The sequence below is a fragment of the Corvus moneduloides genome, chromosome 13 (assembly GCF_009650955.1).
Source record: "Corvus moneduloides isolate bCorMon1 chromosome 13, bCorMon1.pri, whole genome shotgun sequence".
Lineage (NCBI taxonomy): Eukaryota > Metazoa > Chordata > Aves > Passeriformes > Corvidae > Corvus > Corvus moneduloides.
The window spans coordinates 2,706,420-2,832,983 of record NC_045488.1 but is presented as its reverse complement, the minus strand read 5'-3'; the positions used below and the strand labels follow the sequence as shown (position 1 = coordinate 2,832,983).

The 126,564-nt window shown below is 36.6% G+C and overlaps 2 protein-coding genes and 1 long non-coding RNA gene across 10 annotated transcripts; 1 reads left to right on the top strand and 2 right to left on the bottom strand.

Moving 5' to 3' along the window:
* The first annotated feature begins 18,043 nt into the window (after positions 1–18,043).
* LOC116450527 lies at positions 18,044–68,614 on the top strand. Of its 3 annotated transcripts, none has more exons than XR_004242819.1 (7): positions 18,044–18,122; positions 29,698–29,819; positions 30,306–30,397; positions 55,156–55,306; positions 57,335–57,588; positions 61,224–61,294; positions 67,946–68,614. It is a non-coding gene; the product is annotated as an uncharacterized LOC116450527 (long non-coding RNA). The 3 variants fall into 3 exon arrangements; XR_004242818.1 differs by lacking the exon at positions 18,044–18,122 and adding an exon at positions 18,508–18,683; XR_004242820.1 differs by lacking the exons at positions 18,044–18,122; positions 57,335–57,588 and adding an exon at positions 18,508–18,683.
* Positions 63,973–73,856, bottom strand: DTWD1 (DTW domain containing 1). 4 transcript variants are annotated; one of them, XM_032123112.1, is made up of 5 exons: positions 73,485–73,856; positions 70,811–71,092; positions 69,672–69,815; positions 68,543–68,816; positions 63,973–64,797 (listed from the first exon to the last, which is right to left on the bottom strand). In XM_032123112.1, exons 1-5 carry the CDS (start codon positions 73,839–73,841, stop codon positions 64,568–64,570), a joined length of 1,287 nt encoding a protein of 428 aa, XP_031979003.1. In that variant the 5' UTR covers positions 73,842–73,856; the 3' UTR covers positions 63,973–64,567. The 4 variants fall into 4 exon arrangements, with proteins under 4 accessions (XP_031979003.1, XP_031979002.1, XP_031979000.1 ...); XM_032123111.1 differs by lacking the exon at positions 73,485–73,856 and adding an exon at positions 73,267–73,379; XM_032123109.1 differs by lacking the exon at positions 70,811–71,092.
* A 9,589-nt stretch (positions 73,857–83,445) lies between these two features.
* On the bottom strand, positions 83,446–112,567 carry FGF7 (fibroblast growth factor 7). 3 transcript variants are annotated; one of them, XM_032123191.1, is made up of 4 exons: positions 112,340–112,567; positions 111,240–111,434; positions 87,649–87,752; positions 83,446–87,254 (listed from the first exon to the last, which is right to left on the bottom strand). In XM_032123191.1, the coding sequence occupies exons 1-4, from the start codon at positions 112,377–112,379 to the stop codon at positions 87,060–87,062; spliced, it is 534 nt and encodes a 177-aa protein (XP_031979082.1). In that variant the 5' UTR covers positions 112,380–112,567; the 3' UTR covers positions 83,446–87,059. The 3 variants fall into 3 exon arrangements, with proteins under 3 accessions (XP_031979082.1, XP_031979080.1, XP_031979081.1); XM_032123189.1 differs by having other exon boundaries at positions 111,240–111,824; positions 112,340–112,566; XM_032123190.1 differs by having other exon boundaries at positions 111,240–111,809; positions 112,340–112,566.
* Positions 112,568–126,564: the final 13,997 nt, after the last annotated feature.

Below are 126,564 nucleotides of genomic sequence, written 5' to 3'. Positions count from 1 at the left end.
TAGAGCCCAGGGGAGTGCATGCAATGAAAGCCAGAAACAGTTAGTTCTCTGGGCTGCTGCACACCGGCAGTGTAAATGCACATGAATTTCATGAGAAGCCACCTAGCCTCCAAAGCCACAACTTCTTTTCAAAAGCTTCTTGTTTGCTTTAGGAATTCGGCTCCCATGGCTACATGAACAGAGCTTTACACTACCAGTGCCTACTAAATAACATTATGTTGGCTTAGAACACATAAATGGACAGGAAACTCAAACAAGCTCCCTTTGTTACAGCTGCAGTGGGATCAGTTCTTAGTGTCTTTATCTTGCATTATGTAGCTCAGTGTCATAGAGTTTAATAGATCGAGCATGATTCTTTCAGTGCAAAACACAAATATTGAATTTACAGTAGAGACTTCTCTTAGGAACTTTCCAGGTACATGATGGGGTGCCCTGGATAGGTGGAAAGAGCAGTACTGTTTCTTGTGCAGGAGGAGGAAAAACACATGCATTGAAATACTGGAGTTGGTTCTGTCCCTGCCTATCTATGGAGATGCTGTGGAAGTGCTGCAAAGCACCACACAAATGACAGTCACAGCACAGAGCATTCTTGTGAATGCTGTGTTCTGAAACAAATGCTGCAGCTGGCAAGCTTCCAGCTTGAGGCTTTGCTTGAAGTCACCAGTAAAATGTTATCACCTGAGAACGGTGAACAAATGCCATGGTACAAATGATGTCCAAACCAAGTTTTCTGACACATCATATTTGAAATATTTGTGGGGAATTTGAGCCATTGGTTTTGAGAGAGATGTTTAATTGGAAGAAACTCAGTAAATTAGAGAAGGACATTTTCTTTGATTTTTTTTTTTTAAAGGAAGGCAACTGATTTGAAAAGCTGGGTTGCTTTCCATTTTGTTAATGTATAATGAAAATGTAGAGAGATTGACAGCAATTACTTTGGGAGCACAAACTTGTTTTAGCAAGTTTTTTTTTCTGAAAAAAAGTTATTTTGTATGTGCCAGCTTCAAAGAAAGTAATACAAATGTAATGGTTATTGGATGTTGGGCTGAGAATTCTTATTTTGAAATAAAAAAAGTATTGACAATATGCATGTTAGAAATGGAAAAAGCTTTCTGTAGCCAAAGAGTTCAAAGAATGCTGGACAAGGTTCTGCAAACTTTGAAGGAGCAGTAGATTTATTCAGAAAATAGGCTTATAGCCTGAATAATGACAGGGTTTAGCCCTTTAACCTGTAACTGTGCTGCATGATGAGTGGAAACTTGCTTCTGAGAAATGGCAAGGGTTTTTAAAAATAATAGTGGTAAACTAGTTTGGAAAATATGTGATTGATGTTTGGTATGTTTCTCGTGGCAAACTTAAGTTGTGTTCCAAAGGCTTGGTTGTAGGTTAATTAAATGAGAGATGCTTTTTGATGATCTGGAAAATACTAAGTAATTTTCTAGAATAGTTAATGTCCTCAGGTTTATGCTCAGAATGAACCCTTTTCATCTCATAGAATGGGATTTTGTGGAAAGACAGAGTCTTTAATGAAAGTGCTACATATTCCTGAAATATTTTCTTATGCTAGTGCTCACTTACCTTCATGTTTAGTGTTGCAATTTTGCCATAAATTGATAACAGGTGAACAGCTAAAATTCTGAAGTGTTCATTGGTGACAATATTGCAGCTAATGACTTAATTTTTAACTACAAGTTTATTTTACCAAGTCTAATAACTGTTCATTTGCATTTTATGCTGTTGAGTTAAACATTTGAAATTTCAAGTGGTGTTTTCTCAGTTTTAATTTTGAACAAGTTTAGAAAATAATTGTGCTGAGAACTAGCTTTAGGTGATTAAAAGCCAAGATCTTTTAGTTTATTCAGCTGTCTCTGTGACAGTACCACTCTTGAACAGAGTTCTTAAGGCAACTCTCATTGCGTACTGATTTGGTCCTGTGGAGCTACAGTGTTTTTCTACCTTACTCTCTTTCAAAAGATAAAACCATCCACATTTTTTTTAATATACACAGCAATGTAGCTGTTAGTGCTTGGCTTTACATTAATTCTCCTTTAATATAAATTTATAAGGCAGGTAACGAATTCCTACAAGAATGAGTCACAAACATAGATGTGTGTGCTACAATGCCCACCTTAGCAAGTGCCATGTAATGGTAAAATAGAAATGAGATAATTCACATCTTGCTGCTCTTGTGAGGGTCCTCATCTAACCAAACATTTTATATGTGCATCTGCAAATTTATTTTTAGCTAAACCTGGGTGTTTCAGTGTGCTTTAAACAGGGGGAACTTCTAAAAGCTGCACAGCAAACTTCTTGAGAGAGAAGTCCTTTTTCAGCTGTTCTTGATTTTTAGTGGCTTACATGTGTTTTAGCCAATCATATTTTTGTGGGTTTTATATATTAACTTTTTTTAAATAGAGGAGGTTACCACTCACAGCATTACAGTCCACAGTAATAAATTTGTAGTCATTGAAGTCTTTATTCCTTAAGTCAGATATAAAAATAAAACAACACACCCCATCTTAAATGATATTTAAGAAGCCTGAGTTTAAACATAAGCCAAATTCCAGTTTTTGTCTTGCAGTGCTTGATGTGAAGCACTGTATCCACAGAGAATTCACCAAAGTCTTCAATGTGTATTAATGAGTAGAATTTGAAACTGTTTTTTAGATGGCCCAGTTTCAGAAGCAGGCTAAAATTTGGCCTCTTAGTCACTTGATAGTAAGTGTTGTATGGCCAAAGCAGATGGACTGCTCGATGTGCAGCAATTGTTCTTGTCTCTCTGATGTCTTGCCCTTAATCTTTCACCACTTGTACATCACATGCACTGAAGCATCCATCAATGCAGTTAGTCATAACCAGATAAGTGAGATGAAAATTCCTGACTTCAACTCTACTTTATTTGCTAAATTTTTGCTTATAAACAGATGCTGGTGGTTCTTGTTCAAATCTTCTCTTCAAGCCTTTTGCCCAGCATACCATATTAAAATTATGGTGCTGGTATTATTGACACATGCATGTCACACACTGAGCAGTAATAAAGAGCAGTCCAATCACTTTTGAATTTTGCATGCTGTCATAATTGCAGTTCTATTTTTTGCATCATGCAAATGAAATGGGAAGAAATAGGATCCTTACTGGGATGAATATTACAGACAGTTTCTGTTCCTGTACTTTTCGTTCTTTGTGAGTGTTCCTCAAACATCTTGTCTAACGGATTTGACAGGAAGCAGCCCATTCATTTTTTCATTAGCAACAGATTCTCTTATTAAACAGTTTGAAAATGGAATAATACAGAGCTGAGATCCACTGTCCTTATAGAGTAAATGATGTGGGTAGTTCTCAATCTTCAAAAGCAATTTTATGTATGAATGTATTTGAACATCTGTCCACATGCATTTGTGGTGTAAGTGCATCCACCCAGTCAAGACAGAATTTTTTCTTTATAACTCTCCTCTTACTCAGTGCACAAAGATAATGATGGTTTCTCATTTTATTAATTTTAAGTCTTCCCATCACTTTGGTATCTGTCTCAGGATTATGACAGATGCGCGATAATCTGAGACTGGCTCCCTTTCTGGTGAATCTTTCTCCTCTAGTGAGGAGATCTGTGTGTTTGAAAGCTGATGTTTTAGCTGTTACAATGCCTAGACATTTTTCTTTCTGTGTCATCCTGGTCCTCTGTGTGCTTCCATGGCGTTTGAACTAGTTTATACATGGCAATGTGTTTTTAGTGCCTTACTGGTGAAGGAGTCTCTGGGGTTCCGAAAGGTAGAACCAAAGCAGAATTGCTGATGTCTTACAGGGTTTTATGGAATGCCAAGAAGGTGACTGATCATGGACTTATAGAAGTGGCACTTCAATCTGCACAATTAAAGTCCAAAATTACGATTTTTTTTTTCTTTCTAGAATGGGAATGTATTTAAGATTAAGATTTCTGATTTTCAATATTACTGGTTTTAGGTCATCTTTAGTTTTTATCAAGTATCTTAGAAATTTTAATTTTACAATGACTCAAAAACAGTGTCAGAACTAAATACTTTTTTTTGGAGGACCAAGAAGATCCTTTGTTCAGTTCACTTGGACATATTTCACATGGAACAGTCCTGCTGCAGTATTGTATGTACCATACTGTTTCATTCAATGATTGCATCAAAATCTGTCCTAAGACTCTGAGCTCCTCTGAAATCAGAAAGCAATCAAGTAAATCTGCATCACTAGCAATACCAAATACTATGCATTCTTTGCATGTGAAGAAGAGCCTGCTGGAGGTCATGCACATTTTTATAAGGCATCAGAATGTAAGAGATGCACAGAAACAGTTTTGTATTTGGAAAAGTGGTTCAGCAGTTTCTACTGACATGGAGGACTCGATACCACCTAAAATCATTTTGGCTACATGGGATTTATTTCTTGGCTATCTGTCACAGTCCACGTGTACAACCACTTAAAAGACAAAAATTAAACTTGCTAGTTACAGGAATCCTAAAAAATCTTGTACTATGTGTGCTCCACTTGAGAGTCTTTCAGAATCTTCCTCAGATTTTTTGTTTGCAAAATTTTCTTTGGAGAGTGACCTGAGATGATGCCTGGTTCGCTTCACCCTAATATGCTCAACATGGGGAAAGGATTCACTCAAGTAACTGGGCAAAGCTTCCTTTGGATTTGCCTAAGAGTCCTCATGCTGAGGGCATATGTTGAATGAAGGGCTCTTCATATTGGCTTCTTCAAATGTTTGGTTTTATATAAAAAAAAAGGAATTAAAATACCAAAAAGAATTTAAATACCTTTAAGACTTTTTTGTCATGGCTTTCTCTCAATTGTTTAAGAACCGTAATATTGAAAAGAGTTTGAATATGTTGCAATTTGTGAATACATTTTCTAGCATTAAATTTACTTCTTGTTCTTGAATAGATAGGTTTTTTTTACAAGCACAGCATAACTGAAAATTGCCACCCTTGATCACTTTGTATGTGGGTTAAAAGCTTTTCTCCAGAAGGTAATATTGACAGCTTTGAGTACATTCCTGTAAGCATCTCCCATAGCTCTTCTGATAGGCTATTCATAATTTTATTTTAGAGTTTTGTCTTAAAACACAAATGTTCAAAATCTATAGCTCACTCTTCTGACTCCTAAAGTATGCTCAAAAAGGGAAAGCTGAAGTACTGTCCTCTTGACGCCTCAAAGACGGAAACTTTGTACCATGCCTGTTAGAGGGCATCTGGCATCAAAGGGAAATGAGGAAAGGTGAGAGGATTCAGTCTGTAATTGGATACCAAACTGGCAAAACTTTGTGTTTAAAATGGAATTATTTTCTATCCCTGCTGTTTTGTAATTGCTGTAGATTTTTTCATGTCTCAAACATGACTGGTTGCAGACCTCTAGGGTGCTGGACTCTTTGGGAATCAGTGTGCCCAGAATAGATTTTCTTGTACTAATACCAGATGCCAATGCCTTTCTGACTTGTCCTATTTCATACTAAAAGGTCCAAGTTGTTCAGCTGCCTTTAAGCATTCCCATGCTGCAAAACCATTGCATTCCTTGCTCTTGTATTAGTAGGACTGGGATGCCTGACAGCACCAGTGCTGTTTTCTTTCTATAGTGAGGCATTGAACTTGGCCTAAGTTTGGTTGGGTTTGCATGGGTTAGTTCATTGCCTTTTTTCTCATCTGTGACTGTAGGGAAGACAGCAATTTGGGGAGAGACAGAATCCTTGTCCAAATGTGCTTGGTACACAGGATAAAGTGTAGGGGGCAGATCTCCAGCTGAGGATTTGCTCATTGGAATCTTGATGAGATACAGACAACTTTGCTGATGCTTTTGGGTGAGCTTTGATCCAAATTCTTAGCTCACGCGACATCAACACTTATTTTTCATTTTCACATCAACTGTTATGTTTTCACTCCAGCTCCCTGACAGCTTTAGACTGTCTGGTTGTGCTCTAGGAGGAATGAAAATAGCAGCTTTATCATGGGCAGAATATCACTGGTACTGTCTCCTACTGCTTTTCCTGTTTCTTTTGGAATGGAGGACCTATTTCAATGGTTTGTAGGAGCTTGATGAGCCCCAGATATCTTTGGGGAATTAATAATAAACCACAGAAAATATAGCCTGTCTTGGAAACGTAGGAGAAAGCTGTTTTATTATATGAAAGGGATGCTTTGTCTTGTAAATTTGAATCCTTCTCTCTTGCTGTACCAAAGTAGGTTTCCTCCGAGCAATAGGAGGAATTGTATTTGTAACATAAATTAAAATAGACTGATTTAAAGTGCATGAAGCCTTTTTATAATTTTTACCAGAAAAGGAATGAAAGACATTTCTGCATACTTTTAATTTTCTTTTACATGCTGGAACATTATAATTTTATGAGCGTTCATGAAGCTGTGTTTTGCTTATTGTTACTTTTGAGTAGAAGTTTGGCTGGAATAAACAGTAGTGTCATTTGGGCTATAAACAGATCAAAGATTTAAGAACTGGTCTGCTGCATATATTTAACAGGTATACAGCTAGTTAAAAAGCTATAAAACTATTGGAATGCATCAGGTTTTATAGAACTTTAACTTATTTGAATATATTCTGTAAGTCCTGTGGATGAGATGGTGCTTTAGTCAGTTGAGTCCATTTCCATTTAGGAGTGGAGCAGAATGACAAAAAGTCTTTTGGATATAGTTAGAGCCCCAGGATCCAAAGTACAAAGCAGTCAAAATATTGTGTTGCAAAAGGTTGTCAATAAGTTTGCCAAACTAACCAATGGATAACTGGTAGTTTTACTATGAATAAAAGGCTTTAATAATCAGAGGTCTCAGTGTTTAGGTAAATTTCTAAAGGCTTGTTTATGTTTTCTCTATCTGTAGATGTTCAGAATATATAAAATATTTCTTAATGATTTAAAGGAACATGGCCTAAAAAAATGCTTACTGAAAACCAACTTGCTTAGAAAGAGTTTCTGGGGGTAGGAGGTGTAAAGAAGCTTTTGAAGCTTTGAAAATCATACCAGATAAGGAAAGTGAAACTTCAGCTGCTGGGATGAGGTGTGCAGCACTGTGGGTAGGCCAAGCAGCCTGTGCAGGCCATTCCAGTAATTAAACTTTACTGCTTCTAAATGTGGATCAGTACAGAAGGAGTTAATTAGGATCTCTGCTTGGCGCTGTGTTGTTCTGCCTCTCATGAAAAGGAATGGATGGCTTGTGTTGAGCTATGAATGTCTTATTTGGGAGCATATTAATTTCCTGTGCGAAAAACCTCAAAATAGTTGATATTTCACATGTAGGAATACTGATTTTCTGCTTAATTAAGCTGCTGTGTCTAACTCTGTTCTCAGTCAATGTAGATGTTTCAGTGATGCAGTGCTTTCCAGCCAGACTCTCCTGTGGAAATTTATTTTAAAAAGGGCAAATAAGATGTAATGAAATGTTTTTCATAGTAAACTTCAGACATGGACTCTTTTGTGTTGGAGCCACACAAAACAATTCTCAGATAAAGATGTTTGTTTTATGGAAGTGAGTTTTACATTTTGAAACTTGTGGGCTCAAAGGGCATAATTTCCACGCCATGAGAGGAGTTTTCTTGCTTTTTGAGTGAGCATGAACATTTGCCTCTTACAGCTGTTAAACTGAACCTGTGCATGTAAAGGCTTTGTATTGATTCCTTCCACTGTTGTTAGTTTAAAAGGCCCTGATGGAGAAAGCTCTTTCTCAGGTAGCAAGTCCCAGTAAAAAGGTTTAGCATTGTGTTTATTTGAAGAAGAGTCAGACTGGTTTGCTAGTACATTAATTTTTTTTTAATCTTCATCAAGCTAGATTCTTTAGAAACTTAAGTGCAAGGCTTTCTAAATCACAGTGATGTGTTCCTGTTTACAAATCAGATTCTTGTGAAACCAGGCACTGTTGCACTTCTTAAGAGCTCTCTCCTTTTCCATCTGTAAGAAAATAATTTCAGTACCAAATAGGGAAGCATGATTGAGTTACCTGGCTCTGTTTTACAGCATCTCATAGATACCTGTTGCTAGCAATAAGCTGGGGGTTTTAATTGTGCTTATTGGTTCTTTTTGAATGCTGTGTGTCAGGTTTCATGGTGACTTATTTCTTCCAAGGAAGGCGGTCTGCAATTCAGTATTTCCATACAGGACTGCAATGGGATTGTGCTTAATTTTGGTATTGAGCACAATTTGGTAGCCAAGGACTTGCTGGGATTAGTACTCTTTAATTGTTGATTTCATACTTAATAGATGAACAGTAGATTGTCTAGGCAGTGTCATTTAGATCAGAGTGAGCTATGATAGATAGCATTTGTTTGGGATATAAAACTAAAGACTGTGGATCTGAGATCCCATTTAGATTGCTAGTAAAGATTAAAACTTCCATCTTGAAACTTCTGTCTTGACTGGGCTTTGTTCTAGAAATTAGCAGGAGAAATAATACTGAAGATAATTACATTTCCTACAGCTGTTTCTTTAAAGAGTATCCAAATGCATTAGCACACCTGTAAAACTAAATAAAATTAAGTTAAATATGCTGCAACTAATATACATTTCCCCACTTAAGATAAAGTGCAGAAGACAATGGAAATGGAAAATGAATGCATTCTGGCTCTAGATGAAAATGCTGCTATTGAACTGTTTCCAGAACAACATGTACTTGGATCAGTATTAAAGGGAACTATTGTGCATGTCTAAGCCAAATGACCTAGTGCATTGATAGTGCACAGTGTATTTCACAGTTACATAAATACCTAAACTGTGGGGTTTTTTCAAGTCTATAAAACAAGTAAATTAGAATTTAAGCTAAAAGTAAAGGGAAAACTGTCTGCCTTAAGTATTTTTGTTCTGAAATTGACTCCAGTAGCTGCTCTATTATTGTTAGAGGGAAGCATGCTACTAACTTAATGATTCCAGGAAACAAGATACGTGACATGCTCCTCTATTTGACATTAAAGAGCCCCTCAAAGCTGCATTGTTATACTCACTGTGCCTTTAGGTAAAAATGTCAATAGGCTCCCACTTTATTTCAGTTCTTAAAGTATTATTTAGCAATGAACAGATCTTTCCTCCATTAGAGTGAATACCAATAAGAAGATCATTGCAAATGCTGGCAACAGGAAATATTTTTGAAGGAAGTGAAAAAGACTGTTGTCTCATTTCTGCTTTCATTTCATTTATCTACATCTTTCACATTGCTTTGCTTGTTTTAATTTCCTTTCTCTGTCAACCACTATTTTTGCTCTGTACTCATGCAGGCAGTGGTTTGTCAAAGACTGTTTTAGTCTGTATGAATCACTGAAGAATCTTGTGGAAGAAGTTAAACACTTATGTCACCAATAAAAGAACATGAAATTTCATACCTTCTTTTAAAGAAGGCTTGTTAATAAATGAGCACAGTGTTGATGTCAGTAGAAGATTTTAAGCACCCATTTTGTAGTTTAGCACTAGATTTTTGTATAACTGTAAGTTTATATAATTATCTGTAACTTAAAACGTTAGTAATTGAGAATATTTTCTTTTATATAGATTACACAAAGAAAAAGGAGGAAAGTGTGGCATCACTAAATATCAATATATATACTGTAGTGCTTGTTGCAAAAAAAAAAAATGGATCCAACACCAATATGATCTAGATCAAATATAAAGTCTTTAAAGTGTTACTTGGATGTATAGAGAACTTGCTGTTTTCTGCAGATCTACAATAAACAGGTTAGAGAGACTGCAGGTCTGCTCACAAACAGCAGTCATATTTGTCACAACATCAGGGTGTCTTGGTAAATTGGTATCAATGATGCCAGTTTTTGACCTCATCTTTACTCTAGGCAAGTATTTGTTTACTGTCAAAAACTTCACCTTATTTTTCTTTGCTTTCCTTTTGGTTTTCCTTCTGTGTTGTTTTCATTTTATAACTCTGAGTGAAGGGATAAATGATTCAAAATATTAAAAGCCCCTTTTATTTTTTCTTATTGTGAAGCTTAGCCAGTCTTCTCAAGCAATAATTCTTAGGAACTTAGATCCTAGGGTATTGTATGTTTTTGGTAGTTTGACACAAAATTTTTACAAAATAATGTTTTAAAAACATAATAAGCTTTTGAGCAATACTCTCAACTAGGTTCACCTGAAGAAGGTATGTTTTTCAACATCAACACTGGAGGATAATAAAAATGAGGAGTTTTTACACATTTTATTACTTTCCATTGTTTTCTCCCTTAATCTCCCCATTTGTTTACATTAATGATCTGAAGCAACATTTCCCTGACTCAAAACAATCTTGAGCTTTAACTGTCTGGCTCTGACAAGAAATAGGAAACAAACTGTTCAGCTTTCACCATTCTGAAGAGTCCCCCAAAAGCAGTACAAGTGCATTTTGGAATATGACTTACTGCTCTGTCAACACATAGGATTTTGTTATTATAATTTCAAATGTTAAAGCAGTATTTTCGTTAATCCTTTGTCTTCTTTTCTCACTCATATTATCTCCTAATATTTTGTAGAGAAACAACACAAACAAGAAGTATTTAATTTGTAGTGGAGTTTAAACTTTTGGTATGTATCAAAAATCTAAGTGATAGTCTCATATTTATTATGTCTTCTTGAAACTTTCTGGAATGCTTGGTGACCTTTTACTATAACAATATTTAATACAAGTAGCATTTATTACTCAGATTTGGAATGTTTTTGACTTTAAAGAGAACCAGTTGCTTAGGTCAGAGTAGTAGTCATCCCTTTTGTCACTGGGCAAACTTACATATTGTGACTTTTTTCCACAAAAGTGGCATAGTGTTTTCCAGGCTATACAGTACTAATTTAAAGTTATCACTGTATACATTAGACTGGAATACAGTTATACCACACCCTTCAATAGTATAAAGGCAAATATTGCTTGTTTTCCGCAATAAATATTTTATATATCTTCAAAAAATGGTTTTTCTTTCATGTAGGGTCAAAACTCTTGGTCAGAAGATTATATTTTGTTTGAAAGAATTGTGTTCTCATGCTGGTTTGTTACACAAACTCATGCTGATATGAATTTATACATTATATGTACAAATATGCCATGAACATATATCCTCAGTTAACCCACAGCATATTAAACCCCACCTAGCCATGCTGGTACAGTGTTTTACCTCCTGTACTTAGTTGTAATGAAAAACAAGGTTGAAATACTTGAGTAGAGAATGGTTGTTTTAATATTCAGACTCACTTACAATGTTCTGTAATGCACTGCTTTGTGGGATATTGATGTCTTCTAAACTTTTAATAGCTTAATAAACTTGAAATTTCATTATCTTTGGCCAGAATAGGGTATAATACAACTCCTATTGTTCAATTTTACCTGTAATATGTTCCTAGTTCTGTTTATAGCCTTTGTACCACTACTCTGACCATGGAAGTTATTTGCTAGGCCCTCCTGCAATCATTCTCAAGAACATGTCTGCTTATAACTGGGAAATGCAAAAGGTAGACTTTAGTGATAGTTTTTGTTGGCTGGTAATTTCCTTTGAGTCCCTTTCTAGTATTCCTGTTAAATTTCCTGTTCATTTGCACTTTGGCTACACTGAAATTTCTTTAAATTGTGAAATACATTTTAAAGAGACAAAGATTGGGATCCTAGTACAACAGTTCATTATAAGATTCACTCAGAAGTGTCATTTTTCTAAGGTCTGTCACTCTCTTAAAATACTGCTTCTTATTAGTTGCTGGCAAATGAGAAATTATCCTGGAAATTCCTAAGGAAAGGAGCGGGAAGTGGCAAGTGTGTTTTTTGGCTAGGTAGAGGAGGATGCCAGTAGAGTAAGCTCTTGACTTTAGGATTGACTCTCTTGTGGTCCCTCTTGTGGTAGAAAGACCATTGTGAACATGGATGGAAAGATTGAGGTAGTTGATGTGTAGGGGTCTGAAAGTATCAGAAAGTTCCTGATGTGGAGTTCCTGGCTAGAAAACCAAATTTCTTGCTCTGAAGAGTGAGGAAAGTCAAGGTACCCATTAGGGAATATGATAGAGGGTTGATTTTCTTGCAGACAATTTCTACAGAGCTTGGAAGTAGGAACTTATTTGCATCTTGTATTTACATATTGTAAAGTTCTGCCCAGCTCTCTTTAGAAGTTTTACTCATTTTAATCAGGAGTTCACTCCTCCTTTTTGCTTGTAGAATATAGATTTTCCTCTTTTAAGATACTAAGTTGTGTAGGGGAGGGTCTGGAGATCCTCTTCCACAGACTAAACTGGGACTTCCCAGTTTAGTTCCCCCCCCAGCTCTGCCCCCATTTAATGTGGGCAGAAGGGTTGTGCTGTTGGTGTAAGCAACTTAATGCCTGATGCAGGTGAAAAAGGTGTGTGATCTATCTAAAACAGAAGTTAAGTCTTTCTTTCTCTGATAGAAGTTGTACCAAGGGGAGAAGATACTGTAAGTCTTCAGAAATGTGTTTGGTACCCTTCTTCCTTTAGGAGAGGAGGAATAAATGGAATCTGTTTAGGCTTAAAATAGTCTGTTTGGAGTTAGGTAACATGTCTGAGCAGCTAGATACCTTTAAATGTTATAAAATTGTGGCATGCTGCTTAATCTGTTTATTTCCATTCACTTGTGTATTTTGATAAAGGATTGGTACAGTTTTCAATAAGCAGCCAAGGAGGATGTAGTGACAAAACAGTGTGGCATAAGTGAGTTATAAATTTCATTTGAAGGATTACAGTAATCTATTACATGCTTATTATAAATACAAGGACTTAATTTGATTAATCTAGATGAGTTAAAGTTTTTACATTATTATGAATATATGGTAGCAAATATGGACTTTCTAGCTGCATTTGTTGTTTTGGGGATGCTTGTAGCTTGAATGAAAAGTTTCTTCCTGGTGTTTTAGTCAAAGCTGTTTGATACTAAGTAGGATGGATTTTAGGGAATATTACATCCTTTCTTGGAATATAGGAAAGGGTTCCTTAAGGTTCTGTTTCTACATTTCATGACACTTACTTATAAACTCATGAATGGCTTCACAAACAAGTTTTGTGGGAAGAATATTAAATTATTAGTCCCCAAACCTGTAAGCTTTATTTTTAGGATTTACTCATCTAAACTAATAATAAACTCTGTATTATTCGCTTGTAAAATTGTTTTGCTGATTTATAGCCCAAAAGACATTGCACATAAGCGAAGCCTTTCACCATAGGAAAGCAAAGAATTAACTATGAACTTTTGTGGGTTAGGGAACATGACATGAACACAAAGATCTAAGAGACTGTGCTGGCCAGTACAAAGGGGTTTTTGTAATGGTATGTTTGCAACCTTTTAATAACAATGAAAATATGAGATTGCTATCTTGAATAAGTCTCACTTGTTGATCTAGAAAACAAAAAAGTGTTGTTTTTCTGAAATAACTTTTAAGTTATAACTTACTTAAACTTATAATTGTTAAACTTGTGCAGATACTTTTAACACTGGAACAAATATTTATACTGAACTGGAGTTAATTTCTTTAGTCCCTTATTAAAGTTTTATAGGCATTAAAATTTACCATGTAAAGGAAATCTAAAAATATCAGAAGCTGCACATACTTGGGTATTATTTCTGTATGAAAGTACAATATATGCCATTTTGCATTTAATACAGTCTTGCCTAGAAGTCTGATTTTTGACTGTTGTTGTGGTCTGTTTTATGTAACTTAGGGCAAGTTTACATATTTTCATGACTGTTAATACTAAATTCTATACTAGCAAAAGGTTTAGGAGTCCTTTACAAGGAAACATCCAATACCATGTGGTCATTTTGACAATTTATGAAATGGAAAAGGAGAAAAATAAACAGTACCAAGCCTGACAGAGTTCAACAAGTGTTTGGACAATACTCTTGGGTACGTGGTGTGACTCTTGGGGATGGTGCTGTGCAGGGCCAGGAGTTGGACTTGGTGATCCTTGTGGGGCCCTTCCAACTGAGCACTTTCTGTGATTCTGTGATCTATTTAGTGAAATATCCATGTTTTAGTACTTAATTCTCCTGATACCGTACGTGGCTGGAAGTGTATTTATGTTTTCCTTCATTTAAAACAGTTCACAAAATGAAGAACTGACATACAAAACTTCAGGCTCAAATCCTTATTTTTAAAAAGGAAACCATTGTGGAAACAAACTCAAGTGGGAATTTAGCAAGATATTACTTGTAAATCCCACTATTGTGTCATCATCCCTGCCTGTTATCACCAGTCACTGGGGGTGTTTTGTGCTCTTTTAAGTGACATGGATGAGATTGGATGAGTTATACTTTGTGTTCATGTCATGTTCCCTAACCTGCAAAAGTTCATGGTTAGTTCTTTGCTTTCCTATGGTGAAAGACTTTGCTTATGTGCAATATCTTTTGAACTATAAATCAGCAAAAGAATTTTACAAGTGAATAATACAGAGTGAAAAAAGGTAAGTTAGTTGTGTAACACTTCAGAGGAACAGGGATGAAATCCATGAGTTCTAGCTTGCAGACAGCCCAGTATAGCTGTGAACAGACCCCATTGCATTTATTCCACAGTACTGTACAGTCTTTCAGAGTTGAGAGCTTCAATTACTTGTTTTCACGTAATGCTGGTGTAATCTGTATATTAAATAGCATTTACCTAGGGTTCTAGGGTTTTTTTGTTTTTTGTTTTTTTTTTTAGTGTGACTACTGAAATTAGCCTTACTGAGGAGTCAGCTGCTCCGTCTTGTCCAGCCATTGCTCAGTGAAACCTTTACAGGCTTTGGGCTTTGTCTTTACAGTAATTAGCCAGTGTAAATGTAAATATGTGAGAGAACTAGTCATATATAAACAGGTTTACTTAGCACAGGCAAATAGGGGAATGATAGTCAAAGTAGTATGTTCATGTTTTTCAGACTTCACTTTGTCTCCATAGATTATTTTTCTGGTTAAAATATCAAGACTCTTCCAAAAAGCTGTTCAGTGTATACAGATTAAACACCATCTCTGAATGTAATTATCCAAAGGAATTTCATTGGTTGTGAAGAGAGAGCCTGTAACTCCCCTATCTTTAAAATGTGATTTAGCCAGACAATGCAGATGTCTAAAACTGAATGGTGTTGCATAGAGCCTGAAACTAAAACTCTAAAGCTTATATTCAGATTTGAGTGTGATAAGTGTGGTATACACAGACTGCATCAATCAAATGGACTATATAGACTTAAACTTAAAAATATCAATCCATCCTGCTAAAAGTTCTTACTCGTATTTATTAAACAGTTATGTGAATTGTGTATTTAATAATTTAAGTATCAGCTTTAAAACATGGACAGTAGTAATGAGGAAAATAAGTAAGCAGTGGTGTACCTATAACACAAAATGCGTAGTTCATGATAGAGGATTTTTGACTGTGGAAAATGTGAAAAGTGAAAACAAAATCTGCCAGTGATTTTTAACATGAAAGAATTTATATCTATCAAAAGGAAACACATACATTGAGGGGTATGGGAAACCAAATGGGCTTCAGATTGTGTAACAGGCAATTCTTGCACACAGAATTGAGCTACAAACTTTAGCAACCAGTTAAGTGGTGTTAGCCAGTACAGTTGACTTTTGACATCTTATATTGCCTTACATTCCTAAAATTTAGGTTATGTGAATTAAGGACAAATGTTTTGGTAATTTGGAACCAGTGACCAAGCTTGAGATACTTAATTTATATCACCTCTATATATGTGGGTGGCCAGTGATTTCACACTCAGTTTTCTGTTCCTGCAAGCTGTAGGAAGCCATCTCTGTCACTGTAAAGAATTGATTCCAGTTGGCTGCTACAAGTGTTTGCTTTTGTCTTGCATCAGAAGATGTCCAAGTTACTGTTAGTGGCATGTCTTTAGAATATCTTGCCATCTGCTGCACAGGACTATACGTTTGCTGGTTTTTCCAAATTTGAGCGTTGACTAATTAGGACCATGGAAAAAATTAAACAAAAGTTGAGAAGGGAAAAAGTAATGGGACAGCTGAAAAGAATCACTGGCATTCCGATACGCTCTTTAAATAAACACAAGCTGTTTCATGCACTGTACTTGTTTTGAGCCTTACTTTTGTGTCTGCAGTACACAGCATTTATCTAGGGGATCATATCTATTTTTGCCAAAACATTTAGAGAAATAAGTTTTCTACTATAAAGGCTCTGAAAATCCAGCCTGACTTTATAACACAGCAGAATTAGGAGCTCAATCACAAGCAAAACACTAGAAATGGGAAATTAAAAAAAAAATTTTCTTCTAATTTCTTGAAAATGAGATTTTTTCACTCTGAAAAGGTTTTAGGGAAATGCTTGATAGAGAGATGTCTCAAAGGACTGGTAGCATCATTTCACTCATCGCTGTCCATTTGATCTCAAGAGTAGGTTTAGTTATTGTGAAAGGTGAACTGTGATGTTTCTCTAGGGGATAAATCATCATCAGGTCAATCTGGAACCTGAGTTCTTAAGAATGAGAGTTGTTCTTTGCTATTTGTAATCTTCATTAAAATTTTCTGTTTATTAGTCTTTGTCTGTGCATTTGAGTTCTTTTTGTGGTGCGTAGGGCTGTCTTCTCTGAGCCAACCAATGCAAGGAGCCTAGGAGGTACTCCCAAGAGTCAAATTTGGCACCTGATGTAATCAGTTAAAACTGGGCTAGGAAGTCTTGTCAGTTTGCCCCAAAGTCAGTGGAGTTAAAAAATACACGTGGCCTATTTCTGTGTAATAGCTGTTATTAAATTGGTATGTACAATAAAAATGCAATTAGACCTGGGAGATCAAACAACCTTTAAAAACCCCCAACGCAACCTCCCCAACAACAATGGCTAAAAACCAGGGGGGTTTTGTTTTAAATTCTTGTTGTCTTTTTCATTTAGAAACCCTGATGATCAAATAAAGCTTTGTTGTAAAGGGACAGATTGCAGTGTATTTGAACAGCTTCATCCAGCAAGGTTCATTCATACCAACCTCTTTGGCATCCAAATATTTTGGTGTAAATGCTTCTATTGGGGATACTGATTCAAAGCCTCATTACCCAGTCAACATATTCAACTTAAAATAGAGGTTTAAAAAAATTACATGGTTTGAATATTCTTCTGAATGTAAAGATATACATAAATGCAGGAGGACTTCTTGATTCAGAACGAGAATGTTTTGTGGTGAAGTTAGACAAATCCAAATTCTGATTAGAGAGTTAAATTTACTGAAATAATATGGGTTCTGAGGTTTTATGCTAATATTTAAAACACATAGAATATTTACATCATACAGGTAATCCATATCTCAGAATTCCTAGCTTGAAATCTGTGAAAATCTATGAATGTGAGTACAAATAATCCAGTTTCATGTTATTTTAAAAAATATGCTCTCTGCTTGTTTTAGGGGTCTACCCTAATGTGAAGTCAAATAAGAATTTTACCTAGTTTTCCTTTCTTGCTTTAAGAATTCATGTTCTCTGTAAATGTCCATGCCTAATACAAACCATTCCATGATTTTTAAAATATGTCTGACATAACAAAACCATCATAACATATATTTAATATGGGTTACAAACATAACTATTGTTTTCTTCTCTGTAGTAGAGCTTTCTTGGCCTTCTTTTAATCTTTTCCAGAAGGCCAACATGTTTTATATGAAAACAAAGTTGGAATCATAAGCATCTGATATATTTTTTTTTTTTTAACATCTCCTTAGATGATAAAACCTTGGTTTTTTCATTCTTACTCTGCAAGGTTACGTTTGTGTGTGTGGCCAGGGTGCAGCTGCTGTGTGGGGTAAGGGAACAAGCCATTGGTATGGCTGAAACCCCAGTGTGCTGTGCAGCACACACACGCTGAATTAGATGGTGATGGCTGGCAAGTTGTGTTCCTTTAACCTCTTTCTGTCAGGTTGCACCTGTGACTTCAGTCAGTGTCTCTCCTTTTTCTCCCTTTCCTTCTCCCTTCCTTCTGCTTTTCTCCCTCACACTTCTTCAAATCTTTTTCCCAAACAGAGTTTTTCCTTAATGCTTCATTCTTACAGTTACAGAACTTTCTTTGTAGTCCATTAATTTTTGATATTTAATTACTATTTGATATTTCATGTTCTTCTTTTCATTGTAATATCTTACTTATACCAGAATTTATGGAATAATCAAGATACATTGGAGGATTAGGACCTGAGAGAACATACATCCAGAATTAGGTAAGACCAATATAAAATTATTCTTTTTCTCTTGAAAATACATTCCACTGTTAGAGTTACCATAAAGATTGGTTCTACATGCTGAAAGATCCACCTCAAACTTGTTATTAGTGAATGCACATCTTCCTAGGGTGTGAGATTACTTAACCGGTACCACGGTGTTGTCAACTCTTATTCAAGAGAGGAAATACGTGACCATTTTTAAATGTGATTTCCTCCTGTGGTGCCCGCTGTGTCTGGAGGCGCGTCCGCCTCGTCCCTGCGCCGCCGGGCTGGCCCCGTCCCCGCCGCCGTGCGCGGTGAGCGGAGCGCGCTCTGCAGTGCCCGGCTCGGCCCGCAGGGGGCCCGCGGGAGCGGCGGCGCCGGGCCTGGGCCGCGCCCGCGCTGCGCTGCGGGAGCCCGAGCGCTGCGGGAGCCCGAGCGCTGCGGGAGCCCGAGCAGAGGGAGCGCTCAGCCTGCTCCTCGTGCTGCCGCTACCGCAGCCTTGCTGCTGCTGCCTGCTTCTGCCTGCTTTTGTGCAAGCATATTCTTTGAATTGTTGCCTGAACAACCGTTTGAAACGTAATTTTTGGAACAAAGCATCGAGAAATCATCTGTAAAGATAGCATCAGCCTTGTGTTGTGGCCGTTTTAGAAGTTGGATATGCTGAGACTAGTTTCCTTTAAATCTATATTAAGATTTAAGGAAGTAAGCTGAGTAATTTCTAGAATTAAAAAATAGTGAAAAAAATATAATAGGTATTGGTAACACCTGTTAATTACTTCAGTATTACAGTTACTGAAAGTGCAAAAAATGGGGAAAAAGGATACCAGTTTAATTTGATGATCTCCCTTGTTGAGGTATATGAGTGCACTCAGGTGTGCCCCACAGCCATAATCTACCTTATTGCCTACGGAGTAGGTCAGCTAAGGTGTTGTGCCACAACACTTGCAAACTACTGTTATGCCATAGGAATAAGACATTTACAAAATACTTATTAAAGTCTCTCCCTGTGCATGTCCCGTCTGTAGTAGGGTTCCATCCAAGAAGAGCTTCTAAATAACCCTTCAATTTCCAGTGGTGTCAGTATGGTTATTTTCATTTTCCTAGAACAACCTAGCAGTGTTTCCTTGGTGTTGAGAGAGAAAAATGAGTCCAGTAGACGCAAAAGGTTATCAAATAAGCTCATGTGACAGTGCTTGTTTTACTGTCCTTATTTCAACTTCTAATTTTCTGTATTCCTTTTCTACTTAGAGAGCATTACAGGATATTCATACAATAAACACCCTGACCATGAGGTTAACAGTCAATGGTGTTATCTCAGACACAAATTTAAGCTTGTATAAAACATTTAGGAAGCAAAACCAGACATTCCAGGTAAAAAAATTCTAATACTAAAATTGTAAAAAAAAAAAAAGAAAAGTCAAAAGCAAGAGTAATCTGCTGACAGACTTTCTGGTGACACCTCGTAGTTATTGTCAAGTGGCCATGTTCCATCCTTACCTTCTTTTGCTTCCTTTCAAGAAGAGAAGAAATACCCATTTGGACAAAATTAAGAATTTTGATTCTCAGCCACTCTGTGGAAAAAGTGCAAAAGTCAAACCAGGGCACATTTTGTGACAAGTCTGTCATTGGTATTTAATTAATCCCTTATTAGTTAATGGTCTGGTAAGTAGGTTTATCCTATCTTTTACTTCCATTCCCGCTGCAATTCTATGTGTTCTGTTTCAGGAAAGATGTTTGGGGGTTTTTCCCCCAAAACTGCTTCAATCTTAAAAATTGTGATTTTAAAATTTTTTGGAAAAGAAATAAAAATAGTATTCTGTACAGATTTTTAAAATAAATTTTACTAAAGTGGATCTTGTAGTCAAAAGTGTTTCACATAATTCTCTCCATTCCTTATTAAAATATGCCATTGCTGCTATTCAGTGCTTGTGTGGGAGTAGCCACACAGGACCAATGCCAATTAACTGGAGTTTTAGACAGATGCAGTACAACCTTTTTCCTCCTTTTTCTTAAGAACAGGTCTTGAGCTTAAAATCATTATGTCAAATTAATGTCAGTGTTACGTCCAGTGGGTTTTCTAAACACCAGCATTTTATGAGAATGCCAAAGCAATTTGGTTTGATTAGAAAATCTGATTCCTCTCATAAGTTTGTGTTCCTTTTATGTACCTGGGGTTTGAACTCTTTAACAAAAAATCAAGTTGTTGGTTTTTTTTTTTTTAATAATTTGATAGGGCTTCAGGCTTCATTCATGAGGATGCAGCTGCATTTGAAGGTACAAGATAACAGTTCTACTCTTGGCCTGTTCTGACTCTTGACTGCAATGTGTGCTTTCTTCCTTTCTGAGCATTTTTCTTCATGTTTCACTGCCATATCCTGGGATTTACAGCATTCCAAAATTTCCAGTCTTCCTAATTTTTGCTTTTAGAAAATTTGCTTTTTACATTTTAATGTAATCATTTTTATGATAAATTAAATCATGTGATCTATATGCAGGGGCTACAGAATTTGTGTTCCTGGCCACATTCTCTGTGTTTAGCTGTAGCATTAGATACTAATCCTGAAGAGGATTGCTGGAGGTTATGTAATGATAACTTCAAAAGTTACAATGGGACATTCTTCCAAGTACTGAGTCAGAGAAACACATTCCTCTACTAAATGCCTATTGAGTTGATAGTTCAATTTAGTAAGTCTTTGTTTACTCTTTAATCCTCACAGTCAGCTGGAAAACTGAATGTTTTTCTCTAGTAGCCAAGCTAAGGGAGTTGTTTTCTTTTTAGCATTTAGTAGGTAAAAGTGAAATCTGTTTTGCAAGAAAATGTGGTTTATAATCTTGTTTGTTTTGAAGTTATATATGCTATATATGTGTCTGTACACAAAAGAGGACAATGTATAATGCTGAATAGGATTCTGTTGCTTAAAATTTGAGTTTTTTACAAAAAAAGATACCCTACTGATCAAATTCCAGGAGTGATCAACATCATGTTGTTTTATAATAGTTATAAAACCAACTGACCTACCAAAAGTTTTCATGCTCTTGCTATTGAGACTGATCTGGAGAAAATTCTTTGAACTTGACTGTGTAAAAGTGCGCCTGGCTGTTGAGTCAGTCCTTTAAAAAATGCATGAGTCTCACAGCTGATTAGGAAACAGGAAGGCAGTTGCTTTGGCAATAGGAGATAGAGCTAATGCCATCAGCATGATCAAAAGTAAGGGCAAATTTAGAATTTAAAACGTCAATACAAATTATGGTTTATTAATGAATTTGTATTTATAGCAGGCCTATTACTTTTTGAAGAATTACTTTTCCTTTTATGGAAAAAATTAGACCTACTCAGATCAACCTTTGTATTTGGCACTTGAAAGGAGCTATGACAAAGAAATAAATTAGTTTGTGTGGGGTGAACTTAAACTGAGTCAAACCAATGTCTAGTCCAAGGTCCTATCTTTAGCAATGACCAAGAGCAGATGCTTAGGAAAGAACAAGGGAAGAGGACAGACAGCCATTCCAAGTTCCTTGTGCATCTTACTCCAGTCTCTGCATCTCAGAAAGATGTGTGGATTTTTTGTTTACTTGCTTTTGAGGTTTTTTTTTATTCTATAATTTTGGTCACATTTTAAAAACATGGTCAATTATAGCTCCCACAAAATCCTCCAAATGGTTATTATTTTCCTAAAATGTAAAGTTACTGTTCCAAATGTTTGCATTAAACATAAATAATGGACTATGACTGAAGGACTTGAACATTTTGCTGTGTTTCTCAAATGGGGGGCTGACAGCTGTTACTATTGTCTATTTTATTCACCACCCATTGTTTCAGTGTAGGATACAGCCCATATAGTAACAGAGTATGAGCAGAGTTCTTATTCTCTGCCTGCTATCCTAGACATCCTTTTCTTTCAAGGCATTTACTGCATACTGCATTGAGTCCTTTCAACTGTGATCCTAAAAGCTTAATTTTCTCTAAGAAGATTTTTTTGGTCAAAAATGGTGGATCTTTTGCTATTAGCTGAAATTTCTTTCATGGCTTTATTTCACTCATGTCTGTTTCTTAGGAATAGAAAAATAATCCAATCTTGTTGCACAAAGATATAGTTATTTTACCCACTGTGAGCTGAGCTGTCAAATGCTGGACCTGATGGAACTTCTACTATTAAGGGGCAACATGAGCCTCAGAATGCAGTACAAGATATCTGTATTGGGGCTCACTTAGTTGCATGCAAGCAGCTCAGAATTAATGCTTCAAGAAAGCAGAGGACTATTGTATTAGTCACTATGTTTTATAGCCTGTAAAATTTCCCAGCTGACTGATGTTAGTATTACAAACACAGTATGGTGGGATTACAATATCAGACACTATTAAGCATAGAAATGATTTACACTTAGTTAATATTTATAACTGCTCTGTTTATTTTACTGTCAGGTATAGAAAATCCTTTTTATAGAACAATAGCTACATGAGACTATACAGTAAAATGTAACTTTCTAATTAACTGATGGGTATTCTTAAAATTATATAAGATGACTTCATGATGAAAAATGGCCTGAGTTGTTTGCTTATATTATTTGTCTTGCTCCTACTAGCTTTGACCTATAAATTCTTCAGAACCTCGAATTCCAGCAGCATATTGTTGAAGCAAGAGAAATAGCAAAACAGGCCTCCACAAAATATTCGAGAAAGTGATTGTTCTGTAACAGTTTTATTTTATGTTTTGCTATGGCCATCTAGGTCTGGAAAGGGTTAGAATTGTTAGTAAAAGTTAGGTTGTATTTTCTTATCTATTTTGGTGGGATGAAGAAACAATGCAAGGAGATTTAAACAGGATGTGTAAGGAAAAGAAGAGAAACTGGCTTAGATAAAAAATAATCATAGAAATAAATTATTTTGCATAGGTTACTTCTTAACCATCCCTCGTGGGATGAGAGGAACTATACAAACTGAGTCATGAAGGCAAGCATTGATGTGAACTTCAGTGAACACTTCTGGTGCTACTTTCAAATTTCCTGTCCTCTAAGATAATGTTTTCCATTGACAGTAATTATATCTGTCTGAAACTGTCTGTGCAGTAGCTTAATACCCTGATATCTGGTTTTCAGCTGTTCAGTAGAAGTAAGTTCCTCTCTTGGCCTGCAGGTGCACTAATAGAAGTTGGCATCGGTGGCTAGGAAGGACTTGGAAGCAGCCTTGGCCAGTGACTGACAGCCCAGTTCAGATACCTCCAGAGGCTCTTGCAGGTTCCTGGCAGGCATTCCTCTTTGAAAACTTGCAAGTTCTTATGTTTTCTTCCACAAAAATTTTGCTTTCACACTGCTGTGTTTCTGCTTTGTCGTCTGTGTACTCAGGTTTGTTTCTGGTTTTTAAGTTTATAAATGAGCAAAACAGTTACTTGTACTCTTTAGATACCCAGAAGTTACTGGAAGTCAGAAGAATGAGGTAGGCAATCTAAGTATTTGAGTACAAATGTTTTGGAAGTTAAATAAAATAATGATTGTTTCTTTCTCTTTTGAAAACATAAATGTATCTGACTGCAGTTACTACGCTTAATGATCTCCTTCATTTGCTCAGGTTGTTGAGACATACTGTTTTCATGTGTTATACACTTCTGCCTTGTACTTAGAAGGAAAAGAGAACCATATGTTGTGCTTTAATGCTAAATCCCAGGGATTGTCTGTGTGGTTGTAAGGGGTGTGTAGATAAGCCATGACAAAATGACTGCCCCTATCTAAACTACATCTACTATAGAAGACATCCAGTAAGTAATTCTGTAATTCTACTAAAGAGCTGTCTTGATATCTCATGCTTTTTTTTAGAGACAGCCTAGATTTCTTACTTTCACATCACATAGCTAGCTTGGGCTAGGGCTCATTTTGGAGACTTCGAGATAATTGCTGTAGACAAGACTCTGCAATATGAAATGCAGTGAGGGAGAGTCCCCATGCATGACTGCTTAAATGGGGTCACTGAATACACTGAGCATTTGTAACTTGTATTGCTAGGTGGTGATTGTAGCTTCACATTGTTCTGAAGGTCTGTGCAGGAGAAGAAACTGCTGCTTGTGTTAGGATCTTCTTCCTTTGACACTTAATTCAGTTATGAACAATTTTTCTCAAAGGTTTTTGATGACGATATAGCTTTATTGCCCCAATTTCTCCTGTTCTGTGATGAGTGGATACAATACAGACATTACTGGAAACATTTTTGGCATGTATAAGATGTAGAGGGTGAAAACCATCTTATCTGCTAATGTTAAACATAGTTGACTGTAAAGAAGACATAATTAAGGAGTTTTTTCTCTTTGCTCATATTTAAAGACATAGACTGGTAATATCCAGCTGAGTAAGATCTGCTTATGCTTTTTCTTATCAAGAGTGCTATGGGAAACCTAACATCTGGAAGGAATATGTATGTCAGTAAGTCACATTTGTCCTCAGGGCTATTGAGGACCATGCAGAACACCACTAGTGTATTGATAGTTTACTTAAGGGAACAGTAGAGATAGTGAGTTGTTCTAGTAGTGACAGAAATCTGAAATGTTGAGTCTGATGGGAAAAAACCAATTTTTTTCTATGTTTCAGCTGTTTATTTCATAAAGTATCTTCACACGTAAGAAATGAAGTCAGATAGATCATTTGGCCCTTTCTGCAGATTAAAATTTCCATCAAAATTAATGTGACTATATAAGGAAAGAATTCAAGCATTTGGTAAAGTTTTTCTGAAATTATACATTTGGTTATTAATTGGCTACTTGCACTTCTGAAATAACTCTCCATAACAAATTCCTTTTGTTGTATAAAGCAGCTGCTCAGGATTAATGTCACGTCAATGTCTCGGGCTGCAGGAAGAAAATGTATGAGTAAAGCTAAACCTCAAATGTCAGTGAGCTCTTTATTTTTACAACAGAAAAGTTTTGAAAGTGATCAAAACAGCTGTCAGATTAGGTGAAGAAGAAAACCAATGACTTGAACACTCTATTGCTTTACCAGTGGCTTCTTCTTTTTTTTCTTTTTTTTAGTAGAACTATCTTATCTTAATGGCACATTAACATGAACTGATTAAGAACTATTTGCAATAGATTGCAGTAGCAAGGATTGATCATTATCTGCTTTATATGCTGAGTACTTTTTCTGACATCTAATCTGGCTCATTGAGACTGTTTTCTTATTCTATGTTGCCATATACAAGAGACATGCAAGCAATCCATTTGTCAGCAAAGTAACACACCTAAAGTATCTGTAGTGAGGTTTTATTACTGCCAGTTACTGGAATATTCTGGAGTATCCATTGGAATTTTTTGGAAGGCTAGTTATGACACAAAACAATGGAAGGGAAAAAAATCAGTGCCTGTCTTTGGGAAGAGAGAGAAAGCAAGTACAATGTTATAGATAAATGAACTTTAGCTCAGTTCCCATAAAAAGAAATATTTGTAAAAAAAAACCCAAAATCGAGGTGATTAACAGAACAAATTTTTCATGGGGAAATTATACCAAGCTGGTTTAATTTCTGTCTGCTAGGGCATTAGCCCTTCTCCTCTGTGACTAGAGGAGAAGCAGTTTGACATGTATCTCAACTCTGAGGTTCATATAAGCAGGCTGGTAAAACTTGGTCTTGATGCATCTACTGTCAGGTGGGTACTGGTCTGTTTTGTAGGAGTATTTGGAGGTAGATGTTAATGCTTCTTTAACTAGAAAGTTAAATGCTGAGTGAGGATTGGCAGGAGTCAGTCCTGGGTCAGGTGCTACTTAATATTTTTGTTAGTGATCTGGATGATGGAATAAAGACTCACTCACTGAATTTGCACATAGAATTTAGGAGATATCTGCTGCCCAAATACCATGATAGCAACAACTGGGTAAGAAACAGTTCTGTAGAAAAAGATCTTGATGTTACACTAAGATTTAATGTGACTTGACTTGGCAGTGCTGCAGAGTTATAGGGAAGGGAGTGACCTTATGGTGTCATACTTTAGGATGACCAGGCTTGGTTGTCACATTTAAAGGAAGGTGTGTGGGCCGGATGAAGAGAATTATTCACCAAGGTGAAGGGTAAGAATGACAAGTGCTTAGGAAGTAGGACTTACAAGAAGGTCAAGTGAAACTGGGCTTTCTTTACTGAAACTTCTGTATCATTTTTGATGTGTAAAAGGCTGTTGCAAAACCAAAACAGATGCGCGTCTCTTGTGAATATGATGAATAAATGCAGATAAATTAAACTAGATACTTGGTAAATTAAGATAGAGGGAAATGGAATACATTTCCTAAGATATTGTAGTGTCCATAGTTCTTGACATTTCCAGCAATTTCATACATAGACTTAATACTATCTTGGGCCAGAAAGTGGTCTAGATTGTCTTGAGTGCTTTCAAGTCCTAAGACTTAATGAAAACAGTTTTATTTACTTACTGATGTTATTGGTTAACATTCGGTTTCAATCTTGTGTGATTTTTGTTGGAAAAGCTGTTCCATTTGAGATGTTTGATTCTTACATATCTTGGGGCAAGAAACACCTGCAGTAATGATGATTTATAAGCAAGTTAGCTGACCATGTCAGTGAAAGTACATTTAAATTGGAGTGGTGCACATACACTGGTACATCACACAGCTGTGTAACCCTGGATAAGATCTGAGGTCCCTGCTAACATGAAATAAAGATGAACTGTCATGTTGATCACTACTTCCAGAGAGTAAAATATTTACATTTAAAAATGAAGTAGTGCAAATAAATTGAGAATGGAGAAAAAAAAAAATGTTACTTATAGCAACATGCAGAGGAAGTAGAGGTTCTTGATGTTTTATAGTTCATAATCCTGTAATCTTGCTGTATCTCAAACAACTTTTGGGTGTCAAGATAATGCCTTTAGCCAAAAGGTGTTTACAACAAGGTAAATTACTTTAAAAATAACTATGTAATCTATGTCCTTTGCACTCTGAATAGAATAATGCATTGGAAGATAATTAACCCATCCCCTATTTTGTCATTTTGCTTTCTGTTAAAAATTTCTATTGAATTTGTAATGAAAAAGATAGCAAGTGGGTTTTTTTTTTGTTTTAGGGTAGTTTCATTCCAATACCATCAGAAAGGTGACAGTAACTTTACCACTAGCTATGAAATCTGTAGTCATTGTACCTAGAATCTGTAGACTTAGACCATTGTAAAAGGCTGAATTCTTTGTGGAATAAACAGAAATTAATTTTCTATACCTAATTTTCATTAAATACATCAATGACAACTCAAAAGTTAGATTTTACGGTAATATACAGGATGTGGTGATGTTGTAAGAAGGTATTATTCATTTGTCTTGGGAAAATTTGAGAACAAATCTTGCTCAATATAAGAATTATTTTTTAAAAACCCCAAGCCCAAAACATATCTGTCTTTTACCTCATAGTTCATGAGTTCCATTTTTTTTTTGCTATGAATTTCAGTAGATTTCATTTTTAAGTGGCTGAGTAATCTTCTATAAAAGTAGATGCTTAAGAATTTCCCCTCGGAATCATTCTATTCATGTGTTTTGGATAGTCCTTATGAAGAGATATTTTTCTTTAAGCAAGTTGCTTTCACAATACTATTGATGTGCTCAGAGATTATGCATTCTTTTTGGAGGGGAGAAGCAAAGGTGCATTAAATATTAACATTTCCAAAAGTTTGGTATGGCATATTTACTGTCAGAACATTATTGTAACAGTCTTGTGTTTGTCCATTTGCTCTTCTTTCAAATGAACGATGCTCATACAATACTGGTTTTTCTCCTATAATTTTTCAGTGTGCAGTTACTTTTTTTGCAGAAAAATGTTGACCCTGACTGTGTCTCTCTAGAAGATAATTCTCTTCCTAAAAAAAGCCTGAGATGTGACAGCTGAGACACCTCATGAAAATATTTCTCTCCTTTCTGAAAGTACTTGAACATAGTTCAGGGTCTGCATCTAAAAGATGTTGAGAATTGGTTAAAATGAATCCTACTCATCCATGGCTCAGGCCAGGCACCTAGAACATGAGAAACATGTGCATTGTGGGAAAGTAATTATTTTCCCCCTTTAATGTAAGTAAATGATTTAATATTAATAAAATGGGGAGATAATTTGCCTCCTTACTTACGATGCAGACTTACAAACAGGTCCAAGAACCTCAGCAGCAGTACTAACGTGGTAGTAAGACAATTTGACAGGACACTCCTATCCAGCAATAGAAGACCAGGAGCTAGGTGTGAAAGGGCAAGGATAGCACTGATGTTAAAAGCAAATAGTAACAGCAGTGCAGAATCATTGATGTTCTTTGCTAGTCTGTAACATCCATGTAACTCACAAGAGTGGTGTACCAATGATTCTTCAAGTGTAAGGACCAAACCAGGTCTTGGTCATGATACTGGCTGAAGTTATTTTTGCCTAGATTGTCTTATGTATTGTCTAAAATTTGAATGCTTTACACTGAAGGAAGAAGTCAGTCTTACAGGTTTTATGATGAGCCCGCAAAAGCCTTTTCTTTTTAACTTCATTTGAAGGAAAATGAAGTTATTTGAAGAAAAATATGGTAGTGTTTGGCTATGTCACAAAGCACATTCACAAGTGTGCTGAAAGAACACAGGCTATTTGTGCATGTCTTGAGAAGAAAAATGTGGGTAGGGTTTAAATAAAAGCTGCTGCTTGATTCACTAGACCAGTTACAAGGGAACTTGACTGGTAACACATCATTTTTTTCTGGAAAAAAAAAGAGGTTATGTAAGCTGATTTAAAAATACAGTAGAACTATGTATTCAGAGAATGAGTTGAAGGCTTTTAGAATTAGGGAGCTCAGTCCAAAGTTACAGAAAACTACTAATTGTATTTTTGACAGAGACTACTCTTACGATATTTGTAGGCTGTCAGCCCTGAAGCTCATTCAGATGTTTTGGCATGCATTGGAACACATGAAATAAATTATGAAACTGACACAAAAGGGGAACTTATAGAGAGTGTAGGAAATTTGTGCTCAATTTTTTCCACAATCAGTTAATATACTGGTGGTGGTTAAGGAAACTACCTGAAGGAACAGAAAGATGACACTTCAGAGTAAATAAATCCTTCAAAACTCCAGAGAAATGCAGATGTCAGGCAGAATTGTAAGAACTTGATGTCACAGTAGAGTCAGTGTTTTGTGGCAAATATAAGATGAATGCACTAAGTGTGCTATTTGTAAGAATTTATAAGGAATTGTTTGTTTACTCAAAGCCCAGTTGGATTGGATGCTTAATGTATTTGAACTTCTAATGAGGACAAAATGAGGTCATGAACCTCCCTGATGAACACAAGTATATACATATGCTTTGACAAATGTTGTTGATCCACAGAGCTTTGTTTTTTAGCTAATGAATCATAAAATTATTTGAATTGAAATTAATCTTTAAAGATCTTCTAGTCCAACCCCTTGCCATGGGCAGGGACATCTTTTGCTAGGTCAGGTTACTCAGCCTGACCTTGAGCACTTCTAGGGATGGGGCATCCACAGCTTCTCTGGGCAACCTGTTTCGATGTCTCACCAAAGAATTTCTTCCTTAGAGCTAATCTAAATCTATCCCTATTCACTTTAAAATGGTTGTCCTTTGTCCTGTCACTGCAGACTCTGATGTGAGTGGCAGCATAACTTGCAGGAGGATTGTTCCTTGATGTGACTGGGCACTGAGATGAGGCTGACTGGCTGGTAGCTCCCATGATCCTCCTTATTATCCTCTTTAAAAATGGGTGAGATATTCCCACTTTTTCAGTTACTGGGACTTTGCCTGACTGCCTTAACTTTCCAAATATGATGGAGAAATTCTTTATAACTACACCAGCCAATTCTTTCAGGACCTTGGGATGCATCTCATCAGGTCCAGTAGACTTGTTTATGTAATTAAGCTGTCAGTGGAATGAATTGAAATGTGTGGTCATTCATGCAGTTGAAAATAGAAAAAAATTTTAGAGGATGTTCCTTCTCAGCCTTTGTCAGTCCCATCTTCTTGCTCTCCTTTTTGTTTCATGTTGAGTCTTTCAGCATCTTTCAAGAATGTTAAATGTACTGTACTGAAAATTTTTAAAGTAAACACCCTCCCTCCCCTCAATCTCTTTTCAAATCTACCTGTAATCTAAAAAATTTGCTTTATGATGCTGAAAAACTTATGGCTACTGGAATGCATTTTTCCAAATGGCATAAAACTGATTTATCTGCATCTACTTCTGTGAACACAGGGTCTGAGCTCTGAAGTGCCTACTTTGTACACCAAGAGTGATGCATGCTGCCTTTAAGATTTGTGTATGTGGTTCCAGAAGTTCATCTTCAGGTATGTTGGGCTGAAATGATGACTCTGACACTGTTTTATCACTGTGGTGTTAATAAGAACAGGACAAGAGTGTGCATGTCTGTCTTTACCAAATCTTATACTACTTCCTGGTGAGTAATATGTCTGGTATAAGTTAAAACACCCATTTGGCCACCATAGTATTTTTGTCTGGTCTTATTGTGGCAAAGAAGACCAAGATTAGGAGTCTCTGCAGAGACATTACAGCACCTATTTACAACTTTCTTCAATTGCATTATTTATTCCTTGATGAAAGCTTTTTTCTGCATTATTTGTTTATCACTGTGATATTCTGATAATCATCCCTGCACTGTGAACTGAATTAATTGGTATTTCTCAACCACAAATGCAATCCAAGCAATTGTTTTTGTAATTAAACTCAGTTTCCAGTTTACTTTACTTTGCTTACATTATCTGGTTAGGCAATCATTGTCTGGAACATAATAAAATAATCTAAATTACTGTTCTTGTAAGAATAAACCAAACAATAATTAATACGCTATTACTTCCTTAGGGACATTCTTTGAAGATTTCAATAAAAAAAAGAGAAAACAAATCAATAGAATATGGAAATTTGTTTGCCATAAAGGCATATTTGAACACTTTATTTCATTTGAAGTGCTTAGAGAATGTTGAAGAATTAAATGGAAAAACTAAAAGATTTCCTATGGCAGGAAGCCTTTGAGGCAGAAGTGTAATGAATCATGTGAAGAATATTGCTCAAGTGCAGTTCCTATTGTTATAATCAAATGAGCTAGACCTCTACAAAACTGTGGTGTTAAGTGTGTGTATTTTGTGCACACATGTGTGTGCCACTTTTTAATTCAGACTTTTATAGGCATAGTTAAACTAGATTAGCAGCATTTTTCACTGTAATCCATAGTAGACTTCTGAAAGGCAGAGTAAATACACAAACAAACAATAGCCTGCAGCAAGGCTTGCTGCCACTGACAGGTATACACTGCTGTCTGATTATGAGGTAGTCACTAGGAAGCTAATTGTGTGAGCACCTGTAAGTCTAAACCTTTTTCATAGTCTATTACATTAATTTCTTCTCCTAAACGAGGCTTTTAAATCCCTTGCTATGTAAATAGTGACACCCCTGCAAAGAAATGTAAAAAAACCCAACCAACAGCAAGAGATGTTAACCCTTCTCTAATGCAGAGTGCAAAAGCATTTTGTACTGGTAATGCTTCCATGTTTAGAATAGACTTCATAGATTGTTGTGCTTGAAAAGATGGTGCCTTTTCTTGCTGTACACTCCACCTGTATGCAAACTAGTTACAAATGTTCTGTGCCTCATTATGTGTCTCAAATATATTTGCCTCTCTCCTGAGAGCAATGGCAAACCCTGAAAATTATCTTGGTAAATTGTTGGATGCCACAGTTCAGCCAGAAAGGAAATACGCTTTAAAAATGCCTTGGGCCCACCTTCCCTCACAAACCTTTTTGTGCTTTGCTGGTTTTTTGCTATTAACTTCTCAATGAAGGCCTATTTTTTCCTGAATTCCTGGAAAACTGTTAGTGTATGCTGTGAACAGCTATGGACAAATAACACAACAAGTGGCTAACACGCAATAGCTGCTGTTTTTAAAAAGGTCTTATCTCTTATTCCAAAATGTGTTGCTTTATCCAGTGAACTTGGACCTGGAGAGGGCTATGTGTGTATTTTACAAATATTTTTTTGTCCTGAACTAAGCTCTTAGATTTCCTTTAGAATGTAAGAAGACATAAGGATGTAGTTTAAATTGCTGCCAACTATATTGAGACTGGGAAGAGCTGTGGAAAATCTTAATTTTCTGGAGAAGGTTAGACTTGGATGCACCAAATACTAGTTGCAAGGGGACTTTAAATGTTTAAGTATCCAGCAGATACTTTGTCAGAAAGGAAGCACTATAAATGATTAGATTGAATGCATAGTCTATGATCTGTGTGGAATGAAACAATAAAACTAGTGCTGTTGTTACTAGGAGGATGAATGTAGATGTAGAAAGGAAAATCTACTAAAACCAAATGTCCAAGTTCAGCAATAGGCTGAATTATATGGGATGCCTACTACACATGAGACAGCTAAAGGAGATTTTAAAACAAAAAAATTGTGCAAATGATTTTCAGTAATTTAGTTATCTGTCCTTTCTTAATGGAAGCACGCAACACTTCTGTGTTGAGGACTTACCTGTAACTAATGAGTTTACTGACCTGCAGGAAGGAGCAGGATTGTAACTAACCTTGTACATGTACACTAGTGTTTACTGGGTCATATTCTTAATGACTTAAGTTTGTTTTAAGACATGAAGCATGATTATTCAAAACTATTTACTTTACTAGAACCTTCCAAGACCATGAAATTCAGAAGTATTCCTGTGGTTTTGCTTATGTCAGCTAAAAAATGTAATCAGTTAATCTATTTCCCATTCTAGTTAAAACCACAGAATGAAGAAGCGTGTATCTGAATTCTTCAAATGCTGTAGTAAAGTTTCCTGTAATTATTCTTTCTGCTCTGCAAATGGAGGACTTAAATTTACCCTATGCTAATGTCAACAATCGTAGGCAAGCGTTCAAAATTTAAGTGTTTTTTTTTTATCAGCTCTTTTACTTGATGTCTAGGATCTATTAGATAGACTACAGACAGTCTATTGTATTGTATAGTATTGGATCTAATAATATCCAGTGTAACTTGGACCATCTGGTAAATGTGTTCTAAGGAGGGTCAGGCCTAAAATAGGTAAGTTTGCAAGTGGAAGATACTCATGGGAGCTTATGAAGCTCCAGATTTAGACAATGCTGTGTTTCATTAGCAAAGATTTGAAATAATCTCTAGCTTGGTAAAGGAAACAAAGAGTGTATAAGAGAAAGCAGTAATGTTCAGCTTTCAGATCCCATGCTGGCTTGATTACAGCCTGTCTTTGGGCTTAGAATGAGATGTTTGGGTTTTAGGTTGTTGGTTCATGGTGCTGAAGAATAATTTTTTTTTTTGCTTTTTTCTTTTGGGGACAGCTACATTAGTGACGTTAGAAATGTACACAGGTTTGGGCTGAGAATAAAGGTGTTACAATGACAAGTTTACTAGTGGGGAGAAGTATGAGTCTGAAAATGTGTGTTTCACAGACTTGCTCTCAAGCTAAAGTCTGCCAATTTTCAAAAAAATCTTATGGAGATTTGGATCCTGTTGATTCTAGGCCTGCCAGAACTTTTACTGCTTTTGCATATATAGAGACAATAAAAAAATGACCTTTTCTTTCCCCCAAAAATGACTAAGGAAAGAATTGTATTAACAGAAGTAGTAGATTTAGAGTGTTTTTTATCAATGTGGGCTATACTGCACAAACTCCTAGAATAGTATTTCACTTTTGAGCAATAGTGTTTGTGACTTGCATGACACTGAAGCAGTGATAGGTTGTGCAAGAGATCTGAGGATTAAGCCTTTTCAAATTTGGTATCTAAATGAAAATACCATTTCCAATATAAAACTGGAATCTATATTCAGAGACCAGATGCTGGTCTGTAGTGCTGTCATAACATCAAAGAATGGAAGTTGATATAGATGACGTATAGAATTGACTACAGATTGAAGGCTAGTGCTGAAAACCAATTCTTTCTAAATTGTGCAACCAGTTTGCAAAATATTAGAATGTTCTTTTGGATTAATAAATAAAATGAGAGCAGTGTCTTTCTGTTTGACCTTAGAAGAATGTAGAATACAAAAATTACTATGGGTTAAATCTTTTGTTTCTTAGACTTGTATAATTCCATTAGCCATATGGGATAGAACAGGATATAGGTTAAGCATTTCCAGAATCTATTTTTGCTTCTCCTTTGGGTTACTTAGACCTTGCATCAGAGGTATTCTCTGTTTATTTCTTTCCTTCCTACAGCAAATGGGGAGGGATTAGAGGGAGGTTTTACTTTACTTTACCTTCTACTCATTAACCAAGCAGCTGAGATACTGCAAGTGTGTTGTGTATAGTAATTGCTGATAGTGAAGAATTACTGCCTTTCTCCCCAAAGATAGGGAAGAGCTATTAGTCTGGGGAGTGTATCTGAAGCATTTTTTCTTTCTTTAATGAAGTTCATCATGTATCTTCTCAGAATTGTAGCAAAAACCTTCAAATTTTCTGTGGTACTTCACAAATAAAGGTTTTCCTTTTTACTTAATTTTTTTTTTCTTCCAGTTTTTGCTGCCCTAATGGCCTGAAAATATCATGTGCACATGTGCAGGATAGAGCTGAGATTTTTTTTTTTTTTCCAGTGAACTCGTTATGACACTTCTCTTTGTAGAATTATAAATACTGGCAGTTATTTTTTCAGTCAATTAAAGTTCTTATAGTTGTTCCCAGCTTTGCTCTAGTGCCATGTGTATATCTTTTAAGCAAAATGTACTCTGGACTAGATGGCTTTGTTTAGAGTGTTTCTAATAGAAATGTCCCTGCCACATGTATCTGCTTGGTCTGTGTAATCTCTTGTAGAATGTTTTCTGGCATTGAACTGACTGTGTATGTTTAAGCAAACATACTTCAGTTTTTGCATCTCTGTTAGTAATTAGTGTAGCTTGGGGTATCCCCAGTTAATTATTGGGACAACCAAGTTTTACAGAGATGTTTGCATTCAGGCATTTGGTTGTATATAATATTAAAAAAAAAATTACAGATAACCTTTGAAATTACATGGGTGTGGTGAAACATTTGTTTCCCTTTTTTAAAGTGTTCTAATTTGGGGCTAGATGGGTCCACTTGATGTTTGTGAGAACATTCATGTTGAATTGGACAGAAATAGATGAAACTGAGTCAGCGTCCACGGTATTTCCCTTATTCTCTGTGCCTACTATTTTAACAGACTACATTGGATTTTCAGGGTATTCTGGAGTACCAAGCCATGGAGGTAAATCTGAATATTTCAGGGAAGTGGAGTGTAACCCTTCAATCACTCAAACCCTGTTTTGAAAGCACAGGCAGGGTTTTGGTTTAATAATGTCCTTGAACCAGTGCTCAGCACAGGCAGAGTGTAATGCTTAGAAATACAGTTTCCCTGAAGTGAATGAAAATCTTCACTGAATGCAAGGGATGGTAAGGTAGGGCAACAATAATCTAGGACTTCATCCTTCTGTGGATCATCATGTGCAGTATGGGTATGTGTGTACAATTGGACATATATCTATTTCTATATATTCCTTATATACATATATAAAATGTTTGCATGCATATATGTACTAAGGAGGAAGAGAGATGTTCCTTCCCCTGCTCCACAAAGTGGCTTCATTTTTTTATTTTTAAACAAAACACACTTTATTCATATGCAAGCCAGGAGAAACAAAGTGTCTTTTCTTAATCCTGCAGTTTTGTTATTGGTTTTCTCACCTCATGTGTGAGTGGAATTGAGGTTGTCACCTCATTGTGGTCAGTTCCACACCTTTTTCAGGGTAAACAGCATGCAAACTTGTATAAGCAGCATCTGAGCCAAGGCCCTTTTATAAACCAAACTTTAATTTGTTATTGTTCTGGCATCTATGAATGTGTGTGAGAGACCATGTGGGCTGGCTGTGGAAGGCACTATAAAAACTAACAGTGGAATGTTCATCTGGAGATGTTGTATTATTTATGAAAACTTGGGGCCCAATCCTGCCACCTTCTCTCACGCTAACCATCCCACTAAGGTCAACCAGTGATTATACCTCTTTCAGAATAATATATGTGCATGAAACTTTACTGGATTGGATATATGGATGGAATTTTCAAACTTCAGAGAAACTGTGTCTGCTGATATCCATTGGATGTTGAAATTTTGAAGTGAAATAAAAACTAAATTGGTATGATCTGGAAAGGAAAACAGTCTTTGTATTTAGTTATAATCTTCTGGTTTAGATGTGTTCACTGTAAGAATTTAATAGTGAACACCTATAGTGTGGGATTTACCAAAGAGATGTCATGGTGAGAAATGGGTTGCACTCTCCTCCTGGTGTCTAGTCCTTGGTAAAACATCAACTAAAATTGAAAGTGGAACAAATATAAGGTTGAAAAAACAACCAAAGTTCTCTGCTGAACAATGCAGAAAAGCCAGGGTATCAATTAATGTTTGAAAACTATATATAATTAAAGATGTTTGTAATTTGTGAATAATGTAACCATATTTATTCTGAAGACTAATTTGTGTCAACTAAATATGATCATCAGTTTAGAAACTACAGCAATTTGAGCTTTAGGGATACTCCCCCATTTTCTAGCTTCACCTTCACACAAGCAGATACAGAGAAATGGTTTTCACTGCTTTCCCAAAAAGTTGAGCTTTTTTTATTTTAGGGCACATGTGTCACGTGTTTGGGGGTTTTTCCTGCTGCTTGAACAACAGTCTTTCTTTTTGTGAAAGACATTATACATGGCTTAAGACCTATGGCTATTATAGGTATAAAAAACCCCTGATCTTAGTAAATTCATTGAGACACATGGTAAAAAATTCCATTGACAGCATGATAAATGTGTCTTATATTTGGCCTAGCTTTAACATACCACTTTTTATTCTTTTTCCATGACAATCTCTCACACAAGTAGGACTATAATCTAAGATTGTTTGCAATAGGAAGCGTGAACAGATCACAACATGCAAACAGGACTGTCTGCAGCCTGGAGTGTAACCCGTAATACTGTCTTGAAGCTACTGTGTTTATTTTGAGGCCTTGCCCCAGGGACAGTATGAATTGGGTAAGAGAATTTGTTACCTTTCCTAAACTGCAGCCTCTGATGTCTAAAGGTGTAAAATTCTCCCTGCTGGTTCTGAATTCTGGCTCCCCATGTAGTATCACATTGCATTAGTGGCCAAACAACAGTTAAAGACCAGTTGTCATTCAATATAAGACACATTTTGAAACAATTCAGATTTGGAACTGATTTCAAAGCCAGTTAGATTTCTATAAGGAATTCATTAAAAAAACTGCCAAACACAAACAACTAGTTTGAATACTGAACCAATTATTTATGTACATAGGCTGCATATTGAAATGGTTTTAAATTTGAACCAGTTCATCTGAAGCAGAATCAATTTGGTAAAGGTATCAAACACATAACTGCTTCATTGAACAAGGCATTTTCCCTGCCACTTGCTGCCTTGCCACTGTTGTATCCATAAATCATCTGAAAAGAGGTTTTCATATCAGTGTTTCTGATACAGCATTCCACTGTGGAGGTAGGAGTGAATGTAGTTCTCTGTGTTCCACATCATGCATAACAGGCTGTAGCAAAGTAATTTTATGCATTTCTCTTCTACTCTCTGTATAAAGGAAAAATTTAAGTGCCCTTTCTTAGCAAGGAGGGTGTTTGGACCCATCCCTGGGCCACTCTCCTAAGCAGTAAACATCATATATGTAAAAGAACAACTATTTCCTGGGATTTTTATTTATGGAAAAACTCCAAGACTTGGATACTATAAGTAGCTTGAGAATCCATAAACAGTGACCTTAACTTTTAGTGTTAAATTGTACAACATTTATACTTCCATGAAAAACTTTCCTTAAATTTTGATGAGCTTTAAAGAGTAAGTTATGTCTGGTCTAATGTTTTCGGTTTTCTGATATCAAGATTTCTCACATCATCCCAGAGAGAAACCTCCCTCGGGTTCAGATGGAGCCAGCTCTAGGCACGTGGTGGCAGTGACCCCTTTGTCTAAGTGCTGACTCTGCCCCTGGCCAGATCAGCACAATGTTGCAAAGCAGTTTTCTGTGACCCACCTGCTTGCAAGTGGGTGGAAGGAGGTGTCTTTGTTATGAATCCTCCCTGGTTTGGCACTCCTCAATTTCAGTAAATCATAGGAAACAATCTACTGTTATTTTTCCATCCTGGAGGGAGATTTTGTGGTGTTGGCAATCGAAAGAGCCTCATGATCTAAAGTGGGGCTTTCAGTTGCATCTTCTTACCTTATTACAATGGGTATTCTTTTTTCTTGCAAAGGAGATGAAGTGAAACAAATCACTTTTCATGTAGTCAACCACAGTGAAGTTATGGGGAAGAAAAATTATAAGCCATGATAAATGTCAGCAGTCAATATTGTTTCTCTTGAGAGAACCCATAAACAAAATCATGCAACTAGTCTCTAAAAGGTCTTGATGACAGCTCTGGTAAATTTAAGCAGTCTGGCTAGAGAGATGAATAGTATTTTCCTGTTGCACATTCTCTCTGTCTCCCTGAAACTATTTAAATCTAATTAACCTAGTGTCAAACTCTCTGATTTCCCTCCAATGTTCTAACACAGGGCCTTAAAGAGTGTTGATTTTTTTTCTTTTTTTTGAATACCAACTTCTCTTAAAATATTTGGTTTTAACATTTATCCTTTTATTTGCCAGTGTAACAAAATAAATTATTACCTCAGTTATATAGCTATGACACTGAATCAGATGGTACCCACCCACACCACAGAAGAAAAACAGTTTTTTCTCTAGTACAGAAAGCATGTGTGTACAATGGCTGTCTTGCTCTGGCTCAACTTGGGTATTAATGATTCTTGTTTTTGCCAGCCTTTCATTTCCTTCCACTGCATGAAATTTCACTTCAGTAAAGCCAGTAAAGATTTTGTTATTAAGTTCAGTAAGGAGAAATTATTACTTATCTTTAGCTACAAAATATTAATTTTCTAGAGTTGTATAGGGATTCCCAGAATGACTGCCTATCTTCTGCAGTACTGACAGTGGACTACCTTCTCTGCTGTCTGTAACCAAGGAATCAGGAGAGTTGCTCTGGATGCACCTTGCTTCAGCATTTACATAATTGATATTAAATTGGTTTTGTATCTGTTACTCCTTTAGGATAAAGAGGATTTTATTCCCATGCCCAGTTTAGTTTGATTTTTAAGCTTTGAATGAAGGAGGAAAAGGTTCAAAGTAAGAACAGTATAGAGATGATAACTGGATTTTCAAATTGTTCCATTTTGTTAAGTGAAATCTTGAAGTTGCTTGGCCTTTAGGCCAAATGCTATGATGGACTGAGAAACCCATACTCATCTGGTTTGAAAGTCTTTTATTGAAAGAACAAGCATAAAACAACTGCAGCTCTTTTTCAAATTATTACATACCTACATAACTCTTGAAGGAATCAATAATTCTTTTCTTAATTCCCCAGTGAGTAAAAAATCCCACAAAACCTGCCAAGAAAACATCCTGCAAGTACTAGATGTTGGTAACAAAAAAGCCTGTAACAAAGGTATATTCTAGCAGGGTCCATGTAGCTCTACACAATGTTCACACAAAGCATCATTCTAGTAAATGTTTTTGGGGCTACCTCCACTTCTTGGAATGAGGATCAATCAACTGAAAATATTTTTGAGTATTAACTTAGTGGAGGAGATGCATGCTACATAAGCATTCTTGTACAACTTAACAATGCAGGCAGTCTCTGTTTCAAACATATTTCCTTTTGAAGGGAGCTGAAGTGTTGGACCTGTTTTCCAGTTCACATGAAGTATATGCTCATCAATGCCCTACTTTACCAAGCAGATCTGTGCTGTAAATTCCTGGTATAGCTATGAGCAGCCCTCTACACTGTCCCTGTTATGTGCAAGTGGGCTGAGAGTCAAGTATAGGCTTGTCAGCTGATCCACAGGGTTAAAAAAATAAATAATTCAAATGCTGCAGCTGCAAGAAGCACCTTATGCTATGAGTGACTACTTTTGATATACATTTTTTCCAGAATTTGTCCTCCAACACACATTTAAGTTTCAAGCCACTGGTATAAATTTTAATTACTTTTGAATGTATTGTTTGAAAATTCATTACTTTAAGATGTCCATTATGCTATTGTTAAGAGACTTACATTAATTATCTAATTGATTTGGTTTATGGATTTGGCTCTGCTTCTGTAAGTTGTGTCCGGACATCCTCTCCCTAGGGAGTGTCATCCATGAATGTTATTTTATCTGATGGTGTCACAACTTATCTACAATGATATTTGTTTACTTGTTATACAAGTACAAATCAGTAGTGCTGGCATCTAATCACTTTGGCAGGGATTTTACTGGTCAGATAGTGACAGCAGAACAAGTTTCTCTTGTGAAAGTTCAGTTGCATTTAAAGAATAAAATTTTGTACTGTGAAGATGAACTACTAATGTAAGAAGGCAGTTCAGCTCTCCAACATGATCTTTCTAAGAGATATCTAATAGCATTTGATTCCTTCAGATTTTATTTGGGTACTGTCTTTAGATATTTAAGCCATCCTATAAAAGTCAATTTAACCGCATCTGAGCATTCTGGTTGCAGAATTTACTTGATCAGAATCTTTTAAAACTTCCCCAAGGGCTCAGGACTAGATTATTCCCAGGATGGTTCCAAAAAAGATATTGTACTAGACCTGCTTCTGCTTGGACAAGACACCAACATCAAGGACTTCTGTTTGCTCTCACCTGCCTTAATACAGTGCAGCCAAGGGCAGTTGAAATTTGCAGTGAATGTATTATGTACATCTTAGTTCAGCCTTAGTTCAGTCATTTTTCTTTTTTTTTGCCAAATGCTTGATCAGTTATTTTCAGTGTAAAAAATGCATTGTCGCATCTTGCTTCAGAAGGATGGTCACTGTTTTTTAAAGGATCTTCTGGCAGTCTATTTCTCCATTCTGAGACTGAGCCCTGGCCTCTGATACCTGCTGCAGCATACCTGTCAGAATTGATAGCTGACAAGAGCTACAGTAAAGGAAAGCATTTGCATAAGTGGACAAATAATGTCAGCATCCTTTGTTATCAAAGTTTGAGTTAAGGTCTATGTCCCATGGAACAGAAAAAGTGCCTCTAGTCATGTTTTAACTTATTTTTTCTAACATTTTTCTCTTATTTTCTACATGTGGTACCTTTTGTACAGATGACCACCTGCTCTTCTAGACCAAACCAGCTGTTTAACAATGTTGTATTGTTGAGATAAGATTTTTTTTTTTTCTTCTCTGAAGTACTTAACAATTTTTAGTCTCTGATGCTCTTTAAAGTTCAAGTGCTTTTGAAGATAAGGCGTATTGCAGACACAGCATGTGATGGAATAAGTGAACATAGCATGCACTTTACTCTCTGTTTGATCTCTCTGGAGGCTGATAATTGGTGGTGGCGTTGCTGGGCTGACTGCAGCAGTAGCTGCCAAAGCAATGGGAATTGCTGTCAGGGGTTTTGATACCAGGTGGAGTAAGAAAATATGGCTTAGAATCTAGAACACTGCTTAATACTTTATAAAACATTCTGGTCAAAGTTCTGCTTTGCTTTGCACTGGAACAAAACATTGTCATTCAAAAACAATCTAGAAGGTTTCTTTCTGTCATGGGACTACCAGAAGTTTTAGTTAATTCATTTCTAATTAACACAAACTTCAAATTATTGATTTGACTATTCAGAAAAAGAGAACATAATTTAAAATACGCTGCCTCCTTACTTCCCAGGTCCAACTTAAGACAAATATCATGTTCCTTCTTCCTTCCTAGCCTCAACTTTCCTCAGTTTGTTTTTTTTTTTCCCCTGCATATTATACCCAGTCCATCCCAGTCCCTTTGAATGTGGGCTTGTGTACAACTGTTTTACTACCACCCCTTCTGGCTGTCCCTACACCAGTGTGGGTCATTCCTGGGCTACTGTTCCTCAGATATAGAACTCCCTTTGGTAAGCAATGCCTGCTTCCAGGAGTGTCTCACCAGGTGCCTGTCTCCTCAGCATTCCCCGTGTGTCTCTCTGTGTCCCTTCCCATCTCTTGCCTTAGTGGCTCACATGTGTGAGCAGGGGTGCCCTGGGCTGGGCTGGCAGCTTTTGGAGTGTGAGAGGCTGTTTGTGTGGGTTTTGGAGCCAGCTGGAACTGGATGGCACAGGCACTGCTCACACATGAACAGATTAGGCCCTCATGTACCTCGTGTAATTTGCCAAACGGTGTAAAAAAGTGGGACTTAGTTCAGGTCTTATTCCAGGTACAATTCTGCTTGGAACGTGGGAGGGCTCAAACATATGTCCCTACTAGCATGAAATGCTTAGTGAAAGATGCATATATCTAGGTATTTACTAAAAGCTGTTAGGGAGTAGTGGCTTCATGATTCGGTATTACCTGTTTTTAATCAGTGATTTAGAGTATTTGCTTCTCTTTGCTAATGATTTCCCAGTAATTTTCAATTCAGACTCCAAGTAATTAATACATTATATTTACTTCTGAAGGCACCTATGTGTATGACATACCTCCCTATCTGCCCCCTCTAGTAAGAGTTACCATTTCTAGTAAGAGTTATTAAACTTGTTTGGTTTGCTTTCTTAAACATGAAATTGGGGAAAAAATCTTCAATTATAAGCACTAGGAGTATGATGAAGTCAATGAAAGAATGATCAGTAATTATATGGAGCTGAGGCTGGGAGTAAAGTAGAAATGCCTCATCTTGCAGAATTTGACAATTGTCAGGTGTAGATTATACACCAGCATTTAGAAATAACGTGCAGGGAAAATACAAATAACATCACTGTTGCTCTAACAAATGAAAAAGTAGTCAACATTATAGTAATATAAAGATTGTCTTTCCTTGAAGTCAGAGCAAGTCTGTCATGGAGTACTTACAAAAGTGTTGTGGGGTAATAAAGCAAAGTCATTCTTAAGTAATGAAACCACAAATTGGAGTATTATTCAGAGATAATTCTGTCTTTGAGTGCTTTATGTGCTGTGACTTTTATAAGCATGGTGTGACAACCTTTTTAACAATGATATCCGTAAATGCTTTTAAACTAATTCCTTCATTTACAAGAATTTTGAGTGTTCAATTCCAGATATAGGAAAAGAAAAACAAATTCAGAGATTGTCCTTATTTCACAATTTTAAAGTAGCGGTATAGAACACTTTTAAATATGAATGGTAGATTTTATGGGGTTAGCATTAATTTAATATAATTTTTAGATGAGGACTAAGTTCCAGTGTGATGTGGAAAAGAAAGGTCGTGCAGTATATAATGGTAAGATGATATCAAGGTGCAATTATGTTTGTAAAGACCCATTAGTTGAAGCAGTTTAAGATGCTATCATTTCAGTATTTGGGAATTTACCCAAGAAGGAATAAGTCTCATCAGGAACCAACCTGGGCAGTGGGTTATGAAGCAGAATGCTTGCTGCCACTGTCCCCCACGTAGTGGGTAGACGCAGTGGCCTGTTCTGGAGAGCCAGGTGAAGCATCCAACCACAGTATTTCGATTTTACCTTGTATTGATGACTTCTGGGGCTGCCATACCTCACTATTATGTTGTGATTTGCTCCAGGATGTGTATGGAAGCCAACATTGTGACTTCAAATGAGATAAACTGGCAAGCTTAATGTCCAGATGGCTATCCTGGAATGGTGCAATGAAAGAAAGAAACAAAAACTTAGGGTACAGTGTTCAAGGTCAGAATTCAATGTAAATTGTTTTCAGAACATGGCATTAGGATTTGTTTGGGTTTTTTTGATGTTCTGATTTCAAAATAATATGAAGGGATGCTAGAGACATGGTATTAATCTAGATGTACTTAGAAGGAATTTAAGTTTTGAAGGTATCACTATCTTTTTCCTTGGGATTGACTGGAGTGCAATTAATCTGTGAAACACATTGTGCAATGTGATTCTTATCAGACAATCATGAGGTGTTTTTGCATTTGAAGAAGTACTTGATTTCTTATTCTCAAAAATAAGCACCATATGGTTTTGTAACCAGTTCCCTGACTGGCCTCCCAGCTCATTTAATCTCTGGCTTCCTGACAAAATTGCTGACTTTCTTTGGTCATGCATCAGAGTAAGCTATTAGTTTTACACAGAAACCTTAACTTGTAAAAGAAAGCTTTAGTAACTCATGTCTGTAGTAATATGCAAATTTGATTTACTAGCATGTATAAAGCAGGCATCAGATCTGTGGTGAACATGTGAAAAGTTTCCAATACATGAAAGCTTTGACAACTATTTATTTTGCTTTCTCATCAGGGTGTGGTGAGCACTGGTTACAAGGACTTGCCAAGTAGAACGGCTACTCAAGCCAGTAGCCTTTTTCCAACAACATCTTGAAATTATTAAAGCTGTTTCTCCTGAGAAAGAATATTTTCACTTTGAACAAAAGGACGATTTAGGTTGTGGGACTGTTGATCATGTCATTAGAGGAATTTGGGCCATAAAGGTGAATTTCAACACTCAAACATTTTTGATAAAAAACATATAAAATTTGTTTTTTTAAGCAGTGATTTTGTTAAGGAGTTTTAATCATTCTGCGGAAATGTTATCATTCAATGCCTACATGATAATGTTGGGAAGGGAATTTCTTGCTTGTTTGAAGCAGTAAAATATGGGGCAAAAAGACTTATAAAAATGTTGATACTCCGAAATTACTGCTATCCTTTAAACTCATGTTTTTAAAGGATGTGTTTGGAGAATCAGCCCATCTCCTGAGCTACTGAGCTCTGCCTTAGCAATAGAACTTCAAGTGCTAGAGTTCATGGACTCAAATGAGCATGTATTGAATAAAGGAGCTGATAAGTAGGAATAAGTGAGCTCTGTGTGATACACAAAAGGGCTTCAAGTAGTGCAAGTACTTCAAAGGCCAAATGGTCTGGTGACCCTTACTCCATCTTTGCCCCAAGGTCAGGAGAGCTGAGCATTGCTTCTTATACAGATATAGTGGTTTTCTTTTGAAAGAAGCAGGGGTTTAGCCTGAGAGTATCAAACATATTTCAACCCTGATATTACATCGTTAAGGTATACCCTTGTAGTCTCCATTGTAATAGCAGCAGCTCTCATGCCTTCCTATATTCTTCAGCCCCTTATTTTGGAGGAGAAAAGGAACTAAATATACAGTTAAATTAGGAAATGGCCTTAAGATCTGTGAAAACTGATATTGCTTGTGTGCTGACTGCAATTTTCTGTATGCAAGATGTTTCTTGAGATAAACTGGTTCTTTTTCAGTCAAGTGTATTTTGGACGTAGTTAAGAAGAAAAATTAATTTCTGTAGACGTGGTGAATTGAAGAATGACAGGAATCCATATTTGCCTGCAGGTAGCATTAAACAAAAGTACAGTCATGCAAAGCATTTACATATTGGCAGACTGGAATTACTTTTCAGCTAAGGATGTGTTTGTAAAGAGAAGCATATCCATGTTAAGCTTTTAAAGAACACAGTCTATGATTTAGGTAGATTATCTTTTTTAATGTTTGTTTTCTGTGCTTTTTTGTGTGTTTGCTTTGTGGGGTTTTTTGTAATTTTTTGTTTGATTGTTGTTCTTCCCCCTTCAGTGGTAAGTGTATTACATCTGAAATATATCAGGCCAAAATTGGTTTAGTAGGAACACAAAGTTGTTTTGTACGACTGACTGCATTTAGTGGTCGGTGTTATTTTGCAGACCAAGGGTTATAGCAGTCAGTGTAAGGTGAAGGCCAAATCCTATTCTGTTTACTCATGTGGGTAATTCCACTAATTTCAGAAGGACAAACAAGTCATCGTGACAGAACTTTGCTGAAGCAGTCAGCCCCTAATATAAAGAAAGGTAAGATACAATAGGAATCTCTCATAATGATTGGGTTTTTTCTACACCTTTCAGGAAGGTGTAAAGCATTATTTTAATAACCTTTCCCAGGGACAGCACCCTTTTGTATTAAAGATTAGCACAAGATCAGGGAGAGTCATATCCTTATAATCTAGGAGAATTATGACTACAATTGGAATCTATATAAGAGGCACAAGAGATTTTATCTATATTTCTTGTTACCAGTTGGCATTTTAATGATGAGCTATGCTAGGAATAATTATGTAAAAATAAAGTGAGCTCCTGAAAGGTAGTATGGACTAACATTGAAAAGTCACAGACAGTGGTAAATCAGGTTTGCTAACATGTCCTGTTGCTTTCCAATTAAATGAAAGGCTAAAAATTCACTTTTCAGGGTCCTTGGTGAATCTCCATATGCCTTTTGTTACTGGTAAATTTCCTCTGATATTAATTGTGTATGAAATAAAGAGCCAGTATAGTACAGGTTAGGGACCCAATCCAGGGCCAATTGAAATGAGCATAGGCTGTTCTCAAAAGCTGTTGGATCAGGGCCTGTGTGTACTGCATAACTCCAGATGTCATTATCTGTGTCGAAATATATGTATGGAATGGAAAAATGAATCATATAGCAAGGTTTTGATTGTGTTCAAGAGTATTTTTCTCATAAACAAGATCGTTAAGCACTTTACATTAAAAATAATGATGCAATGAACTAATAATGCAAATGATAACAGAAAAGGATACGTATGGCACAGCTTTTCAAGGGTTCACTACCTTCAAGACTCCTGTTCAAGTTGAATGAGTAAAAGTAGAAACATCTATTAGTTCAAGGAAAGCAGCTTCTGGCAGTATGGGAAGTTGATTTTAAAGAGGGAAAGCAGAGAAGGAAATCTCTTTCGCTCATTCCTTAACCAAACTTTGTACAGCAGCTGAAAGTCCTCCCTTCCTGTCTTCTTCCAAGGTCATGGACTTATGTTTTGTCCAAAGTATCAACCTTGTTTGAAGATTCTCCTGAATTAACAGTGGGCAATTTTGTATGTGAGTTTTATAGTTTTTAACAAAAACTTTCTAAAATGACAGTACAACTGAAAATTAAACTCCTGTCATTTCTAAGAGTGAGATTAGAATATCTTGCTATTTTGGGCTTTGCCTTGATCATAGAATTTAATTATGTGCATTGATTTGCTCAGAGCTTACTTGGGTATATCTAACAAAACCTTGTGTGAGTGATGACAAAATATGTCTCCGAGTAGAATATCGTATTATCTTGGATTAATGAAATGATCTAGTCTTTTCCTAAAGAGGGAAAAACATTTCCTTAAACCACTAACACATATGGTCAAAGAGACTAGTACTGGAAGCACTAATATTTCCTCCCAAGGAAGTATTGTTGAGCTCTTTGTGTGGTCTGCATCTTTTAACAATGTTCAGATGCTACACTGTGGTCTGTATTTCTACTAATGCAGTAAAGGTTGTGAAAAGCCTCTGGGGAATTCGACATATTTGATTTTGGAATTTTTTTGGTGAACCATTTCTCCATATTTGCCCAAGTGGAATATTTTTTATTTCATAAATTTAGTTTGGCAGTCCCATGTGCATCTGCTGAATGCTGGGGTACACACTTCGTTCTCACGTTGGCCAAGAGTCTATTATTCCAAAATTAGTTTTCTGGCAAAAACAATGTATACAAGTTATGCATGCAAAAGCATGAGCAGGAAATGCCTTCTGCTATCATGGGTGTCTGTGACAACTTCTGTGGAAGAAGGGTTTGGGTTCTATGCCTGTTTTTATTTTATGATTAGTAAAGAAAAGTGCTTTTTCATTCTTCTGGTTGCATAGTTTTTTTCTTTATAGGTTTGGCAGGTATTTTAGGGCTGATGCTTGTTTCTCCCAATCCTTTTTTCAATCAAATAGTGATCAGATTTATTCTTGCTTGGAATAGTGGTTATCACACTACCCAGGGAGTCACACCTGGCCTTCATTTGCCTCTCATACCAGAAATTGTATTTATTATTCCCAAGTGTATTGTCTGCTGCTGCCTTCTCTCATATGCTTCACTATGACAGATTCGAGTTCAATTTCATTAGAAGGGATGTATAGGATATCAAAACAAGGTTAATAACTTCTCCAAAGTGAATTACAAATGAGATTACAATTTGAGTTCCTGCCCCAAAACTTTTACTTCTGGCACTAAATGATGTTTTCTTCATATTTACTTTAAATTCATGATGCATATTCACGCACAAAGATTTTACTGGCAACCAAAGGATTGTATAATCATTATATAGGAATGCCAACATAAGAACCAGCTTCATGTTTATACCTATTGTCTCTACAGTAGGTGTATATATAATTTTGTGAGTGATAAAATGACAAAAGAAAGGGTTTAACAGAATTAATGGAATAGTGAGAAGTGATGTGAAATTTTCATGCAACCTCAGGTATGTCTGCCTGTATCCTTTGCTTTTTCTTCTGCATAGGACCAGCTCTTTTCTGCCTGATTAGTCCAAAAAGGAATATATCTCCCAAAAAAGGAGAGTGTTTCATCAGTTGATAAAGCTACTAGGTTAAATCTTATGTCTGGGGATGGGTTTGTCATGCTGATTAGCACTCCACAGTTATCTGTCTGTTATTGGAGCAGATGTAGCAGATTTTATAAGCTATCTAGCTGGTTTCTGAGTTGTAATTTGTGGTGAAAAAATAGACCTTGAATCACAATTTAATGTTTTCAGTGATAAAAGATAAGATACTTCATTCTAGCATTTCTCTAAAATATTCCCCAAAACTGCACGTAGAGACAAAGTCTGCAATCACAGAAAAGAAAGAGCTGGGAAACCTGTGGACTAGATAGAGCTTACAACAGCAGGATGGGTTGTGTTTATTGAAAGATGAAAGGCTATTGACACATTAAAAAGATTAGGGGTAGCTTTCAAAACACAAGACTGGGAAAAGCAAATAAATGAGATAACATAGTCTAGTATGAAGTTCTGTAGCTCTCAAAGAAAAGCAAAGGTAGAATTTGTTCAATAGTTAAGTAACCCAGAGCTAGAAGGGTGGTCTTGGCGAGAAAAATGAGTAATATGAGCAAGTTAAGAGCTGGATCCTGTGTGAAATGTTAGTGCTACAAGCAGTGAAGAACAAGGGGTATGTGCAGAATCAGGCCCTCTTGAAAAACAGCCCTGTAGGAAAGCCTTCACTTATATGGGCAAATATTTCTCAACCTTCTTTATTAGATCATGGAATCTGTTATCCCTAGGGCCAGGGAAACAATTTTATAGCCTTTTTGTTTTCTACTGTCCTTATTTGAGCATGTTCCTTTGACTGTGCTATGTTTCATTCAAGAGAAAAGAGCTCTACATTTCCAGTCCTGTAATGTTCAGTCAGTTACAAAAGCAGCAATATTCATTGAAGAATTTAATTCATTTGCTGAGGTACCAATCTCTAGTTAATTTAGAGTTTATCAGGAGAGACCATATTTACCTTTATTTGCTATTTTTAAATCCCCCCTCAGATGCATTTCTTTGCTATTTTAATCCACATCCAGATGCATGTGTTGTTCAAAACTGATCAAAAAGAGGTATTTCTTACTAGAGGTAGAACATAACTGGCATTCATCTTTACTACAGGCAGAGAAAGGAAGTATTTTGGGAAGACAACAATCTGATAGTAATTAGACCTGAATTTTTTTTTTTACCTGCCCTTAAGGCTTCCAACATCCTAGAAAATTGTTCAGCACTTACTCTGGAAAGAAATGAGGTGTTGGATTTCATTAATTCTTTACAGTTTTTCAAACCGTACCATCTCTGGGGAAAAATTCTAATGGATGTCCTGAAACTTGTCAGAAGGTTACATAAGGTGTAAAATCACTGAAGCTAACTTTTTTCAGTTGTCTTACAAATGAGTACTTGAGAGGTGTTCTGGGAAATTTGTGTTGCTTCTTACATTGCATCCTTTCCAGAGGTCGTAGTAAAAGCCGCAGTGATACAGTCATAAAGCTATTCTGTTTAATCCCAGATTTCCTCAGGATAAAATATCTAAAACTTGCTCCATCTCAGGATTGTTTGTATCCTTATGTGACAGTTTCCCTACTGTCAGCTTGAAGCCTTTGGGCTTAGACTCCTGAAAAGCCCATAAATATTTCTCGCAGATGCCAGCCAGCACGTGGTCTTTGGCCTTGGCAAATGTTCCAAGAATGTTGTTGAATGGTTATATCTGTTATGATATGAGCATCATGAATTTTTCTGACTATATTGTTTTGGATCATACTTTCAACTCATTCAGTGATGTAGGTTAAAAGTTTATTATTTAAAATTAAGTCACCATGTGCTCTTCAAATATCAAATGGATGACTGCGTGTTTACTATATGAGGTAATGTAGGAATTTCAGAGCATTTTTTTATATCAAAAGATTGAAAATCAAAATGTGGGAGAATCAGAACTTCATATTTACCTTGATAAAATATAAAAATTTTGCCCCCGAAGAATATAATGGCCAAAATACTTTTAAATGTGCACAGTACAGGGCAGCACTAATCTAGCAAAGGTTTTTTTCATCTTTCAACTTGAACTAATGTGCTAAGTATTTTTCTATAAGGGCAGAGTACTAAGAAATAAGCCTGAAAACAATAAAGACTAAGGCAGTAACTGAGGCATTTTAAACTAATATTAGCAAACAATGCATCAGTGTTGATGATAATTGAAAACATGTACTCAAATATATGTCAATGGATCCTGGAGCTGAATTGCTGGGATGCTAATTAGTTTCATAGTTGCTTGCTGAATTGGTGTCAGAAAAAGTACAGAAACCAGAAAATAAGAGAGGAATGTGCAGAAGTCTAATAATCAGAAACGGATATTCACTCACAGTAACAAACAAAGAAGAAATCTTTCATCTTTAAAGATAAACTATTTGTTCTCAGTCCTTCTGGCAATTGTAAAATAGTTTGAAGTATGTCAATACTACATGATTCATTTTTTTCTTTGATTTTTAGTTCGTTTGGGGGGTTTTTTGCCTAATGTGTTTCAGCTCAGTTGGGAGTTGTGCACTGTGCAGGAGGGATGGCAGGGCTGTCTACTCAGAACACTTCTTGATTTGGAAATACCCCTGGTGTATTTTGAGGTGTCAAAGCTTTAGGAGGAAGGAGCAGTAGAAGCACTGAAATCTTCAGCAGAAGTTCTGGGCATGGCTCTGGGTGCCACAATGGGCATGTGCACTTCTTGCAAGGTAAATGTGCTTAACCCACACCATCCTTGTTATTGATTAATTTACTATTCTTTGAGAGGATAGGAAAATACATAGTATGAAAACATGAATTCTTAAAGGTCACACTTCTATCTAAGGGGTAAAAGATCTTAATTGCTGATAAAGAGTTTGTTTTGTTCAAATCAAATATTGTTCTGAAATTAAAAATTGGTGTTTCAAAAAGCACTGATCTAGTTAGATGTTTTTGGAACTTGCCATTTGTTTTCTTACACAAAACAATTTTCTTGTTATGAATTTGCCAACTGCCTCAGTTGATCTAAATTACAATAAATTTACGGGAAAAAAATAATTGAAAATTTTAATTTAGTTTTAATGCTGGTTTGTTAAGGAGGATTTTGTATCCAATACTGTGGAGGCCAATAGAAGTTCTCAAAAGTTGGGCCTGAAACTTGGTAAAAGAGAAGAGGGGAAGGCTCTTCTACTCTGCCAGTTTGTCACTTAGATTGTGGCACTCTTCTAATGCATCCAGAGCTGTTTTGCCTGCCTTGATTCTCTGTAGGCAAAATGTGTTTGGAAACTCTGGCAGATACATTCACACAACTCTCTCCCATACATGAGAAACAGTGGCTTCAAAGGAGCTGTTCTGGCTCTGTTTCTTACAAGTTGTCATCCCAAAATGTTCTAGCAATGTATTTTTGGAAAAGACTTAAATTAGGTTAAAATTTCCTATAACTATTATATTTCTAATTCATTGTATGAAAAGGAAAACAACATAAGTAAACAGTCCTTTCTTGCTCAATGGTCTGTTTATGCTTTGAGTATGAAACACAATGTAATATTTCATTTTGGATCTAAATAATTTAATTTTGCAGGTCTTACCATTGCAAAATGAACTGAAATCTCTGACCTTCCTCAGCCTGTAGCTGCATTTCACAGTCTGGTTGGTTTGGCAGCAGCAACTCTTACATGAATTGCCAAGTATGGGATTGAATATCCACACCTTGATGTTCACCCTTGTGCCGACGTTCTCAAAATTGTGGCATATCTGGGCACTGTATTGGGGTGTAGCTTTTAATGCTTCTTTAGTGGCTTTTGTACAATAGCTAGGTACTCTTTACTGTAGTCTGTCATATGAAATTTGGAATGCAGTTCACAAGAGGCCCTTCTGTTTTCCTCAAAATCCAGTTGCATCCTAGGAGGAGCTGGGGCATAATTACCTTAGGCCTTTTGCAAGGGGAGGGAAGCAGTCTTACGTTGCACAATTTAGCTGAACAATTTTGGTAGGACTGGAACATGAGGAAAAGGAGATCGGTGACTTTGGCTTTTGTGTTGATTAGGAGACATGTTGATGTTGTCTCAAGGATTTTTTTTTTCTCTTTTTTTTGTGGATTTACTAAAAAGTTTTTGTTTAACTGAGAATCTGACTTAGATTCTATAGAGCTTTACTCCTAAGAGACTCACGTGAACAACTGTTGGCTAGAGGAATTGTAGTAAGAGATCTTTTAGGTCCCTAAGTAGCAATTATTTCGTACTGTGAAGTTACACAGCTAATGCAACTTCATGTTCTGTGTAATTGCTGTCCTATTTGGTATTACAAAGCTATCATATCAAACTGATTTAGTTTTCTCATAATTAACAAGGTTGATATAGAAGGAGGTACAGACTATGGCAGGAAAAGGAGCTGGAGCACATCCATTTCTAAGAATTCCTTCCAAAAAAATTCCTGACTTTTTGTCTTCTATCTGAAATTGGTGGATCTTTCCTTCAGCTAAGGAAGGAGTAAAGAAGACCAGTATCTTTCGTATTTCTATTCTGTACTGTACCCTGTCTTAATTTCTAGTGCTTTAGCATTAAAGGTATTTCAGTGCTAAAGGCAATACAGCATTAGAGCAGCCATGCTCACTTCCAGGTGTGCTGGACTCAGCACTGTTCCTTACCTGGGCACCACTGGCTGGCTGGCTGACAGCATGTATGGCTTGTATGATCAGGTTTTGCATTGGGTCCAAGCTGCACCTCTGGATTAGTATGCAGTCTTGGTGTTACAGGATTCTCCTCAATTATGGTAAAAGTCTCAAGAGAGCAATCCTTGAACTATTTCATTGCAAATGTAAGTCTTTTGCATGCACATCCAGCACTTGCTGAACACTCTCCACAAGGCAGTCTTGCATGTTAATGGAAAAAATTGGCATAAACTATGAGGAAACAACAAAGCACTCTGCAGAATGTTTATCTAGCCCTATAGAAATTCCTTAACAAGTCTGCAAGACCTTGTAGGATCCCACAAACCACACTGCAGAGATCCAAAACTTTCCAGCCAGCAGCAGGGCTGTAAAATAAGCTGTGGATGTTTATCTAGTCAACTGTATATGTAATCCTAGCCATTGCTGTAACTATGGACTGGTTTTGGAAAGAAGTAAGAGTAAGGGTCTTGTCCTGCAAAGTAACAAATGACTTCAGCTCTTATTATGCTTGTACAATCTTCTAGCAAAAATTCTAAAGGCATGCTTGCTTACATGACCAAACCCAATAGTGGTCATAGGTAACCATCTTCTGCTAACTGTGTGATTAAATGAACTTTTATTTTCTTTTATTTCGCTTAGTAAATATTTTAGGAATGATATAATTTCTTGAAATATTAATTCAAATTTATTTCCCTTATGTGGTGCATGCTAGATTGCAGGGATTACAGCTGTAGGTGGAGCAGCTATGCCTGTTAGTCAAATACCAAACAGTTCTCTGGCTGAGCCTCACGTGTAGAAGGTTTTCTTGACACACGCCTTGACAACTGTGGGTGTCTTGATTGGTTCCTCTGGATGGAGCTATCCTGTCATGCATTGTGTGTGTGGTAAGGAAATTCCACTAAGTTCGTTCTGTGTGAAAAAAGACAAAGACATTTACTTTGGAAACTTTTACAAATAAGATGTTGCAGGAGATTGGATGACTGGACTGGCTCCCTGACAGAATTTTGCTCGTATTGGTAGTATAAAAAATGAAAAGTTACGACAACTGGATATAGATGTCTGGTGGGTTTTCTAGAATTAAAATTTGGCAAACAAACTCCTAAAATGCCAGTGACAGCAAAGAAATCAAAGTATGTCTGGGCTGCATGATGTGTAACACTATAGAGATATCCAGCCAACTGAAGGATTGCAAGCAATATGTATGTGCTAGGAGAGCTCTTCCTCATTTTTACCCTGCTTTTTAGTAGCTCCTTTACCCATAGCTCAAGCACTTCCATGTGGCACTTCATGGAACAGTGTGAATGTGCCATCAGTTCAGTTCTGGCTGGCCACTCACTGGGTCATGACTGGCACTCACATATTGGCATGGAGTACAAACCAGTGGCCTTGGGACAGTTGATTCCTTCTGATTGAAGTGGTGATCTTATGCCCTAAGAGAACTTGCAGAGTTTTGCCCAAGTTCTAGCCCTGCTGTATGTAAACAGTTCCTAGTACACTAAATCTGGCAAGTGAACTTTAAAAACAACTAGAAAAACCAATAACAGCAATGTGATTTACTCGTGAAACCAGCCATGTAAGTTAATATTTTATAAAACACTGAATGGCCTTCACTGAAAGATCTCACCCTGCAATTGGCTTTGAGGAAATGCGAAATGTGCTGTTTCATAACATGCAAGATGGGAAATGTTATTTAAACAAAGAACATCTTTGTTTTGCTAGTGAAAAATGTTAAGGTAGTTTGAGGAGGAGAAGAGAAATTGTTTAAAAATGCCTGAAAAACAAAGTTTTCTCCAAAGTGTATCTGAAAATCTGTTTGAAATGTAATTTTTATGCCAAGTGGGATCCTGAAGCTTTCAAAAAAAAAAAAAAAAAAGGAAAGGCAATGCAATATTGAAATATTGAACTGTTGAACCATTTCTGTATCAGCTTCACAGCTTGTTAAAGTAAACTTTAATGAGCTGAAGAATAATGCACTCTGACTTCCCAAACAAACTACATGGGAACTTACAGCAAATGAAATAATGAGCTATTTATTTTGGGATTCTTGCAATGGACTTGGGAACTGTTGTTTTGACCAATATGCTCATTTAATATATTCACATTTAGGCCTGATCTTTGCCAATGTCACTTTTGGGTGGATATGGCACAGCATCTGCAGCAGGAAGGAAACCTGTGGAATCTATTGGATCTTGCAGTGAAGCTGGATTAGACCAAGCTATTGATGTGATAAAGGAGTCTGATTCTGGCATTACCCTGGGTGAGAATTCAGATATTTGCTGTTCAAATTACGCAACAGTAGGCTTTCCAAGCTACTTCATGTCTTGAGTTACACTGAATATTTCACTGTTCACTTTACATTAATCGTGTCAAAATCTTGTTTCTGCTTCCTTTGAATCTATCCAATTCACACTTGTAATCCAAATACTAAAACTGTCAAATACCTCTTCTCTCCTTATATGCCATCTGTATCTCATCTGATGTTGGCAGTCATTCCTTTCTTGGTTTTGCCCATAAATACAGACCTTTACAACCATTAGTCAGCTTCAGAGCATACACTTGGTAATGCTCATTCTTCTGTAATGATACAGCATAAGGCAAAAGGGTTAATCAAGGCCCTGAGACTAATTTCATCAGGTTTACACAATTTGTCATACCCTGAAATTTTGAGGTTTTGTAATTGATGAATATTCCACCTCCAGTGTAAGTCAGTCCTGTCCTTTATGATTAGACCTTGATGAATAATGAATCACTTGGTATCTGTGAAGTCTTCTGGAAGTCTTCCTCATCCTAAAAAATAATGAAGGCCTTCAGCGCAGGATGGGGGATAGTGGAAACACAAAGAATTGGCCAAAACCTAAATGGTTTTGGTTTTTTACCCTTTGAATAGTACTGGTTTATAGCAAAGAAATGTGAGATGAAGTCACTGAAGTTACTTCACTGGGCCTCCCTCACTGTGTTAATTCTCATTAAAAAAAAAACAAAACAAACCCAAACTTGCTTTTCCTAAAAATGGGTAACCCAGCACTGCCAAGATTTATGCAGGGTAATCAGTTATTCAGTCTGAGATTTCTCTAAGAATGGCAAGCTTTGGCCAACATTCATTTTCATTTGCAACAATAACAAAAAAGTTTGTGTCATGATATTTCAGGACAGTTTAATTTCTGTAGGATAAATATACATGGAAAATATTAATGGAAATCAGGAAACATTCAGTTTTCACACATCCCATCTACAGCACAGTATAAGCCACTAAGCTGAAATGTGCCAGCTAATCATTCCTCTTTCATTACAAAAAATTGCAAATGCCTATGAAGGCATGTGAACAGAAGACAGTGGTTCCAAATACGTAGCAGAAAATTCCTAAATAGAATAGTTTTTGTGCACTGGATTGCCTGAAGCAATTGAGCACTTGCTATGCAGGTAGCTGGTATGTTCTGCCCCTCTGCTGAAACCTGAGGGGAAGCCTGGGTCTTCTGTGCCCTAAGTTACAGGCATTGGAAGTGCTGTACATCCCTACAGCTGTAATCAAGCTGACTTCTCCAGCTGACCCAAGAATACAGTTGGCTTCTTTCAGAGGCAGCTGCATGCAGCCCGTAGCCAAATGAATGGGTCATCATGATGAGGGGCCTCTGAGAGGAGAGGGATATGGAAAAAGGAGGAGAATTGCCAAACTGCCTCCCCCAGCAAAGCAGGCTGCTGTAGAAAGTAATGTTAAGTGCAATTCATTTGGTATAGTCACATTAAAAAAATCCAACAGAAAACACTCAAAGTCCTAGAAATTTGTTTTTAGTCAAGATGTTGATATACTCTTACCCTGAAGATTAAAGAAATTATTTTTTAAAGGGTCAGAGGCTTTACTTGTAATGAAATAGCAAATTCCAAGTAGAATGCTGCATTGTTAAAAACATAGGCATTAAAAAAATCAGTGTTTAGTGTTAATGATCTGTGGTTTTAATTTTCACTCACTTAATGGTGTCTTTTGGATTTTTTTTGGTATAAGTCCTAAGTTTGTAAGGATGGCGAGTCTTCTCTTATATATTCCACACTGAATAAGTAAGGAAGGCTATAACAGCTGTGACAATTTCTCTGGAGATGCATATGAGCTGTAGCACTAGGAAGGAAGGCAAAGATGGCTCTGTCCTGCCTCTGCCTTTCAATTCCTTCTGAGGCTGCCAACTCTTTAACTAGAGACTCTGTTGGTCACTGACAGGTGGCGATCTGGTAATTTCAACAGCACCTTTTCAGATCTTTGTATCACCTTGCACTGACCATATTTCCTTCACAGAAGAATTCTTCACTGCTTTATCTGGCTTAGAGCTGCTTTGCATTTCTGGACCCAGCTTTAATGGATGGGAGTCAAACTAGATGATTTTGTTCTAAGCAACTATGCAGGTGATAGCTCATAAAGGAAGATTTACAAGCTTAGTACCATGGGATCTTGAATTTACTGCTTCTAGAAGACTGTCAAACGTTTTCAGCTGACAGCATTAAAATATTTGACTCATTATTTATCCTATAAACTCAGATTGGAAAAACAAGGTATGTATCTGTGTTTCATAAACATCTGAGACAGGTGTAGCTTCATTGCTTTCAGTGAGGATAATCTGCTTGCATTGATGTATCTGATGCTGTACGTTTGACATTACATTTGCATGCAGTTTAGGAACTTGGAAACAGCAGGGAAATCAGACATTTCTGTATTAGACTGCTTTTATTCCCTTCTATGCTCAAAGTAGACCTGTGGTTGCCCTAGACCTGGATGTTGTTCTCCATGTAACAGTACACTAAATTCCTTTGGCTCATGCACCTCAGTCACTTGGAGGGCTGTTGCAGAAGATAGAAAATGGTACAGACAAAAATCCTTCTCTGGTTGCCAGGCTCCTGGAAGGCATAGCCAGCCCTGTGGTTAGAAAGGTCAAGAGAAATGGAAGCTTTAACGTGGTGCTGATTTTAATACAGACTCTAGGAGACTGAACAGATGTACAGACCATTAAGCCTGACTTTACTGGAAAAACTGTGAACAACTTAAAAAATAAATTGTTAGGCACGTGGGTGAGTACACTGGGCACAGGGATTAATGCTGCTTATGCAGATGTTGTATTTCACAAACCTGTTAAGAGCTCCTTGCAGGATTCAGTAAGCATGAGGAGGATAAGGGAAATCTACTTGATACTGCTGGTGCTAAAACTCTAAACAAACCCTGTATTTTTATCAATAGAGTTACTCTAGAAATATACCATTCATGACCACCATGGCCAGAGGTTTTAGGAATTAAAAGCAATTTCTAGAGCTGTGTTCCACTATCTTAAGTGGTGGAATCTCTTGAATTACTAAAATGCTAATTCCTGGTGCTACAATGGGTAGGGTGTAAATGGAGCACTTCTTGCATGCAGAGCCATGGAACTGAGGATCTGAACAGAACAGAGATTGGAGGTTTGGCCTGTGAGCGAGCAGTGTGGAAATACTTTATGTGGTCTAACATAATGCACGTCATCCTCAGATTCCACACGTGTGCTCTATTTAGTGACCTCAGCAGGGCCTTGCATAACACTGCCTCTCAAGTCTAAGGAGTATTTATTTTTATGATATCTTGCATAGAGAATGCATAAAATTTTTTTAATAGTTTTCATTAGCACATGGAACTGCCAAGATTGGATTCTAGGTTTGAACACGGAACAGATGGATTTAATTTTTTCATTCAGATGAAACAACAAACTGTCATCATTTATTGTATGCTTGATTAATGTGCTTTGGTGTTGTCTTGATAACTTGAAGCAGTGGCTTCTCCTAATAACACATTTTGTAATATATTTCCTTTTTGTCTGAGATACAGACTTGGCTCTGGTCAGTGGTGCAAATGACACAGTAAACTCAGCAGCATAGGAAGATCCCAATTCTGTTATCAGTAGCATGCCAACACTGGAACTCTGGAAAACAAAACAAGGTGCTAAAAAGACAGTGACAGGGTTTAGTATAGTGTTAGTTATGGTATATTAACTTCTCACAAGAAAAGTGCCAACATATAGAAATATAAACAAGAAATGTCTTTTCTAAATCAATGCCTCAAAGATAAATGCTTAGGCATATGTTTAGCTGAAAATGACCACTGCCCATATAGAGTGGGCAGAACTTTGCAGAGGCCCAGAAAAACAAATCCTGCCATTGCCATCAGACCATCCATATGTTGGAACAGCTGAAGCATTTCATGTTACCTTGACTGCTTTAATCTACTTTGTTAGTTTTCATGGACTTCAAAAAATTCAAGAACTTTTTTTTGTTTGTTTCTTACTCCATTCTTTTTTCAATGAATTCTCCTTTTAAAATGAGCAAAATCAGCTCAGCCATGCCTACCTTAGAGAGCGTTCTGCATTTGAGACTCTGGCACTATAATTTTGTTGGCAAATTTCCTGGCAGCTGCTTCAGGCATTGATTTTAAACCAGTTTCCCTGATAAAGTAAGCCATATTCAAGGAAAAGAGGAAGCTTTTGGTGATGTAAAGGTTTCTATGTTCTATTTTTTGGCCAACACAGTCATGATAGAATAGAATACAAGCACTTTTGTATTCTTAACCAACACAGGTATGCAGATCAATGCCAATATTGTAACCACACTCAGACACGTGTGAGGTTAAAAGAGGAAGTAACGTGATCCAACTGCTTCAAGTAGACTGAGGTGCCTGACATGATGTTTCTGACAATTGAAGCTGTATCAAGTTGCTTCCTTGTCTCCTGTAAATATGGAGGAAAAAAAAAAAAAAGAAAGAGACTGTAGCATTGATTCTGACCAAAGGAAACCTGTGAACAGAAAAACTATACTGCATGTTTCAGCTGCACAGACTCATCACTAGTAAATGCAGTTTCAGGTCAGCTGAAATTCATGCTGCATTTGGCAAACAATTCAGTCGAGAAACTGAAACCTCAAAAATAATTTTTGAAAGAAATATTATGATGTTCTTGAAATACAGAATTTTGCTAGAACCCAAAGTATTGTTCTTCTGTAGAAAAGAAAAAAGGATGCTTTTTAAAATTTAAAAGAATATGATTCTCTTCAGTTCATTAATATATATCTCCAAAGCAAATAATTTCATAAATTATACTAAAGCTTTTAGATTTCATGCCAGTTCAACTGGCTTATGGGCCCGGCTTTATATTATAAGCACTTTTATTCAGAGGCAGAAATTAACTTTACAGGTAAAGGAAGCACAGTGCACAGGATCAGAGGTAGAGCAGGACTCAGTCTGGGGTATGTTGGTGTAGCACATTCTCTTCTGTGGTATATTTCTAAACATCCTATTGCAACACCAGTGGTCTGAGAAGTCAGCAGTAAAATCATGTGGCAACTGCAGCAGCATTGCTAAAGTTAGACAAAAATTTCCACTTTCCATGAGGTGAAAATACAGTCTGCTGTCTGTTTTGCACTAGGGAACGAGTTCCCACCTCTTGCTCTGGAACTTCAGAAATATTTGAATTTATTTCTGGCAGATGGGGTGAAGAAATCACACCACTGAGTGGTTTTACTTTAATGTGATACACTACTTTCAAAATTTGACAGCATCTCATTTCTCTTCAGAATCCATAAAACGACAGCTATGTGTTATGTCTCCCAACAAGTGAACAGGAAGAATGGGGTGGATTTTTCATATAAACACTTCCTTTAAATGTTGATATTACTAATTTTCACCAGTTAATAGTCTTAATGACAGCATTGGAATTATACTAAATGGTGTCCCTCAAGACAAGGAATAACAGTTTAGGAACTATGTTGAATCCTTCAGTACCTTAGTAGGTGACCTCATATTCTGGTATCAATAGATCAGGGGTTTAACTGCCACATATTTTGATCTTAGTGGGAAAGCTTTCCTGTTGTAATTGTGCTGCAATCACCACTAACTTCTGTGCCCCAGAATACTGTGAGACACAAGTTAATGGTATGTGGGAGTGTATTAACTGCATTATAGCAAATGATGGGAAATTAATAGGAAGTTTCCCTCCCTCCTTCTTCTTTTGGCACTTTCAAAGGTAGGGATAGGTAGCATGGACTTTTGTATCACATTACATTTTATACAAGTGTGCTATAACCATCATTTATGTAGACTGACTTTTAAAGCATTCAGGCAAAGTACTGGAACACAGTGCAAGGGAAAGGTAAGAACAGATCCTTATATTGCTCTGCAGTTGGGCCTGAAGATGTGGAAAACCAGATGGACTCAAAATGGCAAGAAGCAGTAGCAAAGGATTTAAATCAGGTAAGATTACAAGTGCTTTGGGAGGTTGTGCTGTAGATTCCAAGTTGGCACCTCTTTTCAATCTCAATGTATCTTTTCTCCATGCACTGACATGACCCTTTATTCAACCTCGGCTTGGATGACATTTCTGCTACCTTCCAGGAAAGGAATTGTTTTTTGCAGCAGCTCCCTCTCTTATTCATTTTGAGAAAAGGATTAAATACTCCCTCTGACCAAACTTACAGGCATGCTAAAGTGAAGCCACTTCATGCTCCTGGCCAAACAAAGAACAAAAATACCCACAATAAGCAAAAGCAGATGGCTTCAGTGGCAGGAAATGAATGAGCCAGACTGCAGGTAAAATGGTTCTCTGCACACATCGCAGAGGTTTGCACTGACAGGTTCTTTGTTATCTGGGGCCTCCCCACAGGAGGCCAGATGTCTTCTGTTGTGAGAGGAGATAGAGATGCTCTTCCTTTTCCTCCCCCTTTAACTTATGGCTGTTTAAGTTACTGCTAATGGAAGCAGAAGCCTGTTTTTCCCTCTTGGTCTCTGATGTTTTTGGAAAGAGAAGAGATAGTGAAGGGGTACTCTGATATGAAAGAAAAGGCCCAGAACTGGCCTTTACCTCCCCATGACCCTCATTTTAAAGAACAGGGAGGTCAGTGCTGCTAATTGCACTTGAAAGGATTAACCACTTGATCGCTTTCATTTAGTGGAACAAAATTTTTCTTTAGTCTCAAAGCTGGGAAAATGTATCAGTGGTACTGAGGTGCTTTCAGGGTGAGATGGATGACTTGGTTTGGCTTCTTATACCAACATCAAAATTAAATAGAAGATGTAAATATGTTTATACATATGAGAGAACGGGCAACTACATCTGCAGCTCAGACAGGACAGATTTGCAGCAGAAGTGACAATAACCTCCTTCCTGCCCCCACGAAAGGTTATCAGAGGAATACCAGCAAACCATAACGAATTACAGATATTAGGTGTGCCTCTGTCCCTTGGTATAGCAAATGACTCTTGCATTTCACTGAGGTTGCACTGGAAGAAAAAGAATCTGAACCAAATTCCTGTACACAATGTGCCAGATTTAAAATCCTTTCTGTACATTAATTTAATCTGAGAGTTAAAACTAATTTTCTTCTGGAATAGAATCTTAATTCCCGTTGCTCAAATAAAGTGAGGTACACAAAACTTAAATTTGGAAACAATTTTTCACCTTATGAAACTATTTTCCAAAAGTAACAAAGAACAGCTTATACAAGCTTTTATCTGACCTCTGCTTCTTAAATAAAAAACATGTTTTCAGGGAAATGTGTCTTGGAAGTAACTCCCCCTCTCCCCCCAGATTTTTCTCTCTGGTTCTTGTAAAACATTAGGTCAATGGGTTCATTTTATTTTTGTTTGTTTAAAGTGGGTGAAAGTTTCCTTCTCAAGCTATTATACTTGTGTGATTAAAAAAAAAAAACATTACAACAATCTTTGTTTAAGAAATGCAGGAACAGATGGAAATGTCAAAAGACTACCAAAATTCATACCAAAGGAAATAACATTAATCATTTTAAAAAGTCAAAATAACCTCTCAATAGCAGTAAGAACCAAATGAGTAGGCAGTGTTGTTTCAATAGCACTGAGACATGACTGCTGATTTTTCTCATTGCCTGGCACATGAACTCAGTATATAGGTAGATATAATAATTATCTTTCTCATTCTGACTTCAAGCCTGTGTTTGCTGTGGTGCTGTTATAGTTTCGTGCACATTTCATGTTCACTCATGTAACATAATCAGCATTTAATTCTGCTAATGGGGAAATATGTTTTTGTTGTCCACTGAAGAGCATTTTTATATGCACTTGTGCACATAAGGATCCAAATCTGAAGTACGATGTAAGAGAGTGTATTTGTATCTTGTGTTTGAAGCAATATTAAGATTTCAGTATCCTAAAGCATTAAAAATGCAGTACAAACCAGCTGGTATGGATTGCTATGTAAGTGTAAAAAGATTTTCTTGAAGTATTTTCCAAGACACTATTTATATGGTCACCAGAGTGTGTGAGTGCCCTCCTAGAAAGTCTGCAACAAGTGATAACAAAAATTGGATGTTTTGTTTAAAAATTACTGTAATTTTTCAGTCTGTCACTTTAACAAGATATATTTTGTCTTAAGTAACACATTTCTGAGAATATTCAGAAATATTTATGCATCTTGTATTGTACCTCTAATGAAACGTTTTTTCATGATATAAAATGTATTCATATAACTCTGCTTGTGAAGTTGTAGCTCAGGTCTGTTACCTCTGCCAGCACTGGCTGTGCTGGTATAGCTTGGCAAAACTACATTCACACGTGATGACTCTGCCAGCAGCACTACACCTCATCAGCACAGACAGAGTCTTACTTACTCTGTTCCAATCTGCCCCATTACTGCAAAAGGAAAAACAGAGCAGATTCACACTGCCTAATTTAAGGAAGCCTTGTCAGAAATGTTGTGGTCAGAACCATCTTTTTTTTTTTTTTTTTTGGTGCCTAGTGACATTTGTTAGGTTAGTGCTCCCCCAAATAATGATATTATATAATAGTAATAAACACTTAACTAAATTGTTTGAAGAAGTCCAAGATTACCCAGTAAGCTGAGAATAACCCCAGTATAACGTGAATGTACATGAATGGTACTACAGAAATCATACACTGTATAACAGTGTTTAAAGAGACCACTTTTTTATTACTAGAAGAATTTTCCAGCATTCATCTTGCAAGTATGTAGTTCATATTCACTTAATGTGCTCTTTCATTTTGTATTGCTGCCACTTGTCCCCACAACTGAACACCATCTGCCAATTTCAGTAAGCCTCTGATGCCATGAAGGTGGAATCAGTATTGCTGTGTAAACCACCAGGAAAACATCTGACATAAGTATTAGCAACAATACAAAGCTGCATGCTAATTCCTTCTTACAGTTAAACGAGATCACTTCTTATGGCAAGAGGGGTCAAGTCCTCCAGTCCCATCTCAGGAAATGTGCTCATCACAGTGAGCACATCAGCCCTGTAGGTGAAAGTACAGCAACATTTAGCAAAATGTAACTGTTTGCAAATAAGTAACTCTAATCAGACTGCTCATCTGAGCAGTTCTACAACCTCAAGCATGCGGGACAAGATCTGCAGCTCACTTTTGGCAACACTGTTGCCATTATTTAGAGTACAATCTATTTCCAAAAAAAACCCCCAGTCATGTTTGTGCAGTTTATTATTACAAAAAAGACGTGTCATGCACCAGTAGACAGACACTTTACTCTTTTCCTGCACAACACTTGGCATCTTTAATCAATGTATGCATAAAGGAAAAGAAAAAAAGCAGATTATCATATTGTCCATTGTAGCTCTCTTTCAAAATCTCCTGATGATAGTCCACAAGGAAATAATAAATTGCTTCTATTGTGGAAAGGTATGTATCTGGCTTTCCCTTCTGATGACGCCAAAAGCAAGTTTTCCTTGTTTTCAACTCAATTTGCAGTAATCCTGTCAAGGAAAAAAGATGACATAGATTAGACAATGTGGTTTGGTGGCCAGAAAAGTCAAACAAGACTTTAGTTTTGTTTTCTGACTTTGCTGCTAGCCTGCTCAGTGTCTGCATGCAAATAATTTTTCTTCCTGTACCTCCATTTTTCATCTGTAAAAGCAAGGTAATAATTTTATCCTCCTTTGTGGACCACTTTGGAATTTGATGAACTGCTGTAAGTCCTAGGTTATAATCTTCATATTTGCAATTAATTACAGGTTATCCTTTCATTCAAACAGTCACACAGCCCTCAGTAAATTGCAGAGCTGCTTCCCATGGCAAGAGTGAAACCCACACCTACCAAGACTCATCAATGTTCATAAAATTATTATTTAATCTTTTGCAAAGTTAATACTTTTCATGTGTAAAACAGAATCCCTCAGACTGTTAGTGTTGCTGATGTGAGGACTATTTGTAAGAGCCAGGAACTTTTAATTTATATTTGTTGAGTAACTGAAATCTCACTGAAATTACTCAGGAGTAAGTATGACAGCATCTCGTAATTAACTTAGATACTAAAAGCATTCCCACTTAAGATGAAAGAGAGAATTTGGTGTCTGTATGGCACAAGAAAATCTTTAATCTACTTATAGTCTCTGTAACTATTCTATTATTCAGATGAATTTTAAACATGTTATCACTTTGTAAACAGGATGGACAGTTGGATCGTGAAGAACAGGGTACACACCTGTCAACAAAATCAGAACCAGACTGTAAAGTCATCTTTTTCTGTCACAAATCATCTGTCTCATGGGATGATTTAGTACAGGTAATAGTACCAAAGCCAATATCGTCTAAGAATTGCTTGGAAGTTATGGACAGAGAAGTTTCAGTAAGGTCCAAATTCAGAAGTACAAACTGGGCTATAGCCCAGCACTTGTAATTCTATACTTCTAACCTACAAACTGTGTTTAATTCTTTTCAGTGTAATTGCAAGAGGGACTTAGTTGTTTGCTTTGCAGTTAGGAATGTATGATAGCCTGCACTGTAGAAGAAATCTCTATTACAGCATTTAAAAAAAACCACTGAACAACAGGAGTGTCTGTCCCTGAATTTAAATGTTATAATTGGCATTTCAGAAACAAAACCTCAAAATAGCAGTCCGATTATTACCTCTAATAATCCCACACATATGAAACTTAAAATAGTAGTAGGAAACTGTATTAAGCTTGCTGCCCTCAAGAGTTTTCAACACTTGAATTCTTAGCCCTAACCAAAGTGAAAGCTTCCATCAAATCCAGCAGTGCTTCCACCCTAAAAGCAGTGAAGTAAATCTCAGGGATGATTCCTCCAGCATAAACTCCCATGTAGTTGTGGTTTGAATACAAACAAAAGTTCACTGAAGGCAAGACCATGGACACTACTGAGCTTACCATAAATGCAGGATCAGTTACTTTCAAACAAAAGATTTTAGGAGTTTTTCATTAAAAAATCCCAAAAAACCAGAGGGGGTTAAGGGTTAGAATTTACTGGGCATGTTTCATCTGTACTGTATCTGTACACAGCCAAAGGCAATGTTTGCTTACGAATGTGCACCGTTCATATGAAACCTTACAATGCTAATGTATAAGCTAATAAAACATTTGGCTAATACAAAGCAGTTCAAACTTACAGGAAAATATACCAAAGTAATCTGTTTCTTTAACAACCATGGTGATATTGCAAATAAGCTCCATCACTCATGTGAGAAAGTCAGCATTAACATTAGATTCAACTGTTTGCTTTCTGATCTAGGGATCACTTTTAATGAAGTAATCAATCCTAGACATTACCAACTCTCATGTATTTCCTGTCTTTAACTGATTTAGTTTTGTTTTCTAAAGATATATTATGCACTTTTCCAATATATAGAAGTAGTTTTTTGTGCAAGTTCTCTTAGCCTATTTTAAGATTCATGTACTCATTTGCTTTCTCTTGCAGTACAATTTGCTAGATTTACTGTCTATATAAATATAGGCTTACAAAACACGAGGCTTTTCTTTACATTTTCTTGGCTTCATTAATGTTTTCATCCAGTATTTCTTGTAACTTAATAAGTATGGCAATTACTTTTTATTTGGAATTATGAACACTCCTTTTTGAACTTTAGCATATGACGAATATTTTGTTGGATGATGACTTCATTTGCAATTGAACTGAAAAATGAACACAGTTCTCTATTTCTCATCTATGTACAACATAAAAATTTCATCAGTTTATGCCTAAGGAAACTCTGCCCCATTCATCTTGGAAGTGAAAACTGCAATCTCTAAAAGGGGTATTAATGCAATTTATGTTCTTTATGTCAAGTACTAAGGAAAGCAATGCTTGCATGGGCTGTGCACACTGCTACACCCAATGTGTGGATGGGTAAAATTCTCCCCATACTAGAAACTGATTTGCATGACACTATGAAACCTTACAGCAATCCTGAAAGGTGCTCAGGGACCCAGAGGATTGGAAAACAACTGGAACTGAGATTTTCTAGAAAGGAGAGAGCACTCCACCAAATCAGCATTGTCATAGGGAAACTGGAAACCATTTAAGAGCTCCAAAGTAACACCAATTAAGACTTTTTCATTAATATATGCATAGGCTTCCATGGAAATCTTCAGTTCCCCTGGCTGCCTGTTACTTTCCTAGAATTTCTCCTCTTAAAATAAGTTTCAAATACTTTATAGTAAACTTGCAACATGCAGGTACTCTAATCTTCACAGTAATACTTCAATGTAGTTGATAGAGTATGTTTTGTGTTACACTAAATACTTATAACAGGATTTTAATTAGCCAATGTATCATACTAACATGTGGGATTCTTTAATAAACTGACTAGACAGCAAGGCAACATTCAGCTTCAATGTAAGAAAGTCTGTGAAATTCCTTGTAGGATCCAGTGTGAAGCAGTAGTAGTGTATATATATATATATTTATAGCATATAAACTTGACAATGTGCCACCCAGCTAAGTGGACTTCTTGCACTAATGAAAGTATTTTCAAACTCCTATTCATCTCAAAAGAAATGGAATGCTATTGCTAAATTGTTTTGTCTTTTGTGGGTTTAATTAGAATGCTTAAATGTAAACTTCTTGTAAAGAACCTAAGACAAAAAATTTTTGTGGAATTCCCAGTTTCTGCTTTCAGAGTTGGAAGGGTGTGGAGGGCAAGCAGCCATTCCCTTTTTGTCTGGAGTAGTGAGATCATGGAAATATCCATGTACCAACTGCACAAGAAGCAGAACCCAAGCCATGACAAACCTGTGCTGAAGCTCCTAAATCCCTCATTTACCTTCTTGGGGCCTGTCTGCCACCAACGTCTGCACAAATGGTCCCGAGGGTCTCTGAAAAAGCAGCCAGCCACCTGCAGTGGAAATCTTCCTGGCTTCCTTCAGAGGCCATTCAAACTACTGTTCTACTGTCTAACATGACAGCTCCCATTCTCTGACATTGAGGAAATCTGCTCCAATAGAGAAGTGATGCAAATAAATGTAAATGCTCTCTTAATATTGGTATTATCTTTTTGCAAAACAAATTGTATGACATGAAAAGTAATGGAGTCTGTGGCTCAGGAAGTATTCTACAGAACTGGAACAGGCTCCTGAATCCTTCATGTACACTCAGATATAGGGGTACATATAAGCTTACATCATGCTCAGGTCTGTTACAGATATGTGTCCCTTAATCACTTCTGTAGCAATAACATCTCAATATCAACTTGTATTTTTTTACCTTGAAGTCGTTCATCAGTTATTATCTTGTTAGTTTGATTCCAGGTACTGTCAATAAATATTATTTTCTTCAGTCTAGTGCCTTCACTCCTGCTGCTTGAGATGCATTGATGTGGCTTTTTTCCTTCTTCAGGTTCTATTTTTGCTTGTTTAAGAAGTGGCTCTCTGAAACAGTCGTCATCAGTAGCACAGACACCTTTCTTAGTGTACTTTTGGAGATGGAAAGCAATATCTTTTACTGAAACTGAATTGGGCCCAGGAAATATAAGTGCTATCTGAATGAAGAAAACAAAGAATTTGAGTGTCAACAAAATCTAATAACACAACAGGAATTATTATATTAACAGAAATTTTCTATCCCTGTCTGTAAACATTTAAGTCAGGATAAGATGAAATAGTATATCTTAAAAATATTCCATTATCTAATATAATGTTTAATCCATGTTAAAAAACATGTTAAAATAATGAATCGAGGTCCTTAATAGAGATTTTTAATTAATGTTACTTCCATGCCTCTACTAACAACTCTAACACTTCTGTATAAAAAGATTTCTCAGCCAAGACAATGGTGTCAGCCCCAAGGAAGTTCAAATGTCACTTGTCATTGCAGTATATGGGGCAGGAAGGCCAAAAAGAATAGCTTGCCATTTAAATGAACATACATATCCAAGTTCATCGCTTACTATTTTTGTGCTCTATGCTATGACAGACAAGAGTTGTATTTTGTTTGTTTTCCTCTGTCATGGTGAATGTTCAAAGTTTTAAGGAGGTTTAAATACTGCAGCTGCTGAATATGAGCACAACACTCAACTGCTGTTTAACTTGCTGCAAGGTGAATGCTTTCATTTATAGGCAAAATACTTCTTCAGGTACGCAGTGAATCCAACTCTCCATTATGTGAGGCAATGAACATAGGAAATTCAAGGTGGTTAAAGTGTGCTGCAGGCTTTCTCAGCTTTGGAGAAAAGGTTACAGTCCAGAGCACTGTGTTTGCAGACCTAAGCTTTGAGAGAGCACAGGATGGACTGCACTAAAGGAACAGTGCTTTCCTCCCAGCAGTGCAGTACCACTGCAGGAGGAAGCTGCACCTCCCCAGCATAAAGCCTGGCTATCTCTGGAGAATCTCTTACTTCATGTCTCTTTTCCTCATATTCTGGGATGCAAGGATATTTGTAAATGGTCACATCGTCAGGTGCCAGGAGCTTAGCATGCACAGCAGTGCTTTTGCCGTCAGTTTCATTTGGGTGTTTAATAATGTCAATCTTCAAAGGTAACTAGAGTAAAAAAAGAGAAAAGCAGTATTTATCATCATATATACGGACATTTGTACAAAAACTTACTCAAAATTTTGGAGAAACTCCTATGGGTGTGTAATTAAAGCATCTGATAATTTTTGATAGGTTTAGAACTAAAGTAGAGAGAAGTTAGAAGAAGCACCTTCTATATTCAATTTATGTAAATACCTAAGTAAGCAATGAATGCACTTTGGAATGCTGCCAGCAGTAGTGTGGTAAAATATCCAGAAATAGAATCAATAAGGTAACTTAGATGTGGTCTTAATTTGAGCAATATAATGGTTCTAAATATGAATACTTATCTCTATTAGGTGTTCACCCAATTGTGAAAATGGTTGTTTCAATGAAAATACACCTAAATTTACTAGGTAAAATTTCCAAAGTACTTCTAAACTACTTTTTATGCTTTCAAACTCCAGTGTCTTCAAAATGCATCTTAGATCCTAACTGATTTTGCAAAATGTCTCAGTCCTCTCTGATAGTTTCCCCAAGTATTTTAGCTGAAAGGCATTACACTATTTATATTTTAACAGTAGTTATCAGAATTATACAACCATGACATATAGGAATGTCTTTTAGCTCATTTTATGTAAATTCACCCTCGGTTATGGACAAATTTTTTGTTCACAATATAATGTGTTTTGGCCAGAGTTATTAGAAACTGAAGAATGTGCAAGAGCACCATACAGAAACTTTCAACAGCTAAGTGAAAAGGCAGTTGCATGAGAAGCTGCGTGACTTCAGCCTATATTCTCATCTAGAAGATACAGAAATGTTTATGTGAGGACTGGAACATTTTCAGTGTTTGTAAATGTAATTCCTCAAGTAAGACCAGTAATTTAATCTAACTTTATTCATACTTATAGCTATGTTCAAGATGAATCGCTGTAAATAGTGAGTCAGAAAAGAAATGGCTGCAGACAGACAATTCTCTGTCCACAGTAAATTATCAAGAATCTGTAAGAAATATTAACCTTCACAGTTGGAATTTCTTTGGTAGGGACAGTTTCAACAGGAACAAAGCACGTATAACAATAAAACATCCTTGAACTACTGCATCGGGGGCATTTTGATCTCCCGCTCTTTTTTGCCTTTTCCAATACTTCCTGGGATGCTAACTGTAATTGTTGAAATGGGTTATCTTGCAATGATGATGGAGTCTGCAGTTCTAGGCTTTCCAAACACTCAGTATTTCTTTTTGGTCCTTGAGCATTGTCTTCATTTAGAAGTATAGATGAATTTAAAGACATGGTTAGCTGAAACAGACAATATCTTGTTAAATAAAAGTCCAATTACTATGAACTAATCTACTGGAAATTATTCTGTATTATCCCATTTAACAAAAAAATCTCATCAAAAAAGGTATTTCCAAGAACAGAAAGAATAATAAAATCATCTGATTCAAGCGATTTCAGGAGAGCATGAGATAAACAGTTGGTAAAAACCTGAGATCTGCATTCTCAATGCATACAGATGCACGTTCATTATCCCACTCAACTCCTGCAGAAGTCTATTATTTCTCTGTTGTTGAGTGCCTAGAAGTTTATGAAAACACTGGTAAGCAGTGTTTACCTGGATGAGCAATCCCATCAGACTTTAGCAAGACTACTGACAAAGAATTCTATGCCTACAGGATAGAAATCCATAAGAGAAAAATTAATTATACAAATCTAGATCTCCGTCCTGAAACTTGTGTGTGGGCCAACCAAATAACCTGAATGAAATCCCTCTTAGATAGAACATTGTGAAATAGAAGAAATTTCCCAGAAGAAGAACTTCAGGCTGAAAAATAACAGCTAGAAGAGGGCTTTGGTGCCCCATGTACCAGGGAGTAAGCAGTGACCCAGTCTAGACTTCTGCAAGTTTCTGTTTATTTAGCACATTGATGTATTTTTTTCAGGCTTTCTTCAGGACAGCTGTCGTCTCACCCTCTGCAGCTGGCACAGAATTTTCACCATGTACTGTGAGCAATGCATTAGAAACATGACCGTGTGCCCACCCCAGGGCAGACAGAATTAGTGCTGCTGTGCTGTCACAATCCCTTCTGACTGATCACTTGGGGTGCTCTCTCATCGTCAAAGCAGCCCCCAGTCAGGAGCCTGCACAGCCTGCAGTAGTTATAAACTGCCTTTTGCACTTTGTGCTGCATCACTTGCAATGAAAGAAGTTATTCTCAGTATTTACTTTCAGCTAATTTAGGTTTACTTTTTCATGTCAAGGATCACACTTATGAAATGATGCAGCAAAGTCATGTTTAACAAAAACAAACAAACAATAAGTCCTGAAGTGTAATTCAAAATTAAGTGTTTAAATAAAATCGAGTGTAATAGAATTCAAAAAACTCAGCTAACTTTCCAACAGAAAATTAAAATCAGTCCCAGAAAAAATGGTTATTTTCTGGTAAAATTAAATACTCATGCCTGCCATGATACGTCCCCCTCTGCCAGAGCCTAACTTTTGAAAGGTCAGGGAAGTCCACTCAAATAAACACAAAATCTAATATGCATACAAATTTTCTAGTGCAATTTGCTTTCAAGTTCCTCTGAGATAAAGCAAATATACTTTACATCTCAGAGTAACCTGTGCTATTATCAAGTTTCCTCAAGAAGCAGAGGGCGAGAGGCCCTGGAATTGGACATGCATTCCCAGCCTGCAAGCTGATTCTTTTCAGTGTAATGTCTTACACTCTGTGGCGCTCAGCGGTGACACCCTGAAGCACTTTTGTTATTGATACTGACAAGGGATACGCTGTGACCTCAAAATAATAGCTGTGCCCGGCTGCAGAAGTACATATACAGTACAGTACACTCAGAAAATAACAGACTACAGTTCACGCAAATTCTGAGACCCATATGTCACTTCAGACACATATTTTTAAGACTAACTAATAACTCCATCTGCACCTCATCTACAACCCCCGGTAAATCACTGCCGGTGGAGGGTACCCTCCACACTCCAGCTGCAATTCTGGGACAACTCAGAACGTCGGCCGGGACATCTCGGGGGGATGTATGAAGCTCACGGGGTGCCCTAGGCTCCCTCCTGCCGCTGCTCGCTGCTGTCAGCCCAGCGAGGTGAGCGCAGGCCGGCTCCGGAGCGCAGCGCTCTCTTCTGCGGGCGGAGGTGGCGCAGGGCGCTCGGCGGGCACAGCCTCCGCCGCTGCATCTGCCAGCGGAACCACAGCGCGGTTCTGCCGCTCGGGCGTGTCTGAACGGCCCCCGTCCCGCCTCCGCAGCGGCACCGAGGGCCCTGAGGGCGCAAAGCCGCTTCCTATCGCGGGCCGTCCGAGCCCGCCCCGCGCAGAGCGCGGCCCCTCGGCGCTGCCGAGCCGCGCTGCCTCCTCTCTCCTGCCGCCACCGCCGCGGTGGGGCGGGAGCTCCTCACCCGCTCCTCACCCGGCTGCAGCCCCCCCGCACCGCCCGCTCCTCACCCGCCGCCCGGCGCTGCTCCCGCGCGGCCCTCGCAGGCCCCGGAACGAAAGTGCCGGGCTCGGCCGCCGCGGGGAGCGGAAGCAGCCCGAGGCTGAGCGCGGTTTCGCGCCGGCCGCCTCTGCCTGAGGGTTTGTGTGTGTGTGGGCGCCTCACGGCCCGGATGGGCTGTTCCGGGTTTTGTGTCACAAGAACCTGGCCAGAAACCACTTCCAGCTACCTGGGCAGGGGGGGAGAATCCCGCCGCTCCCAGCTGGGCCCGCGGCAGCTGTTTCCTGCCCTGTGTCCCGTGCCCAGCGCTGCCCCCTCCGTGAGGCGGTACCGCCTGGAAACCATTGGGGTGTGAGGCTGCGGCTTTGTTTGACTCCCGTGAGAACTCCAGGAAAGACAGATTCCTCCCCCCCCCCCGTATTTTTCCCGCACCCCGTAGTATCTTTAGAGCATATTTATGGACAGCGAGGGCTGGAAGAATTGTGCTGCTGTATGCCTCTCTGCTTGTTTTGCATCTCTCCCCAAAGGGGACATGGGATCTCTTCTGTGGCATTCCTTGGCCGGGTTGAAGATGCTGCTCCAACATTTACCCAATGCTCAGTCTTTAGTAACTGCATTTTTAGGTGGAAGTGGCTAAACTAAAAGAGTAATTTTGGTGTAGGGAATATTTCTGCTCAGTGAAATAAAGTGATATATTAGTTGATATATTTGGGGGGAAAGTTGACATTATAGGCAGTTCTTATGCCAAACTTCGATCTCAGTTACACCCTAAAACCCTCACTGACTTCAGTGGTATTACATTCAGTGGCAGAGAATTCCTACCAGCATTGTTGTTACTTGTTTTGTTTTGATCAGTTCTTCATGCTGGCAACATGTAACACATTGCAGTAGTAGGAAAAAATAGCAACGTTTCACCATCCATATTTTTTCATCACTTTATGCTGTGATAATATGTTGTGATGTGCAGTCGTTAATTATGTAAAAAATGTTTATTGGGCAAAAAAAAAAGACTTTTATAATGGTTTCTAAAATTCTTTCTTGCCAAACTTAATTACAGTAGGTTTTGCTAAGTTTACCATATCTTATTTTATTTGAATTATTTTTTCGGATGCTTAATGCAGAACTTTTTTGGGAAAAACCAAGCTTCCTCTTTACTTAAAATAAGGCTCTGAAATGTGAATTACTTCTTTGTATACTTATATTCTATACAATTATTTACACAAAAACTGTAAACTGAAAAAGCCACAGACGACATTTTTAGGAATGTTTGTCATATAACTTTCATTTGGGGTTCTTTATTTCAGAATATACTAAAAAGACAAATTCATTTTTTTCAAACCAGCATTTCTCACATTTGGTTTCTGCCCAGTTGTAACTCTAAAGTTAGAATTTGTAATTATACTGAACACAGCATATACCAGTTGATCGATTTCAGTAAAAACTTTGGCTAATCTGCAACCCTCACATAGCTTCCAACTTGTATACAAAATACCAAATACATGAGAACAGGGGCAGATTTGTCACTTTTTCTTCAGTGTGCATTTTAGAAGGTCATGAACAATAATAGTATAGTACTGTGGAGATAGTGAGAAGGAAATGGAAGTTCAGTCTTCATGATTAAGTGCCTTTACATTTCTTTCACATATTTAGCGTGTTTCTTAACATCTAAGGATATGAAGTAGTATTTTGTGTATTGGAAGAAACTACAGTGAATATGCTCTCTGCTCTAGTGATGGCTTTCACTGTCAGTTTTAGTTGTCTAAAGTTTAAATATTTGGTAATATATGTTATCTTAGGAGTTTTTAAAAGACATTTGGATGAGAGCAATTCTTAATGTCTGTCAGCAGAAAATGCAAAAGCCTCCTTTTATTTTTGAAGGATTATTAGGGTCTTGAGACTTGGTGAGTCCAATTGGCTATTATTTTAACTACCCATGTGTGTGGAGAAGTGAACACGTAGGAGTCAGGTCCTGAGCAAAACCCGATGAATGAAAATATTGAGAGTTGAGTTTGAGCATAGATTGTATTTGCAAGACCCTCGGGCACTGCAAAAGAGCTTTGTAGAAATGGCAAACCTTTAAGAGAGCAGCCTCTCTGCTGTTAACTTTCTTTTTCACCTCAAAGCTACACCACGGAGGAAAGTGTCTGCCTGCTGTACAGCAACTTTCTGTGGTTGGAACCGTGCTTGAGTGATGACACTGAATCAAGCTTTGTTTAAAAGACTTGATCAGGCCATGGCATTTCTAACATAAGAGAAACTCCTGAACACTGAGGCAAAAGGTTCTGATGAGGATGAAAGGGGGAATAATCAGTTCTGATTTTAGCTTTCTCTCTTTCCTTACACTAGTAAGACTGCTAGAGAAATCTTTGACTATATATGCCATTATGTTTTGTTGAAGAATTTAGTATAATGTGGTTACCAGAGATTTGTCAGAATGACATTCTTCTTGGAAGAAGCAGGACATTCCATTTGACCTGCTTGCATTATTTGGAAGTATTGATTCACTCAAATCCTTTAAACCAGAAAATTTGCTCTTTTGAGCTTTGAACCAGAACTTTTTCTCCCACTGGAACAAAGAAACAAAAAAAATCTTTGAAAATATGTGGAACATTTCATTATAAATTTTAATTTTTTTCTTTGAAAGGTATATATCTAAGAGGAGGAACCTGACATAAAAATGCAAACACTTTAATTTAGGATAATATCAAAACAAAATATTGATTTGTTTATATTTTCTAATTGGTTTTACTTAACCATTTTACCCTGAAATCACAGCATCACAGAAAGAACGTGTGTATTCGTAGTGTCATTACAGTCAATAGCATTTCACTGAATTACTTTTTTAAAGAAATCATTTTTCTTGCTGCCCTGCTATTAAAAAGAACACGTCACTGTCCTTCAGCAATACCAGAGTGCTTAAAAACACACTGATTACTCTGTTTTAATGCTTACTAAGTTATTTCAGCAAAGTGATCAATTTGATGATTAAGTTCAAACAACTACCCTTGGTTTCAACAATTTGCTCAAATATTTAAGTTGCTGGTTTAAATTCTTTGCTAGATCAAGGAACAGAGTTTCCTCCTGTGCTTCCAAGGCTGTTCTCAACAGATGGAAGGCATTACTGGCCTTTCCGAGAACTTAAATTGCACATGATTTTATTTGTCTCTTTAGAAACATAATGACCCTTTTTTCTTGAGTTATCTCCTTCTCTAACTAAAAAGTTATAGTCTTTTTAATTACTCTATGTCTGCTGTAATGGGCCTCCCTGGTCTATTTCTGTTTTTCTGGCTCTTTGAGATGATGTAATCATCCCTGAATGCAGTATATGAGAGAGGAGGAAATCACAGTCTGCATTGCAGTGCTGCCAGAATTAGAGACTCTTAGATGTAAAATGCATTTATACTTGTATTGCAATTCTTTATGCAAAATAAAGTTCACAGATTACTCAATTTAATCTTTGCATTTGTATAATTTTCAGAAATAGCTGCTTTTACAATGTACTGACTGCAGAAGGAATGGCTGAGTTGTATCTCTCTTGATGAACTTTACTCTTTGGTGGGTAAGTTACAAAAAGATGATTCCTTTAGTGTTATATGTAAATATCTGTGTGAGCATCAGTCCACTCTCAGACTTGGAGAAGGGAATAAACACATGTCACTGAAGCACAGAAACGTGCTGGAAAAGTGTTTTCATGCCAATGTGGCCCAGCATATCTAGAGGAACATCTTCCTGCCCTTGTACAGAGCACCCCACAGGCATTGGTCCAGATAAGTGTTTACAGCTTTCTCTCAGTCTGTGAGTGTGAGGTGTCAAGTTTATAATTTAAAAAAGCCTAATAAACTAAAGTCCCAGTTCTGCCTGGGTTTTAGGAACATTTTGTTTAGGCCTAAACAAAGTGCAGGCAGAAGTCTATGCAAGCATGTTCTCTGCAGATGGTGGTGTTAATAAAGGAAAGATGAGCCCGAAATGATAACATTTAAGCCTTCCAGTCCTTCCAGTGGTGCAGGGGGACTGTACAGTGTGTTAAGTTTTGTGTGGAGACACATTTAGATGTAGATCCATATATATATATATATATATATGCCTGATTTGAGCTTTTAATCCATAAAATCATCAATCCAGCTTCTAGTTCTAGCTAAATCTGGCTAATTTTTCTAAGACATTGTTACTGAGCAAATTACCGCAGAGGAAGCTCTGATTCAGACAAGTGAGATGTGGAAAGCAAAGGAGTATTAAATATTTTTAATTCTTTTTATGGATAAGACAAGAAAGATCAATTTTCTTTTTTTTTTTCCCTTGGATACAGAAGTGGAATTGCACCTATTTCTGTATGTTTTCAGGGGGTAAAAAAAACCCAGCTTGAAAAAGTACTTTGGTTTCTTTATGTCTCCAAGAGTACCTTATAGTCACCCAAAGTATCAGTTTTAGACCTTCGCTCCTTACCTGAAGTATACTCACAGTTCATAGCCTGAATTGTCCTAGCTGAAAATATTTTTTATTTCATTGTGAGAAATAGAATTAATTATGAAATAAGTATTTATAAATTTTTCAGGTTCCCAGATGCATTGCTGAGGAGTCAAATGGTAGAAATGCAGAGGTGAGTTTTTTTACTTTGCATGTAAAAAGTCCACAGCATCCTGTCTTATGGATATGGTTTGGCTCTGATGTCAAAGAAATACCTCCAAGTCTAAGAAATACCTCTACCAGTCTAAGTCCTTCAATTTTTCTAAGATTACATGAATTCAGATATATTGGATAATGGAAATTCCAAATACTGTGTAAATATGATGACTGACTTAACCATAAAAAGTGTAAGTTCTAGGTTTTTTAATCACTTCAGTGAGAATTAGCTATGGCATTAAATACTTTGAAGAAGACAAATGAGAAGTTGCAGTCTTTTCTTGTGAATTCAGGATTTTAAATAACAGTTGAATAAAACAGAGCTGATTTCGAGCTGTGTCTGTCCTGCCTTTGTGATCTGCTTCAGGCGGTGATGCCTGTTCCTGGGTGGGTTGGTGCACTGCTAGGTCAGAGTAGCTTTCTCCTTGGGAAAGTCAGTTTGGGGTAGAGTCAGAATTCAAGGCTCTGTGAAGGGCCAAGGTTCTAGATGGTTTTATAATTTTGACTTGAATTGGAAATATGGAAGTTTTCATTAATGGCAAAAGCAACTGTTTGTAGGTGGCATTGAATGTATCTGCCTGTAAAAAAGAGCCACTTTTTATAAATATTCTCACACAATTCAGACTGTACTAGAAATTTCTATTGGAAGTAGTATTATATTACCATTAAATATCTGCATGTTTCGACAGTAAAAGTTTATGATTTTTAGATTGCATATGTCATTCGATATCCATTCCAAAACTTAGATTTAGAGCAGATTTCTATCTTCAGTGCTCATTTATTTAGATTTCATGACAATGTGGATTTCATTATCTTGTATGTTGAAACTGATTGACAAATGCAATAGAAATATGTTTTTGAAGTAGATGTAAAATAAATATTTTCTCAAAACGTTTCTCTGTGTCAGTCACTGTTTGTTGGGCAGAATTTTCTTTTTAGTTACAGACAGAGAAAATTGTATGTAAAAAAAGATCACCCTGAAAAATTTAATTTAGAGAAGGTTTACTTACATCAAAGTTATACATGCTCCAAACTCCTAAAGGGCCTTTAACTTGGAAGAGCTGGATAAGCCCACAGCATTCTCTGTAATGTGCAACCACTATAAATAGATAATGGATGGATGTAACTGAAATTTAGTCAGACCAGAAAAAATCCCAGGACTCCAGGAGACCACTGCTATGGCACAGATTCTGTGTCTGCATGAGACTTGCAGTGTGGGAGCTGTGCAGAATTCTAGTGGAATGATGACTGAAAACCACGGAATAAAGTAAATTAAGTATTGATGCGAGAATAATTCACAACCTCAACAAAACATATGCAAATATATTAAATTACCAGAATTGGAACAACCACAAAGTAAGGATGTTCACCCATGTGCAAACCCAAGCAGAAGCAGAAGGGAAATAGCAAAAACTGTTCTGGTTGACTTTAAGTATATGAATGTAATTATTTCAGTTAACAGGCTTGGATCCCGTGCCTAAAGTTGACAGTGGCATAAAAATTTGCACATTGGAGACAAGAAATAAAGCACTTTTAATTTCATTTGTGGGTATTCATAGGGTGATTTTCAAAATTCACATAAATATTTTTCTAAATTAAATTTTTTAATTTTAGGTCTAAAATCAAGAAAATGTGTGTGGAAGAAATTGAATCTCAAAAGCTTTAAGGCTGCCACAGTAAATCAGACCAGTAAAGATGCTACTGCTAACATACACGCTGGTGCATCTGCCAGTTCTGCAGCAGCTAGTCAGTCTTGTAAATATTTTAAACACATAAAGCATGTGACCATAGATTTTGGAATAAATCTTATGGTACAGTGCAAAATCGTAATTGTCAACATTAAATACTATCAATATTTTCAGTTCGTTTTGCACAAAATCAAAATGTTAAAGCAATTCAAAATTAGTTGTGAATTTTGATCAACTCTAAACATGTATCCTGGCAATATATTGATACGTCCATTTGATTAAGCTGTAAACAATATTACAGAGTATTTAAAGAAGCTGCTAGTACTCCATCTTGGTTTGATTTGTTAGTTTTTTTTATACTAATGACAGCTACTCTTTTTTCTACTCCTTTCTCTGGTATCTGGATCCCATTTTCATTATGTCTTGCATTGTAGCATCTAACTTTTACCCCCTTGTCTTCACTGTCCCGATGGAGCCAACACTGATTTTTATTCTTTCATGAACCTTCTGTTCTTTCTAATGGCCACTATTTTAACTTCTTTTTTTCAAGCTTCTTGTGCTGATGTTGCTTCTAACTTGCTCCCTTTCTGAATGTTATCCATCATTTTGTTCCTTCAGGGTAGCCAACTTCTTCTCTCTTCCCCCTTCCTGAAATTACTGTTTTCCTTCAAGCATCTACAGCCACAATTTTATGCATCTCTTAATCTTTTTGTCGGTCTCCACCAACCATAACCATAACCATAACTTTTCCTATCCTTGTCTTTTTCCCCCTCATTTGTTTTGTTTTCATGGGCTCATGTGCTTTTTCTGAATTTTGCAAAATAATTCAGAGGAAAATATCTGAGCAAAAACTTGTAAGGTTGTGTTCCCAGTCCCCAGCCCCTACTGTTTTCAATGATACCACTCTGATCAATGTCTGTTTTTTCTACAATTGGGTTAAATGCTTAGGAAAAGATGGAGGGTTGTCTCTTGTGTCTGGTAATGTTGAGGAGAGAAGGTTTGGAACATGCTGTACTCAGGAAATCCTCAGTTAATGAGGTACTGCACACACGTCAGAGGATGGGAAGTGTTCTGTCATGTGCCATGATTTCCACAAAGCTTTCTCTTGTAATGTGGATGTAAAAGAACTGTGTGAGGCTATCTAAGCAAAGAAGAGAGTTCCTCTTGAGACCTAGCTGAAGGATTTCATCTCTACAAATGGGTGTAGCTTTATAGGAGCTTTGTATAGATTATGCATAACTGTGATTTAATAAAGCGAACTATCTTATTGTCATTATGTATTGCCTGTTAGCTTCCCTGAATAATTTTCCTTTTTCACTTTGGTGTTTCTTTATAAGTACAATTAATGTGGTTTCTTTAAAATTGAAAGTCTGTGTTACTCTCATCAAGTTACAATCTTGAAAGGAAATTCTTGTTTACAAAATCCATTTTTTGTGTGTTGCTCGGTTTGCAGTACAGTGTTTAGAAACAGAAATGTATCTGTGTTTTTGAACACAGGAACATTTGGGGGTTTTTTTAAACCCAAAAATCTAAACCCAGTGGAAACATTTGCCTGATTTTTATAAAATCCAGTGGTTTCATTCCAGTAGAATCATATTTCTTTTTAGATCTTGGTACTTTACTAGTATATAAAAACAGGAATATGAAAGCAAGTAGAAAGTGATTATTTGTGAAGCAGGTTCAATAAATCACCTCAGCTGTTGATTAACACTTCTGACTTCAGGGAGCTTGTTTTAATGACAACAATTTTGAAGTCACTGCAGCAGTTGTCTTCATGTTTTTTGCCAAGATATAATGACTTGTTTTTTCCTGTGACAGTAACATAAAAGGGAGAACCCTTACTATTTTACCCCTCCCACCTTATTGCTTTAGGCTTTCAGAGTGCTCACAGTTTTGTTTAATAATCACTTTTTCTCTTTCATGACCACTGAGAAGTTAGTTACTCGTCCAGATCCATTTTCGTGCCTGGGTTTTGGTGAAATCAATAGGAACAGGGTGCATAGGCCAGTTAGCTGTCCTATTAATGTATCTTACACAGCAATTGAGTGTCCGCGGCTTTCAAATGTTCCCTTTCCTCTAACAATCTCATCTCATTCTCCTGTACTGTGCAGTAACATCAGAGCAACTCAAGCAGACATAAACAGGCTCACCCTGAGATACTGAGCAGAGATACTGATCTGCCTGTGGCACAGGGGTGTCCTGTGTAGCAACAGAAGTCACTGTGAGCATCAGTACAAACAGCTACAGCTCCTCTGCTGCCCTGGTGTAATTAGTCAGGTAATTCCATTAGTCAGGTAATTTGTGCATGTTTGATGTTGTAGCAGTGTGTATCAGACTCAGACTTGTTAGTCTTATCAAATAGGACGTTGAAAGTGGCTTGCTGGAAGTTATATAAGAAATCTGTTGCAGAGTGAGGTTTCAAAGGCCAGTACATGAACCCGGAAAACTCAGCAGTCACTAGCTGAGGACTGGATTCTTGTCCATCAAAACTGGTGCTGTCCAAGGTAATAGTGAATTGTATTTATGTTTGGACAGCCAGTTGTAATTCTAAAGGGCATTGGTCCTGAATTCTGATTATATAACATTATAAAAAACATGTCTGGGGTAATAAAGATATTACTGGATTAGCTGGAAGAAAAGGGAAGTGATCTTCTGTTCTACTCAGCACTGGTGAGTAGAACGCCACACCTGGAGTACTGTGTTCAGTTCTGGGCTCCTTAGCATGGGGAGACATGGACATACTGGAGAGAGAGTCCAGTGAAGTGCCACAAGGGTGATTAGGTTTCCCATGAGGAAAGATGGACAGCTGGGACTGTTTAGCCTGGAGATGAGAAGGCTTAGGGGGAAACGTAGCAATGTATATAAATTCCTGAAGGGAGGGGTGCAAAGAGACGTGAGCCAGGCTAACTTATGTGACACTAACCCTCATGTGACAAATGTATGCATCTTCATTCTAATTCCTCTGCTTTTCTGGTTAGCTCTGAAGTAAAATAATTATTTTCATGAGAAAGTGGTTTCATCTGAAGTGAATAATTTTGTTTTTCCTTCTGTATTGGGTCAATCTTTTTGTGTGCCAGGCCTCTAAATAAAAGAGATTTCCTAACGAAACAACCAATCTTGGTAAGCTAGGATTGGTCTTCCAGACAGAATTGAAGATAATCTCCTTTTTTAGGCCTGGAATGTAAGCAGTTATGGAATTTCAGTGTCTGGAATGGTTGAGATTTACAAGCTAGCTTTCCTCAGACAGCTATTGTGAAGTTATATACAGAGCTCAAGACTTAACACTTGGTAGTTTTAATAATATATTAAGCCCCGCACCCCCCAAATATTTATAGTTAAATTCTGTGGTTATATGAATTTCAATGTATGGTGTTGAAAAGGGTTTTTAGAAATTTTGCTGTGGAAATATTTTTAAAGTTATTATAAATGTCATGTAAAAACCTTGTGCAACTCTTCAAATATTTTTCCAATCTAGTTTCTTCTTTAAATACCGTCCTAATCTTCAAAATTATCAGCATAGAGAATTCAGCTTCTTTTTCTGCTAGTAAATTCACCACCTCTGCTGTGTTAAGTAAACAGGTGATTTAAATAACTGTTACCTTCTAAAACTCATCTAGTGATGTAAAAAATTGTACTTCCTTTTTTTTTTTTTTGTTATTAAATGTTAGTTAAACAAATACTATTTCTAAGTATGGATCTCATCTCTGATGATGACTGTTTTCCTAATTTGGGGAAAATCATCTAACCTGTCACTTCCTTTTACTACATGTTAAATGTTATGAAATCATTATTGTATTTGAAAAATTTGTAGTGAGGAGCTAGCATTCATAGGCTTATGAAGTATTTAGACTGCTCAGATACTGGTTGTTGAGTGCAATGAAGTACTGATGTTCTCATTACTTTATTGATTTAATGTCAACTTACATTTTGCTTCAGCTTATTCAAAGAGAATATACATATTTTGTCAAAAAGTAATTTAAAACACAGGCAAGTGTATTTTAATAATTAATTGATTAATCATTTAGTAATGTGATTATTACAGATGCTATGCAGAGCCATGTTTTAAAGTACTTGCAACAGAACTAAAAGTGAGACCGTATTGTACCATATAATGTATTTTAAAGGTCATGGATATTGTCCAATTGTCATTTTTATTCTGTTATGGAATGTATTTACACCATTTTCCATACCTTTAAGGACTCACAAGTTATGAGACAAATGTGTAAGTATCCCTCTAACATGGAAAATTAGTTCTGTGTAGTTGTTTGAAGGGATTGTTTCAAGAAAAAACTTTCTTATGGAATCCTAGACTCATTTAGGTTGGAAGAGTACTGCAGGTCTCTTGTCCAATCTCCTGCTCAAAGCAGGCCCCACACTGGCTGTACAGGGCTTTGCCTGGTCAGATCTTAAAAACCTCCCAGAATGGAGGTTCTGCAGTCTTCTCTGAGGTTTCTCAGATGAGATCTGCTCATTTGTGTCTCCCAGAGTGTTTATCAGCAGTAACACAGAAGTAAATAAGTAAAACCTTTCTAATCACAGATCCTGTGTAATGGAGCAGTGTCTGTGAAATGTGACTGGCTGCTGCAGGTGGCTGCTTTGCCCACAGGAGCTTGTATTTCCCTTCTGAGCCCCAGTCCGGACACGCTGTGTAGTGTCGGTGGGAAACAATGAGAAAAGCTACATGAAAGCCAATGCCTCTGAAGGAAAAGCAAAGAAATCACACTTGAGGCTGGCTTTTATAACCCCCGTTGCTTGGCCTGTCTTGAACCTTTAGTATTATTAAGGTTAGTAATGAGCCATTTCCAGGCAGGTGTGTCTGTTTCTCTATGTGTAAACATGTTTTCCTCCTACATGGTGTATTGTACGTTGGTGTTAGGATTGTGTTGGACTGTGATGTAATTGATGTAAGAGGCTTTTGTGAAGACTTCTGACATCTATTTGAATTCCTGTTAAAATCGAATAGATTCTTCTTATTGTCCTTGTCTTTTAATAGTTTGCTGCTGTAGATAATCACTATAAATTTGCTGATTTTTCTTCCCTGGTTTTAGCACTAAATTGATTTTTTTTGAGTCAGTATTTCAGAAGAGATTTTCTAAGATAAAGATACACTGGAAATTGCTCAGTTGTAAGGACGTATGAGTGTGGTACTGACGAATTGCAGCATTTGCAGTCAGGTGTCTTTCTGGGAACAATTCCCTCACAGAACACATTTCAGTTATGACAGCTGTAAAACATAAAGCAGCCTTGGCTTACCTGAAAATGGTGGTAACACTGATTCATTATATAAAGCATTTGGCTGTAAGGGCTAATTACAATTTGGGTTCAAGATTTGTTTGACTGTATTTCTATATTCTTGAATTACATAATCTAAAGATTGTTTAAAAGAGCCTGTCTGCATCTGGTTTTAAGATTTTTTTACATTTATGTTTATGTATTAACGTGCATACATACATTTAAATTAAAACTTTAGTAAAGCTTTTAAGCACAATCTTAATGAGGTTTTGTCATTTTCGTTTTCATTTCAAAGCTTCAACTAACCTAGTTTAGATACAGGAACTTGTGCTAGTATGTTAATGTTGATCACAAGTGTGAACTTTGTTTCACTGTTTATATATTCACAGAAAGCAGTGCAGAGAGGTACCAGCAAAAAAGCTTATTTTGTAGTACAGTCTGTTGTGTTCAGTGAAAAATAAATAAACTAGCAAAAGCACAGTGAAGGTTTACTGATAGAGCTGTACTGACAAACTTTTCTGCATGCATCTGTTTATATCTTCTTTGATTTTTGACTAATATCGTAATTGATTTACAAATGGCACCTTTTGTTAAGCAAGTTTTTTTAAAAAAAGAAATATTTGTCAAAGAAAATTGTTGCCGTCTTCTCTGAGTGCTCTTAAAATGAAAGTGTTTCATGTAGGAAGAAATGGTTGATTCTAGAAACTTGTTATTCAATGTAGAGCATTTTAGACCATTTTTAATTAACTTGACTCTATCCCAATCACATGTCAGCTGCTTTAGCTAGTTTTTGGTGATCTTTATCTGAGTGCAGTTATCATAATACCAAGAAAATGTGTAGGGAAACTGAACAGAATGAAATGATATAATGCTTAAGTCAGGTAGGGCTTAGTTGAACACTTCAATAGCTAGAAAAGTAAGATGTCTTTTCTTCAGCAGGTCACACTGATTTTAGCTGTAGTTTCAAACCAGTCCCACAGGCTTGCAGGTATTTCTGTATCTGTGAGGGGAGGTTCTGCCATCTGAGGATTATTTCCAGTGCCTGCTGGAACTATAACCTTCTTTTACCTGGCATAACTCTGAGCATGCCAGTAATGCAATTATCAAGAGTATGTGGCATAGATTTTTAAAATTTTTGCATTGTTTCTTTTGAGATGTCCATTGTGTGATTTGCTGCAGGCTGTCATTTTTGTCTGCCATCCAATGTATGTTGGCAGGAGGGTTGTGTACTAGGCTTTGTGTCTGGTCACAGAAAAAAATTCATGCATCTCAGCCAGACCATTTTGTTATTCCTTTAGAATTAAAAGCATATGAAACAGATGCAGCTTAATAAGTATCTTTTTTTTATAAATAACATTTAAATAACTTAAAACAGTAAAGTTCAAATACAACTTAAAATAAAGTTTAATGCTGTAACAACAGAAAAAAGCATGTATAAGAATGGAAAAACAATATTGAAAGCTGTATGCCCTAACAGGAATTATACAAAAGATAGGATATGTTACATAAAAAACCTTAATATGTCTGAATTTTTGCTTCATCGTTATATAAAATGTTAATTTGTGAAAAGTGAGATGAAGTACATTATTTATTCCTATTTTTATTTTACATACACTATTTGAAACATCTTTTAGAGCAGCATTAGGTATTTGTTTCATTAATAGATAGGAACATTTTGTGTTAGAGTAAACTTAATTTTTCCAAACTAACTCTCTTATCTGAATACAACAATAAACATTTACAAGATTATATTTTTTTGATCATATAGTTTATGTATAGGATATCAGTTTCTTGGGGGAAGTATTTAAAATACTGCTCAGCCTCCACATTTTCTATTGACTTGATAATCTGACAACTCATTCCAGCAGCCTTAAAGTCTGACATATTTTACACAACATTATCATCTGCTTATTATTATTATAGCAGCCATATTTAAGAAGCAGATAGTTTTTTAAATAAAATATTATCAGATAATCAAGTAATGACTTATTCTTCAGGGTAAATTAATTTAAGAAACTACCCAGTTATGACTAAGATAATGATTGTACAACTCTTTAGAATTTTTTACAACTTTTAGTTAGTAAATCTGGTTTTGTGTATATTTTCAAATCTTTTTCATGTAGTCTCTTAAAAATAAACATAAATGCGCAAGTCCAGCTTGTTCAGTTTCTCAGTAGTATTCCAGCCTCTCTTGATATCTTGTCAAACAGTCTTCTTAAAATTAATCTTCCTGCTGGAACTAGTTCTTTATAGATCATTTGTGATTAGGATATTGCCAGAGGAAGAAAGTGGGATGCTCTGTGTTCTTTCTTTGTTTTTTTACCTTTCATGGGAACCCCTTTGTGGTTTAGTGTAACAAACATCTCCTTTCCTTTGTGTGTCCATTTTGCAGAAGCATATGTATTGTAATGGTTTTCTTCAATCAGTTCTATGAAGTTGCAGTCCTCGTTGCATACTTTCTGTTGAGAGTAAATAATAAAATAAGGTTGGGTGAGTACAAGTGTCTTTTTAAATACTTGGATTAGGAAGGATGGGAGAAGAATATGCATTACAGACCCTGCATATTATGAATATTTTAATAAATAAATTTGACTTCTGAAATCTGAGTATTGAGTATTTTAGCTTTGTCTATTCCCCCTTAGTATTCCACATTTTGAAGATATATATAAGACCTAATCATTACATTTATTAAATGGACATAAAAGTCTGATATGGGATGCATGGGGTAAGTGCAGAATACATTTTACTTAGTTAGGAATGTGTTTTATAAAAAAACCGTACAGATGCTACATCTCAAAATACGTATCTTTAAGATTGTAGGGATGTACCCATGAGAGAAGTTTGCATCCATACCTTTCCATAGAGTCGTCCTGACTTGTTCATTGCCAGAAAGTATTCACTTTCCACTCCTTTGATTGCCACTATTCCAACTGCCACCGTTCGGATTTCTAGAATACCTGCAAAGGTACACAGTAAGGGCTGTAAAATGGTTGGTTGTTCTCCAGTCAACCTAGAAGGTTTAGCTGAACTAATATTCTGTAATCTTTCCATGTTTATTGAAAACCTGCAGCGATCATTCTTGGAAAACAGAAAAATTGTGTGTATTCCTGTGAAGAAAGGGCTAGACTTTAAAAAACCCCTGTGTGATTGTGTCTGCATACAGCCACTTTAAAAGTGTCTGGTGGTCATTTTTAAGTATATACTGAAGTTGTGATGTCAGTATAAGTAATTTCTCTATTTTCAGAGAATCAATGTAGCTTAGAATTTATCAGGATCAGGGTTTCATTTGGAATATGTAGTTAGCCATCAAGGTTCACAGAAACTGTGTAAAGCCTTTATTTTGAAGTCTTGTGTAGCCGTATCATCTCCTTGAAAGAGTGTAAACCTTAGAACTTGCAAGTGATAGAAAACAGATGACAGTGACTTAAATAAGATAAAGTATTTGCTTGACCTTTGTGTGCTTTTATGACTGATCAGAGCTGTAAAGATACGTGTACTTGAAAATCATTAAAGGCTGTCCTGAGAACTTATTTATTCAAAACCAGAAAACATTTAGCATTGTTTTCTATAAACTGCTTTATTTTCATCTCACTGGTACATATCAGCAATACTTTCTGTGATAAATTTAAGTTACCTGCAACATAAAAAATATTCTTTTGCTAATATTAAAAAAAAAGTGAAGGCAGGGAGATTATGCAATTTATTAAGGAGCACCGGGTTGTTTTCAAGCTTAAATATTATTAATGTTGTCTTAAGCAATAGTTTAGAGTTATACATCTGAGTTTGAGCTGTTTCTTTCCATATTGAGTCATTGATAGAACTCTATGCCACAGCAACTGCACTGTGACTCCTTCTCCAAAATGGGGTCTTTCAGAGGCAGCCTACTCGAGGCAAATTGCAAGAGCTGAGCACGGGGGAGACAAGTGAGGGAGGTGGGAGAGAGGCATGTGTTAGATTGTCACCTGAATTTCCTCTCTAACAAAACATTTCATTTTTTTCCCTTTCAAGCTGACATTGACTTTTCACAGCTGCATGGTAATAGTTTTTCATTAGTTAGTTTTTTTAAGAAAGACATTAAATACCTGTATTTCTCCTTCCCTATACTTTTTTATATCCTCTTGTCCCTTGCTTTCTTTCATGTTCTGTTTTGCTTCTCTCCTTGATATTACTGATATATCAGTTCTAGCATACATGGATATTGTTTTCTTCCTATTTTCTTTAGCAGATCAGTTACCTCTTCTCATGATATGTGCACTGCTGGGCATTCATCTCGGAGCATTTGTACTTCTGTGCTCCCCTATAATGCTAAGCCAGCTTTTCAGTAAAGCTGTTAGAATTCTTTGACAAGTTCCACTCTGCTGCAGGCCTAGAAATAGTTCTTACAAAGGGCAATTTGTAACCGAAACTTGCAAAAATTATATTAACTTTCATTTAAATTTCACTTTAGAAAAACCACAGTGAGGCTAAAAACCAGATGAACATCTGCATTTAGCCAAACAAAGAACACAACAGTGGAAGGGATCTCTGGGTCATCAAGTCCAGTGCTCTGCTAGCCTGGGAATTGCATCAGATAATTCTCTTTTCATAAACTTTGCCAATACTAAATTGGAGTTGTTATTTCTTTGCCCCCAGTGTTTCTGCCGAAGGCTGTTCCAGAGTTTGATTTATTTTAATGGCTAGAGACTTTGTAGTACTTTGCAATCTGCATTTCTTCAGTGACAGCTTATATCCATTTGTTCTTTTGCCTGTGCTGGCCATTAACTTAAGGAGAGGGTTTTTTTTTTAAAAAAATATGTTTGAGTTTTCTATTTATACAGAATTTAAAAAAATGAAAGATTCAAAATTATTTTTTTAAACAAGTCATGCTAATAGAAATTGAGAGTTCCTTGAGCAAGCTGATGTTGGATGAAGTTACAGTAGTAAGAAATCCTACTACTTTAAAAAAGGAAATGCCAAAAGGTTTTGTCCAAAGCAATATTATTATTGTTACAATTTTTACATTATTTTTTAGTAAATAAAAAATTTATTTACTAAAATAAATTAGTTTAGTTTAGTTTTTTCTTTTTTCCTGAAGTAGATTTGACGTTCATACTAACTTGTTGGAGTTACTTTATTTTGGTTTGGGGTACTTGTTTTTCTACTTTATTCACAGTTGAGACATCAATGTCTTTCCTTGTCTTAAATGAGCAGGTCTGTTCTTATGTGCTTCCATTTGAAGTAAGGGGTTTAATCCTTTCAATATCTATTCGTGAAAAGAAAAATAATCAGCAGGCTAGGATGGGAAAGAGAAAATACTTATACATTGACTGTTTCACTGAAATACTCTTTTCATACTCCAATAACCAAAATTACTTTAAATACGTGCATAAATTAATAAGATGTTGATAAGGAGAAATTCAGAAGGCCAAGCCTCAACAAGGTCTTAAATATCCCTGATTTAAAAATTAAATTGTAAACCATGTTCTTCAGTTGCTTTATCTAAAGCATCCCCAGAAAAGTTCAGAAGAGGTTTAAGAGAAGACTAAGATATACCACAAAGTAACTGGGAAAGAAATCAGATTAAAGCCAGGAAAAGAAAAAAAAAACAACCTAGAGATGGGCATCCAAAATTGAAAACAACTGTACTTTCTATAAAATCAGCATGAAATTCCAAACAATTTTATATGGCTCTATGGTCAGTGTATCAAATGTAGCTTGAAATTCCTGTAGTGAAAGAAGTTTCCTACAGAGCTGAAATTCCGTCTGGTGTAAGTAAAAGACACTCAGCAGAGATGGGCTATAGTTTGTCTTCAGAGAGGCTGCCCATGGATGGTGGCAGCAGTCTTTGTAACCACTTGGTGCAAATTAAATAACAGATATAGTTGATACCAGCAGGAAAAAAAAAAGAAAGTAAGTAGAAAAGAAACAAACCAAGCCCTTAGGCTGACACAACAGTTTTAGTGGGTGAAATATGTGTCAGGTTTTGGAGAAAATTAATGTCATAAATGAGGTGAGTTTCCTGGCATTCTGGTCTATAATGACAGTTGCTCAGTACTTTACAAGCAGACACTTTTATGTCTAGACTTATTCCGTAACCGTAGCCTGAACAACAGGACAGTACTTCAGGCTGGAAATTAATGTAGAAAAGCGGGCATTTAGTTATATCATTGTTATAAAATTGAGCATTGTCATGTGAGATGTCATGTACCATTGTCTCCTGACAAGTGGTATTTGATGATTTTGATCACCTGATATTAAGTGTTTTTTCTGATTTGATTAGTATTTTCAAATCAACATTTTCATCTTCCTTTTATTTGTTAGACTTCTTTTTGCTTTTACAGCACACTGATGTTGTATTTGTTAAAACAAATCTTTGCTTTTATTGCTGCACAATCCATTTCCAGACTGTATTAATTTCCATCACTGTGCAGGCATAGCTCAATAGGCAGTTTCTTTTTGATAACAGTATCTTGTCTATAACAAAGTAGCAAGAGCCTTGTGATTTAGCAAAATCAGGGCATTTCTCTTTAATCATTTGTCAGCTAAGAGGCTGAAAGAGCAATTGCAGCTCTTGCTGCTGAGAGCTGTAAGGAAACCAGTAAGTGCTGCTCATGCCTGCAGATCCTGCAGGCAGATAGAACCTGTCAAGGGGCTTCTGGAAGAGGAGGGGCAGCACAACCACAGAGAGAGATCTCTTATCACATGCTAGGGAACTGCCCCAGTGTGCCAGGATTGTTCAGGAAGATTCTGTGAAGTACACATTGTGTTCAGTCCCTCATCAGCTGGCTCTGCTTCCAAACATTTCATATGTTGCAGGTATCCCCTCAATGTCTATCATATAAAGTTTCTGGTCACTGCTCCTCACTTTGTTAGTCACAGTTTCTGTAGACATCCATTCAAAGAGATGTTTTGACATCCATTACATTTTTCAGAAAGGTGACAGCAATTTCATCCCAGTACTTTTCTGTTCTGCCAGGTACATATGTTGGGAGAGCACATATGTACAGCACTTTATTTCTTGTGACTCTCTGTGCAGTGTAGTTGAAAAACAGTCTGCTGCTGATTTTTAGGGTAGGGAGGCTGGCACTGACAGTTAAGCACTTGTAGGGAATGTGTGAAACACCCTTTCCTAGGCAGAATTGTCTTAAGATAAAGTATGTGAAACCTTAAATAGGGACAGAGGGGGCAGAAAAGACTTGGATGGAAAATAAGTTAAAAAAAATGTAACTTCTAATTTCACTAACTTGTGTTTCTCATTGATTGAGTTTGGAGCACATATTTATGAATTCAAATGACCTTTGCAAATGATTCAAGGCCAAGAAAAATGATCTTGTCTTTGTTTACAAGACACTGTTTAATGATATGTAATGTAATTTGTTCTTTTGTTCTGGGACTTAATAAGTTAATGTTTGTGCCTCTTAAAGCAAGAAAATACAAATCACAATGGTCAGTGTTCGAAAACTTTAATGGTGTTATTGGTACATGTGTGCATTTGGTGAGCCAGCACAGTAAATACGTTCATTAGCTGGTGTATTACTCTCTCATGTTTATCCAGAAGAGTCTTATCAGTGAAATGAATACTTTTATTGGATAGTTTTGAAAATAATAGGTTTCAGGAAATATTTTTCTATCTCTTTTTTTAAATATAGTGTCTATATTTTAAAGTATTAGTTTGGTTTAAGTTATTTTGAGTCTTAGTATTTTTAAACGGATGCATCTTGAAGTTCATTTGTAGGTAAAAAAATTTGTGTTCTCATTCTTTCTCAAATGTGAAAACTAATGGTAAAAAAAATTACTGCACATAAAGGTACTGATTTTAAGATATTTTGTAATATGACTTAATTTTTATCTTTCCCTATTATTAAATTAAAACTGATAGAAAGTAAACTTTGCATTTGTATTAAGTACTTTCCTTAGCAAGAGAATGAAGGAGTTTCCTAGATGGTACCTCATAGAACTCCTGTTCAGAATCTTTGTAAGTAGAAATAAATGTACAAGTATATGTTATGGTGGCTTTCAAAGCAGAGATGAAATTTCCCCACCCCAGGAATTTTCTGTCTGTGGATATGATTTTAATGAACAATTAATTAAGTTAACAAAAAACAAGTTGGTACCTACATTCACTACCACTTTCTTCTTTTATCATCTCCTTGTGATACTCTTATGGCATAAACACATATATGTTGTTATTTACAGCATAGAAGGCTAAAAAAGTTCTTAATTAGGGGCTTTGTGCATTTGCTGTGCATGTGTAGACTCTCTGAAGCACTTTAAATATTAATATGGCTGTAAAAATGATCTGCACAGAAATAATGGATCTGTCAAGGATTTTCAGGAGAACAGTTGAAGCTACTGCTTCAGTGAGGTGCCAGACATCTGGATATCGTGGAGAAATATTCAAAGCACTCAGAACTCGTGGGTTTGTCCCGTGTGTAATTTCCAAGCAGGAAAAATTGTAGGTGTCTGAAGAAACGTGATTAACGATAGAGAGGTATTCCTTGAGGACTTGATGCAGCACATTGTTCAACATCCTCAAGCAGCAGAATTTGCTTGTAAGATTTAGTCCATGTACAGAATGTTTGATTAAGCGTAAGTAGCTGATGTCTAATTACCCTTTTGCAATTCATTGAGCACAAAACCAGTAGGCATACTGTATTAAAAAGAAAATCAACTAAGTGCTAAACAGAAATCCATTAAAGTATTTTTTGTATTCCATTGGATTTTCATTTATTGTTCATTTTAAATTTTCTTTATTTGGCATTACCTTATCCATAAATTTCTCCAGTTTTCCAGTCATACAAACTGATTGATACATGCACTGCTAGATGGAACAACTTTATGATAAACCATTGTCCTGGTGATAACAGCTGACAGATAAATTAGTTATGGGATCTGAGCCATGTCAAGGTTTATAAAAGAAACTGCTAACTTGAAAACTCTATGAAAAAAGTATAAAAAAAGGCAAGATGAGAACCAAACATAAGAGGGAAGATATGACAGGAAACTAAAATGATTGTTTAGAAATGCTGTTATTTTACTTACAAGATCTGCCCTTTGAATGTGTACTTGGACTTGTGGATGTTTACCTTTATGACAGAAAAGGAAGGGGTAAGCCAAGTTCCACTCTTAAGTCTGCATTGTTCAAAGTATTTATACAGTTTCTCATGCATCATCAAATGTATAATCTGCCCTTCCAACCCTGTATGGCTGATACTATAGTGTGAAGAGTCTGGTTTGAACTTCCAGACTGATGTTTGGAAATACACGTTCCTTTTTACTTTGAACTTAACACATTTGCTCTGCAGTGGGAAATATTAAAAGCCATAATACCTTTTCTTTAGTTATTTTTCAAAGTGAATAAATGTAATGCAGTGCTCATCAGTTTACAACACTCAGTATTTACCTCCCTAATTACTGTAGTGAGAATTGCTATGACCGTATTGCAATTAATAATTGCTAAAGAGAAGTACCTTAAAATTTTCAACTATTTTTCCTTATTTTACAACCTGTTTGGCCTCAGCTTTGTATTAACTATCTGTTAATTTTGGTGAGTTAGGAGATAGTTTTATAAATCAAATGCTTCATTCTTCATTGAAAATGGTGGCGTAGTAAGAATTGGTCTAGAATGATCTGACTCTCAATTGGCACCTTCTGTGCATGTCTCTTCTGAACACTAGTAATTCAGACCACTGTATTTCCAGTATTTCTCTTGATTTGATCTTCAGAATCAAAGGGTGTGACATTTTTCACTAAAGTAGATTGCAAAATTATGGAGCTTTTGTATTTAGAGGTGTGACTGGTGAATAGCAGTGTGTAGTAACAACTGAATAACATGCTGCCCCAGGCAGTCATTCTCTTGGGAATGTCTCATTAAACTTATTAGAAGCCTTTACTTCACTGATCTCCACTGTGCTTTATATAAATATTTTCTTGATCAGCCTCTGAGACAGCATGTAGTCATTTCTCATTTTTGCAGGAAACTACATTTCCCTCCAATAAAAATTGCCTTGAAGCTAAACATATGGTTATAATGAAGAATAATATTATTTTTTAGAATTAATACTGTCATGTAAAATCCAAGTCTTAATCCTCAGTCTGAAGAAATGCTCTCTTATTACAGCATTAATAATTTACTGATATGAAAAATGGAAAAAAAGAGTGGAATGACTGTTTACAAAATGTAATTGTTTCCAAGCAGTAATAAAATTAATGATTTAATAGTTTAGAGCTGAACTTGTACAAGTGCTTTCCCCACAGCTCAGACGAAGGATGTTTCTAGTATTTAAATATTTTGGCCAATTTTACTAGAATAAATGATCTTTTCAAGCTTCTCAGACTTTAAGAATGTAGCCTCAAAATACCAAAGTAAATGTAAAATGTTGCTTATTAACCTTTTCACAGCAAAATAAAATCTATCCAACTAGAGGTGCAAAACTTCCCAAATTCAGTTTCAGTGTTTGCAGCTATTTTGATTATCTGAACTTGGAAAATTCCACATAAGACCACAGCCTCCTGTTTTTCAAATTCTTCCGTAATGCAAAAGTCTTTAAATAGATTACTTTGTCTTTTTTTAAATTTTTGTTACTCTGCTATTTTGTGTTTTCATCTAGTAAAGAGCTGGTGTTTTCCTTCCCCCTTTCCTGAGTTTGTGATCACAGTTGACATAAAATTAGTCATATCATTTCTACGGAAAACTTTTTCTTCTGAGAAAAAAAGGAGTCCATGTTCACATGCCTTTTCCATGTACAAGGGATTCATTCTCTGAACTGTGTTCTGAGGAACACTAATTCCAGGTGCATTTCCTGTATATCACCTGTGTGAATTGGCTGCAGGTGGTCACAACATCAGCCTAAATGTAACGTGGCAATGGGTGCTGGACTAATTCACCTAAAGGGGGCAAAAATAAATCCAGCATAGAATCTGCTCTTTTTTTCTGTGAAATATTCCCTGAGCTCAAGGCATTGCTGGTTTGTTCTGTGTATTGTACTGTCTCCAGCTGTTTCTGTGGCAGGTTTTCTGGTTCCTGAAACAGGTTTGACAGGAGAAAGAGTAGAGCCATATTCTGGGGACAAACTGAGTCTTCCTGCGTTCTTTCAGGATAACTTAAAATTATACATTTTTTGGGACAAATTACTAAAAGCAAATATTAAATGCCTGTAGATTGATCATAATGACATTCTGCAATGTGTTACCAGTTTAAATATATAGTGCAACACATTTTTAACAGTGAAAATGGTCTCAGAAGTAGCTAATAACCAAATTTATTTAAAAGAAGTAAAATTCAGAAAGTGGTTGCATAAGAAAGAAGGTGGCTGCAGTATTCCAGAGCTTGACAGTATCCTATGGGGCCTATGGCAAAGAAGCAAATAATTTTAAATGGTTTGAAATTTTGTTTCACATAGTTAAGAGATCATCTCAGCCATAAACACTGCAATCCCTGTTGAAGAGAGACGTCTTTTCCCACTCTCAGTAGTTATGTAAAATGTAGGGCAAGCACTACCCAACTGAGTAGATTTTAGTTCCATTTCCAGATCAGATCTGCTATTTTGTGTTGAACTCGGACATCTAAATATATCAATTATGTGTCTAGAAGAACACAAGCAGGCACTACGTAATTCCTTCCAAGGTACAAAATGCAAGAAGCTGCTGAGAAAATCTTACTAACCCCTCGCTGCATCGCAGAGTGGGAATTGATAGAAACCAGCTGGCTCACTCCTGCCTTCAAAACACTGCTGGACATATATTTATATGTATGGTCTCTCAAATTGTTCTGGTTTGCTGCTGGCAAATAATTTAGATTTAGTTGAACTTTCAAAATCTGTATAAGACTAAAGACTAAGTTAAAAACTAATAGGAGAAAATTAAAACCCCCTCAAAATCAAAACCAATCTAATAATCTAATTCAATTCTGATAAATAAATTAGAATTTTTGTAGCAGATGTTTCTCCTGTCTTGCTCAGTATGTGGATCAAAATGTGTGTCAATTATCCTACCACTGTTGTTTTTTCGAATAGCTTAAGTAATTCCTTGTCATAATTTTCCTAAAGTAATTAATTTCCTTCTAATTACACACTGTTGTTATCAGTCTAAAATTTAAGCCTGACTGGAAGCCTGACTTTAGGGAAATCAGTAGAATACTTGCCATTACACACAGGCAGCACTTTGAAACCTCTCTCTTTGTTTATGTGACCAGGTATTTATAAATGTGTCACTGTCATCCAGTTATCTTTAGCTGTTATCTCACTTTACAGTTCCGTATCAAAACTGAGAAAAACAGCAGCATCAGCACCAGTGCAGAAAATTGTTGCTCTGCTACAGGACCAGTTGCTATTACCAGAGCAAATAGACTGTAGGAGCTGCAGCCACATTTCTCTTTTATTCTGTATTCATTTGTGTGATTTTTAATCTGCCTTTTAAAATTCAGCTGAATAGACCAGTTGGAAAACTGGGACTTCTTTTCAGTTTTGAGTGCCAGGATGTAGAGGAAATCAGGTGTTAACCATCTTAAGTCTGGTGATAAAAGTATCTGTGCACACTCTTATTTTTCTCCATGTGCATAATATCAGGAAGTCAGTGAGAAAACTGTTTCAACTAGAGTAAGGTAAATATTCTCTAGAGTCCACAGCCTTTCTATGCTTTGCTTTTTCTGGATTACATAAGAGTAGGGGGCCTTGCTTTTCAGTGACAGTTACTTGTACCCTAAAAGTAGAAATCAGAGCTCTAGAACTCATGTTCCAGTGTGTTGTGACAGAATAGTTTGATGTTATATTATGAACAGAAGTTATCAGTCACAGCTAATGTATAAAAGGCAATGGAATAAGTAATCAGTACTAAACAGTTAATAGAGCATAGGATTATCCAAATTATATGACATTTCTTTAAATGTTTTAATTAACTTTAACACATTTTATGATATTATTGGTTGCACATGATCTAGCTTCCCATTGCTTTTGTTCTATTTTTTATATCCCCAAGTATGAATCAGTGCCTTTATATTTATTTCAATTAAATTATCAGTTTATATCAGCTAAAGATATATAGAGGAAGCATAAGAAAGGGCAGCTATGAAGTTAGTTGCTTAGCGTTCTTACCCACTGTTCTTTTGCATTATCACCAAGAACCCCACATAAAGTATTTTCTCAATTAACCATAGGAAAGAATGTAAAATATGATAGAAACCACTTCACTTTCTTTATCTTCACCTTTCACTTTACTTTTGCCTTACCTTTACCTTTCCTTTTAACTAAGGAAAGTTTCTTGTGGCCCTGAACTGCCTAAGGAAGGATGTGAGCTCTCCTGTGCCTGTAAACTGCAGTGCTTCATTTTCTCAGCTCTCAAAGCACACGGGTACTGCTCTATCACTATATGGTGACTGTTTGTAATAAAGGTGTCTGTGACCAGTCTGTTAAAGGATTTCATAACTTAAATTCAGATCCATTCTGGCATCCATATTGTTATATTGGTAGAATTCCAAATTTCCATCTCTGACAATAATCAAACAACCTGCTTGATAGATGACAGCGCAGTGCATTGGCATAAGTGTAAAGACATACTTTTCTCTTGATCTTGAAACAAATGGCAGGTTTCATACCACTCAAGCCTTAGAGAACAGCTTCAGTCAGGGCCTTTGAGAATGTTCCACTTTTCCATTTTTTCTGCTACAGTTTGCTTTTATATGTGTTGGTGTCATGAAATTTTGATGAGCTCCATAGAAGTAGTACATAAGCAACCTGTAGCAGAATATATGGACCCCTTAAAATCTGGAAAACAGCTGCTCTATAAGTTGTAGATATTTGGAAACATGCATTTCAGCTAATGGGCTTAAACAAGGGCTTTGTTCAAGCAGGGAAGAATAAAATGTTCATTCTAAGGAAGTGGAATAAAATGGTAGAGATTTCATCCATAGGTTTATAAAGTTAGATGACTCAGGTAATGGCTAGTGGGGTTTTAATATAAGACTCTGGACTGGGTAGCAGAAGCTGCATGTGCAAATAAAGGGTTTGCAGCTCTTACATTTTTATTTTGTGGAGGATTTGCATTAAGCTTGCATAATTCTGTGATTGGCAGACTCAGTTCGACAGCCTTTTTTGAGTCTGCCTTGTATTTATGATCATTTCTACTCCTTATGGTATTATTATCTCCCAGTGTTTGTAACATAAAAGAATAGTGACTGCATAACATTAAACTTAGCAGGAAATTTTTGAACTGCCTTGAAGAGTGTACAGTTAAAAGAGCACAGGGCTTGGCTGTGCTTGTAGTGGTATATTCTCAAATGTATAAAGAAAACCTGTTCTTAGTAAAGGATTTGCTATGCTTTTTGCGCTGACTGAAACAATTATGGCTATTCCAAGCACTTAAAGTGGTGAAGAAACCTTTTATTTCTTTGCATAAAATATCTGTGACTTCAGCTGTATTGCAGGAAAGAGCTGGGGAAACATTATCAAAGTTTACGGAGATGATGGTTGTTTTTTACCACAGAAAATGAAACAAAGTAATTCTGCTGTTCTTAACTTGCTCTCTTTGTGTCACCTTAATTCCGCCATGACTATCAATGTATTCTTGATTCATATGTAAATACAAATGTTCTATGGTAGGAAAAAATCTTACAAAACGAGATTATACTTCTACTATTGAATACATATGAACTATAAATAATGCTATCAGTTTTAAGCCAGTATAGAAATGTGAATCTGTGGTTTTAATAAAGGTCAGAAAAACCTGGAATAAACTTCCAGTTATATCTTTCATATAAAAATATAAATTTGCACATATATTTGAAAAGTGATAGCTAACTATTTTTCAAGCTGAATATCCTAAATTGGGTATATTCTGATGTATTGCGCTTTTCAGACCATATCTTGAGTAGAATAAATAGAGATAGCAGCATTACTCCTACATAGATATTGGTAAAATAGATAAGTCATTCTGACTTGAAAGTCAGGAAGAGATTAATAGTGGAGCAGGAATTTCATTTTTTCTTTATGCCTAGTATTTATTACCAATGTTATGAAATGGTATCTTAAAGTAAAAGCACATGGATTTGCAGAAGCAATAGTTATTATTTGCCATATTTTTAAATAACTCCTGAGCCATGGATAGGCATCAGTAACAAAACTTTTACTGATTTCAGTAGAGCCAGACTTTTACAAATGGCATGTATTTGTCTCTTTCCTAATATGGGTCTTTCAACTCTTGAGCAAACTTTTCCTAATGAATCACAGGGTTAGATAGCTTTTCCACGAGTCAGTAACTTAACTCCTCCACAGCTGTGCAATATTTTTTACTTTCAACAGCCACTATGTAGACTATCAGTGATAGTTGTCCATAGTTCATCCCTAAGTCAGTATGAATAGAAGAGCCATATTTTGACTTTTTGTTGGAAAGAGCCAATGCTGTACTTCTTGACAATAACTTTCTCATGTTAATTACATCTCTCTTTTGTTGAGAATGTATTTCAATCAAATACCATTCGCACTGAGAGGGAATTGTTTTTTTCATGTAGAAATCTATGTTAACGGAACAAATATGGCACGGTCTGACAGGGCTCAAATCAGACTTTTTTGTACAATACCACCTGTGATGTAGATTGCAGCACGTGTGATTACAAGAGATGGTGTCTATATAATTTTTTAGGAACCCACTAACAGAGGCTAGTTTGGGGTGCAGCTGCCAGATAGCTCTTAAGAGGAAAACAAAGGAAGGAACCATCCCACTGTGACGGGTCTGGTGTTGGAAAGTAGACTCGGGAAACGAGCTCTGTAACAAAAAATTCTCCTTGCTAAGCTCAATTCAGCTGAAAACACCCGTAACTGAATTGTTGAAGTGTGAACAAGAAGGCAATAAATTGTGATCCAAAATCTTCAATATTTACAGTGCTGTATACAGACAGAAATACTCTTCATTTTCCTACATCACCTGAAAAGGGCTGATCACCTACGTTCTGATTTTTGAATCTGGGTAGTCTGTTGGGGAAATAATTTGCACAAAACTCATATTTATTCAATTTTATCATATATGAATAAGGATACCCTAAACAAAGTTATAGCACAGACAGAAAAAAGTGAACAGCAATGTGAAGAGCAGGAAAGGCAAAAAGATTTTCGTAAGGGCACTCATAATTTTAATGGAGCTCTAGCAGGAGAAAAATGTCTTATGTATACAAGATTATCACTTACAAGTGATTAGGACTAAGTAAGGAAACGTGGGTTCTGTTATTTTTGTCTCACACAGTTGCATAGCAGTGGCTACTTGCACATTTTTGTAGATACCACCTGAAGTGATGTAGAAATTTAAGCACCGTATATGTCCTGTGGGGTTAGGCCTAAGTATTGCCCTTTTTTAAGGTAGCTTGAAGTGTCCCTTGAGTGCTTGTCAGCTCTTTCAGAGAACTGGCTCTGGGTTCCTATGTGAAAAGGACAGTGTACAGATACCTACTTGTGTTTATGGAATATTTTGTTATCTAAGAGAAAAAGTCTTGTTTTGACAAACATAGTGTATTCCATTTCAAATATTGAACAGTTCTGAATAATTCTCCAATAATTTCTCATGGTAGTTATGATAAATATCTCTTTTATCACTAGATCATTTTCTGCTTAAATGTTAGAGCCATTGTAACTCATCAGTTTCTCTTGAATGACCTGCCTAGATCAGAGTTAGGCTGTTCATCATTGACCAAAATTAGAGGGGTTTGCCTTATGTGTTACGAATAACTTGAAAATTCTGCTTTTTGTCTAATGATAGTTTTATGGTTTTGGTATAGACTGGTTTTGCTTCCTGTGTTCCCTCTGGATGAAACTGCCATTTCAGAAGTTTTCATCAGAATGTGTCCTAGAAGAATATGATTAAATTAGAGGAATTCAAATTCAAAACACTGGATTACTTAGCTAAAAAATCAACAGAGCATGATTTCTGTGAAATATGTGGTAATAGTTTCCTAGAAAGATGTGGTAATTTTTTTTTTTCTTTAATTTAGTTGCGTGACAGTCTCTTCAGTAATATAGACAGAATTTCCTAAGCCACATAAGGGTGCAATCAGAAATGAAGGCATGCTAAGTAATTTTGTTTTGGTAAAGGAGGCTGAGCACCAGTTTTCTCATATAAACATTCTGATTGAAATTGGTGTATAATAATCTAAAAGATTGGTTTTATTAATAGCTGTATTATTTTCATTGCTCAACTTAAAAGACATTTAAAGGGACAAGTATAAGTGGCCTAGGACTCTTTGCCATTTCCTTTATAATTTGAGCAGACTCTCTTAAGGCTACTCTCAAAATTGATGTAACATTTGATTTCCTTTGAACTAATAAATATCAACTACAAAGTCCAATACAAATTCACCCAACTATGTGGCTGTTGCACTGTTAGTAAGGTAGGAGAACATGCCAGACTGTCTTTTACAGCATTGATAAGAAAACTCCCTTCCTGGCTGCTGAAGCAGATGCTTAGAGGGAATGAAACACAGTGGGGTACTGATGGAGTGGCAGGATGCAAAACAGAGCAAGAGACTCAAAACACCTGTGTACTTGATTACATACTGATGAGAGGAAGGAGGGCAGAGCCAGGCTCTTGTAGCTGGCCAGCAGTTAGGAGAGGAGGATTCCTTACAGGGAAGAGGCTCTCCATCCATTTCCTGGTGGGGCTTTCTCCACAGTTCTTATGTGGTCCCTTATCTGGTGTGGTAGGTAGTGTTTTTTTCCTTAGTGGATGAATTGTCTTTTTGGAATCATAATTTGGGCATAAAGAAGTTTGTTTCTTTTTATTCTGATTGATACACAGTGTTTTAGGGTGATCTGAAGAACTTGCTTGCCCTGGAAATCGTGTTCCTTTTTATTTGGTTTTGGTGTTCAGACTTTGTTGCAAATACTGACCAGAATCTCCATGGTGAGTAAAAAATGTAAAAAGTTTGGTTAGAAGTATAGAGCATACTTGAATTGGAAGAATGGCTTTTTGTCACCAGTCAGTTTCAAAATACTTGTAGTTGTATACAATTTCCCTTTCAATTAGTAGCAGTGTTTGCAGGCAGAGTGCCGTGTGAGTTCTGTCACTCTTGCGGTTCAGATGTGGTCAGAGACGTGCTCAGTACGTGGCAGAGATTTCTTTTTGTGCTGTGTTCTAGTGTGGTATTGCTAAGATGGTGCTGAACTAATGCAGGCACTAGTGTGGGGTGTGGAATTCAGTTGAGATGTGAATTCAGTGGGAATTCAGGGCTTCTCAGGTGCAGTTTTCCCACAAGCAAACATAAAGGGCTGCTGCTGAGGGAAATCTTGTGCTGGCCTTTCCCACAGCATAAATCTCTCTTGTTGTTAGGCAGCTCTATCAAGCAAGTCTCATTATTTGAATCACTATGTGCTGGATTTACATATCTAATTCCCTAAATCCTTGTAAAATTTCACCAATAAGCACTCCAAAACTGCTTGGATTTCTGTGTATCATCTTGCACATTATGTGCAGTCCCCAAGCTGCCTGGGCTATTCCAAAGGAAATAAATTAGCATGGTGGAGTTAAAGTTGCTTTTGAAAGCTGGTGAAAGTTGCAGTTTCCCATTGTGTTAGTACTGACTGCACTCTCCAGGATTCAGTTATCCTTTCTGGTTTACTTCAGAGTTTCTGTCAGGGAGTACAACTCTTGTTTTCACAAACACTGGAGTCACTCCACTGTTTGCTGCCTTCTTCCCTTGACTAGATTGGCATTTTCTCCCAAATCCCTCTGCTTAGTGGCTAGCTAGAGAGCCTGAACATTGCCACCCTTAGAGTTTGTGTAGACCACTCAAAGGGCAAACCTATCATCACCATGTGATGTTGTGCATGTGTTATATGAGAAGCCACCAAGCTCTTGCAGAGTGTTTCCACACACCTGGCACATAAAACTCCAGATGTGCCACTGCATTGCAGCTGTGCACACAAACAGCCCCTGAACAACAGCACCAGTTCACCTGAGCAGCTCAGGGGCTGCAGCATGGATTCACGTACAACCTTTTCCAAATTTGATGTTGATTGTGGTTATTTCTTTCCCTCTAATATTTTTCAGCTCTAGGTAAATATGTATGTTCACCTAAAAGAGTTTCTGTGTTTAACAATCATAAAGTTCTCTCTTTTTTGTTTTTTTTTTTTTGCTGTAAACATTTACTTTTGATTGAAATACCAAATCCCATGTGGCATTTAAAGGTCATAATAAAACATATAAAATTAGCACAAGTTATTAAGGAAAATGTGTGTCTTTTTAACAGTTGAGGCTATTTTTTCTGCTTTGAAATACATTACCATCTAGTTAGACAAATACTGAAATTCCAAGGTATCAAAATGGCCAAGGAAAAGTCTGATCACCTTCTTTTTATAGTCTATAGCACCTCCCAGTGTCTGTTGACACGTTTAAAAGGAAGCAAGCCAGTTTACCAAAAATGGAAGTACTAATGCTAGGAAACACTTTCATTAAAAAATCCCTCTGGTTATGAGGGTATTCAAAAAGTGTCATTATTGAAGCAATGGAGATGAGTGGGGTGTGTTGATCCCTGTTGAAGTTACTGTTGTTATTAATGCCATGGAACGGTCACGTTTGCTCTTTTCATTTGAGTTAATCTATCAGTATCCTGACCGGGCTTAATTTTGAAAGACTGGATGCAGAAGGAGGATTTTAGGGTTTTGAACAGAGTATCTAGACCTTTTAATAACTTCATCCTGGTTCTGTACTTTGTTTTAAAAGCTAAATAATAGTCAAAAGAGCCTATTGATTGCATTGGTATTTTTATTGCTTTTTTGGTATGTTTTTATGAAGTTGTGAGCCACATCTTGAATATTCACTTCTAACTTTTCAACACCAATTGTTACAAAGAATTTTTTCCATTTGTATAAATGATGTCATGTGTTATGAAAGTTTTAAAGTGTGACAATTCAGTGCTATGATTGTTAACCTCTATTATGTTACTGCCGTAAAAATTTTCACTATTACCTTTTTATTAATAATGTTTCTAAATTGCATACACCAGAAGGCTGACTTGATCTTTCTTTCATATCCAGAGTTAAAAATAATGTCAAAGGTCAAACAAGACAATTGAAATACAGTTGCCAAATATAGTCACAGACAGTCAATTATGCAACGAAAGCAGTGTGCCACCCATGAAGAGTAACAGCCTACGTTTGCCTAAACTTACTCTGTTTTGATGAGAAAAGTGTTCCAAAATATACTACTAGTTGATGGATCCTGTAGTGTGGAACAGTATAATTATATGGTTTAGGATGTCTTGGCCCTAAGCTTTAAGGAAGGTGGAGAGGAAAGCCAACTCCGTTCTGTATTCCAGGATCCTAGAAATCTGAAACTATCACTTTCATATACTCAAACAATACAGAAAGTTGGAAGCTGTGAAGGGCAATATCTGGATTTAGGCTTTGTTTTGCAAGACATAATCAAATAAGATTATAAGGAATCAAATTTTCTACCAAATTCTATTTGCCTGTATGGAAATTTCTTCTTTAAGAGTCATCGTAGCTCTGTATTTTTCTGTCTAGCTACTGACTTGAGGTATTCTAGTTAATTTTCTATTAGTCAATCAATGTTCTATTATAAAATTATTTAATATTTATAATATTAACACACAATTCTTTTGGGGTTTGGAAGTTTTTTCACTAATACTTTTTAAAGCTCTTTACAGAGAAGTGAATAATTCTTAGAGGCACAGAGAGTTTGAAGAATTTTCCCAAAGTCTGTAAGCAAATTGCTTAGAAGTTTGGATTAGCCTCAAGTCTCTTGAGTCTCAGGTCAGGGCCACTTCAGCACATTTTCTTCAGGATGGAGCAATAACATACTCAATGATACAATACTGAATTTTTTGAAGGTTCGGAAATTGTAAACAATGTGGGGGGGAAAGCTGTGGGGGAGAAGGGGCTGCAATTTATCTTTTTAAATGTATCCTGTAACTGCTTCTGCAGTTGGCTGCTACATTTGTTTGATTGTTCCATAAAAATGTGCTATTTCTCATTTCTGATAAATCTCAGTATTGGGAGATTCAGGAAAAACTGCCAAGTCACAGCTGAACTACGAGGCTGTATCAAGGTCGAAGGAATCAGTGGGGACAATATCTACAGACTCAGATGTTTTTCACTTCTCAGACTGATGTTAGGTCGGTTTTGAAGCTCCCCCAGGCAGGCATAGCCCTGTTGGTGTATGTTAACTTGTGGAGCTGCTGCCTGGGCCTGAGCCCAGGGGTTTGAGTTTTCCCCCACAGAGCTTATGCAATCATTTTTGTTCATGAGAGTGAGAAGAAAGTGAGTGTCAACTGCTACCGTCTGGCTTTACACATTTTTCAGCTGGTAAATGCCTAAGAATAGACAAGGTGATGAAGATTCAGGAGGTAAATTCAGAAGTTGTAAACAGCTTTATCTGTGTTTTGTGGCACCCCTGTCATACTATGTCAGCTGAGCACTGATCTGGATGTTGATACGTGAGACCTGAAGAATCTTGCTGCAACAGTTCAAGGCTTCGCGCCCTGCTTTCTTCTCCTCACCTCCCCAAAGGCTACACTTACCAAAAAAATCAATAGAAGCTGTAAGACAGGTACAACTCAGCTGCTTCTGTTATCTGCATCTTTGCTAAAACCCATCATCAGCAGCAGGTGAGGGTGAAAACCTGGGATTTGTGATAAGGTGCAGGCTGAGGGATAGGCATAGATCTCTCTGCTGGTTGAAACCTGAGGGCTGGTATGTACCCCCAGTGCCAGACAGGGAACTGGAGAGGCAGCAGGGGAGTCTGGTATATTTAAGTCTGATTAATCACTGTGGCAGAGAAAGTCATCCTTGGTGCTGTGGGCTAGGTTTTGAGAAGGATATGCATGTATTTCCATTTGAATTAAACCTCTTGCTGTTATAATTGAAAAAACTAGCAGAGTACTAATGTGACACAAAAGCACTTTAATGTTAGTGAAGGTTTGTCTTCTCTTGACACCAAAGTGTTGGTTGAACCAACAACTCTTGAAAAATCATGAATGCAGTTGCAGGGACAGACTTTCTGTTAGTTTGGAATGCACATAACCCGTAACTGAATCTAGTCCATCAATACCTGCCTTGAAATACCTGATTTTCAGAAGCTGAATCTTCTTGGTTCTCTATGTAATATGTATTTAAGCAACAGAAATAAAATTAATACAGAAACACAGCATACATGCATTTTTTTCATGCTAAGAAGCATATATAAAATGCTAATGGAAGTCTGATTTCTAAGCAAGTTGGAGTATTTAACCACTAAGATGCATATAAAGTGCTTTTTTATGGTCAGTTAGGGTTTACATTTGAGCAAAACTGAGTTGGAGTTCTTTTATATTGCTGAAAACTATGACTTGTTGGATTTTGGTCAAAATGGAAGTAGTTTTCCAAGATAAAATTGTAATCAAGATTTCAGCCATTTTATGTCAAGATCTCACTAGACTACTTTTTCTACTCTTTTTTTTTGGTTGGCTTTATCCACTGAAAAGAAGAGGAAATAGGCATTTTCTGGGTTTAGAGCACACATGGAATATGATAGGATCAGACATCTTAGGATTCAGGTTCCGGGAAGGCTTTTCTAGTAACTAAGAGACCCTTTGAAGTCTTTAAAATGAGATTCCAAAGGCAACAGAGCATGGAAAGTCCTAAAGCATCATCCAGTCATAGTTATAAATCCTCTTGGATAGAGTCAAAACAAACTCTGGTTTTTGCTGCCTTTTTTTCTGAACAAAATTAAGGAAAATCTGAAACACAAACTGAAATGAAGGAAGGAGTGAACACTGTTAAGGAGAGCTTTACTTTTCTGTCAAAGGTACAGAGTTAGCAAATTGCCTTGTCTCCAAGATTTGTTCCATCAATCTCACATTTTACAATCATGAATTCAAAAAGTGTGTTTTGTGTGCCCACTTGGATTCTTTTCCTTGAGCAAGATGCAAAATTTATTTTTTGTTAAAAAGGGTTAGACTTCAGCAAGTTATAGTAAGTTTCTGTCAAAGAGAAATTTTGTTATGAATAATGACAGATTTTTCTGGGTGACCTAAGCTTTAGTTTTTCAGTGGGTGACTCTCAGTTCTCACTCTGCCATTTAGTTTTCAGGTTGAAAGCGAAGCTGTCAGGTGCAAAGTGATTTCCCCTGCTTAGTGGAGATCACTGTCCTCTGATTTGATTAGTTCACTCTTGAATTATCACCTTTATGTCCACCAGAAGGCTCTGCTGCTTTCTGAAGTGTGCACAGAACCATATTCTTTGGGTACCTAACAAGGTCAGCACTGTTGTAAACAGGATTTGGCAATTTGCTTGCACTGAGACAGCACACATGGATTTCTTTAACTAAGCAGTTGAATTCTAATGTGTTTTGAAGCAAGTGAATGATAAATACAGATTATTTACAATTGGTGAGTGAGGATTTGCTTCAGCATTCAGTTATGTCATGAAATTTGAATCCACACACATTTAGTACAGTGGCTGTTAACTTAAAACCGTAGGAATTGTAACACTTTCACTACTTGTGCTGTTACTTTCATTGTGTGTGGGTGTACATATATTTTTTTATTCTGTAGTTGGAGAAGTCTGAAATACAAAGACCCTAATTCCTCATCATCTTGGCATTCTTATAATCCCAACTGATAGGAGAGCCTCTGTGAATTTTGGCACTTGCCAAAGGTGTGATGAAGTTATCCTTCTAAAGACATTTCTCAATGTGAAGATTGTTCTTCACAATATTCATGTTTCACACCCCACGGGCTGAAAAGAAGTAGTTCATTTGACCTACAAAACTGACAGGGCAGCTTCCTTTATGAAGCTGAGATATGATAGTAAAAATATGACATTTTTTCTTATTTTAGTAGCACAAGTTAGCACATTCAAAAGGGAAAAGAACTTTTATTTATTATGTAAGTGGAAAATTAGGTTAAAATGAGAAGAAACTTCTTGGAGCAACACTTTTCATGTCCACTGATTGGTTAGACTGCAGCAGTTCTGGCATTCCATCCTAAGAAACAGGTGTGATTTACCTTTTACTGACTTTCAGGACTGGAAATTGTGGAACAAGAACATTTGAACACAGACAAAACCACATCCTTTTCATGGGTGTGTTATTAAAACTATGCTTTTCAAGGACCCTGGATAAAAATAGCCTGTTTAGTCTTCTATTGTTAAAATTTTTGCTTAGGGAAAGTGTACTAGTCCAGGTGGGGATTATTTTTCCTGTTTGTTTGCTTTTTTCCCCCTCATATAATATTATTTTCTTTATAGTTATGGATTTTAGTAGAGAGCCATAAGCACATCTTCAGAAAGGCTGTTCACATCTTTTGTTGAACAAAGGTTATGACAAAAAGTATTTCTATAATAATACTAATTTTTTTAGTTTCTCAGAAAATCCAGGTTTTCAATGTTCACATTTTTCTCATCCTCTTTGTCCATATTTGCCTATTCTACTTGTCCAACAAAAGGATTTGGATGTTATTCCCTAAGATACAGTAGATAAATTAGATCATTAGACTTAAAATGGTGGGAACTTCCTACATACCTCAGCCAAATTTCAAGACAGTTCATCACAGTGCGCATCAGTTACCAGATAACCATTACAATTTCATTTGGTTTTTCTCCTCATATTCATTGCATTTACTAGAAAAAGGATTGTTTTTTTTTTTTTTCTCCCACTGCAATATAAACATAAGGGTCTAGTGGGTCAAGTTTGCCTATCTTTAATTTGTGATAGTTACTTACTACCACTAAATTATCATAAAGTGTTCAGAAAACTGCAAGAGACTACAAAAATCACTGGCACAAGAGGATCTGGTGTTCTCTAATGGGCTCACTACAGCATCTTTAAAGGTGTCATTAACGTGTTTAAGCAGAATGGGATCCTTCAGAGAACTGAGAACCTCTGCTTGAATTTGAAATAATGCTAAATTTCTAACAACGTTTTTCTTGAGCATCATGGAACTAAAATAGCAGCTGTGTATAATTAGTCAGCTCTAGATGCTTTCATAATGTGTTTGTAAATAATAACAGAAAAAAATTGGGTACTGTGAATATTCACTTATCTGCATTAATTTAGAAGGATCAGTTTCAACAGTCAGTAACATTTTTTCCAGTGATTTTTGTGGGAACAACATTTCACTTCAAAACTAGCCCTATGGATCTCTATTGTAGCAATGCCCTCCTGAAACTCAAAGGGAGTCTTCTTGAATATGGACCAAATAATTTAGTTGGCTGCTGGCCATGTGTTGTCTTTCAGAGGAATATAGTTATTCACTATGTAATAGTGTAGGGAGAAAGGAGACATATGGAAACAAATTTTAAAAGAAACAGTACCATTAGTCAATGCAGATTTAGCCACACAAGTTGCCAAGCACTTAATGTAGTCATGAAGTAAAGAAATAAATTATGAAGCCCACGAGGCCGGCGCGTAGCACGCGAAAGTGCACTTCTGATAGAAAACAAGCACTCAGCTGAAGGCTGAACCACACTAACACTTCTTGAAGTTTGATTTATGGATTTCTTTGGCTGCTGCTGTTATAAAAGCACACTATTATATACAACAAATTAAAACTATTTTTAACAGCATTCTTGGAAATATATTTGTCCTTTTATTTGTCTCTAAATACTAGACCAGCATGTCTCTGGCCCCTTTTCCTTATAATTTTGTTTTGAAATATGCAATATAATCCTATGTATTTTCCTGTTGCATGTTAGTAATGTCTTTTCAAGCAGATGTCATGTTTCTCTAAATAAACAATACATTTGTAACAACACAAAAGACAAAGTGGCAAAAATTAGTGACTGTAAAAATTGATCCTTTCAAGTATAAATCAAAGATTATATAGGTATTGGTGTGGAAAATACATATTAGTACAACAATTCTTTTTCCAGTTCAGAATTTGTATTTGGTACAGCTTCATAAAATATTGTATGTCCATTCTCTCTAGATGAGTCATGGTTGTGGAAGAAAGGGGGAGAATATTTTTTCAGCATCATGATCATTGTAATAATGAACTGCAGAAACTATAATAGATTTTGTTCCTGGCTTGGCAAACTATCTAAAAGATTTTGCAAGAGAGTTTACATAATTCTTTCCATTGAACTTTCTAGTATTGCTGTGTTTCAATTGTTAACTCACACACACCAAACTTTTAGGTAGTTTGTGCACAACATAAATGTGGTTTAATGTTTCAGGAGTATTTTATGAGCAGAGTTGGTGGTTATACATTTTCGTACTTACAACCTTAGTTCACTTGTTAAAATAGGCTCTCTGTTTGCTAATAGTTCCCAGCTGTAACTAATACATTAGCAGATCTACAATGTAGTATTTAAAATGACGCATTTCAAAATCAATAGCAAATGTCCTGCTATACAATTAATTGGAAAACTTGTTTTACACAATGGCCAGTACACGATACAAAACACTTTTGAAGTTATGGTAAATCAATGAATAGGAAACAATGATGTGCAAATTTCTAAAAACTTAGGAAAAGCAAAAATATTACTTACTGTAATTGTTGTTTGCTTCTCTTGTCCCTTTCACTTTGCCTCGCTTATCAATCCTCATATACCACTGAGTTCGACAGAAAAGTCTTCTCACTCTTACATCCCCCCCTTCCATATAATCATAGCTTCTGGTATGTCGCTCAGGGCTGGAACAGTTCACATTTGTAGCCATTTGCTCTGGAGTCATGTCATTGCAAGCTAAAGATATAGTGCCCATTAGAAAGATAATGTAAAAGTATGATCTGTAGAGCAAAATTGGCAGGATCCATGTCAGTATCCATTTGTGCATTATAGTGCAGTGTTCTGGGTGTTCATGAACAACATAATGAAAATTAAATCTCAAGTAGACTGTTGCTCTTAGGTCACCGACCTGCCTTCTGTCTTTACGAGTTACAGATTCATTTAAATGAGATTGCTCCCTCTTCTAGAATTCTGATCGTTATTCCTTAATAGTTAATGGCGAAATAGAAGAGCTTCTTAAATATCTCTTCAGTCAGAATATCCTTTAAAGACACAAGTTATAAAAACCTTTGTTGTCGTGACCTTCTTTACTACTTGAATTTGCTGCTTGCACTGAAAGTAAAAGATCTGTGAGAAAAGGTGCATGTGTAAGTCGTTATGCTCAATTGTTACAAACGTGCAAGGATACATTGCGCTACTGAAAAGTACTACAAGTAAATATATGACATGCTGAGCTCATTTCTTAAAACATGCTAGTGCATATTGATAGATCTCTCATACAAACTTTTACATAAACAGGCATTTACACTGATTGTAAACACAGTTCTGTCTTCAGTTTTAAGTCCTTCCAAAAATCTCCTATTGATTCATTTCAACTGCATTTTCACACATGATAAAATTCTCCTGATTACTTCATAACTGTATATTTACTATTAGCATAATCTATCATGCAACTTTTCTCTCGTTCAGGTTTCAAAACAGACCTCATGGCTTTAGCCCTGGATTTTTATTCCTATCCTTTTCAGATTATTAGTAGAAATAGTTTTCTAAATTCTTTTTTTAGCATCTAACATTTAGAGATAAAGATAAGTTATTAGCTATTAGAAACTGTGGAATGATCTTGTAAAGGACAGATAACTTACTTGTTCCTGTTGATAAGAGCTGGATATCCAAGTACTCCATTTCTGTTGTCTCCTTTTTGCAACATGAGACACTCTACTGTAGCTACAAACTTTCTCAGCTCAGAAAGACTCCACCAGAATTATAATTGTTTCCATAAATCAACCCGCTGAAGAGATGGTGTGTATGTGCTTATGCGTGCGCGTGCATGTGTGTGTTGAGCCTGTTGTTCAGTCCTTTTCGATAAATACCTTTGCTGACCTCACTTGGAAGCAATTAGAATTTAACCAGTCAGCTGTCAGTTGAATGCACGAACAAAAGTAAAAGGAGACTTGCATTGTATCGTGTCCAGTGGTCATCAGAGGGAGCTATGTACATAGTTTATGCTTTAAATCTCCAAGAATCTTCTTTCTAAAAACGTATATTTTGTGCTGCATGGATAGAATTGCTTCACATGCTAGTTAGTGTTTCTGTGCTCTGGTTTAGGTCAGTATTTTTCTGTCCTTAAAAAATTCCTCCTCCTCTGTTTTGTACTCACATGCTTATCTCAGTTTGCTTTCAAATCTCTTCTGCACTTTGGTGGATTCACAGTCTGTTTAGTGCCTTTCTGAAGGAAATGTGGGTCTGTTACATACCGTGGAGAAGGGTGTGCTGTAGCCATTAGAGATCATGAGGTGTATTTTTCTATCATGGATATGAAAAGAGGGACTGCTGCACTGAGATTTTATTTCATCAGCCACTAGGTGAAAATGAGAACATATATTTGGATGTTTCAAAGTTTGACATGCAAGCACAACCTTTATCAGCTTGAAGGAAATATTGCTACTAGGGAACAGCCTTCCTTAGCATGTGTAGTTAGTTCTGGAAACTCACAAAAGGAGAATGAAAACTGGCAGCAATGTAAGAAAATCCCTAATACTGCACCCAAGCAACAGGCTTAAAATCTAGAGAATCAAAAAAAAAGAGTGGATACACCTGGTTTTCTGCTTTTGTGTACCTATTTCCCTCTCTGGCACCAGCCTGTCCATGTTCCATTTCACTCTAAATTCTGTTGAGTTTCTGGTGAATGTATTTGTAAAACATACTGAAGCAAAGTTTTCAGTAGCTGCTTATCGTGTTTAACTGCCACACTGTTGATGTGAGTACACCTCAGTCCCTTTAGTAAGTAATAGCAGCAAGGAAAGTTTGGAATCAATCCACTTACTGAGAATAGTTTACTTATGTTTAATATTTTATACTTCATAATATAATGCAGTTTCTGATTCCATGCTTTTATCCCATCCCCACTCCTTTCCTCCCTCTATGATGAGATAACAGTTACTTATTAAAAAGTAAGTGAACTGTAGAGGCAGTTAAAAATCCCAGGGAGTACGTATGTGCCACCTTGTGGTGAGGGGGACATAAGTAAACCAGGGTGTTTCACTGGACTGATCCAAAATGAGCACTTAGGTGCACCAGGCAAACTTGTACTACTCAGCCTTTCCTATACACAAACAGAATGAGTAATTCCTTCCTTAACATCAGCAGCTTCCTTGTCAGCACTCACATGGATTAACCCCATTTGTCACTCGCTTTCCAGTCTTTTTTTTAACCATTTTCACATGTAGTCCCAAGTTGATCAATTTTTCTTGTATGTTATCTCTATTTCAGCATATTGGGCTGTTTTCTGTGTTCTGTAGCTCAGCCTAATTTTTCTGCTTTAGCAAGAGACTCAGTATATGCACCTTCCTGATATGAAAGATGTGCTGCTGAGGGCTTTCAAAGGCTGGATACCTGCAGCTGATACACAAAGAAATGGCTTTCATTAGTTAACTCTTGTAAACTGTGATTACAGCTATTTCCAGTTTGACTTCTGTCTTGTCAATCCATGGCCACCATTCTGACAAGAAGCGGGGACTGAAGCGACTTATCCCAGCTGTGGGTTTTGCAGTACATTTGCTGGATTTATTATCAGCATGTTCTCTGACCCATTCCACAGTCTGAATCCAGAATGATAGCAATGAAAAAAATTTGTGGTATTCAAAGGGCTTATCTGTTGTGTATTATAAAGCAAGCAATCAAGGATAAAAGGTAATCTGTGTTTTACTCAGCAAAATAGGATGCAAGTAGAAATGTTTTTGTAAACATTCTGGGTCTTTTATGGGCAATAACAACCTTCACTTTCAGATCCATACAGGTTTTAATTTTTCCTTGCAAGCTTATTGTTTCTGACTGTTAGTAACAGGAGAAAAAATACATACCTGAGGTTTCAGTTCCAGAAAGCTGGAGTTATTCATGGTCCAGGCATGTATTTCTCTTGGCTCTGAAAAAATAAATCACTTGTTGTAAGTGAGTTTTTTTAAGTGGTGCCTCAATTCAGATCTCTGTAAACTTTCGTAGTTAAGAATAAATGAAAAGTGGCTTTAGTAAGGCACTAGCTCTAATTTTAATTAGTGAACAGTGCAGTTACTCTTTAATTATTGCTGCTAACATCCATATCGTCATATTTTGTAATTACAGAATAATATCTTTCCACCGTGCTTTAGCTGCAGTTTTCCTTAATTTCCATTTTTATGTCTTGCTATACAACAAGAGCAATTCTGTATTTTTTAATGGAAGGATGCCATCTCGCTGTGCATGAGCACATCAGGCTTCTCTGCGTGTATCTCCAAGCCTCTGAATGGCCCAAAATGTGTCTGTTTAAATCAGTCTCTTTAAATCAACTAATATCTCTCTCAAATTGAACTGGTTTAGGTTTAGAGAAGATTTAGCTTGACTGACACTTGGTGTCTATCTGTTTACCAAAGTGCATGCCCAGGTCTTTGCATTACAATCCCAAGCAAATCTTTAATAATACATTGAAATTTTCCACCTAAAATGCTTGTGATTTTCTGTTTCTTTGGTGATGTGTTAAGGTTTCAGGACCACATGGAAATGTGCAAAATGCACATGCTGTAAGCCATCCTGTAATACTTAATGCATGCATTGGTTCCTCCTTCCTGTTGATAGGACAGTTTTCCACAGCATTGTTACAGTGCACATGCTGAAAAGGAAACCAGAAATGAATTGCAAGCACTTTGCTTCTGATTGTAAAGATTGTGTGTGGGTCTCCAGTTCAAAAAGAGCTTAATTAAGTTTATTCCCTTTTTCCTTACATAGGAAATGACTTTTTGTCCTTTTAGATGAAAACATGACCAATAGGACCTATGCTTTCCTTATCTCCAGGCTGGCCTGCTGCAAATTTGCTGCCCAGTTTTGGCATTGGGTCATAAATGCAACTTTTAAAAAACCTCCATTTTGTCCAGTTTGCCCATAGGGAAACACATCCCTGCTAAGAAACTTACCATTCTCTTCCTCCTTGTTTCTTAAACCATTTCAAATTTGCTCTGGAATATCTTCCAGGAGTTCCAGAGTTTGAGACAGTAGGAGGATAAAAATCTCTGTATTAGGCTTTAAACCCAAGATGTTGGGTTTTAATGCCCTGCAGCAATAGCTAAAATGGGATTGGAAGGTCCTAGGGAAAAAATACCATAGATGTGAAGGTGCTAAATCTTCTTGTGGTTAAATCCATAGTTTCCAGATCTCAGAAATCAGGATCAGATCAAGGCTGTCTTTTATTACATGCAAAAGGTACAAGAAAAGTGCTACAGTTTGAGCAGATCTTGGTCAATGTTGCAGTATTTGAGAAAAACTGCAATGTGCATGGAAAATAAACTCATATAATGAGGCAGTAAAAACAAGAGGCAAGGATTATTGCACTGAAGTTTGGATTTATCTTTTCAGGTTGTAAGGCTAAGATTAAAAACTATAACTATGAATCCTTTGTCTCCCTGACTATAAGAATGTCTTTTTGGTTTTGGTAACTGGTATGGGTTATTAAAATCATATTGAAAAGACAACAGTAATTTTTTCCTAGCAATTTTTCAAGACAGATCTCTTCAACATAATTCTTTTTTTTTTTTTTTTTTTTGTTTCCTCCTATTCATCCAGATCATATTGAGATGATTTAAATCTACAGGAAAATTTGAATGGGATGCAGTAGATACTTGGAAAAATAAAACCCTTCAAAGTATCAAATAGTTTGACTACTACATAACTAATTACTTTTCCTTTAATTAATTACACCAAAGGTGTTTTATGTAGCTTATTTTAGGTAAAACGAAGGCTAGGAATACCTTAGCTCCATCAATAGTAAGCTTAAAGGTAAATCCATCCAGGCTTTTTTCACTCAAACAATGGAGTATCATGATACTGACTTTTGAAGGAGATAGAATAAAAAAAGAATGGCAGCCAGATGAATTTTTCTTTCTGAATGGAATTTTCATGGTATATGGTTATGCTAAATCTCCTGGTTATTCACAGCTCAGTAATCCTCAGCTCCAGGGGATTCTATTTGTGATGACATCAGGACACTCAGGCTATGTTTATCATAACCTCAGATGTTGATGCAGAATTCTAATAGTACATTCTTGGTGGAGATAGTATTTTCTCATACCAGTATTCTATTTTTTATGAGTGAGAGCCATTTGGTTAATTTCAATTTTTACCAGGTATGATGTTCAGAGGTGTCTCTTTCTGAAGTGATCCATACACTTGTAGCCAATTTTTTATCGTACCAAAATACTTGACCATGCAGTGATTTCTTCTGCTTAACTTTTAATATATTCTTTTTACAAAATAAAGAACTTGTAGCATCTTTTTATATACACAGATGGTTGAATAAGAGCCAGCTTTAAGACCTGGATTTGTGGAATCTGTGTGCTTAGAGCCACCTTCTACAGCTGTTTCTCCAGTTAAATAAGTGTGATACATCCAATATGTACTACCCCTGTTGCATACTTTAGGTGTCAAAATGCTCCTGTGATTGAATTCTAAAAACCTGGGCTCACATATATACACACCATACACTGAAACATTGTTAATGCTGTAAAATAAAATACTCAACAGGCACAGATTCTAGCTATCCATCTCATGTGTTCAGTCAGGGTGGAAAATCGGGGAAAGAGCAGTAATGATAAGACTTAGAGTCTCTATCATAGTACACACTCACTCAAGCAAACCAGTGTTTATCAAAGTAAGCTCTTGGCATCTCTATATACTTCAGCAACTCCAGGGTTTCACCCAAGGTTTAATGTAAATTCCTTCTTTATGGTTCTGTATTATTTACGAGTGTATTAAGGCTTGAGATTTAACTAGACATTTTTTCAGTGGCTTTCTCTTTTCTGTGCAAAGCAGGCAATAAAGCAGGTTGGTACAACCAATGCAAACAAATGCAAAATAACAAAACCTGTGACTGTGTATGGCAGAAATGCTACTGGATTACTACTGTATATTTATTATTTTATTTTGGGAAACAGCTGGAGTAAGACCTTTCCCAACTTTTAGCTAATTATATGGGCTATTGTTACACGTGTTCTAAAAGCAAAATAACGTAGGGGGAAACTGCCCTATTCCCCTGTATGCTGTGCTCCTTGTAGAGTTCAAAACTCACCAGTTGACTCAGAGTAAGAGCAATTCTCTCTAATGATTGCATTATTTATCTGTCGGTGACAGGGACACCACTTAGTCACAAAAATGTAAGGTTTTCCAGCTGTTTGCCATTTGAATGGTAGATAAGCATTTGCTAAACTGAGGGAATCTAATAAAAGGGTGTCGTTCCTAGGGAATCTGTGTTAGTAATTGGCTTACGGAGTGCACTCCACCACATTTCCTCACTTTTTCCATTCCCTCACTTACTGATAATGAAGTCCATGATATCCTACTAAATCCTATGTAAATTCAGGCCAGAACAGTCATTTCATAATCTAGTAAGGGTGTGAAAGAAGGATGTAAAGTGCTGGAGATCTGAGTGCAGTTTAGCATATCAATGAGGCATCTGGTGTGGGCATGGACTGGTGAGCCAGTTTTTCTAATTATAAAAGGGAGAAAAGAAAGTGTCAAAATACCTTTGCATTCAAAGGGCAAATTGAGGCTGTGTTAAAACTGCATTTTCTTTCACAGCTCCCTCAAGAGAGTTAGGGAAGAATGGGTGCTATTGATTTCAAACTGGCTGTAATTTAAAGATGCCTAGACTGAGGGTTACCAGATAGTGCTGTTTATTTGCAATATGAACCATCCTGCTCCTCTGTACGTATAGTTCTGTAGATTGCAGGAGTGATCCCTTCTATCTGGCAATAGCTGTGCTTCCAAGAGCTGAAATATCTCCCAGTGCAGCTGTTGCTCTGTTAGATGGTTATTTGCCTGCCTTGTGGCATCAGCATGGATTGAATTTTGTGAGCAACCGATGAGGGTCAGGCATTGAGCAGATTGTTATCAGACTTGATGTTGTTCTGATCTGCCTCCTTACTCCTGCCTTACTTTGCTTGTCATAACTATCACGTTGCTGAAATAATTTCTACCCTTTTAACAGTAATTCCAGTTGCTAGTTTTTCATACCTTTGACAAAGACTGTCCATTACTACTAAAGTATTCTCCACAAACCTAAAGGTTACTCTTCTGTGAAGCTGGAATGCAGAATATTTGGATGATAGAGAGAAAGAGGGGGGTAAAGAGCTGAGACTAAAGGATCTGTGTATTCCTTTGTCCCCTATAAAAGAGGAGGGAAAACTTGATTCCCTGATAGGAATTTGTCTAGTGTAGTGGTAAGTTCCCTTTATCAGCCTTTTAGGATATTGGGTTGAGTGCATCTGTAGCATCTGTCTAGTTTGTGTACCTCTTGCATCTCTGTTGTCTCTGCAGTGCTTGACAGTGGGTTATTGCAACAGAGGCCTTTTCTGGAGTAGAAAAATTTTACTGACAGGACTTTGTGAAAACTTTTTTCACACAGAGTATATGTATTGGCTCCAGTGCTGAAGTCACTGTGCTAAACTCCACCATGCTGAGGTACAAAGTGTGGTAGTCCCTTGACACAGCAATCAACTGAACAAGTTTTTGTGGGTTTTTTATCCAGTTGACAGAAAGCCCCAGAATAAGAAGGTAAAAATATTAAAGGGAAGTTACTGAAAAGCTATTTTTTAAAGAATTTTGACAGGCAGATTTTTGCTAGTTAACCACATTTCAATAAAATTCCTCTCTGAAGATCATGCCTTTGTTTGTTTGTTTCATAGCATTGTTAGACATGAACAATAAGTTGGCAGTGCCTGGTATGAATTCTTGGTCTCTAAAAAGTCTCTGGTGAATGGTTTATCAAGTTGAACATGTGTTCTATAGTCTTAAATTACAGATTAGGTTTTTTTCCTCAAATTAGTCTGCTGTGCCCTTCCTCATTATTCCTAATGGTGACTAACACTTTTTATATCTTTTCTTGATGAGAAGCCTGTGGAGGAAAAGAGAGGGCTCTCAAAGTGTCCTGAAATTAAGGGGTGTGTTACAATTCTGACTCTTCTGTGAGGATTGTGAGGTTTATCAATAATCCCCAATGCCAACATGATTTTGATAGCCATTACTTCAAAAGCAAAAAGAAGGTATCTTTTATAGGAGTCTCGAGTTGTACAGATGTGGGGAAAAAAAAAAGGGATAATGCAAAGGAAGATCAGATGTGTACACTCACAAGTTGAAGTAAGGATTCATGAAAAGTGTTAATTCTGGTGTTTCCAAAATTCAGAATGCTTGACTTTATGATCTGAATTTTCTTCTGATACTGGAGTAATTGTCAGTTGTAATTGCTGATTTACACAGTTGGCACCAGCATCTCAAATGTAGCAGGGGATGTCTCAAAAATGGGAATTTTGTTCCAATACCAGTCCCTCAACATCCACAAGTGCTGCTTCTCAGGTGGGTATTTGTCTGAGTACACAAGCTCCATAAACTGCTACATGAAGGCAGGGATGGATTTCCTGAAGCATCCCAAGGGGCTGTTAATGTACAAGAAGGTGCTGGCATGTGGAAGAGAATGGAGAACTAGCTATGGCAAGAGGAAAATTAGGAGCATTATAAACTGTGGAAGAGAAGAAATAATGGAAAAAATTTGGTGAACTCTTAGGAAGAAGTAGAGAGATACTGCATACATTAGGACCTCATTACTTTCTTCTGTTCTGTCTTGTATCTCAGAAGAAATGGGAGCTAGGAAATAGGGGAACCTTGGAAGTCACTTTAAGGAGATAAAGGAAGAGATCAAGGAATTTCTCATAGAAATCCCCTCTTCTTCACTCTGATGCTTTTTCAACACATATCTGAGAGAAATAACATCATTTGGCAAATCAAATATGTATTAGGCTGTAGTGCATGAAATCTTTCATTTCTAAGTGTGTGTTTTGGCTTTGGTAACCTGCAGTGAAGGACTTCTAGGGATGGAATGATTACTGTACCACATGGTGACAAAGCTTTGTTCATCCAAAAAATAAGTTGGTGATAGCTAGAAGAGATAACTTAGAAATAACTCATCTCTTCTGCTTTTATATGGTGTGCTATTTCAAGTTTTGCAGGCCTGATTGTGTGGCTTGTGCTTTTCCCATTGTCAGTGACACTCATCTGCAGCAAAATGACCTGGCACAACTGGGGCAGTGCTCATTAGAGTTGGTGCTGAACAGGGCTAACCCAGTCTCTCTTATAGCCCTTTTGAAAATAGGGTATATATACGAGAGCAACTTTTTTTTTTCTAATCTATTTTTGAAAGTATTTTATCCACCTAATTAAGAAATCCCTTCTTCTCCATGCTTGCCCAAGGAGACTTGCAACCTCTTCACTGGTCTCTGGTTCCTGGCATAGATGTAAAAGTGCAAGGGAAAAAAATATGGCTTCATTAGGACCACACTGATATCTGCAGTAGAAGCTGTTGAGGATGTGGTCCTGTATTTTCCTTTGTGGTTTGTGATCCCTGTTCTTTGTGACTAGAAATTTTGTTCTTTTCTATTCCATGTAAAGAAACAGATGGTCTACTCTGCAAAACAGTGCCATTAAGCCATACTTAATCTTCAAGATTGCAGATACTGGCCTGCATTTAGCAGAAAAAGAGCTCCCGTCAGGACTGGCACAAAGATTTCCATTTAGTGCCTCTCTGGAGTTGAAGATTGGTATGAAGGTTCCAAAAAAATTATCTTACAGTCCAGTAAACCAAAGTGGTATTCCTGTAAAACACCGAGTTCTAAATGTAAATTAGTCTTTTTCCTGTGAGCTTTCTTTCTTGTGGGTTTATGAGCAAAACTGAAAGTAGAGATTTTCCTGTGTTTTAGTGTTGGCCGGTACACCCAGTTTTAAGATAATGGTGCATTGGAGTATAATCAAAATAGGTGTCTAAAGAACTAGGTTGCTTCATGTTTCTTAGGGATTTTTTTTGTGAAAGAGGAGATTTCTGGGTTTGAGTGTTTTTCAGTTCCTACCCCACCCTTCTAAAAGATACATACACTCTCCCTCTTCGGTTTCGAGAAACACCCCCAGGGCATCCTTTTTATTTGAATTGATTTTCTGGTTGTTTATCTTTTTCAATCTGGTCATGAAAAGCACATCTGGTTTCTATTTTAATCAGTATTCCAGTGGGAGCAACATCATATTATAGAAGGCTAACAATGCTAAAATAATAATCCGTAATGATGCAACTTCTGGTAATTTAAAACTGTTTTATCCACTGTTTGTAGAAGTGTGTTAATGATGTCGGCCAAGTGATCTCTTTGTAGATTAAACTCACCCTGGGTTCTCGTAACAGAGAATATCTGACATCCACGTAGGTGAGCCCTTCGAACTGTCAGCAATTCCTGAAGTGTCTGAGCATTTCAGTACTTACAGAAAGTGCAAAACTGACAGTTGTGCAAACTGAAACAATCACTTGACAAAGAGGTTGGGTAAAACAGCCCCTGTGCTGGTTTAGATGTAAACTACTTCTGCCTTTTATTTGACACAGTTTTGCTTCTAGAGGTGACAGAGTTGGAGGTGTTGCTCTTGTTTTTCTTCACTTTGTTAGTTGACTCAATGCTCAGCATACATGGTAAGACTGCCAGAAAGTGACAGTGGTTATTTTATTACAAAGCTGCATGCTAGCAGATAAACTGAGATAGGTTGCCAAACAGCCTTCAAATGGTAGGACTTGTTTCTAAATATATCCCTTGTCTTGGTTTAAGCCAGCAACAAAGAGGAGAGACTTCTACTGTTTCTCTACCTAATGCATATTTAGCAATTATGTAAAAGTAAAACTTTATATCTCTGCAATTCCCGCATGAATGGTCCAGCAAAGCAGCCGCCCCCAATACTTTTGCTGACAAGGTCTTTGTTGAAGTGTGGACCTCTCAGTCACATTTGTAATTGCATTGCCACTTCCTTTAAAGTGTGTCATTCTGATGCCATCTCCAGACTAGAGTTCCACACGATAGCAGAATAAACTGAAGAGGCTGTCCTTTAAAAATAACTTTGAGGGGTGGGGAGAACATACTCCTATTTTTTGAGAAAACTCTGATAACAGAGCATTCTATCTAAAACTTTCATTCAGCAATCAAAATATTTATTGGAGCTGTCTCTTTGATATACACCTGCTTCTCCCTTGACTCTTCAGCGACGTTTCTCAATGAAGTAGATTGTAGCATATCTTAAATTGGGAGGTCAAACTTAATACTGGTATGATCAAGTAAGGAGTGGCATTCTTGACAGGATGACAGAGTTATACGTTAATTATTTTAGAGACTAAACTTACAAGTGATAGTTGATATTTGTGACCTTCTTTCTTCTCTAACCTGGTGTTAGGAAGAGCTAAAGCCCCCCAAAAAACCAAAAAAACTTTTACAAAATCAGTTTTAGGTAAGAATGGTTACATTTTGGAGAATAACTGCAGTCACCATTAGTGGAATCCTCCTCAAGGTCTGTATTCTTGGTAAGAGTATGGAGAAGGTATACAAGTTAACCTCAGCAGCAGGTTTCTTTAGTTCTCTAAGAAACTCTGCTCTTAATTTATCTGCTTACTTTCCCGTCTAAAGACAACTGATTAATATCTTAACACTTCAACAGTTTTATTCTGTGGAATAAAACCAGCCATTTTTCTCACAGTTCTAAAATAATTTCAGAGGAGATAAGCTTTTGAAACTGTGTCTGAACTTCTGTAAATAATCTGTGCTCAAGGTCAGAATATCAGGCCAGGGATATCCAATGACTACACACTAAAGCAGGGGAGCTTCAATATCTCTCATCACTGAGTTTTTGGTTTGCATTTTTAAATAAACCAGGAACAAGTGCAGGGTATATATAGTATCACAGCCTTATGCTGGCAGAGGGAATCTCTCCAATCATTTTATTCCAGCATCTTGGAAACATGAAGTTGGTTAAACGGATGAAATGTTATATTTTCAGCTATCCATTTACAATAGAGAATTTCCAGAAGATAATCAAGTGATATTCTTTTGTCTCATTTAACAGATGCTACATTCCTGGTTGCTTTCGTGAACTGGATTTTATTATTTGTTTTACTTTTTTCCTGTTTTGACACTATATAATTTCAGAATTTAATCTGCATTTTAAAAAACTTTCTCATCTTTAGAATGTTTCATTTTGAAAGGACTTTCATGAGTCAAAAAACTTTTTTGTTTCTACTGAAGGAGGGGGTGGAGAATCACTGTACTGTCCCATAACACATTTGGATTTCCCTAGTAGCCAATTTCAAGCTGTGGATACTGAAACAAGTTTCCAATCTGTGTTGCTCTTCAAGTCATAGATGTTGTGCATTGTTTGTGATGTTGAAATTATACCCTGACTACAAACCAAATTTGTCTTTCCAGATCCTTGGTTTAATTTCTTGTGGTCTAACTTTAAGTGCCTCCTCTAATATATTTCTCAAATGTATCACAATTTAAGTTCTACATAGATGCTTTCAGGATACTTGGGGGATAACTGTGTAAATAATGAAAAGGAAACAAAACTTCCTATATGTAAATGAGTGATTTCTGAAATTTGATGGTTTTATTCAGAAAAGAGTTTACTGACTGCATACCAAGAGGCATATGCAAGCAGCAGGCATTCTGAAGAAATAGCAGAGAAAGTTCTTGTAACTTGATACCATAGCTGGGAAAAGTGAGGTGCAAAAGGGAGATGTACATTTTCCATGGCTATGAGGTGATGTAGCCATAGATCTTGGAGTTAAGTGCAGGTGGCCTCGCTGCAGGAGCTTTCAGAATGACATCCACTGCTTGGGCTGTATCTTGAGTGTGCGTTTTGCTTTCTGGTTTTCCCCTCTTGTCATCATGTTTTTCCTTTTTTTTTTTGGTACTATTTACAAAAGAACATATTTGTTCAATTTCCTATGTACATGTATATATATTTTTAAAAAACCCACATTCCTAGAATGGGATAAAGGCTCAGAAAATTATGAAGTTGTGGAACCTCTGTGACTTTTGAGAACTACTTTTATGTCCTGCCTCATCCCCAATATATTGCTCAGCTTGTGGCAGCTCAAGCATATATTTTTTCATAATTTTCTCCTTGACTTCAATGTCAGAGCAGATGTTCTTTTTGCCAGATTTTTTCAGAATACTTCCGCTCCCTTTCTCCTCCATAAAAATTGTTAGCTTCACCTTTTATTTTGAAAGATGCTACTGTCTTAGTTTTGGAAGACACTTCAATTTTTCCTTTGGCTCAAGAAGTGTTTGGCTTCCTGAAATTGTTTGTTCTGTGTGCGTGGTGCCAATTTGGAATTTTGCTAAATAAGTTGCATTGTAAGTAGAAGAAATACTAAAAGAAGTATTTGGTGTGAACTCACTTTCTCCAAGTAGATAGAGTGAAATATAAGTCTAGGTATAGTTTGTATAGCAAAATTTCTCATTTCCTCAATGGGCAATCTATTTACAAATAAGTGGCATAATAATACAGCCTTTTCTGTTTCATTGGCTTTCTTCCACATTCTCACTACAAGTAAGATGACAGTGGATCACATAATTCCTGTATTCTGAAACAGAAAACCCACCTGACTTCAATGATTTTGTTTAAAAACCGATGGCATGATAAAGTCACTCTATTTAACATCCAATATTATAAGATAAGAATATTAAGAGCAGCTTTATTGTACAAAATGAAAGCAGATAAATTATCTCTGCTTTATCAAAACTTTACACGTTCTAGAAACAGATGCCTTTTTAAACAAATACAAAATTCCTAGATATTAACTTTTCAAACAGTAACAGCTGTTAGAAATCAATCTCTTTTGATTTACTACTCTTGGAATGGGCCAGATTTGTTTTAAAATTAAACACTTTCACAGAACGACTTTCTAAAATCAATGTATTGTTTTCACACTCAGTCCAAGGAAATTCATGTTCATTCGGAATTCATTGTATGTTTAGCCCATATTTCATAATAAGGGAAATCTTTTGTAACCTAAGTTAAAATGTTACTTTTGCATTTCCTCACCCTTGAAAGGCTGTTTGATGCAGCTTTCCTATTTCATTTTTTATGGTTGTTCTACTCCATTCACTAGAGTGACAAAGGAATTAGGGCTGATATGGATTCAGTTGTATTCCTTGATAGATTAAATTTTTCTGGCATCTTCTTGAAGAAATGAGTCAGTTTAGGAGTTTAACTTGGTCCTTTTTTTTTTTAATTATTATTTTTAATTGCAAACAGATAAATGTGTAAATTAACTATCTGGAGATAAAGTTTCCAATTGTAGGAGAGTGCCTGATGTCAAAGAGCTGGACTCTGGCCCGATCCTCTGCCACATGCCAGTGTAGACATGCAATTCCCTGTCCCCCTGCACCTGTTCCAGCTTCTTGCTATTCTGAGAATACATCTGTGTGTGTGGCAATGAGGCTGCTTTTTAAATGGAGATGGATTTCTGGTGCCTCTGGGCAACAGTATCCAGTGTATTCAGAGACTGGGATAGCATCATGCTTTCCCAATCATCATTTATTTTAAAAGAAAAAAGTTAACGATTCTTTCTTCTGTTCTTTCTTTCTCTGATTTTGCTGCAATTTTAGACAAAAAGGTTTTGGGAATTTGGATGTTCTAATCTATAAATTGATGGTAGAGTTTAGTGGGCAGTACTAGAGATCAGAAGTAAAGCTGAAATGATATTCTATTCATAACCCTCGTTCAAGACAGTAATTTCTATTAATCAAAACCAGCTTCCTGCATTTCAGGTGATCAAAAGCAAGATGAGATCTGTGGTTTATTGTTCATCCTAGGCAGTACTGCAGTTCTAACTCTCCCCTCCACTTAGAAGCAGCAGTAACTGCATGACTGCACTAATGAAGCTGCTAATTGTCACTGCCAGAGATACTGTCATTTGCAAGGATGTAAATCTTTGCTGATTAACGTCATTACAATGCTGTTCCTTTACTTTGGCACTGAAGACAAGTACAAT

Coding starts and splice junctions, on each gene's coding strand:
- DTWD1 (XM_032123112.1), bottom strand. CDS start 73,841: ATGTTGGAGCAGCATCTTCAACCCGGCCAAGGAATGCCACAGAAGAGA. Junction 69,816..70,810: donor AAGAAATTCCAACTGTGAAG/GTTAATATTTCT, acceptor TTTTTACTCTAG/TTACCTTTGAAGATTGACAT. Junction 68,817..69,671: donor ATGAGGAAAAGAGACATGAA/GTAAGAGATTCT, acceptor TTCTTCATTCAG/ATAGCACTTATATTTCCTGG.
- FGF7 (XM_032123189.1), bottom strand. CDS start 111,525: ATGCACAAATGGATACTGACATGGATCCTGCCAATTTTGCTCTACAGA. Junction 87,753..111,239: donor AGAAGCAAACAACAATTACA/GTAAGTAATATT, acceptor GTACCTTTGCAG/GTATTCTAGAAATCCGAACG. Junction 87,255..87,648: donor CAGGACGACTCTATGGAAAG/GTATGGATGCAA, acceptor TACTCTCAACAG/AAAGTATGCAACGAGGACTG.